Below are 144,179 nucleotides of genomic sequence, written 5' to 3'. Positions count from 1 at the left end.
ATCGGGAATATTTAAATTATAAGGTATAAATATTAAATTATGAGGAAATTTAAATACGGAATTTAAGAGTCTTTTATTCAAATATTTAAGAATTTTTAGAATAGAAAAGATCTGTTTAAGATCCGTGAAAAAAGTAGCGGATAAGGATACAGATCTTTATTTTCCTTCGGATATCCGCGGATACGGATAGCCGGAACATCACTAGTGCTAACAGCCCGGTTACGACATCCAGAGACTACAGTTCCGTCCTTGTTTTAGGCTCATCAGTCTGGAAATGTCAGAACCAACCTGGAGGTAGATGTCTTCTGATTAGAGCTGAAATTACCTTCACTCTGATAGCTAAAATTAATTTATTTCACCAACGGGAGTCCGCAAGCATGATGCAAATCGATTTGCAAAATGAGGGTAAAAGCTTAAGTAATAAGCCTCCAACTCGATTATATCTATTCCAGAGTGGTGAGCCAAAAACACGGGAGAAATTCAGTCTCTGGATGTAGTAGCCAAGCTGTTGATACATGCTTGTAGTTCTGTCTTAGCCTCGGCTTGGGATGCTAAGTTAGCGCTATCACTCAGGTATCACTTAAACCGCGTTTCTTTTGAATTCAACAAAACAAAATGTATTTTTCAATAATGATCAATTAAATCAGAACGAGTTTAAAAATCTCAACAAAACGCCAACGTAAACTATTCTTTTAAAAGGAGTGACGTCACAAGTTAAGTATAGAGCTTTTTTTCTCGACGGTAAGGGTTTCTCCCAAATATGTGCCTGGATGCACCTGACAGGTCATTAAATAATTGAAGACACTTTGGATTTTCACATAAATAAAACTCAGAAAGCAGTTCATTTGCTAGTGAAAGCCATACGATTGACTTTAGGCTCCATCGACAAGGAGAATTCCGTACCTTTTCAACTGCTTGGATTTAGCGGTCTCGAAAGGGTCTCTTGAGAGAAATGCATTACATATTTAAAAAAAAAAAAAAAAAAAAAAAAGAGTTTTGACGCCTTGAATTCAAATTATGTTCTTTTGCAATCACCATTTGTGATTGGGCCCCACTCGTTCAATTTCTTGTTCCCACAAGTGGAATGGAATGGAAATGGTCAAGAAATTTGCAACCGTCATTTTCTAGAATATTAATACAAGGCATATCCATAAAAAGAAATTGAAATTAAAATGCGGTAATAAATATAAAGATTTTATGATCGACATCCGCCGGTACACTTATCATAAAGATTGTTTACAGCGTATAGCGATATGTATTTTTATTTCTTATCAGTTTTAAATGATGAGAATTAGTAATCTTGAATTTTTGTATTTAAATCAAGTTTTGCTGTTTGTTCAACTATGCTATACAGGTGTTTTTTCCTGAAGAAAAAAGTAATTTTTACACAAAAAAAACCTTTATTTTAATGTAAAGTCGGCGTGAGTTAAGCCCTGAAAAAACATGGATAAAACCAAACCGCAGACGATTTGTAACCTATGACGAAGAAAATTTCTCTCTGTAGATAAGTATTAAAAACAATCGTTGTCATGGTAATCTGGAAAATCAGAGCAACATCAGCTTTCGTCAAGTGAGGGTAGTAAATAATTCGTGATTGCTATTAAAAAAAAAAGAAAAAGAAAAGACCTGTGACCCCCCCCCCCCCCCCCCCACTTCCCCCAACCAACTCTAATTTGAATTCTGAAACTTTGAATTCAAATTATGTTTTTCGCAATCACGAGTTGCGACAAGACCCTACTCATTGGACTTATTGTTTCTAGAAATGCCTCCCCCCCCCCAAGTTATCCCTTCTCCTGGTTGTTTACGTGTGTAAAGTTGAGTGTGTGTGTGTAGGCTTATGTGTGTAAAGGCGCGCGCGTGTGTGAGTGTGAATATGTATGAGCATGCGTGTGTAGGACATGGGCGCCACCGTGCAGCAGAAGTGGATTCTGGGGGACAGTGCTCTGGACCAGAGGAGCTGCGCCGGTGGGCGGTGGTGCTGCAGAGGCCCCTAGTCCAAGCTGAAAAAGGAACCACAACATCAAGGACGGTCAAGTGAGAACAATAAGCAATCGTGATTGCTCAAAAAAAAAAAAAAAAGAAACAAGAAGTTTTCAGTATTAGAAGCTATAAATAACTATTAACGCAGTTCTGAAAAATTTCATTGATACACGACATACATTTATACAGATATGTTAAGATAAGATCATAATACAAGCGCTATTTTATAATCATCATTAATGTTTAATACTAATTCTGGTTATAAGATACACAGATTTGACTCACCTAATATGTTTAAACAATTATATGTTTATATTTGACGATTGCATAGCTGCTTGCTCTGTAATTTTCCGTTACATTAATGTGTAACCATGGCTATATGCAAGGGGAAGGTTTTTAGGGTTTAAACTCCCTCCAAAATTTTCAAAATATATTCCAAAAGTGCTTCTCAACCTGCGGTTCAAAATGCTTTCACATTGATGCAATGGCAGTTTGTTTTTCTTGCCAGGAAACTCTTACGGCAGAGAAGCGCGTTTTACAGAGTTCATTTTGATGAAATTATGCTTGGGGGGGGGGGGATGCATATCACATAGTGAAGACACTCTTCTATTCACTGCATGGTTAGAGGCCCGAACATGACATATATGTTAAATGAAAAAACTAAAAATGTTACCCATATTGCCTCGAAAACGTATCATTTAAGTTAGAAAAATAAATTAAACATTATAATCCAGATTTCTACCTTTTTATCAATATTATATGATGCGTAAAAAACATCCACTTTTTAAAATTTTACGGGAGAGATAAAAACAATTTACGGATTGATATGTTTGTCAAAGAAAACCATTTTTTTGGTGTAGCGGTTTTTGACTCGATTTAGCTGGAGGCGTTCCGAATGACGTTGTCGCGTGGTAGTATGCACCAAGAAGTAATAGATTATGTTTCGAAAAATATAAATAAATTAATAAAACAATGATAAAAAAATTAAAATTAATAGTTTGATCTGGTTTTAGTGAGGTATCTGGTCAGTAAGGAATGAAACATAATTGATGTGAAAGAAGCAGGGCCCCACTAACTAAAAATATGGCCCTAGGCCCACAATAATTTGGAGGGCCCCTGAAGATTTTATAGCAGAATGCAGTGGTTGATTTACAAGTTTGGGACCAATCGGAATGCATTTTTTGGGCCTCTTTGTCTATCACAAATCACACATTTATCATGTGCATTTATGAATCTCCTTCGGGGTCCCACGTAAATGTGACACGATTAATCTGTTGCTGACAGAATGAAGGAAAATTCTCTTTAAGGAAGATTCTTTCGAATTAACAAATCATATTTTTTTATAATTATTTTTTAAATACATGTATTTTTCATATGGTTGTGAAGCATAATTGTTTAAGCAATTTGGAGACCCTTAGGAAGATGGGGCCCCAGGCCCAGGCCTAGCCGGCCTGTGCGGTAATCAGGATCTGGAAAGAAGCATTCAATGGATCCCAAATGAAAAATATGACTGCATACTGCAGCGACGACAGTTTGTTTTTTCTGTCATGATACTCTTACAGCAGAGAAGCACGTTTTACAGAGTTCATTTGAAGAAATTTTGGGGAATGCAGACAAAATGAGGACATTCTATTCACTGCTCTCAGTCGCCTTTTTTCGTCACATGGACATTGTCAAGTTAAAAGAAACAACTCAAACTTTCACCCGCGTAATCTCTAAAAGCCCATGCTCTTACCCATGTATCACTGAGGTTTGAAAATCAAATTGAACAAGGCATCTAAGGATGCGCCGATTAATCGGCAATACCTATTATTTGGTCATAATCTGCCCGTTCGCCGATTATTTATAATCGGTCATACTTTGCCAATTAATCGACAGAAAAAATATTTTTCAAAATATTTTTTTAGTATATTTTTAATAAGAAACTATGATGAATAACAATAAATAACAATAAATACTTTAATATAATATAATAGATATTATTAATTATTATAATATTATTAATATATAATTGCATTAATTATAGTATAATGTAAATAATAGTTAATTAAATCTATTATATTAAAAATATTTAATACAATAGATTTAATAACAATAAACAAATTTAATTTTCTACAAACATTTTTATAGAATGTAGTATGAAAGTGTACATAGTAAAAACAAAGCAAATAGTTTAGAAAGTGTGTAAAACTGAATGAATTTTTTTCAGATTCTGAACTCTCACCTCAGCTAATATTGAAAAAACAACACTACAATAAATAATTAAACTCCAGGACTTTTAAATTGGATTGTGAAAGTGATGGAAGGGGGCGGGGGGACTAATCTTGGTTATATGGGCCCCCTCCAAAGTAAAAACATGTATACGCCACTGAACGTAACGATCATTTGTATTTCCATGCACATTAATTACTTCTACTGTTAAAAATCACAATATGCTTCAAGATTTTCTCCTTAACGAAATTTTATTTTGTATTTTCCTCCCTTTTACTTTCCCTTTAGTTATTGTTAATGTATTTTTGGAGTATGGACGCTAATAAAAATATTAAATTTCTTCAAGTTTGCAACTGCCCGTCTCTATATTTACTGTACTTTATAAAGTAGTTAGACGCTTAAAAATGTTTAAAAAAAAAAAAAAGAGAAGGAAAGTAAGAAAGTGCAATAATAATAATAATAATAATTTTTAAAAAATGACCAAACGAACGCTTTTAAATCAGTACACGCACTCAGTTTTTTATTCTTGATGCAAAAATAATGAAAGAAAGTATTGGATTCGTAAAAGCTTTCAGTTTTCAAATTTGGTAGTTCAACACGTTTTAACGGGTTCCAAATGATTTCCTTTATACATAGAGACAAAAATTTTTGTGTCATCTTAACTCGAGTTACATGGAATCGAACGAGATTTGGTACGCATTTATAAATCATATGAACTGGTGCTGATAAGTTTTTGATTCCTATCGCTTCAGGAGGGGAGTGGAGGAAAAATTGGCTTAACTGAATGTTTTTCTTGTTATCCCTGACTGTTATATCTTAAAAAGTAACTCAAGATTTCCAACAAAATTTGGATTACAGCGGGATTTAAACGTGTAACGGAAAGAGCGCTGATTAATTTTTGCAGCCAATCGTTTCAAGAGGACGGAGAAATCGAGCGTTTATCTCTTCGAGCGTAACTGCTATATCTCTAAGTAATACAATGCAAGAATTTTCATAAAAAATGCAACGAATACTGCAATAGTAACCGGTTCCTATTAGCGCCGTGTCCAAGGGGAGAGTTTAAGGGGTTAAACCCCTCCCTTGGGGAAAAAATAAGCAAAATGAAGAAAATGTATATTTGACTTAAATTTACTTTAATGAGAAAGTTTGCGTTCAGCGTTTTTATTTTATTTTAATTTTCTCTCTGAAATTTTTTCGCGATTTACAACTGCTAAAGCCTTACAAACTGATGTAATATTTCGGAAAAAGTATGGCGGACGAACCGCTGAATGATCTACCAATGCAGAGAAAGAATATTGCTTATTGTAAGGAGCTTATGGTGAATTTGGCATATGTTACATCTATGAAGATGCATTAGTGATTGTGCTTGGCTATGTAATTTGCATCTGCAAAGAGCCCTTTCTTGTTTAGTTTATTAAGCATTATTTCAGAACATAACAACCTGATATACATTCTACATTGTAAAAGAATTTGTGAAGAGTTTTTAATACTCATTGCAATATACTACATAGTAAACAGATTTAATTAAAAAGAAGCAAGCAAAGTTTGATTAAAGCGAATTTGTGAAACGAAGGAATACTTTGGTAACTTGTACAGCGAGAGGTATCCTTCAAGAATACAGCAGTCCTTACATGTGAATAAACGCCATACTGGGATCAGCAATTTGTCGTAAAACTAAAAGCTGTAAGGGGGTTGAATTCTCCCCCCCCCCCTACTGGTAAGATTAAAGCCCCTCCCTTTATGAAAATCTGGACACGGGGCTGCGGGCTTGAACATTCGTTTTTGATGATAATTTCTAGAAAGGGTGCAGCGAAACTTTTTTTTTTTTTGACTCAAGAAATAACGCAAATATTCCTATACAAATCAGTACAGCAATGATACTGGAAGGCCTTTCATTTCAAATTTTTCCGGTGGGGGGAAGGAGGGCAAAGGATATGAAATTAATGCATTTTGTAGGAAAAAAGCATCAAATGCGAGCAAAAATGCATAATTAAATTTGTTTTAAAATCCACGAGAGGGTAGGAGTCTACCCCCCCCCCCCCCCATGTCCCAAATGACGAGCCTATGGATACCGGAATGGTTTACGTTTTGGTGAGATTGTGACAAAAGCGGTGAGAGTGGTTTAATATGATATTTATACATAATTACATAAACGGAACTAAAGTTTTCATTTTGAAATGCAATTTTCTGACATTTAATCCTCACAAATTGTAATTTATCCATTATTTACTCTATTCTAGAGAAGGAAAAATTACCTTGAAAAGATAGATGTTTTCTTTAAAATTATTGAAAGTAATTAAGACTTAATTAATTTTCCCAATTTTGTAAACTCGGTAGATAAATTCTTATATACTCATAGGCGTAGAGTGACCAAACATTTTTGGGAGGCACCAGGGCTTTCCCTAAGAAGGGTTTTGTTCCCCCCTCCCCCCAATTTTTTAGAAATGGGGTCACCACTTTTATTTTAATGATGAAAAAAAAAGCAGCTTAAGAACATTGAATAGAAATAATAAGTGAACAAATAGAATAAATTTGTCAAAAAGGGTTTTTTCCTGCGAAATTTTGAAAGCAAATGCAATCTTTGAATATTATTTAGGGATATCCGTGGTTCTGCATCACGATTTACCTAACTGAGGGACGCTAAAACGAACATTTAGAACATTTTTTTTATCAAAAAGAAAATATTCAGTGTATAGTATAAACAAACCAATGACAAGCGTCAGTCAAATAAAAAATGATTAGGTAAATAAATATAACTTCATAAAGGCTACCTGCATTTTTAAATTTCTATCTTTTGTTCTTTTCTTTTTTTTTTTTTTTTTTTTTGTAAAAATATCATCATGAAAATTGTAGTTAAGTAGAGAAAATATATGTGCCGCCAAAAGACGTTTTAAATAGAGAAAAAGTTGAAACAGAGTAAGGCGAGATTTAAAAAATGTCATTACTAGTTACACCACTAGCTCTAAGTGTTTAAATATAAAAGGAGAAATTAAACAAAAATTTTATAGCGATATTCACAGAGATATGACTTTTAAAACAAAAGAACCATATAAGTTCAAACTGTTGAAAGTTTTTTTTTTTTTTTTTTTTGACGGCGGCCGCAAGCGCCTGTATTTCAAACAGATAAAAATATGAGGCTAGAAATTGAAAATTTCATCATAGAAAAACCAAAGCACTAAAATAAATTTGGAAAAGAAAAAAAACTAGTGACGAGTTTCCCAGAACATTTTTATCAATAATTTAATCAAATAAAAACGATAGTAACATTGCCAAAGAAAAAGGTGAAGGAGAAAGATCTCAACCTCTATCCCTTTATTTTACACCATCAGAGCCTATAGCAGAGCGATTTTGGAACTTTGTTTTAAAAAAGTCTCCGAACCGCATCTCTTCTCTTATCGTCATCAAAGATGGTCTACAATTACTTAAGGACTTCGATTTCAAAAAACTTCTAGGAGTGCGCTCCAGCCCAAACCCTCGAAAAACAGCCTGCCCTATTATTAAAAATCGTCTTAAATTCCGTTTTTAGGACTTAAAGAAAATGCTGAAGGTCCCCGAACCTTTCTTATCTCTAATACAGTGAAACCTGTGTAAGTTGACCACTTGCTGTGCAGTACTTTAGTGGTCAACTTAAGCAGGTGGTCAACTTACAGAGGTTGAATTAATGATATACAGTAAACTCCCGATTATCCGCGAAATTGGATGGCACTCGTGCCGCGGATAATAAAAATCGCGGATAAACCGAAAAAGGCTAAAATGAGGGAGAAATAAGGTAAAATTTGTCCTTCCTCAAGAACTTAGCTGTATTGATGCATAAGACTTCCTTCAAACAATGAAAATATATACAGAACAGTAAAAATGTTTTGCAATTTTGCACAACAGAACTTGACATCAATAAAGAACAAGTATGTATGATGAAGAAAACACAATAAATAAATAAAACAAAAACAACCGAGTTCAAATTTACAATTTTTCGACAAAAAACAGCTATTTATATTTGCTTTTTGTTGCGAAAACACATTTTCCTGATAGTTGAATGACTCGCGGATAATCCACCCCCCGCGGATAAACCACTCTCGGATAATCGGGAGCTTACTGTAGATCTAATTCTGGGCCTGAAAATAGCGGTCAAAGACAGGTGGTCAACTTACAAGGGTGGTCAACTTTACAGGTTTTACTGTATCACCAAAGACTCCAAAATTTCGCATTTAGGGCTTAAATTTTGATAATATTTCCGGGAAGAGTCCCCGAACACCCTGATAACATCATTGAACATCTTATATATTATTTCTCTAGCCCGTTTTTCGGTCGTTTCACAAGGTTTAATTTATTACTTTGTCGAATTCCATGATTTACCCCATCGTTTTGTAGCATATCGTATCTGCTGATGACGAAAAATACAGGGTGTTCTGTTTTAAACCTGCAAGACCTTTATTCTCGCAACCGTTAGTTCTAGGTGCATACTTCCAATTGCAAAAATGTTCAAAATCAGATGCAGAGTTGAGATATTGAAAGTTTTAAGCGAAAATAAAAATGAGCCAAAAATATACAAAATTAAACTTTTTATACTGGCCCTAGGTCCGCTAACTTATATCTAGGGAGATAATCTTCATTGAAAAATATTACTAACACAAAAAATTGACATTTGTGCGACTAAAATTCAAGGCAAGTTTTAAGGGACCATCTAGAAGATGAGATTAGAACTTATCGCTCTTTCAGAAGAATGACAGGTTGTCGAAGTAAAAGAACAAAGTATTTATATTTTTCAATGCTATTCAGAAATAAAAGCAAATGTTATGCCATGATACGCAAAAACGCTCTTCAAAACTTCAACCAATTTGAAAAACCCCACTCCATGCACACATATAATTTTAAAACCCTTGTTAACTGCTATATTTTCCCCCAAAAGGTGTTATTGACGATTAGTGTAAAGTGGTGTAAGTCAGAAAACGCTATGTATCGTATCTAGGTGAATATTGGTTGTAGTAACGTCAAACATTTTGTGTTGGAATTATTTTTCAATGGGGATTATTTCCCTGAATATAAGGTATGGGACCTAGGGCCCGTATAAAAAGTTAAATTTTGTATTTTTTGACTCATTTTTTTTGCTTCAAACTTTCAATACCTCAACTTTGCATCTGATTTCGAACATTTTTGCAATTGGAAATATGCATCTAGGACTCACGGTTGCGAAACTAGCAGTCTTGCAGGTTAAAACGGAACATCCTGTATATCCACGGTCTAAAAATTGCTTTTTTAATTTTGTCAAAAAACCTTTTTTTTTTTTATTATTACTACTCCTTACTTTAATGAATAACAGCCGAAAGCGAAGACACATTGGCTCGGTTGGGTGAAGCAGCGTGCTAATGAGGGAAAGAGTGTGGGTTCAAATTTGGGCGGAAAAATATCGTTTTAATGGATTTTTTTCTTCCACAGAATTGTTATCCAAGTTTCTATCAATATGCAAAATTATAATCACAGCAGAATTCTAAACCTGTTGTTGTAAAAATCAGGAAACAAAACATTGATTTAATAGGTTATATCGCAGTTTAACTTTGTAGAAGTGTAAATTTCAATTTATTTTGCTGCTTTAGGTGTTAATCTTGTCGATTAGTTGTTAGTCGTTAGTTGTTAATGCTTTAAGTCATAGCATCTCGAGGTTACATTTGAGTCGGAAAGTTCTTCCTTTGAGCGCGAATACTTCGCGCGGGTCAACTAGTCCGCCCCCCTCCCTCGTCAATATAATTTAAAATAGTAGTCTTATGTTTCGTTTAAGGCCTTAAATTTCGTATAATTACTGGGGTAAAGCTCCCGAAAACTCACCCCCAGCATCATTAAAAGTCGAAAAGAAATTGAATTTTGAGCTTCTATTTCGGAAAAAATTTCGGTCCTCATAACAATATCAAAAATGTCCCACAATTCCATTTTTAAATTGTTCATTTTCGAAAAATTTCGGGGAGGAGGCCCCACCGGATTTCTCTTCTCCTTAACATCTCAAAATTTCGTCTAAAACTGCATTTTTTGAACAACAATTCTGAAACATTTTCAAGGAAGAACCCCAAAGCCCTAACCTTTTTAACGTAATTAGAGAAAAAATGTAAAGTTGTGTTTTTCAAGTTTCAAAAACAGATACTCTTTTTGATTTTTGTGCACGCCCCCCCCCCCCGCCCCCAAGCTGCGCTTCTGTAATATACGAGGTTGTAACAACAAGAAAGAAAAAAAATACGTCAAAGGACTGTGAATTTGTTATTCGTCTTGAAAATTACTTTTTCTTTAAAAGCTTTTCGATAATGTAGTGTGGAGTCCCCGCATGGAATAGGGACTCTAGTGCAGAATAAAGCGCAGTTCGAGTAAAGCCCTGGTTAAATGATGACTATATGAATCTGGCAACACTTTTTTTGAGCAGAAGACAAAAAGAAAAAAAAAAGTGTGCCGTCGTTTGGGTGAAGTGCTGTGAATGATTTGTGGTGTTCTAATTTTTTATAAATAAATTTGTTTTCTTAAGAAAAGTAATAACACAAATCAGTACAAAATCATGATACTTGTATTAGCTTTCTAATTTTCCAAGTTTATTTTACGATTCTTGTGTGTTAAGATAGTTAAACACGTGTAATGCATTTCTTCTAAGTTGAATGGTTGAATAAATTAACCGCGTTTTTTTTTCTGGGCACGGATAGGCACTGAATATTACAACTGAAAGAAAGTTATGAATTGAGTGAGTAAAGATTCTATTTTTATAATTGATAATTCACGTAAGTATTTGTTGGAAAACTTTTAAGAATTAATTTTCGCCCTCTTTTGACAAGTGCTTTTGTAGAAAATTGGAAATTAATTTTTAGCGTGTTTGATCTTTGTTTTTAATGTTTAGGAACCTGTTATACATGAATTTATTGAAAGCCTTTGGGTGGTTGTTAAATTAATTGAATGATGCAATTACACATCGTAATTTCAAGATTCGGAGCAGAGATGTATTTTTTAATTGAGATGCTTAACAAATTTCATTTGTAAATATTCAAAGATTGAGAAATAAATTTTATATGTCGAAATATTTTTTTATTTTGTAAAATGCTTCACAAATGGTTTTTATCACACTGAGTTTTATAAGATGTATCTTTCTAAAAAGTGCCACTTCAAATTAATTTTGTAAGAGTCTTCATTACATTTTAGAATAAAGTGTTAGATGTGTGTGTTGTGTAAAAAACTTGAAATATGTATTGATTTCTCTTAAAACCAAATAATTCGTCGGATAAAAAAATATTTCAACACATAAAAATAGAAGAAACTGTTGATATTTTAAGAACTTCTTGTCTATAAAGCATTATCTTAATCTAGTAGTGTACTTAATTTCAACTAATACTTTTGAACAAATGTGCCAATTTTTAATTTTCTCTTAATCTTAATGTATCACTGAAAGTACGAATGAGATATCCAGCAACAGGCAGGGTAGTTGGAAACTAGGGACCCAGTTTGGGATCACAGTAGTGTAAATTTGACAAGTTTTATGGGGGGGGGGGGGGCAGCTACCAAACTGACATGGGGCCCGCCTTGGTTCTCTGCAGCACTGGCAGCAGGCAGGGGGCTCCCTGATGGGCAGTCCCTTCGAAGGAAGGCAAAGAAATTGAATTTATTTTTTTATCAATTTCAAAAGAGTGCTGGCAGCATTTTTTCAACATATATTCATAGATAAGGATGATGTTTATAACTGAATTTTTGTAAGCGTATCAAATGAATAGTTTTCATTTTGTTCAGTGTAATAAACTTATGCCCAAATTCCCCAGACTACCCATATCACCCCAACAGACCCTAGTCTGGGACCAGTCGACCAGCGGTGATTTCTAACCCTGTACAATATCCAATTTTTAATAAATGATGTCTAGATATTTGTGCTTGTGCATTCTCAGCCCTTTTGGTGCCCCGCTCTATTGCTATGGTTCCTCCTCTCCCCCTTATTTAGGGGTCATGTTTGATTGAACTGATGAAAATCTCTGATGGTGTTCAATCTTGGTGTTCAAAATGGAAAATCGGGGCTCCAAAAGTAGGTTAGCAGCCACAGCTCCTCTTTATTATTTTTCGTGATTTGTGAATATGAATTTAAGAGAAGTTTAATAGTTGTAATAGTTGAACCAGTTAAAATTTTTTTAAAGCTATTTTACTTAATTTATAGATTGAATGAATATTAAAATATTCAGGTCTAGAAATGAATGGAGTAAAAACAGCTTTTTAACAGTAATTTATTTGAAACTTATTTTTTTTTTAGTTAAAAAAAAATTATTATTATATTATAAATAATATAATATTATTAATATTATATTATTTATTATAAAAATATTGTTCAAAAGTATAGGCCACTTGCTAAAGATTTTTTTTTCTGGAAAAAAAAAAAAAAGGCAAGTGGCCAAAATTAAAAGAAAATTAAAGCACTGTATTTCTTCTGTCATGTAATTTTTTATTCAATGTAATATTGTGCTAATTTTGACCCTTAAGTTCCTTTTTCCCTGTTCTAGGCATTTGTTTAATGAATTATGAACAAATCAACCTAACCATGACTGGAGCGTGACTAAGGGACTGCTGTCCAGGGCCCTATAAAAAAGGGAACATTCAATACTAGCTCTTAATAACTAGAGGTTAACTTTTTCAACTGTACTACTCCAAAGTAAGTAATTTATGTTTTTCTAATGGAAAAAAATCGGAAAGTTTTTTCTAGTTCTTGGTGTTATTTATTTGCTAAACGAGTCCTCTTATCGGCAAAGTGGTTGTGCTGGGGAGTATTCATTCAATCCATGGTTTGAAAATATCCGATATTTTGATAAATAGCATATTTCGATATATATCCAGTATTTTCAATCAGCACAAACTAAAGTCTTCAAAACTGTAAATGCATCCTCAAATCACTCTTTATCTTCTTATATTATAATTAGAATATGTCGACTTAAAATTTACGGTTTCTTTCATTGTTTATATCTAATATTTCATTTTGCATTTTTATGGATTTTAAATTAATTTAGCATAAGCTGTTTTACTCATTTATCTTCGGTTAGCTACTTTTACGCAGTTGTATGATTCAGAAATAACAAATATCCATTAGTCAGTGCATAGTCATAAGACATTTTCTTTTTTTCTGACCAACGTTTAATATTTAATTTGGCATTTTTTTATATGAATTAAAGCTGTTAAATTACTAGCAATTTAATGAATATAAAATTAAAAAGGAATATTTTATTACTTTGTTACTTTAATGATGTATTAATACATCATAATTATGTAGTATATAACTTTTTGGATATTCTTAATAATAAATGAACAATATAACCTCAATTAATGTAATTTTTATATTGAAAATACAGTAGATGGAAAAAATTAGTATCAAAAATATCAAAATATCATATTTTCAAAATAAATATGGGATATATATCGTGATATATATCATTATATATATTGGTTAACCCTGATTCAATCATTTTAGAAAATCAAATAATTTAAAATTTTTGATACATGATGCATGATAGCCAAAACCTTTTTCTAGGAAATATTACTGTGGACGGGTAAATGGAGTTTTTGATATATTCAAAGAAAAAAGTTCTTGATTCTCATAAAAACAGTAGTAAAATGTTGGAATGTGACTTTTTGCTTTATTTTCAGCGGAAACCAAGTAAGCGACTCTGTGCAATAAAGCTTATGTGAAATAGATGACAAAAATGAAAAACAAAAAATTTGCAGATACAGTCAAACCTTGTTTATCGTACTTAATCCGTTCAAGCCTCTACCACCATAAGTGAATTTCCATGAAAAATGGTTTCTTTATTTACAAAGCAAATGTTTTCCTAGTTAGAGTGCAGAAAACTTATTTATAACATTTTAAATGTATTTTTTAAAAATACTTAGAGCCCACAATATATTTCATATATTGCACAAAATGTGAAAATAAGACTATTTGACTTGATTATAAACATTAGAATAACACATTGAACAATACACATGCACAGAGTTCTTACACACTATCACGATCTCTTACACACTACTTATCACTTATCAGTAAAACAGTGAAACATGTTTGATGATGAAATAAGTGCAAATGGTGACAATACTTCCCTCACCTAGCCTGTACCATTATTTTCCTGTTAATGTCTATTGTTTAAAAAGCAAGTTGAACTCTAGTTACAAATTGTACCTTTTCCCTTTTTCAAAAATAGTGATATGCACTCCTCAGTAATTGTTAAATTGTTGAAAACTGATAGCAATACTTGACTTTCTGCTGCGTTTTAATTACCCCCCCCCCCCCTCGCTGTCAACAGACTCGACTCTCACTCCTAAGAACCCTTGACTATACCCCTGAACCTCTTCTTTCCCTAACATTATCAAAGTGCGCCTAAATTTTCCGGGTAGATGCCCTCGAACCCCTATTTCTGAGTGAATATCATACTTACGAGTTAAGTTCATGCTGCTAATACCTTCCAAGTTCCTAATCAATATTTTTATTCAATGAAAGCAAAAATTAGTTATTTTTTTAAAGTAACTATTTGCTCCCTTTTAACAAAATGCTATTTATTGATTCTAATAAATGACTTATTATGCAAATCAGTATTCAATTATTTTTTAAAAATAATTAGTTGATCAGTCAATAAAATTAACAGTTTAGTTTAGATTAAATTATGAATTATTTTAAAAATTAATCATGCCCCTTAATATTAATTAAGTACTTGACGATAAATATGATTAAAAAAAATAACTCAAGGCACCAGTTTTCCCTGGTTATCCGAGCCGAATTTTATTCTCAGTCCGCCCCTGCATAAATGAAAACTGTACCAGTCCAAGTTTTGTACCATTTATGATGCTTGAAATTTTCAATTTCCAGCTGGTTAGATGCAAGGGCCCACATGGTGCGAGTGTGGCCTCTCAATTACTCATTTTCTCACCAAGTCTGAAAGATTTAAGGGGAGTCAGTACCCTAAATACTTTCAAAAATTTGATTTTTTGATTTTTATATATTTTGAAACTCCATTTCAATGCCTTTTTAATGATACAAACATCTTGAACGTGCTCATATTAGAAGTAAGTTAAAATAAGCTTTAAAAAATGTAAAACCTATTTTGATGAGGTATGATTTTCCCCTTTAAATTGCAATATCTCGAAATGGTATTTTTTAAACTAAATGTTCCTTTTTCTCAGAAACTAAATAATGTTAGGCTTTGAAATTTTTACCATCTTTTCCATACATCTGACTGCATATACTGAAGTAAACTTTTTCTCATATTCGAAAATTATTATTTTATAGAGCTGATTTTGTGTGGCAAAATGGTATTTTTTGAAACAAATACAGAGACTTACACATTAGAATTTTTTACAAAAAAAACTAAGCTTTCTTTCTGTAAAATTTTACTTCAGTATAGAGAACAGTCTACTTGAGGTACAGAAAAAAATTCATACTTGTATCTTTAATAGATTTTCAGAAAAAGGTACATGAACCTGTTCAAATTAACATTGACGGTATATGGGGTACTGACATGGGCGGATTTATGGGGGGTCAGAGGGGGGCAATGCCCCCCCCAGTTTTGGGAGGACTTTACATAGTAACAACACATCTTCCAAAAATTAAAAAAAAAAATCATTATTTTTTCATTTTTGAATAGTTTAGAAGAGCATGGGTGGATTTATAGGGGGGGGGGGACAAAGGGGACAATGCCCCCCAGTTTTGGGAGGAGTTTATATAGTAACAACTTATCTTCCAAAATCTTATAACAAAAAAAAATCATGATTTTTTCTTTTTTGAATAGGAAATTAGAATTTATTTTTTCTTTTAAACTTAAAATAGCCGTTTCTTACAAAGTTTGAACAATATTGTACAACTGTATAATCTACTACTCAATTTCAAAGACTAAAAAGTGCAAATTATTGATAGGTTCTAAAATCCCTGAAAAGAATTGGCGCAGTATAGCCTACAAGGGCTCTTGAGCCAAAAACCCAATCTAACCAACCAAACCTTGAAAATAATTAGACAAGTCTTTGAAATTCCTAAAGCAAAGTGTGCTTCAGTTTTATTTCTTATCAAGTGTATAAATTAAGAATTGTTCAAATGGGTAGTATGTTACTCTTGATACCTATTCTCTAAATCTGTGCACCATTTCTTTTTTTTAACTTGCATCACAAAGCACTTTTAAAGCGTAAAACTTAGCACTGCGTCACTCTCTTAATACCAGCCCCCTCTCTTTTAAGGTCAATTTAAAAAGGCCAGCATGATTACACACAGTAATGAAAACGACACATAAAAAAGTAAAGAATGGCCTTACTCATGACAGAAAACAGACAAAAACATGGGAGGGGGGGGGGCAATTAAAAATGTTGTTCCAAAAAAAAAAAACAAAATCCTGCCCCCCCAGGAACTCAGTCCTAAATCCGCCTATGGGTACTGACTCCCCTTAAATGTTTTTCTCTCCTCCAGGCTCTAGTTGAAAATGTCCAGTGCTCAGTGTCAACAGTGCGGCTCTACAGACATCGACACAGATCCCTCTCGAGGGGACTCTGTCTGTACGCAATGTGGGTCCGTCTTAGAAGAGTCTGGGATCATCTCGGAAGTCACGTTCCAGCAAGATTCTAGAGGCGTCAGTCGATCAGTCGGTCAGCTGGTACATTCCGAAGGTACATTTTTAATTGGTCGAAAGAAGTTTGAAACGTTTCATGCATAGTAATGTGTTTTTTCCTCTTCGGTATTCTTGTCAATAACAGGGTTTCCGCTACGGTCGCATTTTTCGCATAATGCGAAAACACTATCTGAATTGCGAAAATAAAGCAATGCATTTTCGCTTTTTTGCTCAAATAAAAAATAAATTAATTTTTTAAATAAAGAAGAAATGTATGATCCTAGAGAGGAAGCGTTCATGGCGATAATCACTTTAATCTTTTTTAAATCTTAGCTGAGATGTTTAAACTACAATTAAGTTCAATAACTATTAATTAGTCTTATCCAGCATTATGTCCCCCCAAAAACTGCTTTATTAGGAGGAGGGGACTGCAACGTTCTAAACACCAATCGTGTTTTCTTTTCTTATTTTATGTTTTAAAAAAATTGCTGTTGTACTTATTTCTTCAAGGATGTCACAAATGAAATATGAATTTTATTTTCAACTGGAGATGAAACACACTGAGGCATATATAAATATATGAAAATGTGTAACATTTTAGCATTTTGCTAACATTTTTCCATCAATTTTAGCTTTTATGCTAAAGAACTTTTGAACCCAGCTTAAACCCTGGTCAATAAGCATATCTCTTTTTCTTTCTTCTAATTGATATTTATTCCCATCACAACTATTGTTCTGTACTTCTTTAGTAGTCCTATAATTGTCATTGTGTAATCAGTCAATGTTTGAAATAAGCGGTCGTTAGTCATATTTTGTGACAAAAAAATTTGATTTGACGCCTAGGTTTCCAACTCCGGGTGCCAAATTTTTCTCCTAAAATTTTGGATTGCATTGAAGCTTTTCTTTCTAGACTCTTTGTGATTAAGACCAGTGATAGGTTCGAAGAATACGTTTATAAAAGTAATTTTCGAGTACAATCAATTTTGTCTTAAAAGATAATTTTCTTTTGTATTTTTTACAAATAAGCTATCCGTAGTTCAGTTTTTACTAGTTGATTCATTGAAAATGGCACCTAAGCAAGGGCTTATCCAGCTCAAAATGGAAGAGGAGGCCTATCATTTGAGCAATCAGGAAGAGTCAATTGTCCCAGATTTTCTTAGCAATGCAATTATGCATTAGTGTGTGTATTTTTTTCTTTTCATTTATAAAATGCATTGAATATGCATTGCCCCCACCGCCCTGGAAAATTCTGAAACGACGGGTTGGAGAGAGGCACCTTTCTTTATTTAAACTTATTCCCAGTGTATGGAGGAAGAGTCATGTGTAATAGCAAACTTTTCCAAAAGAAAGAATACTTTTTGTAGAAAAGGGATGTATTTTTGGCGCAGCATTACCTTGCGTTACTTCCAAAGTAGGGATCCAGCTCAAAATGAAAAGGAGACCTTTATAAATCTGAGCATTTTTTTTTTGAATTAAGAGAATGTAGACCCTATTTATCCTCCCCCTCCCAAAATGAAAAGTAGTGTATAATTGTTTTTAAAAGTTCATTACAAACAACATTGTATAGGTTTTTAATTTTTGAGAAGGAATGCAATCCCATAGCTACCAACTTGTAAGATTTAGCCTTACATTGTAAGATTTTTGGAGGTATTGTAAGTTTGTAAGATCTTATGGCATAATTGTAAGATAATTAGGTTTTAGATCTCTGGTATTGCTTTTTTTTTAATGAGTTACCTGCTATATTGCTTCAGAAGAATAGAGAAACTCAGGGCCGATCCTAGGGTGTCGGCCGTCCGTGTGCAAAGAGCTAATGTGCCGCCCCTCATGAGTAATTTGCATATTTTGACTAATCTTTGACGTCCATATAAATATTTCTTCAAATTTCTATATCAAGTTCTAATTTAAAAAAGAAAAAAAAAACAGAATTATGAACTTATAAAAAGGAAGAAAAGTTTTATAGTAAGAAACTCCTTAGGTACAATTTATATCTTTGAAGAAAGTTATAGATACCAAAATTTACTAGTCGTAAAAACGCATTTTATAGTATGTCTTCGGCGACATTTCGGTGAGAAAGCACGGAGGAGGAGGAATCATGGGAGGGGGGATTACTCCCAGAAAATTATCGAAATTGGCGTACGAAAAATTGTTTTAGTGATCTTAGGTTGTGTTTGGCTGCAAGGAGAGAAAAGAGTCTGGTATATTCAAGGTGCATGGAGAAATTTTCGAAATTGACGTCAAAAATCGCAATTTTAGGAATTTTTTCGAGACTTCAGGGGAAAAGTAATGCTGGAGTTCTCTCCTAAAATTCTTTCAAAATTGAAATCAATTCGAAGCTGTTTTTTGTGATCGCTGCTTAGGAAAGATAGGTGCTCTTTCCGAAAATTTTTCGAAACTGAAGTTTTAAACAAGCAGTTTTGGGTTATCTTTGTTGACGTCGCTAGAGGGAGGGAGAGGCAATCATCTCCTATCGAAAGTTTTTGAAATTGAAGTTTAAAACGCAAATTTAGGCTGTCTTTGGTGACGGTAGGGGATCTGGCGGCTTTCCTTCGGTAATTTCTCGGTACTATTGTTTCAAAAACCCATTTTTGGCTGTATTTGAAAACGATAGGAAAAACGTGAAAATATTCCGAACCGAAATATTTTTCAGAGCTAAATTCCATTTTAGGCTGTTTTTGGAAGGAAGGGTTTCGGGGCTCCCAAGTGGATGTTTCTAAAAGCCCAATTTTATGCTATCTTTGGTGACGTTAACAAAACTGGAAAGCTTCGGCGAATCTTTCGGATATTTTTCGATATTAATATCTGAAAAACACAACTATAGACCCCTTTTGTCCATCTCACATCGACGATTGATGGGTATATGCCCGAGCGCCGTGAAAAGTTACATAAGCCAGGCAATTCTCCTCCAGAGTTTTTTAGAAAATCGTATTTTACGCATTGTTTGATAACGATGGGACAAAGGGCGGACGGGGGTTCAGTGTGCCCTCACGAAGTGTTTTTTGAAACTGAAATCAATTTCAAACTGAGGAGGCGGAATTAGGGGCCTCTCTAAAGACACTAATTGAAACTATCTTTGGTAGTAATATTTGGGAATGGATTTCGGGACCCTCCATCGCAAAAATTTTGAAAAAGAAATACGAAAAATGTCATTAAGCAAATTTTGATGACATTAAGAAGGACTGTCCTCTGAAAAAATATTTTGGATTTTAAAGCCAACATTTTCAGGTTATGTTTGATTAAGTTAAGGTGGAAGGGGTGAATCAATGATTTAATTGGGTTCTTAAGATCGGTGGTTCAAACAGTGAAATTTTCCAAAATCAAAGTCCTATAAAAACGCAATTTTAAGCCTTCTTTAGTCTCATCAAGGAGGTCATGGCATCCTTTTGGATCTTCGTTTTGGAGGTACGTTTAAATTTACTACCCGGGGCAAGAGCTCTGATCTGAAACCGGGCAGTTCATTCGTGATTTTAATTCGAGAAAAATGCTGTAAAGGGGGAAAATTACAAAACTTTAGTTTGTTATTCATATATGTTTGAGTCTCAGGGGAGTCGCAATTTTCCACTGTCCCTCCACGCATCCGCGATTGTTGGAAAATAATTTCTTGTTTGAAATGCTTGCGACAGTATCTAATAAGTATGGCTTTTTTTAAATATAATATATAAAATATATCTTCATTGTTTAGGTCTATAAAAGCTTGGGGGGTAAACACTAGTGGCCGCCCTGGGCCTTGAGTGCTCCTTTTAGAAGGCACCCTTTCTTGCTTCAGGAGGGAGCCATTTCCCTCATCTCCAATCCCCTGTATCCATGCCTGATTACCGGTTCTGACACAAATTTTGCAACCAAATGAAGCATGTGTGTAAAGAGTGGATATTAATGAACAATAAATCAATTCCTAATGTTCCCTAACAATCTATTTTTCTTAAACTATGCTATGCTGTCGGGAAATCGGCACTTACTTTGATATTGAACATTTAAAATTCAGCATACTTATTTGACTTATTCTAAGTTATCTTGTGAGAAAGTCTTGAAGAATTTTGCTTGATTAAAAGAATTATATGATGCGGCCTGCGGCCGCTCCTTGCTTTGGCCGCCCTTGTGTGGTGCACACCCTGCACACCTGCTAGGATCGGCCCTGGAGAAACTGCAGATGAAGAGCCTAAGATAAGCTCCAAAGTGAATTTCACTCTGTACAAACAAATGATTTGCCAGATGTTGTGCTAAAAATAGAGGATGGATAAAAAAAATAGGCTGCTTTGAAGAAATTAGTTGATGTCAGTGGTTCATTGAAGTATGAAAGGCTCTCCTTTTCTATGCTTTCCATTCTAGCCATACCTCACAGCAATGCAGAGTGCGAAAGAATATTCAGTAGTGTCAGAAAGGGGAAGTCAGAGCTGTGCAATTCTCTATCTGATAATAACCCGGATAACATTTTAATGTTTAAGAACTTCCAAAAAAAAAAAAAAAAACAATCGTTTTGAATAAGTTATTGAAATAAAATTTTTGAATGTTGCTAAGTCAGCAACTTAAGAAAGCTTAAGTTCCAGTGAAAGTAGTTTCAGCAAAAGCAGCTGACTGCATTATTTTACAAAAGAAAAAGCAAGATAATACAGCAAGTTATTAGTTTCTTCCAAAAGAATATTTTTAAAGATTAATATTAAATGATGCACCTTACAGAAAAATATTGGACAATATTTTAAAAGTTCACACTTGTATTCTTAAATTTTTAAATGCACAGGCCTGCCCTTTTTGAAACTAACTGCTTGTTGTAATCCTATGGTTCAGAGCCGTGTCCAAGGGGAGGGTTTTAGGGGTTAAACCCCTCCCATTAAAAAAAAAAGTATGTCAAATGAAGAAAACGATCGACTTAAATTAACTTTAATATGAAAGCCTACGTTTAACGTCCCCCCCCCCAAATTAACTTTAATGTGAAAGCCTACGTTTAACGTCCCCCCCCCCCTTCTCTCTGAAGTTTTTCTGTAATTTTAACTCAATAATTCTGTATTTTTTCCCCTCTAATTCAACTCAATTGGACCTAAACGCTTGCATTTCTTTCTCTTATAACTTAAAAAATTTTGCATAGCATTCAAATGTTATGTAATTTACAACTGTTAAAGCTTTGCCGACTGAAATAATATTTTGGAAAAACTGTGGTGGTAGAACCGTTGAATTATCTACCAATAGAAAGCATTAATATTGCTTATTGTAAGGAGGTAATGATGAAGTTGGCATGTGTTGCAGCTATGAAGATGTATTAGTGATTGTGTTTAGTAATGTAATTTGCATCTACAATACGCTCGTTCTAAGCATTATTTCAGAACATAAAATCTGATATGCATTCTCTTACATAAAAAGAATTCGTGGAGAGTTTTTAATGCTTGTTGAAATAAACCGCATAGTTAACAGATTTAATTAAAAAGAAACAAACAAGGTTTGATAAAAGTGAACCGGTAAAATAAAGGAATAATTTGGTCACTTGAGCAGCCAGAATTATTCTTCTAGGGGAAAGGGGGGGGGGGGTACAGCAGTACTTACAGGTGCATAAACGCCATACTGGGATTGATAATTTGTAGTAAAACTAATAAAGGTTGTGAGGGATTGAATCCCCCCCCCCCCTGGTAAGATTAAAACCCCTCCCTTTATGAAAACCTGGACACGGGCCTGCTATGGTTTCTCTTTTGTGAATCCATTCTTTTTTCGTTTTTTTTCCTGTGCTGATTAATTACAAGTAAAGATTTGAAAATATAATGCTTTTAGTTTTAACGGTTTGTTGTGTGTTGGTTAAAAAAGTACAAATACACCCACGGCATGCATTGTAAGATTTTTAAAGTTTATATGTCGGCAGCTATGCAATCCTTTTCAAGAACCAGAAAAGTGCACCCTGCAAATTGTTAGAAATGTTTTTCCTTCAAAATTTACTTTACTAAATTAAATTCTGCACTAGTTAGATAAGGAATGAATTTGAAATGATGTAATTTTACTTTTTTATATTTTTACTGTACATATGTTTGTAGTAAATTTTTAATTCTTTCTTAAGATGGTATGCCAAGTGGTCTCAATCTTGGATCTCGGTTTGGCTTCGGCAGAGAATCTCGGGCAATCACTCTCCAAAATGGTAAACTTCAATTACTTTATTGGCTTTATTTTTTGTGGGCTCCATTTTTTATATACATTACAACCTAAATAAAGAATGTTATTAGGTTAGATTATTTTCAAATTTGTTTTAAAATCTTATTTTGAAGTGACTTTTTTCTTTTATTTATTTTCTTTCAAAACTGAAAATTATTGAATTTGTTTTTGTTTTTTGAATGTAAGAAAATTCTGATTGTTTGATCATCCTGTTTTTGGACAGTTACATGTTAATGGACTTAATATCTCATCAAAAACAGCAAGGTGTTTTTGTGCAAGTGTTTACACTTTTCTATTACTTAAAAATCCTCACTTTTTTGAAAGATTTCTGCCTTATGCAGAGTTTTGATTGCGAGAAGTCAATGTCAGTTTAACTGATTATGAAATCTAGTTCCTTAGTTATGTGTTAAAAATTATTTTCAAAATAGACCCTATGGGTCATTTTCTCTAAACTGCTAAATTCTTGTCCTTGCTCCAAAAATAACAAACTAACTAGTATAGAAATAAAACTGACGCTAGAATGCGTTAATAACATGCTTTTATGTTTGTAAAATAAGTTAAAACAAACACTCTATTATCATTATACATTTAAATAATTTTTTGACATGATAAATGTCATTCCCCTGTGTGTCCCTACATCCACCTTAAAGCAAAATCAGCTCTAAAGATTCAGGAAGCCATGCATATTTTTACAGAAATTGTTGTTTAACCTCTTAACAAGTGTTATGCAATGTTGTAAAATAGAAAAATAAAAACTTTTCAAGGTTTGTACTATTTAAAAAAAATAGTAAAAAATGTCCTTTGATTTTTTGTCATTCCCCTGTCGAGGAATTTAATGAATGTTTCTCACACCTGGTAATAGTTGTATTAACTTATAATTTAATCTTTGAATTCTGGTCTCATCATAGAAATAATCTTAATTAGTTCTTTTTGAATAAATATACGGTGTCGAGTATATTCGGGTGATCTCAAGTTAAATCTTGATAAGTATTTTTAATGACTGTCACTACCCTGTCTTTGATAATTCATTTAATTTTACAATAATCGCTCAATGAATGATTGACTTTTGTTTGTATAGAGTTCCCCCCCCCTTACTTTAAGTGACATTGATATTTGTTGTTTGCAGTTATGACAATATATAAGTTAACTTTAATTTTTGTCATTCCCCTGTCGTCCTTCCCCTGTAAAATGTAAAGGAAACAAATAACCACAATAACTACTTTTTGGACACCACGACATTGGATCTTTTTCAATTTCATAAAAGTAGTGTTTCCTTTTCCCACATAAATTATAATATCGTCAGTAAAACGCATTATTTCCTCTAAGTGTCATTCCCCTGGCACAGTGAATGCCATTCCTTGCAATGTCCAAATCGCGCTGTTTAGGGAAAATGACCCCTATACATATCGACATGTAATTTATGCAATATATTTGTTTATCATTAATAGTTTTAATATAAGTAACATATGCAGTAATTTTTATTACTTTGCAGTATGTTCTATATTTATTAGTTTCATTCTTATCAATGTATTGGCAACATTTTTTTTTGCAGCTCGTCGAAAAATTCAAGACTTATGCTCTAAACTGAACTTGAATCCCCGTTGTGTGGACACAGCCTTTGGATTTTATAAGGTGGCGTTGTCGAGGCAACTGACCAGAGGACGAAAAAGCACTCATGTTGTCGCTGCTTGCGTGTACATGGTTTGCCGCAAGGAAGAAACCCCTCGTATCTTTTTATAATTTGATTTCCTTAGATTGTTCTGCCAATTAAATCATTGCAGAGTGTAACTGTAAAACTTACATTTATTTTGTGCTGACTTGATTTTTTATATTGCTCATTTTATTATTATAAACAATTAGATTGGGTGTAGGTGTATAGTACAATAAATATAAATGGTTATTTGATATTGTTGTGATAATCATAATTTATTGTACTTTATAAAGTTTTGGTAAGTTTTTCTTCTGGTAAAAGAGTAGAAATTTTAAGAGTAAACCTAAATTATTGCAATTTAGATTGTAAATGCTGTTCACATGCGTTTCACTGATCTTGCAGTTAGTATGAAGATAATGCATTCTGTATTGCTGTGATGGATTTTGATTTTTGATGTTTATTTGACTGTTATCCATTATTTTATGATTTATGCATTTTATATTTGTAAGTTTTGAAGAAACTGAGTTTGTACTGTATAAAGAACGAAAATAGGTTTTTACCTTGTTTCAAATAATTTTTGTCAGTCTGAAACTAGAAAGAAAAAAAAACCCCTCTTGAAATAGAAAGTACTAAACCTGAAAAATCTTTCCCATGGAAACTTATGTTTTACACAGTTTTCTGGAACGAGTAGACTTATTAAATTCAACTGAGTACAACAGAATCACGAAAATCCCTGATAGTTGGGACTGAAATCACCTCAGATTACTGAAAACCAGGTTCGAAAGTTTTGAGTCTTGATGGAGTTCGAAAGTTTTGAGTCTTTTTAAAGATGGAATAAGGAAAGAGTTGAAAATTAACAAATGCTCAGTAAGTGAGTTAAATCTGCAGGAAGTTGAGAATTTTTTTTTTCTTAATTTGTATCTCATGATCATAAGATAATTTGTTACTGGTGGCCATTGATACAAAATTGTAAAATTAGATTATTTCTTAAAAATCCACAATTCTTCAGTGTGTTTAATATTAAATTAAAAAAAAAATAGAAAATCAGTTTATATATTGCTTTTTTGGAATATTAGTTTCAAAATTTGTGAAATGATCTGTATAATGCCAAACCCTGTGTAACACAAAAGCTCTGATCCCAATATGTGTGTTATAACAGTCTTCTACTGTATATTCTTTCTGGTTAACAAAAACACTATTAGATCATGAACATTCTCAAAAAAAAAAAAAAAAAAAAATCCATCTTTTTGAAAGTTACATCCATGCATTCTGCTGCAGAAAGGGGCCAACTTGTGATGTCCTGATATAATTTTAGAGATGAATTAGTTTTGTGTATATCTTAACAAGACATTAGATATGTTGTTGGATTTGAGTGATCTACTTCAGGTAAGTGAAACTTAGAAGAATTACATGTTATTTAACACATCCAAGCCAATTAAAATGCTTAATTTTTTGTTTTACTTTTCAGGTGAGTGTTTATGAATTGGGCAAAACCTATTTAAAGCTTTCATCTGCTCTGTGCATCAACAGTCCTGCCATTGGTACTGCTCATTTCTCAGATTTTGAAGTTTAATTTCAATTAGCATCTTATGTTTTTAGTTGTACTTTATCAAAAATATTTTAAGCAATACTTGCAGAGTTCGGATCATTTTGTTTCTGTGGTTTACTGGCTTTTGCTTGGTTAATATTGCTTCCAAAAAAAAAAAAAGCTCACGACCTTGAGGGTCACGGATTTGGACAAAATTCTAGATATAGGAACATTCCCACTAGATATGAGCGCAGGTAAAGCGGTTTGACTGCATAGGCCCTAGTTTCTCTGCAAGGAGGGTCCAAAGTTGCTAGTTTGGCGCGAAAAATGCAATGGCGTTTCCATTGAAATTTCAAAATTCGACACCATGTTTGATCTTCCAACACCTTTGGCATCTTTTGTTACTAAATTGCATAGACTAATAATAAGAGTAGACCGAGCTATGGCAACCCTTTTGCTGCTCATAAACCAAACCATGTGACTGGTGGATATCCTAGCAACAGCGGGCGTTGATCGAAGCAGACGATCAACTACCGCGAGAAATAAAATGAATAGAATTGATGGAATACGGGAGAATGAGCTTTTATGAAATCCTATTTGTAAATTTGTTATTCTAAGTTGTAAATATTTTGTTAATATAGTGAGTTTTTCGTTTAGATAGTACTGTGCATTTTCTTTAGTCAATTTCAATAACTCTCTAAGCAATTAAAGATGCAAGCGCCCAAAAAGAATCGGCAAACGGTAAGATTTTTACATACAATTTCAATTTAAGATACCGATTAGTACATTTTTGCGTTAACCCAAAACGTTTACGCCATTCCGTTCACGCCAACGCTGACAGCTCCAAATGAAATAAAAGTTACTGAAAACTGTGATCAAAAACTAATTACGAATGTCAAAATAATGCATAACTAAAAGAAAAACAGTTCAATCTCTGCACCTGGAAAAAAAAAATATATAATGAAAACACATTACGTCTTAAAATACATGTCGAGTGCCAAACTATAGATAATGTTGCCATCTAGCAACCATGCTGAGAAAGTTTTCGCCAAGCCTTTCCACCAGTCACATGATGTATCCATGAACCAATTTTTTTCATCAGCAAGTCTGAGAAAGCTCGGTCTACTCTTATTATTAGTCTATGCTAAATTGAGTATAAGGTGAAGCATGTATTTATTTATGGGTATTATCTAAGCTATTTGAAAAGTTGAAACAATCTCATATTTTTGTTCTTTTGTGCGCCATGTGCAATAAATCAGAGCTTTTTATCTTCTCCCAATTTTAGCTTATCAATGTGGGATATCATCGATAGCAGACGATAAATATCCAGTTAAAGTAAATGTTTTTCTTCGCAAACGATAAATACTTTTTACTAGCAGACGATTAATACAAAACGAAAATAATTAGTTTCATTTGCAAACGATCAATAGCCTGTTACTATGCTATTTTGGCATTCAAGTTATTGAAATTAAAAGTAGTAGCCAATTTGAATTTGAGAAAAGCTTATTAAAAATTAGTATTCAACGTAATTAATTCAAAGGTAGGAATGCAAACGGCTTATTCTATAGTACAATAGCAGAAAAACAGATAAGAATGGTAATTTTAAAAGAAACTCCATTTCATTTCTGGGTCCACCTGTTGCGCCGAACTGGGGCCTATGCAGTCAAACCGCTATACCTGGGCTCATATTTAGTTGGAATTGACCTATACCTAGAATTTTGACCAAAACCGTGACTCTCAAGGTCGTGCCGTTTGGTAGTCAGTCCCTTTCCCCTTCCATTGAGCGCCAGTTTCATAGTTCTTCAACTTTGGTCAGCACTAAACAGCATGTGATTTGATAAATGATAGCTAATTTTAAAACTAATAGTCTTATTACTTTCTGATTACTAATAAAATTTCCTTCTGATAAATTAAGTAATGTGTAATTGATTGTTAGTGGCAATGCCGTTTTTTTTCCAAAGGTTCAATAGATCACCAAATGGAAGAATTTCAGGATTCAAATAAAAAATAATTTCTAATAAAAAGAAGACAGCTAACCCCCTTCTAAAATTTTCATATTTTACGCATTGCAATTGTTTAAATTTGAAGTTTCAGCATAACTGAAAAATGATAAAATTAATTTGAAGAAATATAGCTCAATGATTACAGAATATGTCATATTTTAGCAATGTTTCACCCTAAAAAGTTTGCCAGTGGTTATTTAAAACCAGGTTTGAACAAATATTTCATGTATTTTTTTCCATTAAAAAAATGTCACTTTATTGCTTGTAGGATTTAGTTTTGAAATACTAATAGAAAGACCAATGTTTTGTGATCACTTGTGGTTAGTCGTTTGCAATTAAAATCTTTATAAAAATTAGACAATGGAAAAAAAAACTTAAAATACAATATTTTCTGGCATTTAATTTTTTTTCTGAATTTTCCAGACCCAAGTTTGTATATTTTGAGGTTTGCTCATCAACTGCAGTTTGACAAAAAGACTCACGAAGTGGCGATGACTGCTTCAAGACTTGTTCAGAGAATGAAAAAAGACTGGATGCATACAGGCAGGAGGCCTTCTGGCCTTTGTGGAGCAGGTGTGTGTGTCTTGTTTTTCTAATTGGGGTTTTTCCTTTCAAGTTTTTGCTTCAAAATGTAGCTGCAAGTTCTTTTCATGTACTTGTCACTTTAAAAATCAATAATTTTTCTTGATTGTAAAAAAAGAAAAAAAAAATGTTATTCATTGATGAATCTCCAAGACTTTAAATATATTATTAAAGTTCTTAAAGTTGAATTAAGATTTTTCTGTAATTTCAACGTTAAATATTGTTTCTATTAGTCTCATGGTATTCACGAATCATTTGTTTAAATAAAAACTTTTATTTTTCATATACACTCTGCCAGTGGTGCTCCCATAGGGTATACTCTATACCACCAAAAACATTCTGTAAAAAACTAGCCAAGTCTCGATGGAGCTGCTTGTTTATCTCTAAAAAGTAATGAAATCTAGACAAAGTCATGACAAGTCTAAGGTTCCTTACTGCGATTTCTTTATTATTATAGTTAATGTTGTGCGACTTGGCCGTTAAACATTCTTTATACGTTAGTGGGTACAAGTCAATTTTGTTTACACGTTTTCCAAGTGGCAATTTTCCATCGTCAATGAGTAGCGGTTCTGGCGACAGATTGGTGCAATGGTGTCATGGAGCACCTGGTTTTGTACCCTTGTGTACCCTTTAACGGCCAAGTCACACAACATTAACTATAATAATAAAGAAATCGCAGCAAGGAACCTTCGACTTGTCATGACTTTGTCTAGATTTCATTACTTTTTAGAGATAAACAAGCAGCTCCATCGAAACTTGGCTACTTTTTTACAGAATGTTTTTGGTGGGATTTCACTTCTTTTTGTAGAAACATTCAATTTGTGTAACGTTCGAGTAGACTAAAGTTAGGCTAGATTAAATTAGAAGATGTGTCCCACTACGCTGGACTTTTGCAATGACAGTCGATTTTTTTTATGTACCAAAGGGGGCATTACCATATCTCTAATACAGCTGAGACCAGCTGAGGGTTCTTCATTAGATACTTCAGACTTTCGATTTTTGACATCAAATGAAGCGGCCCACCAAGTTGAATATATTTTATAAAGGCGGTATGTCGATCTCTAATAGTTTGGTTGGGCTCTTGTGTTTTCTAATCAGGGCAGGGTCACTCCAGATCCTCGATTAGCCTAGTCTTTATAGTTTTCCCTTTATGTGGCCATTAAACCCTAACTCTGTACCAAATTTCACCTCTCTGAGTTTATGGGAAGTATAGTTCTATTTTGATGATCGTGAGTGAGTGTCATAAATGCGAAACTTTGCTTTCGCTTAACTTCGGAACTAAATGACCTACAGACTTGAAATTTTGGATTTTAAGTATGTGATTATAGCTTATTGGACGACGAAAATTTCTGCATTCTGGTCTCATCCGAAGGTTCTCAAATAGGGGCCTGAAAATGCGGCGAAATGGTTCCAGTAAAGGATGGTACGGCAGTGTTTGCTTCGCGCTCGACTTGGCTAACCCCCTTCTAAAATTGGCGGTGGCACTGCCGTGCCCCCCAATATACGCCATATACTCTCAAACATTTTTTAGACACATAGCGTATACCCTCAAGCTGCATAAATTTTCATATTAATGACATGCTATATATATGATCACATACACATATTGTGCGTAATGGATTGCTGTTAGTGTACCCTCAGAAAAATTGATAGGAACATTACTGCACTCTGCAGATTGAATATTTAGCATAACAGTCAGGGAAATAGTCATATCCAGAGTGACAACATTAAACAAAATATGAGCCAATCAAAATGGCAACTTAAGAGGATTTTTACATCATTCAGAGATCCACGTACTGCCAATAAAATTTACTTGAATTTCAAGTTAAATGAAATGAAAAAAAATACAGGTTATTACAGACGTAAATGAAAATAATTATCCTATTGAATTTTATGAAATCATTCCAATGCAGAATGCAGAGTGAGGAAATATGCTAGGAAGATCTTTCAAGGTTTAAGAAATGTGATTTCTAGGAATTCTTTGAATTTAAATTTTGGAAAGTATTAAATTATATAAAATGGCTTTTATATACATTTTCCCTTGCTTGAATTTCTAAAATTATTAGTTTTTCTGTGTCCAAGTTTCTTTTATAAAATCATTTGGTATTTAATTTGATAGCAGTTTCAAAAATCCCTCCACCATTTTCTTTAAGTTTTACATTCTTTGTTTATTAAATTACAGTAAAACCTGTCTCCAATGATACTGTTGGGGCCTAAAAAAATATCGTAATAGACAGGTTATCGTTGAAGACAGTTTGATTATTCATGCTGACATTTTAACTGGGGCCAAAAAAAAAAAAAAAACTGTTATAGACAGGTTATTGTTATAGACAGTATCATTATACACAGGTTTCACTGTATTCATAATAAAAGTATAACCACTTTTGCTCCTAAACATTAGTAAGAAAATATTTTTCTTCTTTTGTTTTAGATTATAGTTACAGTCGACTCCCGCTACAACGCGATGCGACTTATGCGAAACGACTATTTCACGAATTTTTCACGAGTAACGAATTTTAGAGCTAACGCGAATTTTTCGCCCACAACATGAATTTTTTTAGAAGGAAATATCAGCTTTGTTATTGGCTACTAAATATTGATTTTGTGAATGTTATTACGTTCCTTTGAGCATCACTGACAGCCAAAGTTCCCACACCAAACTAGTCTAGTGCATCAAATAACCGTAATGGCACCTTAGCAGTGGCGCCGACTCCATGGGGCCTGAGGGGGCCCGAGCCCCCTCAAAAGTATTTTTGAGGGGGCACAGCCCCCCCCAATAAATCAAGAAAAGTATTAGTTATATTATGTTTTCTAAACTCATAAATTTATCGTTTATTTTCCTTGTTTGAAGATAGTTGACCTTGTAAAATACATTCAGTAATGAGTTAAAACAAATAATTATTACGGTAGTAAGCAGGTTAACGGAAAAGGAGTAGTGTGAATAATGTTGGTGTTATAGTGCTGCAAGCACACTTAAAATTTGTCCCAGTGCGCGAACTTACGGGTTAAATCCATTGCAGCGCTGCGGCGAGCTCATCTAAGTGTTGCTGATCTGGAAAAAATATATGAGGGTTTGATTTGTATATTAAATGGGAGGTGTGATAGTTCTGAGTACTTTTGGGAATTGTGTTTAAAAGAAAAATCTTCACAAAATGATGATCCTTCGCTTCCTTGGAATCGACGTATACCAAAGTATGAAAACAACGAAGCCAGCTCACCGCATGCTTTCAAAATCCTAAAGGCACTTTACACTGAGGTTTGTGAAATGGTGCAATTTTGCATTATTGGGCGGTTTACATCAACTTGACTCGCAAAGATCATTGCAGTTGAACAAGAGTGCTTGCTTTTATTAAACAGAGGTGAAACAAATTTTGAAAAATTAACTGAGTTTTCAAAAATAACCTAGACATTGCGAGAGTGCGTTTACACTTGAATGTGTTAGCGGGTATAACTAATGAAAAAACAAATGGTCTTAAAAAAAAAAACATGCGTAAATTAAATTACCTTTTTACGAAAATACTGTGCGTGTTTGTATTTATTTTTTCCTTTTTTCAAAGCCAAAAAATACTTGTCAGGTTTGTCGAGTTTTTGGGGTTCTAATGTTAATTATATGACTTCAAAATGCTTTAAAAAAACTTTAAAACTCACTATTTTTCATCTCAAATTTAGAAAATTTCCCCCGGTTCCCCCCCCCCCCCCCTTTTTAAAAAGTCGGCGTCTCTGGGAATGCCTTTCCATTCAAGTCAAGTGTCCTTCCTATCTTATAATATCAATGCTTAGCTACGGCACTGCACGGCTCCCCATAAAATAGAACAAAAATATCTCTTACTAAGACAAGTGATATGATTTAAAAGTTGAACCAGAAAATTTGTAAACCAATTTTTACATTCTTTTACCTCGAAAACGCCGTGTCACATACTGTTTATTTGTTAAAATTATACACACTAGAAAATATGGCATTTTCAAGGTACAAAAATCTGACCTTTATTTGGGGTGGGGGACCTCCGAGGAAATACATAACACCCTAAACCCCCGGTAATGTCCGGCCCCCTCAATAATTTTTGCAAGTCGGCGCCCCTGCACCTTAGTGTCACCTTCATCTAAAGTTTGAAAATGTGAAGAAAAAGAAAGTTTCTGATAAAAAAATTTAAAAAGGCTAAGATTCTCGATATGCTTGAACAATTACAAAACGTCGAAGGTAGCGCGACAATAAGTATGAGTGAATCTACCATATGTACAATTAAAAGTCAAAACAAAAAGATGTCCGTAAAAGTTTAGAACTTAGTTTCAATATTGAAGCTTGCAGTGTAGCAAAGTAAAAATTATGAAAATGGAAGTTACGCACGGTCTTGCATTGTGGATTAATAAAAAGATCAGGTAGAGGAGATGTAGCTACAAATTGAAACGTTTTAAATAAAAAATGAAGCGTATTTAAAAATGTATTAGATAAGAATAACAATTTGATTTTGGAGCATAAATCATCACTAGCATCCTAATTTTTTAACTCGTAAATATTGCTTCTATATCTACTGTACAGTACTATTTTGTGCATTATTTTAATTTTACTGCATGCAGTGCATACAGTGTTGTTTTATTTTATATCTTTTATTCCCATTGGTCATTCATTTTGTGCATCTTAAGTATTTCATGTTGAATAACAGTTTTTTATTTTTTAAATACAGTAAAAGTTCAGTTCTTTATGGAAGAAACTGTAATGGTTAAGGAATGCTTTAGAGCAGTTTGAGGGGTGTTTATAAGTGCCTAAAAGTATTTGGTTTGCTTTAAAAAATTGTATGCATATATTTTTCCACAACGCGAAATTTAAACTTACGCGAGGAGTCTTGGAATGCATCCCTCGTATAAGTAGGGACTCGACTGTACTTGAATTTTAAACTCATGAATTTTTTTGAAATTTCCTTTTTTGGGTTTAAAAGTTTCAATTTACTTACTTGGATTTTGTCGCTAACTTGAGAAAGAAAGTTTATTCTTTTGGAGCTACTTTTCTGTAAATTATACTAAATCCCAACTTAGTGTCATTTAATGGATTAATGGCAAAATGTATGTATGGTAAAAAAATAAAGATTTTCCTGAAACAAAGTATTTATTTTTTAAAACCTATTTTGATTGTGTGCTTTTATTTATTCCTATACAAATGCTTAGGTTTCACTGTTGAAGTTTTGTAAATTGTTAAAGAGATTTTACCTGCTTCACATATTGCATTTTTAAAGCATCTAAATTTCTGTGATCTTTTCTCTCTTGGTTTTAGTACTTCATAAGGAAAATTTGTTTCATTTTCAATGTGTGGGTAATTTCCTTCCCAGAAACATTTTTATATCTTTTATTCAGGGGTAAAAATTTAGAAAAATAAGTCACTCAAAACAAAATGTTATTGCAGGGTTCATACGCTCCTTCAAAACTCCTCCAATACTCCTTCATTTATAAAATTTTTTTGAAGGGCCCTTCAAACTCCTTCATTTTGGTTTTAACTCCTTCTTTTTTAGAGTTCAAGACTACATAATCTTCTTCTGTGACAGTAACTTAAAATACTTTGATTGACAACTAACTACGTCACTTAGGTGTTTTTATTGTAGTAATTTCGTGCATTTATTTTTTTCGATTTACAAATTGATCATAGTTAATTCATAAAAGTTGAAGGTGAAATTTTTATTAGAAGACTAAGACATTTCATAAGTGAAGTAAAACATGCTTAAGTGGTGCTGGGCTATTTTTTCAAGTTGTTTTTTCCTCCACCACACTCTCAGTAGCAAAAGTCAAGTTGTCTAATTATTATTTAAATATCTAAAACTACATAAGAAGATGTACTACATTAAGTGATTGCATTAAAAAAAACAATTGTTTAGTTAATTGCTGTTATGATATTGTAAAAAGGGTCATCCACAAATGATGTCATGCTTTGAGGAGGTTACGAACTCATGACATTGTGACAAGGGTAAGAGAGAGGGTGACAAAAAGTGACATCACACAGTTATTGTAACAATATGTTTGTAAAAAATGTGACGTGACAAGAGGAGAAATTTGGGGGTGAAGTGTGACACTTTGTGATAAAGGGTGCTGATGGTCAAATATATTGAAAAAAAGTGTGACATCATTTAATGACACTCCATTAGTACTCCTTCAAAATCTCATTTTACTCCTTTAAAACTCCTTCAAAACTCCTTCGTTTTATTTCTGTAACTGAATACGAACTCTGTTTTGGTCTTAAGACACTTTTAGCAGTCCATTCTCACATTCTAGTTTTAAATAATGAGAAAAGAAAAAACAATTGTACATCTTTCTTCTGTTTACCAGTACTGGTAAGGGAGAAAAACTAACAAACTCTTATTGTTGCTTTGGAAGGGAGTCAGTAGGGTGGTTAAAACAATATGTTATAATGCTGGTGAAATTTCTTTACCTATCTTTTCTTTGAAAGAAAAGCAAAACATTCTAAAATTAATGTCCGAATATTCAACGTATTCAAAAAATTTAGATGCTGAAAATTTTTGAAAGAAAAATGGGAATAAAACTTTACTGGTCCCATTTGCCCTTAAAATCTATATTCGGCTGGACCGAAGGATTTTTTGTGACCCTGGCTGGACCACTGTTCATTTCAAGCGTCAAGCCCTGCTTTATTAAAAAAGAATACGGTAAACTCTCGATTATCCGCAAAATAGGTTGGCACAGTAACGGTGGATAAGCAAATACCGCGGTCAATCCAAATAATAGGTAAAAAAAGATACTTAGTGCATACAATAGCTAAAAAATATTAATAACAATCACACATACATTTAAATTATAACTAAAAACATTGCTACATTGCATCTACTAATACTGAATGTTAAAATATGTGTAAAATCTAGAAACAAACAATAACACAATCGTAAAAAACAAAAATTAAAAGACCTGCAGATAATCTGACCTCTGATAATCAGGAGTTTACTGTACATTTTTTGTTCTCCTTTTTTTTATATTGCAAAATGAACATCAAATAATCCTGCATGCCGGAAAATTTGAATTTCCCACCATACCGGTCAACCACTCACTTATTTCTGGCGTGCTGACTGAGATGTAGAGTAATATGCTCCAGTCAACCCTCGTTTATCGCGGTTAATTCGTTCCAGACTTGACCGAGATAACTGAATTTCCGCGAAGTAGTATTCTGTATTTATAAACCGTATATTTTCATAATTGGAGTGCATAAAACTTACTTAGGACAATTTAAATAGGTTTTTAACATAGGTAGAGCCCCCTAGACATGAAACGTAGCCACCATTACATTTGCATTATTTAAAAAAATTGCAAAAAATATGAGAAAATGAGATATGTTAGACGTAATAGGTATCACATTGTTAATTATTGGGAAATAAACTTCACACACACATGCAGTTCGTATACACTACTACTAATCATTGAAAATAGCTCAACTTGTTCGATGATGAATTAACTGCCAGTTAGTGATTGTATGTGCCCCCGTTCTTTTTCTACAATTATCCTTATTTAAGGTATTACGTATACAACTTAAAAATCTAATACATTCTTGAACACCATTTACAATTACAGATGTAATAATGCAATGATTTTTACTTTTCAGTTAGTGTTTAACGATTAAGATGAGATAGCGATTCCCAACTCTTTCTTCGACGATTTTATACCGCCACTCCCTCAACTAGTACAGCTACAACCCTCAGAAGAGCTTAACTTACTTAAAAGACATACTTTGTTATTCTTATGTAGGAAACAGTTTACACGATTGCATAAAAAAAAGTTAATTACTATATTTGAAAAAAAAAAAACAGAAAAAACCGCAATGTAGTGAAGCCACGAAAATCGAAGTGCAAAGTAGCGAGGGACGACTGTATATTTTAACTTTATCTGGAATTTGTGCACTTTATATCTGCTAGCTTGTGTATACAAAAATTTGTTTTGGAAATATGCTAGATTGTACTGAATTGAAAATGTGCCTATTGAATTTTCTTACACTTCCTTGCCTTATGTGTGATTTTTCGCTATAAAAATGAGCATGTAAGCAGGAGATTTCAAAAGTCTTGTATATTTCCTTTAGTCATGCAAAGGCCTTGTCCGTTTTTTGTATAAATGTTGATATTTACATCTTACAGCTTTGCTTGTTGCTGCACGGTTACACAATTTCAACAGGACTGTGGAAGATGTGATCAAAGTAGTGAAAGTTTGTCAAGCAACTGTTAGGAAAAGGTCTGTTTCTTAAATCGTTATTTGTTAAGGTTTGATTTTTTTACCTACAAAATTTTCTTTTGAGATATGTTGCATTGCAAATTGTTTATTTTATGAGAAGAGATTGTTGAATAATTCCATTATTTTATTCAAAATATGGCTTGATATAAATAGCCTCTGTGATAAGTAAAATACTTTTGTAACGATAAAAAAGAATGCATATGCTTCTAAATGAGTTGTAAATTAAGGTTTTTATGACTGAAATAACTCATGAATTTTCAGTGAAATAGTTCAAAAAAAAAAAAAAAAGAGTGATATTAGAGTACATTATAGTAAAACTTTTTGATCTATATAGCAGCTTTTACCTTTTAAATGCTAATTTTTACTTTCTTCTATATCTAATATATAGAAGAAAGTATTGGATTCGTGCAAATTTTCGAATTTCGAATTTTGACGGATTCGAACGTTTTGAGGTGTGCTGAGTCCATTTCGACCATTTTTGGAAAATGTCTGTCTGTGTGTGTGTGTATGTATGTATGTGTGTGTGTGTGTGTGTGTGTATGTATGTGTGTCACGTCTGTGTGTGACCAGTTTTTTGTGGCCGCTCTACAGCAAAAACTACCGCATGAAATCGAACGAAATTTGGTACACATATGTGCCCCTATGTGAACTTGTGCCCATTAGTTTTTGGCGCGAATTCCTCCAAGGGGGGGTTGAGCAATGGGACGTTTTTTGAGTTACGCATGCTTGCTATTCCTCAGGAAGTAACTGGCGGAATCAAACAAAATTTGGTCCATATGTTGCCATTAACAGGAGCAGGTGCTGATTCAATTTTGGTGTCAATAACTCAAAGGGGGGTTGAGCTATAGAACGTTTTCTGTCGTCAATTGTGACTGCTGTATCTCAAGAAATAACGAACGGAATCAAACAAAAATTTTTTGACAAGTAGCCCTTAGTGGGTATAAGAGCTGATTTTATTTTGGTGTCAACAGCTAAAAAGGGCCCGTTCTTTTTTTCCATTGTGAGTGCCCTATCTCAAGAAGTAATGCTACGTTCTGGTTGAAATTTGGAATATATGTGAATCCATACGTAAACAGGCTTTGGTTCAATTTGGACGCCAATCGCTACAAGAGGTGTTGATTTTTTTTTTTTTTTTGCGAATAAAAATAGCTTTATTAATGCAACAATAAGAAAGATAAATCGTAATAGATTGTCGTCTGCGTATTTCTCGTGATTTTAATTGTATGGAAATGATAGGAAATATTATCTCAATGATTTAAAATTTTTAACTGTTGCCATCTTATGTTTGTTAACAAATAAAATATTTGTAATTAATTCAAGCAAGGCTTTTAAAATAACTTTCAATTTTCGCTCTTTGCTTTGCTTTTGCAATAATTCAGACATTGGGATGGTCGTCAAGTTTTTGCATGTGTAATTTCGTTTTTGTTGGGAATATTGCTTCCTCGTCAAGCATGGGGAGGGATCAGAAAAAGGAAAAATATAGAAGAAAGTTTCGTGATGGCCACAACATACTAGTTCATTCTTGGAGTGAAGAAATATATAAGTTTTGAGCTATATGATTTTAATTTTAATGAAGTAAAAAGTTTGTTTTTGTGGTTAGGTAGAAGACTTGTAAAACATTTGATATAAAAGTTTATCCGGTGTATTAAGAAAATTTTTAAATTGTTCACTATCTGAGTTGGTTATTTACTACTTTTACTGTCTATTCACTATTTTTTTTCATGAAAATAGTAAAAAATATATTTATATCTTTTGCCAGCAATTGCTTGAATGTTAAATGAACATTTAAAACTTTGTTTATTTTGTTAAATAAAATCTGTTTTTCCATATCTCAATGTGCTTATTTTTTAAATACTTTTGTCTAGACTCACAGAGTTTAGTGAAACTCCATCGAGTCGCTTAACTCTTGACGAATTTATGACCATCGATTTAGAAGAGGAACAAGATCCACCTGCATTCAAAAATGCTAGAAAGAAACTGCATGAGGTATTCTATTATTTCCCTAAATTGTAATTTTTTAAAATGTCACTTCACTTTTTATTACTACACTGTGTATTAGTAGCAAGGGGTCCCCCCCCCCCCAAGTTCAATGGCACAAATCCCCCTCTCAATTTTCTCAACCCTCTTTCCCTTTTTTATTTCTTAGCTCTCTTTTTTAACTTAATTAATTTTTTAAAAAATATTTTTAATATATTTATTTATTATTATTATTATTATTTTATTAGAAAAGTTCTGTGCTATGCCAATGACATACCACATACACAAACACACACACTCATAAACTAAATAAATAAATGAAATAAAATATAAACAGAATAAAATAAATAATTTAAATAAAAAATAAATTGATTAATAAATTAAAATAAATGAATAAAAAAAATAAAAATTCTCCCCAAAAATTTTGATAGCGCCAACTTGCGCCGTAATCCCCCCCCCCCCCCGCCTCTCTGTGGGCACCCCTGATTAGTAGTGCAATCATCCTCCCATTATGCAGTGACACATGCATCAAGTCTCTAATACTATTACATAGATTAAAAGTTATTTTAATGCCCATTAAAATGTCTGAGCATAACTGTTCATTCCTGTAGAATGTCCAAAACTAAATTTCAACTTTTTTTCTAATTCCCAAGAAAATAGACTCAAAAACGAATACTTGCACATTTTGTGCATCCAAAAGTTAAATATTTACATTGAAAGGAGTTATTAGATGGTAAAAAGTTTAAAGAAGTAATAAGAACTACATATGAATTTTCAGGATATTTTTAACACAAAGAACTATACTGCCATGTACAGGTAAACGGCAGTATCTGCAGAAATAAGTTTTCGATATATTTGAAGAAACTCGTTTTGGATTCAATACTATCAGTACGGAAATGTTGGAAAGAGCCTTTTTTACGTCCTTTTTTTTTTAAACGTAAACCAGATAAGCATGCCTGTACAATAAAGCTAACGTACAATAGATGAGAAAGAGAAAAATTTGCAGTTATTGCCCTTTTCCTGCTCAGGGCAGTATACTGCCATGCTACTCACAAAAGTCGTATCTGCACTTTTTTTATCAAGAATGAGTCACCATGTGGTTCTTTGCCACATATTTCACCTATGTGCAATGTTTTAGGATCATTTGTCAATGAGAAATATTTAAAAAGAATCTGAAAACATTGCATTTGAATCAAATACATGGAGGCACACAACTTTAAATAGCAATTACTCATTTTGAACTCAGCTGCAGATACAAGTTTGGTGCTTAGCATGACAGTGTATAGGAGAATGGTTTCCAGCTATCAAGCATATCAAATCGGAGAATTCTATTTTATTTTTATGATTCTCCACGAACAGGATGCTCCCCCTCAGTTTAGTAAGTGTATGTGATTTAATAATGCTGTCAGATGAGCTGAAAGACACTAGTGGATGATGCATGGTGTTTGCTTGATTTATGACTTTGTTTGCTAAGTGTAAATTTTGCAACCTTTTCTTTGTAAGTATTTTGAACTAACCCATTTAACTGAATGCACGATTTAAATGTATTTTAGTTGGAAGATGAGGGTAAGTTGAAGGAAATAAAACAACAGGTAGAAGAGATTCAAAAAGTGATAGAACAGGCGATATCCGTTTCACAACCAAAGGGTAGATATTCCAAATTGGCGAAATTGAGTGGCTTGGATAAATCTAATGGTAAGTATATTACTTTTGTGATACATTTGTACAGGGTTCGTACGGGTCATGGAAATCCTGGCAAGTCATGGAAAAAAACTAAACAAGTTTTACACCTGGAAAAGTCATGGAAAATTGATATTTTCATTAAAAATCAGGGAAATGTATTTTAAGTCATGAAAAAATGTCTCTGGCAGTAAGAAAGTAACTATCTAAAAGAACACTAGAAATATTGAGTGATTTAGTAACATTGCATATAAATTGAACGATCTAAAAAACAAATCCGAGTTTTGAAATCCGATTTCATCTGCTTCTGTAATAGCCGCTCGCCTTTTTTTGTAATGTGATTTTACTACTGGGGCGTCACTAATTTTGAACTAACCATTATTTTCAGCACTTCCTATATTTTGTATTTTGTAGTAGTAGACTTGCATATTCTTGATTTTGTCACGCCTTCTCAAAATATGTAATTCAATTGCATCAGAGTTTGTTTCAACGACTTGTAAAAAATTCATTATTAAAGTTACCAGAGTTTTATCTTAATATGTTGAAGGCTTTAGAAAATGAAGACTTTAGTCAGGCAATAGAACATAGAAATAAGGGAATTCTAATACTCTAAAACAGTGGTCCCAACATGCAGCTCGCAAAACTGATCCTTGTGACCAGCTGAAATATTTGGTTTAGAAAAATGAATTTACTGAAAAACGTGGCTTTACTTTGATAAAAGCATATACTGTTAAGTTACATGGGCGATTAGATACACTAATGACACCAAAGGACCATTTATTATTGGAAACTTAACAAAGACTTATTCAATTTTTGTCCCATTCATTACTATTCGACCTTATTCATTCAACATTTATTAGGCATTTAAACATCAGTTGTATTGCATTCACTATATATTTATTTTGCTTGAATTTATATGATGAAGACAAATAAGAATAATTTATTAGTTCCTGAAGTATGCACTGATATTTTTTCAGTCACTAGTAAGTGCTTCAATGAGGTAATGGTACTCACATAACAGTTTTTCTAATGCCTATTTCCAGAAATTGTCAAGAGTTTTGCATTAAATAGTACGATTCTCTCTATATAACAAGGTTATGAAAAATTTTATGAAGTCCTGAAAAAGTCTTGGAAAAGTCATGGAAATTTTTTATTCAGATTGAGTATGAACCCTGTTTGTAAATTAGTGTGTAAATAAATGCAATGTTGTTGCTAATTCTGATTGTCCCTTTCCGCTTAGACCAAAACGCTCCCAGGCAAGAAGTACCCATGAGTCCATCTTGCAACGTGGACTTGCTGGTGGCCAGCAATACGGCAGACTCCATCAGAGAGGTCGTTGATCCCGAGGTCGAATCCGATTCCGGCGAGAATTCGGAGTTGGCGCCCATCCTGATGAGGGAGAGCGAATCCATAGGAGAAGGCATCCTCTGTCCATTGTCCAATGTCCCTGAAAAAGGTCCCGAACCCACCGCGGAAAGTATCGGCCTGAAGGAGAGCATCGAAGAGTGCATGAGGATACCAGAGAAGTCAAGTGAGTGTTTGTTCAGTTTATTTTTCTGTTCACTGACGGTGATATGAGGCCAACAGGAGACGATTGATTTCATGGTATCGCTTTTGAAATATTTTATTGAAAGTGCATTTTCGCCCTTCCCTAATGGGGCCGCTTTGGGCGCCCAGATGGGAGGTCGCAGTAACCTCCCCAGTATGTCCTTATTCAGCAAATTCCATTCGGCAAAATTATTATCATTCGACAAAATTTTGGAGTTGTTCCTTTTGGCAAATTAGGAATTTCTGCTCTCCCAAAAATTTAAGTTTAGGGCGCTCCTGTATGGCACAACCTTTCCATTTAAAGACATAGTACCATGAAAGCACCTAATTTTTGGTTGTGAGGTTTTCTGAGAGGGTTTGCTATCTTTGCACTTGTGTGCTCCCAGTTTTTACCATAATATTGTATGGATACTAGAACCTATACCATCACCCTTAAGTCATTTTATTTTTGTTTTTTTTTTTTTTGTACTGAAAAAGACTTTTATCAAATGTTTAAATTTTATGGACTATTTCCTTGTTAGCAGCACTAAAACTAGTAGCCCGTGCGAAAATGAGCTTCCGGTAGTTTGAATACCGATCATAATGGTTGAAATAGTCACATAAAACATTTACAAGGTATTGTAGGGAAAACTTTAACAGTCATATAAACAATATACAATGCAAATAAAAGTATTTTGTATAAACAGTATTTTATAACCAACTTCTGTTTTTAAATCTTAACAAGGTGGAGATGAATTTAACAAGATGGAGATGAATTTTTGTACCATTCTTTTTTTTCTTTTGCAGATGATGTACCTGATGATACCCTAGATTTAACTGGATTAGATGATGATGAATTAGATAACGTAAGTTTTATTGCATCTAAAAGAATGAATTTAAAATTGAATTAATTTCACGGAAAAAAATGTTTTAAAAACTCTCAACCATTTTTGCTTATTCTTATTTTATCTACATGTAATATTGTTCTTAATAATCAACATTTTATGTTGAAATTAATTGTGCGAAGCATTATTAAGCAGTTAGGCAATTTAAAACTTTTTAAAAATCTAAATGTAAAATGAGATGGCAGCAATTGATAAAAGTTGAAGCCTTGATGTTGGAAAATAAGGGACTTTGTTTTTTAGAATGTTTCGGATCTAAATATTCATTAATACATAAAATTGTAAAGAAAATAAAGAGTTTTCTAAAATGCTGTATATTTAGGATATTTTTGTACATAGCTTTAGTTGAGTACTAGCATTCTAAATAATGACTAAATATTTCTTCTAATGAACTCCTGGTCAATGGGTTCTGTAGTAGTCTTGGGGGAAATTTTTTTTTTTTTTTTTTGTGAGGCATACTCTATGGTATGCCTATATATTAAATATAGGATGGAAAAAGAAAAGCATCAGATTTTTTTTTCCTTTATAAAACTCACTTTAATTGCCCTCCTCCCTTTTTTTAGCGTGTATAGCATACAAAGTGTAAGCAGGAAACTTTTTGGGACTAAAAGCAAATCTTTTAACTGCCTTGCCTTTATGGAGTTTTCGGTTGCTTTGATGCAAAAGACAGTACATGTCTTTTTGATGCATGTCTTATTATTTTTTTAACTCCCATTCTCCCCATGGATTATTACAAAATTACCCCATCAATTACTACAAAGCACCCCTCCCAAATGAGATCAAAAAACCTTTTAAAATTCCACCCTAAACATTTCAATGACTCAGTCTCCGTCATAAACCCCTCTCTTAGGCACCCCTGGTACATAAACAGTTTGTAGTTATTAGTTTTTGACCTGCATTCAATTTTTATTTATTAACGTAAGATGTATGCACTTTTGTATTTTAAAGGGCCTAAAAATGGCATGTAAAAAGATGTAAGTTTCTAAATACTGATTAAAAAGAATTTACGTAAATTTTTTGTCAAAGCAGGTTTTTTATGAATTTTGCATTCTGATGCATTTGAAAACATGAACCTGAGTATGATTAAGATTTATCCTAATGTGGGAATCAAAATGAAAGCAACATTGTTATATACAAAGTTCAAAATATATTACGACCAAATTTCAGGGAGAAACGCCCTTTTCAATGCAAAAAAAAAAGCCTTATTGTGGCTATAGTTTGCTTTTTTTTGGTGATTCCTAAATATATGAAATATATGCATGCAAAATGCTTTGTAACTTATTTGTCCCGACTTTGTTACTCACGTTTACAAAAAATGATAATTAGTTAATGAATTCTTAAGTTGTTTAAAGCTTACTGAGTTTTTCTTTTTTAAAATTTATTTGTAAAGATGTTAACATTTAAGATAGTTGCCTTTTTTTTAAACTCTTTTTTATTTGGTCTAATGCTTGTATTTAAAGTAACTTTTTAAGGAATCCCTGTCTTGAAATGGTTTTAAAATATCAAATGAAATTATTTCCTTCATTCAAAAACAATAGTTTATGTCTTTTTCAATATTAGTTTTGTATTAGAACTTGCTTTGAATGATAAGATAAAAATATTTCGTTAATTTTTTTTTAGTACCTTATGGAGCCATATGAGTATGAAAGAAAAGACCAATTTTGGCACAAGTATAATGCTGATTATTTGCAAGAAATGAAAGGTATTTGTGTAACTTATAGTTTTGTAGATTTTGGGAAAAAAAAATCATTTAAAACAAACAAATTATTCAAAATCTCTTGTTGAATTTTTATATCTAAAAATTTAATTTTTATTAAAATTAAATTTTAATAAAAAATAACTAAAAATTAATTAAATTTTTATGTCTAAAATTTTCTCTTAATAAATTTTTATATTATATAATTTGATATTCTCTCATTATTTAAATCTCTTAAAAAATTTATTATTTTGTTTTAAAAAAATATATCTATTATTTGTATAACGTGATTTCAATTTTGTTTTTTTTATAGAGAGAGAGGAAAGGAGAGCTAAAGAAGAGGAAGAAAACGCTAACAAACCTGATAAAAAGGTGTTTATTTTCTCAATGCTTTTACAGTTTCTTACTTAAAATCAAGTTTTTCAAGGTATTGAAACAGCCCAAAACTTTTTAGTCGCAAAAAGGAGAATAAAAATCCCATGCATTGTTCATCCTATTACAGAAAAGGCGTCGCAGCCAGAAAAGGGGCCGAATCCAAGCGAGCACTGCCGGGGAAGCCATTGAAAAAATGCTGCAACAAAAGAAATTATCTTTCAAATTGAATTATGACGTTTTGAGGAACCTCAACCCGGAAATCGGGCCCGTGGAGCCCACCACCACCGAGGAAGCGGTGGTGGCGGAAAATGTGGTGGAAGAAATAGTCCCGCCTTTGAGGAGGAAGGTCAAGGCCAAGCCCAAACCACGCCCCACCGTTCCATCCAACATCAGGAAAGGCATGTCTGATATCATTGGAAATACGAGGTGAGAAGTTGTGAAAAATAATGTCTGAGTATTTTTTTTTTCCTAGAAAATGTTTATTAGTAGAGAACTTGTTCCCATGGGAACAAGACATAACAGGAAGACTAATCTACAAAATCCGTCCGAAAGTTAAACTTACTCCTTTGAATTTAAATAGACATGAAATTTTTTTCTTTACTGGCCATGGCCCTTTCCCTTCATACTTGAAAAGATTCCATATTAGAAATAGTGACCTCTGCAGATGCAAATCAATTGGAAATCCTCAACATTACATACAACATTGCATTCACACTTCTTCATTCCATTTTCGTTCTTCTGGCAATTGGACTCAAGACTTAAAAAACTATTATTCGTTTCCTGCAGCAAAAAAGAAAATTACAGATCTTATTACATTTCTAATTGACCACGAACATTTTCTCTTTGGATATTTTTTTTTTTTTTTAATATATAGGCATTAAGCATTTTAATTAATTTTTTAAAATTATTATTTTTACTATTTATTTATTGATTTTTATTATTATTACTATTATTATTTTTTTTTTTGTTTCACTTTATTTTCTTTTGCTTTCATCTATTTTTATTTATTTATTTATTTTTATTTATCTTAATGTAAATATTTATATATATTCTTTCTTATTGAACAAAATTATTTTCTTCTGTATATATCAAAATTGTTTATCAGTGTGGAGTATTGTTAAATTTTCTCGTACGTCATCCCATAATTTGTGAAATTTAACATTGTTGAATGTGTACAAAAGGATGACGTATTTAATAAAAAAAAAAAAAAAAGTAGAGAACTTGAGACCGTGTTGGTTAATTTGGCACTATTTCAGGCTCATGCACAGGATTTGAAAAAAGGCTAAGCTATTTTTTTCTTCCTAAGTAATTAGGACCAATCAGTAAATGACGAGACAGAGGCTATAAAACACATTTTATTTGACATTCTTCAAAAATGCTAACCAAAATTGTTTAAATACTTATCCCGCTGGGAAATAATTACATAATTCTGTGCTCATAAAAGTCCTTCAACTGCTGCTGGCATCAATTACACACACACGCTCCTTTACTTCATTGTCCAATTGAAATCTTTCAAGATTTCCGTCTTAAATTTCCGTAAAAGTTCTTTCTTTGCGTTGGCTGTGCGTTGTCCTGGTAAACTTTCACATGCTGTTGCATGACAATGCTAGGCCATAGACAGCCAATGCAACAGAGGAACTTTTCTGGGAAATTTAAGTGGGAGGTCTAAAACCATAGCCCTTATGGTCCAGAAGATCTTTCCCTGTGTAATCCCACATCTTTGGGGAGCTTAAGAAGGCACTTGGGTGACAACGATTTCAATTCAGCGATGAAGTAAAGGAGTGCGTGCGTAATTGGTTCCAGCAGCAGCCAAATGACTTTAATGAGCATGGAATTATGTGACTGATTTCCCAGTGGGATAAGTCTTTAAACAATTTCGGTGAGCGTTATTGAAGAATGTCGAATAAAATCTGTTTTATAGCCTCTGTTTCATTATTTACAGACTGTCCTGAATACAGTGTCAAAAAAAAAAAAAAAAACCACCTAACCAAGCATATTTAAAAATTTATTTTACTTTGTCAACTTTTGTTGAAGATTATTATGATTCTTATTTATATACACACATTTTTCAACAGCACTTAATGCAAATTTTTATTATGTCCAACTATACAAGACAGGAATATATTAAAAATAGAAATTTTATACCATAGGGTTATATGTATTTTTTTTTTCACTTTCCTATAGAAATATTCTTTTGCTATGTGAAGTGACAAATTCATCTAACACTCCATTACAATGAATAATAATATTTTTCTCGTAATGCCTAGCATTTGCCAGACTATTTGGACATTCTATCATTACCTAATTTCACAAACAAAACTTTATTTAACTGCAAATGGGGTGTGAGACCTAAAAATCCTACAATCCAGGAAAATGTTCAAGATGGGGAAAAAATTAAAGAGCAGGAACACTGTGTATTAATACACAGTTAATAAAATTAGTTTAGTTATTCTTTTTTTCTCAATTAACCCCAAAAACCCTATCCTTGGGCATGGCCTTGCATCTTTTCCAATTTTTTAGTTAATTTGACTTCAACGAAAATAGTCGCTGGCCTAATAAGCCTTCTGCTGGCAAGGCTATTATAATTAATACAGTTTTCTTCTTTTCATTTTATAAATTTTTTGGTAACACAACCACAGCAAAATAGAGTGTTTAAAATGAAAGAGATTTTCAGATTCCTCTCCTCTCTAGCTTTTTAGCCATTTTAAGGTTCAGAAAATGACATTTATGAATAATGATTATAATCTTTCAATTGAGTTATGAATTAAATATGCTCACCTATATCAGTTTTATTTACACTTAATAATGTGACAGATCCATGAGCGCCCATATGTACAATTTTAAGGGGGGGGGGCTCAGGTATCTTCCTCATGGAAACCGATTTCAGTACGGATTAGAGTTATTAAAGTTTGACATTTTTAATAACTTATTCATTAATAACTGCAGAAGAAATGTTTTTACATTTTTGCAAAGAAAAAAGTACTAAAAGCAAGGCAGTTCTAATATCTGGGACTTGAGCCCCCACTTGCCTCCCTAAATGGACGCCCATGGACACATCTGATCTTCCGCATGCAGTCTAATTAACATAACAGAGGCATAATTATATTTTATTCAGTAAATTACCGCCCAATAGCCAGGGCTAAAGCAGAATTGCATGAAATACACCACCAGCTCAGTCAGCTATATATACCATGCCTTTGCCTTCAATCCTCGAGTTGAACCGAACCATTGCTTCGGTCACTCGTCTGGTCTGCGCTAATTCTATATTAGCTACCAGTTTGTTTGGCACTCTTGGCTTCCTTAAGAGTTTTTCCACCTCCAGCTCAGTCACTTTCCTATGCCGGGCTGATGAGTGCTAATAAGCACGAAACTGCAGTCCTCGGCTGGAAATGACTGAGCTGGCGGTGTATTTCACATGATTATATTGTTTGATGGTCACTTTTTGGTCAATTTTTCACTATTCTAATGGTTCCAAAGTGCTCCTAGTCCCGAATTTATTGAAATTAGAATGCTTCATTCATTTCTCCAGATTAACCAGATTGTCTGATTTATTAGCTTATATTTCAATGCCAATGTAATGTTCATTATCAGGCAATGAACTTTAACATTTTTTTAAATGTGTTTAAAAAATTGTTAATACAGTGAAACCTGTGTAAGTTGACCACTTGCAGTGCACTATTTTAGTGGTCAACTTAAGCAGGTGGTCAACTAATAGAGGTTGAATTATATGATAAGATTAATTCTGTGCCTGAAAATAGTGGTCAACTTTATAGGTTTTACTGTATGTTGTTTTATTTTGCAGGAAAAAGGAGATGATGGCTGCAATAGCTGAAGAAAATGAGCTTATGGAGGTGAAATTTCTTATTTTTCAGTGTTTCAATATTAATTTCAAAAGTAGATTAAAAAGTGAATGCAAATGAATAGAAAATTGAGCTGACATGTTTAAAAGTAGACGATAACGTGGGTAGCGATATTTAAAGTAAAAAGTAATACTGAACCCTGAAATGCATGAATAGCTATAGAAATCTTCACAGGGTTCGTACGGGTCATGGAAATCCTGGAAAGTCATGGAAAAAAAAAATTAAGCTTCAGGCCTGGAAAAGTCATGGAAAATTAATATTTTTATTGAAAGTCATGGAAATTTATTTAAAGTCATGGAAAAATGTCTTGGGCAGTAAAATAGTATCAATAGCTAAAAGAGGTCTAGAAATATTGAGTGGTTTAGTAATATTGCACATAACTTGAACAATCTCCAAAACAAATCCGAGTTTTGGAATCGAATTTCATCCGCTTCTGTAACAGTCGCTCGCCTTTTTTTGTAATGTGATTTTACTACTGGGGCATCACTAATTTTGAATTCACCATTATTTTCAGCACTTTTTATATTTCATATTCTGTAGTAGTGGACTTGCACGTTTTTGATTTTTGCCACGTCACCTCAAAAAGTAATTCAAGAGCACCCGAGTTCGTTTCAACTACGAGTACTTGTAAAAAAAATCATTATTAAATTTATTAGAGCTTTTTGTTGAAGGCTTTAGAAAATGAAGACTTAAGTCAGGCAATAGACATAGAAATAGGGGAATTCTAATACTCTTAAAACAGTGGTGCCCAACATACAACTCGCAAAACGGATTGTTGTGGCTGAATTTACTGAAAAACGTGGCTTTTCTTTGATGGACGAATATATACTGTCATTTTACATTGGTGATTGGATGCACTATTGACACCAAAGGGCAATGATTTTATGAAGTGAATTTATTAGTAGAAACTTAGTAATGACTCATTCAATTTTTTATCAATTCATTACTATTCTTCCCTATTTATTTAAATATTTGTTAGACATTTAAACAACAGTGTTTTGCATTCACTATATTTTTACTTTACTTGAATTGATATGATGAAGGCAAATAAGAATAATTTATTAGTTTCTGCAATGTGCACTGATACTTTTTCAATCACAAGAAGTGCTCCAATGAGGTAGTGGCACTCACGTAAAAGTTTTTCTAATACCCATTTCCGAAAGTTGGCAAGTTTTGCATTAAATAGTATTATTCTCTTCGTATAACAAGGTCATGAAAATTTTTATGAAGTAATGAAAAAGTCTTGGAAAAGTCATGGAAATTTTTTATCCAAATTGAGTATGAACCCTGTCTTCATGTCCAATTGGGTTGATTTCTTGCCGAAACGCCATGCTTTACTAAAATATTATTTTCCCTTTCATATAAAATTGATCCCGACTCAGAATTCTATTAGCGTTCTGGTGCTGGAAAGTTTAAGAATCAACCCCTGATATATAGCTAGATACAACAGCTGGTTCTTGGAGGTCGATAGTCAGCAGTCAGGTCGATGGAGAAGATAGTCAGCATTCCCTTTAATTGCTGATCTACGTCATAACCTTGATTTTTTTTTTTAGTTGCATGCACTTTACTTTAAATATTTACTGGACTTCAATAGTAGCCTATGCACTATTCCAGTACAATATATATTGTACTGGACAATATATCCAGTAAATATTTAACCACTTGAAGACAGCAAAAATTTAAAAAAAGAAATAAATAGCCTTAAAGTTTGCACTTGGTTACCAAATAACGTAATTATATTATAACAACTACACACACACATGTGAACTGAATTGCAGTTTATCTTGTATCTTTAAGCAATCCTGTGTTCCTTACTCATTTCATCTTCTCAAAACTCTTTTTACATTGATTTAAATGACGAAGTAAAATTTTTAATTTTTTTAAAAGTTGCCTATAATTTAAAATATTGCTCTTACAACTTTCCTCCATGGCTACATTTGTCCCTTTCTTTGAGTTGCTTGACCTGACAGTTGACTTTATACAGGAATACTCACAAAGGGAGAAGGGGGGGGGGGGATGCTATTGAATTTTTTTATGACTATTCTATTCTACTACTTACCGTATTTTCCTGCGTATAATCCGCGGATTATCTGCTAAAAAAGGCAAAGTTTGTGAAATGTGGATTATACGCAGCCGCGGATTATCTGTGATTCCCCCCCCCCTTAACACCAATACATTGAACCTCAGTATTTTTACAGTAGGATTCACCGACTGAATGTTTATTTTACGAAGCATGCATGTTCTTCTTCGCTGCCTGCCTGTATGTTGGTTATTTTACGTTGCTTGAATATTCCTCTTGGCGATTCAGGTCATGTATATAATAAGCAAGATTACAGTGAAATAGGTAGCCATTTGCACAAGATTAGACCGTTTGCTCCTTTGTCTTGACTCTGTTTTTCAAGTAATTAGCGTACTATAATCAAGATTTCAAGAAGAAATCATTATATTTTAGATTATATTTCAGATTAATTTTGATTATGCCTTCAAAGTAATTACTTTTTCACGTTTTTAGTTGAGTTGCTCAAATGGTATTTTAAATTACTTTATCTTTTTGCATCATATTATCCGCGGATTATACACCGCCGCAGATTATACGAAGCTTTTTTTGCTTCAGGCAAATTTTAGGACCTGCGGATTATAGGCCGCCCGCAGATAACACGCAGGAAAATACGGTATGTCTACTCTTTTTTTTGGGGGGGGGGGGGGGAAGGGTATTCTCTGCTGCTCTTGAGGGAGATGTAACTTTGCTCTTGTTAGGATAGCTTCAAAATAGGTTCAAATAATTAGTGTATTCAAAAATTGTAGAAAAAGTCAGCACCTTTTAAAAAGGCTATTGGAAGGTCCCATTACATGGGAAAGAGCTTTTTCACTATTAATTATTTCTTGGTAATTTACTGTTAAAACCTTCTTTCATCAATTTATTAATATTTTTTTTTGTATATTTAATTTTTCCATAGGAACCACCAAGAAAAATGATAAAACTTGCAGATATTGTGAAGGAAGAGGTCTCTGAAAATGTTCCCTTGGAAACTATCATTTTAGATGATGTTCAGAATACAGAAGCAGGTATTTTTATTTTCTAATTTGAACCATGAATGCATAATTTAAAATAAAATAAATTTCATATTTGTAAAAAAAAATTAGAAAGTGATGCAATAAAATAACTAAATTAATTTAAAAGACCAATATTAAGAAAAGTTTAAAAAATACTTTCAAAACAATGTAAGGCATGTCCTTCTAGGGCCCTGGGTTTGAATACCACTGATACAGAGTATTTGTTTATGCTTTTTTTATTATTGATTGTTGAAACAATTATGACAAATTTGAATAGTGGTATATGTCAATGAGAAGTTATGCCTAAGCAGGGGTCGATTCAAATGCAAATTGGGTGTGCTTTGCTGCTCTTTCAGAAAGCTTCAGATTTTAAAATTAGACCTTTTACAAAGCTTCATCTTTTTTGTCACTTTTAACTGCAATCAATTCACCCGAAAGCAGAGGTGCCCCCCCCCCCCCCCCCCAGAGCTAATGCGCATCCCTCCTAAATGTTTCAAAACCCCCCAAAAGCAAGAACCCCCAAAAAGTGAGAAATATCCCTCAAAACACCCCCCCTAAAAATTTCAATGGCACAGTCTGTGCCATGACCCCTTGTAGGTGGGCACCCCTGCCAAAAGCAAAATATCAGTTAAAAAAAAAAAAAACCTCCCTCCAGTTTCTATTCTGCTAAGTTTCACTAAAAAACACTTTAATTGAGAAAAAAATTCAAAGTTCTAAAAAAAAATGTTTACTTAAATTTTCTTATGTGCTTTCAATGCCTTTTTAAGAAGGATGCACCCAATTACTTATCACTATACAATATTTACTAGGAATTATTTCTTCATTGGAGCAAATAAGCGATAGTCAATTCATTAACATGAATATTTTTCTGGTGTTTTTTTCCCCCCATTTGCTCTACTGCATCAACATTTGTCCTTAACGGTTTGAGTTACAGGCACGCTTATTATAAGTTCAACATAAAATTAATTAATTCATTATAATAAATAATATTCTGGTTATTATTTTTTTTTATTTGTTGCACCGTGTCAACATTGTAACATTTCGAGTAAGGGCACGTATTTTATTAGATCAACATCATGTTTGCTTAAGTTTTATGGAATCAGTTTATGATTATTGTGTTATTCTTGTTGCTTAGATGAGGAAATTGTAGAAGATGATGATGAAGAAGAATATGAGTCAGACGATGGAGGTATTTTTGGATTTCGAAGAGGTATGTTTTCATTTGTTTTTTGTCCTCGTAGTTTTTTTTTTAATTTTTTTCTCACTCTGCAGTTCTTCAAAAAATCCTAAACTTCAGTTAAATTTATGTTTCAACTATAAACTCACTTCAAAAAGTTACTTTCTGTGGTGTTAAAACCTGGCAGAGTACGAGTACCCCCTCACTGTCTATTAACATGATTAACTTTGTTATTTTTGTTTCTTTTCCAATCAAGAAACTCGAAGCATGTGTGTGCAATTTCGTTTGCAAACTTTGTGTGTGTCCTTTACAGGGGGAAAATTTTTCAATTTTTTGGAGAATTTCTGTGTTTAAAATAAATAAATAAATAAAAAAAGTAAAATAAACGGTAGTGAGACAGAATAAGAAGTTTAAAAGTAATAAAGGATCTGTGAATGAGTTTATGTGGGAAATTGAGATAATTGTTTATTCCCCCCCCCCCTATTTGTTTTATTTTGTTATTTATGACTATATTTTGGTGATCACAAGTAACAAATGTTCTATGTTACCTAATGATGGAAAAAGAATTATTCTTAAATTAAGTAAAATAATTTCTAATTTTGTTTTTTAGAAAAATAATCAGTTTTTCATTTTATTTGTTGATATTATCTATTTTTCAATACTTTGTTCAAAATTGTTATTATTTTTATTTTGAAGGTAAAACAGGGTTCGTACGCCCTTGAAAAACCTTGAAAAGTGCTTGAAAAAAAAAGTTCATTTTCAAGTGCCTTGAAAAAGTTTCTAGGTGCTTAAATTCTCTCAAAAATCATCGGATTGTGCTTAAAAGTATTAAAAAAGTATTTCACCAATGCAATTTCCTGAACATGTGTTCAATATGCAACATCGAGAGAAATTGCTTCGGTGTTTGGGATTTCAATCCTTGTAAATATTTTGATGTTTTTTACAATCAAAAGATATTTTGACACATGGTACCGTAGATTAGTTTATTTTTTGTTAAATTTCATTAATTAACGGAGGAATTCATTTGGAAACCATGACAACATTTAACTTTCTCTGAAAATTTAAGCAGAAAATTTAAGCCTTTGAAGTTTCAATCTTTTTGCATCCTGCAAATATTTGAATATTTTGGCTTATCAAATGTTATTTTCGCATATGTTACCTTAGGTTAGTATATTTTTTGTTAAATTTTAATAAAAAACAAATAAATTTATTTTATGAGAAGCATGCCAACATTGAACGAACTCAGACTTAACGAAAAATTTCTTCTTGTGTTTGAAATTTCAATCTTTTTGTATCTTGCAAATATTTAAATATATTGACTAATCGGATGTTATTTTTATAAAGGCTACCTTAGATTAGCATATTTTATGTTTAATTTTAGTAAAATATAATTTTATTTTATGGGGAAATATAACATCATTGAACTTAATTCGCGGAAATTTGTTTCTCTTGTTTGAGGTTTCAATCCTTTTGCATCTTGTTAATATTTTTATATTTCTGGCAACTAGAAGTTATTTTAACACATGCTACATCAGATTAGCTTATTTTATTTATTTATTTTATTTTTATTTTTTCTTTATATCTACTAAAATAATTAAGGTGTATAACAGAGGTGGTTGTGTTATGATTACTCACTGGAAATCCAGTAGTTTTTTGTTATGCTTTTGACTCACAAATGTTCATAATTACTACTTTAGTAAGGTTGTGGGTACTTGGAACAACTTACCGAAAGAGGTGGTAATCAACAAAGGAGTAGATAGGAGATAAGGAGATCTTCATTTGGATCTAAGAAATTGACTAGGACCAGCCTAGCTAGGCCCAGTGCCTGTTGCTGGTTATCAACAGGCACTGAGCCTAGTATTTCTATACAGAATATTTTGACTTAATAAACCATTTTGACATAAGAAATGAATTGTGTGCATATCAAAAGTGTTGTTGTACATAGTATTAATAGGGGTCTTAGTTTTAAAAATTACTCCCCCCCTCCCCTCACTCCGATTTGCTCTTTGAAACTTTCAGATATTTTTTTATGAACTCACAAATCACAAGCACACTTGAATATTATTGCCTTTTAAAATTTAAATTCTAATTTCGACAATAACCCATTTGTTCCCAAAATAAAACTACTTTTGTCATATATGTAATCCACTTTTTGTAATCTTTTCAATTTTGAAATATGACTCTATGAATCTGAACATTTATTAACTATTACAAGTTATTCGGTGAAAGCTGAATCGGCTCAAGTTTACATTCAGAGTATTTATCACTTCTTAAGCAGCTTTTGTATATTTTGAGGTGTGGAGGACTGGACTGTGGACTTTCATAAATTTTTCTTATTTACTGCTTTTTAAATTTACTCAAGGGCAGTTGAAATGCCTTATTGGTTGAACAACTAATATTTTAGAACTTAATAGTGCAACCTGAAATTACTTTCTGGGTGATGTTTTTGTCCTAACCGCCCTTATATTGTAATAAACCACCGTATTAATATTGGAAATAAATGTCTAAACCGGAGGGTGTTGACTTCAAAAACTCCTCTCTGGCAATGCCATTGAACTTGGGTATTTTGGTTTCTTTCCATAAAAGCTGAAAGCGCTCATTAAAGGGTTTTTCTTTTTAATATTAATTTTCTGATTCTAGAAAATATACTTCTTTGAATGTGGAGATTGAAAAATTAAACCTCTTTAGATCTGCTTCTCTTTATGACAGAACTGAAGGGTATGAACCCTGTAAAAGTTGCTGTATTCTATTTTTTCACTTTACTGAAGTACTAAATTTGTGGTTCACCTCCTATCTACTTGAAAATTTCCCCATCTGGAGAATTTTTGCTCTTTTCACCCCTGGTCCTACACTACTTTATTTGTTTGTTGAATTTTATTCAGTCCATGAAGAAAAAACCTTTCAGTTTTATTTTTTGGATTAGTGACACTTTATTTCTTTAAAAGTATTGTATATTTCAAACATTTTCAAGAATTTCTTCCTAGTTTAAAGAAAAGAAAAAATGGTGGCCGGTAATACACTGTCATGATGTAATTAACACTAGAATTACAGCAATCTTTGTATGCCTAGAAATACGGCGGGGGTCGTTTTGACCCTTCAGAAGAAATAAGCATAGTTCCTGATATAATGTTTTGTTTTTGTTAAAATTAATTTAAAATAAACATATTTAGAATAAATGCAGTTTATATTTAAAAGATGCAGAGATTTTAAGGATGCATATTGAAGCTTTTTGAAAAAGTTTAAAAACCCTTAAAATAACCAGCGCTGTTTCATTTGCGTTTCAGAAACTATCGACTAATGCTCTCTTCTATGTACAAAAACATTAAAAATGCTTCAAGCTCGTGCAATGATATATTCTAAGAGGCATTTTATTAGGTTCTGCGATGTTTCAGCATCGGTAAACGTATTTACATTTCCTTCTTTTCCTGAAAAGGGTCAAAATGACACCTGCCCACACTTTTAGGTCTAACCTTGTAGTTAGGGTTAGGAAAACATTCAGTATTCTTGAAAGCTTTACATTATTAAACAGCATGATTATTTAGGAAAAGTCGTGGAAGGATTAGTCATGGAAGACCAGACGAGTGACTGAAATCTGGTCTGTGCTAATTCTATATTAGCTACCAGTTTGTTGGGCACTCTTGGCTTCTTTAAGGGGGAGTCAGTGCCCTAAATACTTTCAAAAATTTAATTTCTTGATTTTTATATGTTTTGAAACTCCATTTCAATACCTTTTTTACTGATACAAATTTCTTGATCGTGCTCATATTAGAAGTAAGTTAAAATAAGCTTAAAAAAAAATTTAAACGCATGTTGATAAGGTATGATTTTCCCCTTTTAAATTGCAATATCTCGAAATGGTAGTTTTGAAACTAAATGTTCCTTTTTCTCAGAAACTAAATTGTGTTAGGCTTTGAAATTTTTACCACCTATTCCATACATCTAATTGCATATACTGAAGTAAAATCTTTCTCATATTCTAAAAATATTTTGTTATAGAGCCGATTTTGTGTTACAATATGGCATTTTTTGAAAAAAATACAGTGACTTACGAATTAGAATTTTAAAAAAAAAAAACTAAGCTTCCTTTCTGTAAAATGTTACTTCAGTATAGAGAAAACAGTCTACTTAAGGTACAGAAAAAATTTCATAAATGTATCTTAAATAGATTTTAAGAAAAAAAGTACATGAACCTGTGCAAATTAACATTGACGCTATAAGGAGTACTGACTATCCTTAAGAGGTTTTCCATCTCCAGCTCAGTCACTTTCCTATGCCGGGGCCGATGAGTGCTAACAAGCACGAAACTGCAGTCTTCGGCTGGAAATGGCTGAGCTGGCGGTGTATTTCATGTATTTCTGCTTTAGCCCTGGCTAATGGGTGGCAATTTACTGAATATACAGGTAGAAAGCCATTAATTTAATGTATCGATTAATGGTTAATTTTGCTTTAAATTTTACTAAAATGCATTTTTTCTGCTCTCTTCCAGAAGAAAAAGTTCCTGATTACTATGAATGTGATGAATATGTTGACGACTATGATGATTGAGAAAACTAAATGAGCCGATGATCTAATATTGGCTGAGAATGCGGTAAATTTATAGCATTATTTATCCTGCTTCATCCTCTTATATTTCTATAAGAGTGATAAAGTGTGCTGTTATCAGGACGTCATGGAGCATCATTTAAGAGAGATGTACATAGTATTTATTTTCTGTACAAAATATGTGCTGCGTAAACTGCGATGATTATTTAATAATTACTATCCGTGGGGAAACTTCACTTAGATTATTGTAAATGAATTTGTTGAAAAATATTTTGTATAGTCTTTGTTATCTTTTGTCATTGATGGAGAAAAGTCATAATATTTAATTTGAAATCATTAGAATCATTGTTAAGAGATTTCGTGGTGTTAAAACAAAAACAAAAACCTTTCCATTAAACATAATAAAACTTTTATATTTCCAATTGTAAATAATTGTTATAATTGCGTATCCTTTTAGAGCTGTTGTCTGCTTTTGTTATTGTTTTCTTTTGATTTTACGGGTATCATTTTGAGATAATTTTATGTGTGTTATTTCCCCCTTTCCCTGTTTTTTTTTTTTTCCTTTTTTTAACTACTTGCAATCCTTAGAAATGAATTCCTTAAAGTTTTCATTGTTCTAGTAATAAATTATTAATTTTTGTAAACTACAGATCGTACTGGGCACCTGATGTTTTATTTTTTTTTTCTGAATTTGCTTGCAATTTTTTACGAATGCAAAATTCCTAAAGAATTCCTATTCAAAAAAAAAAAACTGCAAAAAGAGAAAACCAATCTTAATTAGAGGTGGCCCGTAAAGGACTACAACTGTGCTCTAATTATGGAGACATTTTTTAAAAAATGAAAAGACTCCATGTGTACTAAATTCCTAAATTAATTTTAAAGTACGTTTTTTTTTTGTGGTGCGAAGTTATTCATTTATTTGCATATTTTTTGATATATTTTTTACAATAAGCAATTTGATCTTACCATTGAACATGGCCCTAGTCAGTGAGCAAGTTTTTCAATGGATTATGAGTCAAAAAAGAAAAAAAGGGGGAATTTGAAGTCTTTCAAGGGTATTATATTGTACCTCATTTTTCTATTTTGTATTAGTTATTGGGGCATTTCACTGTATTTTTGACATTTATGTAGAGTCCGTAACGTGACCTTTTTTTGCCATAACTTTTTAAACTACTGTTTGATTAGCATATTATTTTATTTTGAGTTGGTGTGTTGTTAGGAAAAGCTCAAAATGAAATAATATGCTAATCAAACAGTAAATTAAAAAGTTATGGCAAAAAAAGGTCACGTTACGGACTCTACATAAATGTCAAAAATACAGTGAAATGACCCTATTGCTTGTTTCATTGCTTTGTAATTTTGTAGTTCTTATAAAAATTGTAATATTTATGTAAAACATGAACTGTTTTAAGCAATGAATTCTCATATAGTGAACTGTCTTATACAATGAATTGTGTCATACAGGGAATGATGTGATGAATTGTCATCGAAAGCATTGGATAGATATGAGTGGGGGTCCAACAGATCCCGTATGACTAAAAAAAAAAAAAACCTTGGTGACTAGTTCTTTCAGAACTGAAGGCAAAAAAAAAAAAAAAATCTTGGTGACTAGTTCTTTCAGAACTGGAGGAAAAAAAAAATCTTGGTGACTAGTTCTTTCAGAACTGGAGGCAAAAAAAAATCTTGGTGACTAGTTCTTTCAGAACTGGAGGGAAAAAAAATCTTGGTGACTAGTTCTTTCAGAACTGGAGGCAAAAGAAAAAAAAATCAACGCATAGTCTAGGAAATTACGAGGCATGTTTTTAAAGTAAGTACCGTTTTGAAAAAAAAAAAAAAAAAAAACAAGTACAGACAGAGCAAAGAAATTTATTGCACAAAAATGTACCACTCTTACGCTATTTTTCGACATTGCTGTCGTGATTTTCCAAGCATTTGTCATAGCGTAGTACAGGTTTTCGTGTACCCATTCGGAAAAAGTTGCTACCGGTGTAGTTAACCAAATTCTAACATATTCTCTGAGCTCATCATTGATGTTGTGGCATCGACCACCAAGGAAAGACTTTAGCTGCCAAAACAAATGAAAGTTGCTGTGAGCGAAGTCAGGACAGTCCGGAGGATGTTCAAAAAAGTCCCAGCCAAAGCCCTGTAAGAGGTTGACTACACAGGCGGCAACTTTCTACGGATAGGTATAAAAAAACTGCACCAGGCTATGACAAATGCTTAAAAAATCACAGGAGCAATGTCGATAAATAGCGTAAGGGTGGTAAATATTTGTCCAATAAATTTCTTTGCTCTCTATCTGTAAATTTCTCTTTTTTTTAAAATTTCAAAACGGTACTTTAAAAATATGCCTCGTATCACTCTTTACGTTTGAAAATTAAAAGTGAAATTATAGTTTGCAAGTAAAAGAATATTCGCACTTCCAAAAATTCAAATTTTTCAGTTAGCAAAGTTTAAAATTTTTTTATGAACAATTCATTATTAACAGCGACATGTGTGTAAACTGATGTAAAAAAATCAAATAAGAGAGTTGCTTGAAATTTAATTCCCAATATGAAAATTTAATTATTTTGTCACCATATTAAGTGTGGAAAGTATATGATTTACAAGAAAACAAAATGGTCTCTCTCTATATGTATACACAGTTTTAGTAACTCTTTTAAAAATCTAAACTGAACAGGGAAATTTCCTTTGAAGCATGGTTCATAATTTTTTTTTAATTTAAAAAATCTGATTTTTTAAAAATGTAAATCAGATTTTTAAAAAAAATCCCACAAACTTCAAGGAAATTAGTTCATGATTAAATTAAATTCATAAACATACATGCTAATTTCAAAGTATGTAAAAAACATTTAAAGCTATTTTCATCGCCGTAACTATCCTTATATATTATTTCTGTAGCCTGTTTTTGGTTTCTACGCCAGATTTTCCTCGATTCTTGATCGATTTCTTTGATTTACACCTTCTTTTAAAGCTTATGGTGCTGGCTACTGACGAAAAATAGACCCACGGTCTAAAAATTGTTTTTTTCAGCCGAAAAAACCTGTTTTAAAGAACCAGAATGAGGTTTTCGGTTAAACTTATAACTTTAACTTGCACTATGACCGACAGAGCTGAATAGCTTGATCGGCAGAGCGTTCGACTGGTAACCAGGAGAATGCATGTTCGGGCCCATGTCCCGACAATCTGCATCAAAAAATTAGAGAAATATGGCGCATTGCATGAACACTTAATTAAGTGAATAACAAATATGAGGGAATAGAATAAATGAGAAGGAAACGCTCCTTGCTGATATGAAAACTTGAAGTGTCTTTGTGCTAAATTACTTCTGAATTGTACGTTTTTTTTTTCTTTTTAAGCTTTGGCTCTGGTAAGAAAATTAAAGCATAATGTAACCGAAAATATAAGTAACAGGTTTAAGATTTCAGACTGCAATATTGAATTATTTTTTGTTCAGAAAAAAAATAATAAATCCTATATTGAAATATATATTCTTCTAATGAGTTTTTGACTCTTTGTACAAATAAAAAAATTACTACCTCAATTTGAAGGGTAAAATATATATTTTTTCTTTTTGCAAAAAAAAAAAAAAAAAAAGCTTATCACATTTTTACTACATTCGAAAAGCTACGCTTAAAATAGAGCATAGTTCAATTTATTTTGTATTTTAACCTTGCTGTCAAATGATGAACACGTGCTGCCATCTAAGTCATAACGGTTTCAAGCAGCCTGCGGTAACGAATTGTAAACATTTTCAAAAATAAAAACATTTCTCTTCAATATCTTATCTTATATATTATTCCCTTCTCATTTTAAAACTTATCAGGCTGGCTAATGACGAAAAATAGACTTACGGTCGAAAAATCAAGTTTTCGAAAACGCACCTTGCTGTTTGAAAACCTTGATGCAGCCTGTAGTTCTTATGCGTTTTTTTTTCCGAAGTTCTAATGCAGTTTTCCAATTTTTTACGTCGCTTTTGGCAAAAAAAAAAAAAAAAAAAGCCTGTGTGTCTGTGTGTTCATATTTTAATAGAGCTTAAAAGCACTGGTATTAGTTGTTTAGTTAAATTAATAAGTTTTTTCGGTAGAGCGTTCGGCTATAAACTATCTGAACTTCGGGCAAGCTTGGGCTGTCCAACATAATATCAAATGTATATTAGTATTACGCATTACATGTACTCATAACATACACACGTAATAAAATAAATGCAGTGGGAATGCTACTTGATGTTTCTACTCCTTTATGCAAGCTACAGTTATCATTCAGATAAGTTGACTGTTAATCGAAGGGTGTTCTTCCTTTTTTTTAAGTTCTGACTACATCCAGAACACTCAGCATAATATAATCATAAAAAAGTATTAGATTTACCTATAGGAAATCCTTTTTGTGCAGAAAAAATTTTTCATTGTATGCTGAAATGTAGATGTTTGTAATAGTAGTGTTCAACCTTTTGTACAAATGAAAAAATACTACGCCAAATTAAAACTACGAGTTTCACCAAGTAAATCTTTAATTTTTTATTCGCGCAAATACGATATAAAGCATTAAAATTATTATAAACTTCATTAGCAAGAAATCATTTTCTACTCCTCTGCTTTCTGCTGAAAAAAAAAAAAACATTTTGTCTAAAAATCGTTTTGTCTGTCGTTCGAAAAATTACACTTAAAAAACGCACTCAGTTCAACTGGTTTTGGTTTTGAATTTTAAGTGTTCGATTAAAAGAGAAACATGTGTGGGCATCTAAGCCATAACGGTTTTAAAGCAATCTTCTATGTAAAATAGTTCAATATTCAAAGATAAAAACACTTATTTTCAATCTAAATTATTACTTCTCTAGAATGTTCGTTTCAATCGCTACGTGAGATCTTCGTCATTCTTTAATCAAATTCCATGCTTTACGAATAATTTTAAATCGTATCATGCTGGTTAATGACAAAATATAGAAGCATGATCTTATTATTATTATTTTTTTTTGGCAAAAAGCTTTTTTGCTGTTTTTTACCACACATTCCTTCAATGAATAGTTTTCGAAAAGGAAGGCGCAATTGCTAGGTTTGTTGGGGTGTCGGGCTGTTAATTAGAATTCCGCCAATTCGAATCCATGCCAATAAATATCTCTTTAATATTTCTTTTTTTTCCCGTCAGATGCTCACATGGGCAGGACTGTATTTGCCACAACCTGTTTTTTCACATGCACAATTATTGCTTTTTCACGAGTCACTACTCAGCCACTTTTAATGATATTTATGTTTGCATTGAAAATATGTACGGCCAAAAGGTGAGCGATAATCAAATTATCACAACGTTGTATTTAACGAGGTTATGTTACTGATGTCTTTAAATTACATGCCTTCTCTTCTGCGCTTACTTTTTTTTGGTTCTTCTTATACAAATACAAATACAAATGTGACGACCAGCAACAGGCACTGGGCCCAGCTAGGCTGGTCCTAGTCAATTAATTAGTCCCCAATGAAGATCAATGGCCCTCTTAAAGCTATCCACTCCCTTGCTCATTACCGCCTCTTCCGGTAAGCTGTTCCAAGTGCCCACGACCCTGCTAAAGTAGCAGTTTTTCCTGATTTCCAAGTTAGCCTGAGATTTAAATAGCTTAAAACAATGACCCCTTGTCCTGCTTTCCCCGCAAAAATTTAATCCATTTACATCTTTCATTTTGATAAATTTAAATAACTGAATCATGTCTCCTCTGACTCTCCTTTGCTCCAGGCTATACATGTTAAGCCTATTAAGTCTGGTATCATAATCTAAATCTGAGAGTCCCCTTACTAATTTAGTTACCCTTCTTTGAACCCTTTCCAATACGAAAATATCTTTCTTCATAATGTTCTTCCTTTGAAATTTTTAAAAAGCGAAATGCCTTATGAAACGATTTGAAGCATAGTGCGGAGTTCCGCACCGGTCGACTAGTCTTTTAAAGTAAACAAAGATAAACCAATTTGTAAGTACATGACTCAAATCACATTTATTGTTTAAGGGACCATTCATTAATTACGTAAGGGTCCTGAGGGGGGAGGGGTGGTTGGAAAAATCTATGTACGTGATTTGGCAGAGATTGTTCCATTTGTGTCTGGAAGGTCAGAAACGTGTTAGGATGAGATGTTTTTCATTTGTTTTACAAAGAATGAATAGTGTAAAATATAATAATAGAGTCAAACTGTGTATGGCGTGTTTTATTTTTAATTAATATTCCATCAAAACAAAAAAAAAATGTCGAAAAAGCATTCAGTCTAGGTTCTAATTTTTCAGTAAATATTTCTTTATGCAAAAGGTTTAATTTAATAATGTGAATTTAATAACGATTCCAAGATTTGTTATTTTATCATTTTGAAAAACGAAATGGAATCATACATAAGAAAGGGGGGGGGGTGAAAAATCTTACGTACCCTTACATGGAGGGAGGGGGGACAAAAATTATGAAAATCATCCTTACGTAATTAATGAATGACCCCTTAGACACCAGGAATAATAGAGCAGCATAAGTGTAGAAAAAATGAGTAAGTTTAACCCAAATTCTCTTTTACTCTTGAAAACTGAAATAAGCCAAGTAATGAGTTCAAGCATCCACACCCAAATATGATCTGTATTATTGGGAATACATTTTGGTGGAAGAAAACCACAGTATTTTTTTTTTTTTTTTAATGCATTTTAGTTCAATATTCGGAACTCCAGCGCTCGAATACGCTACCTTGCGGTGATTTACAAAACTGCAAGTGAAACTAAAACATTGCCACGTTGCATTCCACGTGTGTCTGTTGACGTAAACACAGGCAGTTTGTTCCGAGTATTTATTAACGCAATCGATGTGTCTTAGTTTGCTTTCAGCTACCGAAATTAATTCGTCCCTTAGTAGTATTCTCGAGCTTCTCAAAATAATGTTAGTTTTCATTATTTCCTTAATAATTGGTGAAAGCGAAAATTCTGGATTAACAAACTTGGATAACGTTATACAAGGTAAAAAATTTTATTGTTTTGTATGAATTTGTAAGAATATGGGGTTTTTTTTAATCTTAAATTAATTAAACTTACCATATTTTACAGCAGCATTTAGTTGGAATGGACAGTATGCAAAATATTTTCTTGAATATATTATCATAGAACAAAATGAATAACCGAGAAAGAATTTACTTTATTCCTTTTATTCTCAGCTGAAAGGTTTCGCCAAATTTGTTTAGGGTTATAGTTTTAGTATAGTGCGAGCAAAGTAGCCTTGGCGAGATTTCGCGTTTTTAGTTAAACCATTTTTAATTTTTATCATGAGTGGAATAAAATGGTAGTAAGATTACAGCATTCGATAAGTGAAAAGAAATAATGGTCAATCAACTGAAAAGAAAACTACCACCATATATCCGTGAGAATTTTGTTGATGATTTGCATAACACGACACAATTAAATCGTAACTCAGAAATTAGAAAAATCGAAACAGAAAATTTTTAAATTGACCGATTCGGGAATTCGAGAGAAATAACTCAGCTACAAATGGAAAAGAATAAGTGCTAGCCAAGCAAGGCAAAAAAGTATCATCTTCTTTCGATAACAATTTGTAATGTCACATTGAATTTTCTAGCATTAATTGTTATTCTTGTCAGGCCACAATTATTATTTAGTTTTATCAAGAATTGATAAATATCGAATTCAACATCGTGGAAATAGCTGCTTAGAACTACGAACTACGTAGTTTGCATTAATCTTTGACGTTTAGTAATGCTTCTTGAATTCTCATTTCTTTCTACGTGGGCCAGAATATCCACAAGACTTTGAAAATTAATTTAAAAAGAATAAAGCGAAAAAATCATACGTCCGAACAAAAATCGCAACACTTTTAGCATTTTCTTCGTTACCATGTGCGTTTGTTTTAGTTTTTAAGTGGTCACCTGCTACTGGCGGTGAAGTCACTGGCTGGAAGTCACTGTCTAATGGCGGCATTAGACAGTGACTTCAGTGCCCCCTATAGTTCGTTGGAGTTGCGAATAGTCAATTACCAAACACTCTCATCATCATCATCATTCTTAAAAATTACTCATCAGACAACGAATATCTAAACAAAATTTAATTTTCACTGCCACAGCAGGTGAGAATTTATTCTGTGGTTCCCTTGTGTGAATTTCGTTCAGGTGGCTTATTGATGAAAAAATGTTGATTAAATTTTAATCATCTCAACCCCATATTCCATCATCAGAATGAGAAAGAACCAGTTGTTTATTGATAGCTAGGCTGGCAATTTTGAGGAGTGCTCTGCTTCACCTTTCCAACTGTTCCGTAATTTTGTGTGAAGTCCGACTTTCACAGGATACACATCCGTAAGGACCCGTTTATAGGGTAGGCAACCATTCACAGCACAACATATTCACACAAAGAAAGGACAAGTATAGGAGAGAGAAAGGGCATCCATGCCCGAGCTGGGTTCGAACCCGGGACCTCCCCATCTGCAGTCAGACTTCTCTGGCCACTAGATACGGCAGTAGGGGAAGGAAAATCTTCTTTACTAATAATAAAGCAGAAAGTCTCTCTGTCCGGAGGATGTCTGGATGTCTGTAGGATGTCTGTTACGCGCATAGCGCCTAGACCGTTCGGCCGATTTTCATGAAATTTGGCACAAAGTTAGTATGTAGCATGGGGGTGGGCACCTCGAAGCGATTTTTCGAAAATTCGATGTGGTTCTTTTTCTATTCCAATTTTAAGAAAAAAAACTATCATAAATTACGAAATTATCATAACGTGGAACCGTAAATGGGCACAAGCCAATTGGCGAGATACGAAATTATCATAACGTGGAACTGTAACGTCGGTACAAGCCAACTGGCGAGAAAATTCACCATACATTATTTGTAAATATACAGGCGAACCAAAAGACCTTTTGATTTTTCTATTGCGGGCAAAGCCGTGCGGGTATCACTAGTTACTAATAATAAAGCAGAAAGTCTCTCTGTCTGGATGTCTGTGACGCATATAGCGCCTAGACCGTTCGGCCGATTTTCAAGAAATTTGGCACAAAGTTTGTTCGTAGCATGGGGGTGTGCACCTCGAAGCGATTTTTTAAAAATTCGATGTGGTTTTTTTTCTATTCCAATTTTAATAACAAAACTATCATAAGATGGACGAGTAAATTACAAAATTATCATAACGTGGAACCGTAACATGGACACAAGCCAATTGGCGAGATACAAAGTTATCATAATTTGGAACCGTGACATGGGTACAAGCCAATAGGTGAGAAAATTCACCATACTTTATTTGTAAATATACAGGCGAACCAAAAGACCTTTCAATTTTTCTATTACGGGCAAAGCCGTGCGGGTACCACTAGTAAATAATAAAAGAAAAGAGGAAAGGACCACATGTGGAAACATGTACTGCCGTGGGCAGGCAAACCGCAGTTATCTACAAAAACAAACTGTCAAGATATCTGAAGAAGCAAAATTTTAAATCCTTACAAATAGCAGTAAAATGTTGGAATTGGACTTTTTTTTTTTGCGTTTTATTTTTAGTGTAAACCTATTGCGCAAGTTTGAACAAAAAAACTTCTGTAAAAAAAGAGTGACAAAAATGCAAGAAAGATAAATAAATAAATTCATTTAAAAAAAAAATAAATAAATTCATTTAAAAAATAAATAAATATAAATAAATATATTTAAAAAAAAAAAAGAAAAAAAAATCAGACACTGCTGTTTACCTTTTCTGGACAGTGTACAATTTTGAAGGATTTTTATATTTCTTTTTTGAAGAAAAAATACTTTGGAGAAAATGGTGTTTATATTGTAACTGAATGAATATTTAGTGTAAATAAAAAAACATGTGTATTGTACATATTGAATCACTCATGTACATACATGGTGCGATCCAAAAATAATGAGCCTCACGTTTTTCTAATTCATGCACATCTTGCAGCTCGCTCTGCTTGACAGCGACAGTAGTGGGAGTTATTGACTTTACAGCGCAACGCAGGTCAATTGCCTTCCAGCTTTCGGAGCGGTACCATCAGCTTTAACAGTAACCCCTATACGATGGTGAGTGACATGGCGATATGGAACGTTCGTCTGAGCAACACAAAGATATTAAATTTTGTTTCCTGTTTCCTCCCCAAACGTTCGCAATGCTTCAACAGACGATTGAGACCAGGGTTGCCAGACGTCCCGGATTTCAAGGGACAGTCCCGTATTTTGAAAAATTGTCCCGCATCCCATAAAATAGAAAAATTGTCCCAACTTCCATACGGGATGGCTAAAGTCCCGTATTCTAGCTTATTACAATATTTTACAAAACGAGGCACTATTTTAAGGGAAAAAATTAAGTAAAGCGTGAAATGTGAAAAAAAGAAAATCATGTAGCAGCAAATGCAAAAATAGTTTTCGTTTCAATTTGGCTTTTGTTTTATCATGGGCGGCAGACCAATGATTACTTCCTCTTTTCTCATTGACCAATGAAAACGATTTTTATACTTTGATCTGCGATATTTTGTAAAGTTTAATGCTTTGATACAATTGGATTTCTCAGATTTTTCCATGAAGAAACGTTCTACGTCGGAAAGCACCCCTTAAAAATACACCATATCCAGTTACTGTCCTCAACCCTAAAAAATATCCCCCCCCCCTCGCTTTCACTCCTAGAAGCATGTCACGTATTTACTGTTCTTAAATCTGGCAACCCTGATTGGGACTGAGTGTCTGTCCAATTCAGGAGTAGAAAAGTTGCACAAGGCCTTTCGTAAGGCCGGGAAGTGGGGACTGACCCGTACTGACTTAACTATGCAACAAATGTGTGAATTTTTGAACACGGACTGGTGTTTGAGTCTCTACCTAGTAGCTAAAGCCCTGGACTTATCAGAAACAATGTTCCCGTGTTGCCCTAGCCTTCCTACAGTCCAGGCTTATGGCCTCCTGACTTCTTCTTGCTTCTACTATTAAAATCAGCGCCAAAAAGGAAACGTTTCGATTCCATCGAGGACATCCAAGCACATGTCTAGGCAACCCTTGCAGATATCTCAAAAAGGACTTCAGGGATGTCTTGGAGTCATGGAAAAGCTGCCTACAGAAGTACATTCTTGCAGGAGGTGCCTAGTTTTAAGACTATTAGACAGTTGTACCGATCAGCTCAATAAAGCTGTCTTTTTAAACAAAGGCTCATTACTTTTGGATTGTAACATGTATATTGAACTCTTGATTCAATTATTTTTTCATGTAGCAGTTGGAATGCTATAATTGCAGTCATTAATGAACAAAGCTTGAAAGTCGTATACCCTTACAGTTGAGTACTTTTGCCTTGGTAATTTATTCTTTATCGAATTTTCTACGTGGGGAATTTGATTTGCTTTGCGATTATTAATTGTCAAAAGTATTCATTAAGAAAAATAAGACTGATGAAAATTAAATGTAGTCTATGTTTGGGGAGAGAGAAAAAAAAAATAGTATGGTTGGTTCTCAACAGAATCAGATCTAACCAGAATTTTGTCCCCCCCCCCATTTCTTTAATTTTCAACAAATGTATTGCTGATAATTTTCCTCATATTTTCTTTTTGTAAAACACAAAGTTTGAGCAGGGTGAAATTTGGGTTTGGATAATTTTGAAAGTTCAAATCTTTTGAAAACACTGAATGGTTATCTTTTTTTTTCAAGCCACAAAATTGGTGGACATATCATGAGTAAGCACCAACAATGTTTTACTGGAAGATATTTTTATACTGTAATGTACAGGGCTTGCCGATATATATCATGATATATATCACAATATATATCCGATATTTATTTCGAAAATATCATGATATTTTGATATTTATTTTTTCAGCAATGGTATTTTCAATGTAAAACTTACATTAATCATAGTAATATTGTTTATTTATTATTAAATATTTATTATTAAATATAACCAAAAAGTTATGTACTATATTTTTATGATGCATTGATACATCATTAATCTAACAGAGTAATATAATATTCTTTTTTTACTTGTATTTTATATTAATAAAATCATTTAACAATTTTAATTCATATTAAAAGTGCCTAATTAAATATTAAACATTGCTCAGAAAAAATGAAAATGTCTTATGACTGTGCACCGACTAATGCATATTCTTTATTTCTGAGTCATATTACTGTAAAAGTAGCTAACAGAAGAAAAATGAGTAGAAGAGCTAATGCTAAATTAAGTCCATTGAAATTGATAGAAATGTAGATTGAAATATTAGATATAAATAATGAAAGAAACTTTAATTTTAAGTCTACATATTGTAATTATAATATAACAAAATAAAGAGTGATTTGAGAATGCATTTACTATTTTGAAGACTTTAGTTTGTTCTAATTGAAAATATGGGATATCTATCAAAATGTCCAATATATATCAAAATATCCGATATATATATCAAAATATCGGACATTTTTGAAAATATCATGATATTTTCGAACCCTGGTAATGTATAGTGTTTATGGTTTCCCAAATAATGTTTGAATGAAAAAAAATGAATAATCATCCCTGCTTGAGCAGGGGGACAAAACCAATGCTCAAAGCATCGATTTTGCTGCAATGAAAGATAAGTCTATTTTACGAATGTGTTTTGCTTATTACCCCCATTATGCAGATTTTCTGTTGTCCAAATCGCCTTAGGTAAGTCTGAATAAATGAGGTTGTACTGTACTTTAAAACTGCTATAAAAAGTTTCCCTAATAAGGGGCAAAGAAATGGATCATTGCTGGTAGAATTTTTGACCTACTCCTTAGTAGGGGGAAATCTAATTAACTCAAAGTTGTATTTGTCAGTTGCAGGTTGTAATGTACATGATCGCTATCAAAAATATCTCCTATCATTAATAAGCTGAGATCACCGATATATATCGGTTGATATATATCACACGATATATATCCGATATTTATTTTGAAAATATCATGATATTTTGATATTTATTTTTTCAACTATGGTATTTTCAAAAAAAAAGTATGTTAATCATAATAATATTGTTCATTTATTATTAAAAATAACCAAGAAGTTTTGTACGATATTTTTATGATGTATTTATACATCATTGATGTAACAAAGTAATACAAATTCCTTTTTTACTTGTGTTTTATATGCATACAATTATTAGTAATATAACAATCTTAATTCATAATTAAAGTGCGTAATTAAATGTTAAACATTGCTCAGGAAAAAAAGAAAATGTCTTATGACTGTGCACCGACTAATGCGTATTATTTATTTCTGGATCATATAACTGTAAAAGTAGCTAACAAAAGAAAAATGAGTAAAGCAGGTAATGCTAAATTAACTCCATTGAAATGGATAAAAATGTAAACTGAAGCATTAGATATAAATAATGAAAGAAACCTTAATTTTATGTCTACATATTGTAATTGTAATGTAAGAAATTAAACAGTGATTTGAGGATGCATTTACTATTTTGAAGACATTAGTTTGTGCTAATTGAAAATATTGGATATATATCAGAATATCCGATATATATCAAAATATCGGATACTTTCAAAATATCGGATATTTTCAAAAATATCATGATATTTTCGAACCCTGTTAATAAGCCAGTTCATTGCATTTCTTTTGAAAACACACCAAACTAGTATGTTGCGGCCATCACGAAACTTTCTTCTTTTTTTTCTTTTTTCTGATCCCTCCCCATGCTTGACGAGGAAGCAATATTCCCAACAAAAACAAAATTACACATGCAAAAACTTGACAACCATCCCACTGTCTGAATTATTGCAAAAGCAAAGCAAAGAGCAAAAATTGAAAGTTATTTTAAAATCCTTGCTTGAATTAATTACAAATATTTTTACAAATATTATCTCAATTTAAATCATTGAGATAATATTTCTGATCATTTTCATACAATTAAAATCACGAGAAATACGCAGACGATAATCTATTACGATTTATATTTCTTATTGTTGCATTAATAAAGCTATTTTTATTCAAAAAAAAAAAAACACCTCTTGGAGAGATTGGCGTCAAAATTGAACCGAAGCCTGTTTACGTATGGATTCACATATATTCCGAATTTCAACCAGAACGTAGCATTGCTTCTTGAGATAGGGCACTCACAATGGAAAAAAAGAACGGGCGATTGCGCTACCCCCCCTTTTTAGCTGTTGACACCAAAATAAAATCGGCTCTTATACCCACTAAGGACTACTTGCCGATAAATTTTTCTTTCATTCTGTTCATTATTTCTTGAGATACAGCAGTCACAATTGACGACAAAAAACGTTCTATAGCTCAACCCCCGTTTGAGTTATTGACACCAAAGTTGAATCAACTCCTGTTCCTGTTAATGGCAACATATGGACCAAATTTTGTTTGATTCCGCCAGTTACTTCCTGAGTAATAGCAATCACGCGTAACTCAAAAAACGTCCCATTGCTCCATCCCCCCTGGAGGAATTCGCGCCAAAAACCAATGGGCACAAGTTCACATAGGGGCACATATGTGTACCAAATTTCGTTCGATTTCATGCGGTAGTTTTTGCTGTAGAGCGGCCACAAAAAACTGGTCACACACAGACGTGTCACACACACACAGACAGACAGACATTTTCCAAAAATAGTCGAAATGGACTCAGCACACCTCAAAACGTTCGAATCCTTCAAAATTCGAAAATTTGCACGAATCCAATACTTTATTCTATATATTAGATATAGAAGAAAGTAAAAAGGAAGACGAATTGCAAACATATGGTTGTTGTTGTCTTGTCCCAGCTCGACTGGCAATTTGGGGAGCGCTGCTTCACTTTTCCATCTGATCGACTTCCACAGTACACACATGCAAGATATTTGCCATTTATATGGTAGGCAACCATTCACAGCATAACAACATATTCACACAAAGGAAGGGAAAGGATGGAAGAGAGAAAATACATCCATGCCCGAGCTGGGATTTGAACCCGGGACCTCCTCATTGCAGTCGGACTTTTCCGACCACTGGACAAGGCGGGCAGCAAACATGTGGTTAAAAAAATAATTTAAAAAAAAGACTACTTCCCTATGATGGCACTAAAATTTGCAATGCATGAGTTCTTACCAAAAAATGAAAAAAACATCAGGACTATACTGCCATGCAAAGCACAAAAGTTGTATCTGCAGCCGAGTTCAAAAAGAGAAATTCCCGTTTAAAGTTTTGCTTCTCTGTGTATTTGATTCAGATGCAACTTTTTCAGATTTAAAAAAAAAAAATTTCTACTGGCAAATGACCATAAAACATTGTATACATGTAAAACTGACAATGAACCGCCTGGTGACTGTAACTCAATTTTGATAAAAAAAATGCAAATATGACTTTTCTGCCCAGCATACCACAGGGTTCGTACGCTCCTAATTTTTTGAAGGGCCCTTCAAACTGCTTCATTTTGGTTTTAATTCCTTCAAAACTCCTTCTTTTGAAGTTCAAGACTACATCATCATCTTCTTCTGTGACAGTAACTTAAAATACTTTGATTGACAACTAATATTGTCACAAAGGCGATTTTAATGTAGTAATTTTGTGCATTTATTATTTTTTTTTTATTTACAATTTGATCATAGTTAATTCATAAAAGTTGAAGGTGAAGATTTTATTAGAAGACTAAGACATTTCATAAGTGAAGTAAAACATTCTTAAATGTTGCTTCGCTTTTTTTTTCAAGTTTTATTATTATTGTTTTTCCCTCCACCATTCTTAGCAGCAAAAATCAGGTTGTCTAATTATTATTTAAACATTTAAAAATGCATAAGTAGCTGTATTATATTAAGTGATTGCTTAAAAAACAATTGTTTAGTAAGTTGTAGTTATGATATTGTAAAAAGGGTCATCCACAAAGTGATGTCATGCCTCGAGGGGGAGAGGGGTTCATGAAATTGTGACAAGGGGAAGAGAGAGGGTGACAAAAAGTGACATCACACAGTTATTGTAACAATATGTTTATAAACGAGCTGATGTGTGCATCACATGAATTTCTTTTACTCCAATTTAATGTCATTTCCCCATTATTGGCAATTTTAATGTGATTCAATAGTTTACTCTCTAAATATCACCAACAGTGGCCAAATTGAAACCAGATTTTAAAATTTAAAAAAAAAAAAAAAAATCCGCCAGGTTTGTCACCAAGTTGGCGACAAAACTTGGCAACCAAAAGACTGGCGATATATCGCCAAGTGTCCGCCAAATTATAACACCACTTGAGCTTACATCGAAATTAACAATGATTTCCCCCAAAAAAGGGGAAAAAGACCCCCTTTGGAGAATACGAATGCAACCAAAAAGGAAGGTGCACATCTAGACCCCACTAGGAGACTCAGTACCAAATTTCAATTTTCTAGGACATTCCGTTCTTGAGTTATGTGACATACATACGTCACGAGAAAACTCGTTGTAATTGACTCGGGGATCGTCAAAATGGATATTTCGGGTGTCTGTACGTTCCTAGGCATATATCGACGTGTGGTCGGGTTGAAAAATAAACTCAATATTTATTCGGGGGTAAGCAAAATGGAAATTAAGGCTGATTTTTGAGTGAAAATGTTTTCGCGAATACAATACTTCCTTTTTTGTAAAAGGAAGTAAAAACATGACATGGGACTAGAGGAGGAGTTAGGTGAAGTATGACACTTTGTGATAAAGGAGGCAGAGGGTCAAATATGTTGGAAAAAAAAGGTGCGTCATCATTTAAGGACAGCCCATTAGTACTCCTTCAAAATCTCATTTAACTCCTTCATTTTTTTTTCTGAAATTGAGTACAAACCCCCCGGGCAGTATAATCCCAGACTTTGAGTGTTTGTTCCTTTGACTGACTGCAATTGTAATTTTCCTCCTGCAAGCATTCGGTGACGTTACATCATTAGGTCAGCACTTTAGTACTAGCTCATGACTACTCATTTGCAAAAAATTGTATCATACACTTGTAAAATGAATGTACATACTCCTGCTTGTACACTTTTTCAATATTTATACTCCTGCTTGTACAATTTTTCTATAGCTAAGATCATTGATTGGTCTGTGCTTTTTGTGTGGGTTAATGTGGATATTGTTCTGTTGCTGTGCAGCCAATATCCATATTTGTAAATGTGAAATGACATATTTTTTTTAACAGTCATTGAAATATATTTCTTGTCCCAATTGGTGTCTTGTTGTATCGTGAAAAATGATTTTATAGAAATGATAAAAGATAGTTATTTTTTCTTTTTGTGTCTTTGTTTTTTCTTTTGAAGTTGCTGTTTAGTTTTCAGAAAGAAGCAATTTTATATTCATACGTGTGGCAGTAGTGTTCTGCACTCCTTTCGCTATCGGAAATGAAGTTCCCAAGTTGTGAGTTCTTTGACAAACTTCACAAAATATTGCATCCTTTTCTGAATCACAGCAGGTAAAATTTAAATTATAAAAAAGAAGTGCCCTGTAATTGATGCCACTGCCCATTTAAGGGGGGGGGGGGGTCGAACCCCCCCCTTCCAAATTTTGAGCACAGATATCAAGACACTTCAACATAAGCCATTAATGAATGACTTTTGTTAAAAACGTCTTAATTTTCAAATTTGACCCTGCCCTAAATTTGCTTTAGGAATCATATCAAAGTGTTTTAGATAACAGATTTCCACTTCTCTTCTAAAGAAAAGAAGAAAAGAAAAGGCATACCCTTTAAAACGCTTAGTTCTTCTGAATTTCAAAATAATATCTTCATGAATCTAATACTTTCTTTCCTGTCTTTTATACACAGGTGATCTAATATGCTTTCCCCCCCTTTAAATTAAAGCCCTTAAACATGAAAAAAAATTAATTTGAATCGTGTCATTTTGAATTCAAATTGTTTTTCGCAATCACGAGTGTTGTGTATGTGTGTGTAGGCATGTGTGTTTGTGTCTGTGTGCAGACATGAGTGTGTGGGGAGGGGTGTGTGTGTAGGTATATGTGTTTGTGTCCAGGCATGAGTGTGTATGTGAGGGTGTGTTTGTGTGTGTAGGTGCATGTATGTATATGTGTGCGTGTAGGATATTGACACAACCTGGAGACGGTTTTCGCTAGAGGAGCAGCATCTTTAGGAGCCGGTCGACAGTGGTGCTGTAGAGGGTGCTGGGGGAAAATAAAATGACAGGACCCCAAAACAGTCAAGTGAGAACAATAAGCAATCGTGATTGCTCAAAAAAAAAACTTAGCCTTCCTCTGAAATTACACATATGGTCGCCTATTCTAATATGTATAAACTGCAGTAAATACCCCTTAGTTGTTTTGCATCTGCTTGTAATTCTGCCTAAGCTTCACTAAAGGGTAACTACTTGTAGCTTTATACAAAGGTCCTTAATATTTTTATATTGATAATTCGAAAGAGAAAAAAAGTGGAAAAATCGCTGAAGGGATCTTTGTTCTTCAATGCTGTACCAATAATTTGCTTGTTTCCAAGAAAGAAAACCAATAAATTCATCAGAAAAATATCTTTATTAAAGGGGTAAAAATATCTGGAATACACACATTGAAAAGTACATAAAATTTGAAGATCTAACAATTGAAATACAGTAAAACCTCAATTTATCGCTCCTTTATCAACCATTTTTATTCAATGATCCTGTGATATTTTTGAAATAATAACCAATTTGTCAGAGTAAATTTATGTGTTCTCATACTAATGATCTTACCTAAACATATTTGCATGGATTTAGTGGTAAACTCAAAATTTGAAGAGTCACGATCTGTGGAGTACTATTAAACTGGATGTTTATGAATTATTTTTATGTACTAACCATTTAAGATATGAATTAAATTTGCAACGAAAGACAAATAATTATTTGTTATGAATATTGAATCAAACTTCCTAACATTACTTTGTATTAATCTATACTTGGTTTAATATCTTTTTAAAAGTCTAAATATGTATTTTTAAATTTTTGATTGTCTCTTTAAAAGATATGATTCAACATTGGTATTAATTAAACAGTTTTAAATTTATAAATGATACTTAACCAAAAAATGGATTCTAACCCCAAAGTTTTATGCATTGATGATGGGCTTCCATGTATTCCTAAAACACTTGTCTACAATTAGAATGCATGTTGACCATTTGATCACTTTTTTTTAAAAATACATTTTTACTTCTAAGTTTTTATCTCTACAGTTTATGCAATGCTACATGATGTTTGTTTCCTATCAATTTATGTAAATTTGCATAAGTTTTCGTCCCTCATTAATTTAGTTGCATGTAATATTGTGTAAGATTTTATCCTCCTCCCCCACGTCTTCAATCCTGTTGAATACTACATGGGGAGTTATTTCACTCAAATCATGCCTAGACTCGCTTGTACAGATGTATTTATGTACTAAATTAACTGTACTCAATTATATAAATAATGCATGACTTACTAATGATTTCAACCTGTCATTACCCCTCCGGAAACGATGAATCGAGGCTTTGCCGTATTTCTTTGAATATATCGTAATACATAGATATACAGGACTAGATAATAATTGCAAAGAAAGATGTAAACCGTGAAAGATTATGCAGCAATACCTATTTATTTATATTTACAGAGATAAATTCGTTCTGCAGTTTAGTTATGGAAACTTCTTTTCTTTTTAAATTAAAGTTGGTTCCAAAGACGTGAATTTAAATACATTGCATTTTGAAAACTACAGTTCATTGGAAATGTTTTTCTATTTGCAAATCTCTAAAAAAAAATCTGTTTGATGCATTTCAAAAAAGTTTTTTTTTTTTTTGGGGGGGGGGGGAGGTTTAGGAAAGATTTGGTTAGAAAAAAATATTGCTTTATTTTTTTTGTGTATTATCTTTTGAAACAGTGTAAAGTTAATGAGCTGCGGATTATCTATGCTTTTTCTTTTCTCAAAGCCAATGCGTTGAACCTCCATTTGCAACAGAATTCACGAATTGTGACCGCTTCGCTGCCTGCATGGTTGTTTATTTTACATAGCTTGAACTTTTATGCAATCCAGGCTGTGTAAAATAAACAACCTTACAGTCAAGAAGGAAGCCTTCACTTGCGCAAAAACAGACCATTTGCTCCCTTGTCTTGACTCTTTGTCTTTAAGTTATAAGCGTAGCGTATTGTGACTATGATTTCAAGAAGAAATTATTTTTTTAAATTGATTATACCTTAAAAATTATTACTTCTTCAAGTTTTATATTTAGGCGCTAAAATTGTATGAAAAATCAAAACAATTTAATTTTTTTACATTGTATTATCCGCATGGATTATATGAGGATTTTTTTTTCTTCAAGCTGATTTTAGAACTTGCGTAGTATACGCTGCCGTGGATAATACGCAGGAAAATACTACTTACTTGAAACTTAATTGTTAAAAGCATAGTTATTTCCCAAAGCAGTTCAACTAATTTTTAATTTTAGTTAGTCTGTACCAGAATGAGTAACTAAAAATAATATATGAGCACAATGAAAACTCTTTGAATTTAAGTTAAAATATATTTCTGGGTAAATAAACAAGTCAACAATTAAATTAGATACTAAATTTTTTCAGCTGTTGAACCAACATTTTTTTAAATTAGGTTGCAAAAATTTGAATTGGATCAATAAATGCAAAGAAACGGTTGTAACTCCTTTGTCTTCCACTTTTTTTGTCTGACGCGATTATAAAATCATAATATAGTTCAAGTTGAGCTCTTGAATATGCATGACAGCAGTGTTTAATACTGTAGTAGTGTACTTTGTGGATATATCGTAAATAGGATGCCGCCCATTTCGTATGTTTTGCAAGTTTGATTTTTTTTTCTTTTTGTAAGCTGCCCGTTTCGACTGGTTGGAGGCAGTTTGCTCGGTGGAAATGACAAACATTGCACAAGAAATGCATACAAACAGATCCGTCTTCCTGCGTGGAGTGTTCTTTGGCAGTGAAAGAACATTTTTGTTTTTGCTCTTTATGTTCATGAAGCAGCGGAGAGAGTTTTGGCTAAGTTCAGAAGAAATTCCCTTGTTGAAGAGAGGCCTGTAAAAAGAAAAGTACACACAGTTAGATTTGATACCTATAAAAATCAGGTTTAAGTATATTTTTAAAGAAGCCAAGGGCTTAAAATGAAGGCTGTCTGATTCCGAGTGCAGAATCACTCAACTACTAGGTAATCATCAAAAAATTTTAAATATTTAAAGCAATCAGACGATTTATAATCAAAACTAATCTTAGCGCAGTTTTTAATACCGACTGACAGCTTGCAACCGGGCCAGATGTGGTCCAAAGAGTTACTGATTTCCTTCCTTTGAAATGGTCAAACTAAATAAAAAAAATATTAGTCAAACATTCTAAAATGCTAATCGTTTACTATTCTGACTATGGTCTTCATACCCACCAATTTTTAACTCAATCAGACAGCTTCTTCTCGCTGCGTTTTTTTTTTCTAAATTGAAATCAAGTATTTTTTGCACTCCAGGGCGAGGGGCAACTGCTCCTCCCTTGAAGATCCCAGCGCCCCCTCAATGTCACCAAACATCATTTGAAACTATTTTTAGCACTTAAACTTCAAAACATTTCTGGAAGAAAGCCGTTTACTTGTCCCTTTCCCCCTCACTGAACTAAAAATCGGCTTTACATGGTGTTTTTTTTTAGGGTTTTAATTTTAAACAATTTCTAGTGGAAGGAACCCTTCTTCCCTCCCTTGTTTGATGTCGTCAAATATAACTTAAAAATAATAGCTTTTCAACGTTGTGGGAACTCCGAATCTCTGACCCTTTCCCACAACGCCACCAAAAATAAATTAAAATTGTGTTTTTAGGCTCCCTATCTCGACATATTTCCAGAGAGAGCCCTCAACCTTCCCCCGATATCGTCATCAAGAGACTAAAAGTGCTTTTTAGATGTTCATCGAACCATTTCTTAGAGAGAGCCTTAACTTCCTCCAAGAACGCCTCAACACATAGCTTAAAAATAGCGTTTTAAATCTTCAATGCATCAAAAAAAAATTTTTGGAATAACATTTGAACCTTCTAATATCGTCAAAGATATCCTAAAATTAATTTTAAGACTTGTAACTTGCTGTATCTATCGTTCCTTCAAAACACTAAGTTGCATATAAAAACTGCTAAATTTCTTTGTTTTAAAAAAATTTCTCTTTTAAAAAAATTAAAAATTAAATTTAAGCTCTTGAAGGCAGGTAGGTGTGAACAAGCAGTTTAAAAGTCTTTGCTTTGCCTTGGAAAATTTGAAGATCCTGAACGGGGAAAGAGGGGCGTGACAACTAAAAATCACCATCTTGTTACGCTTTTGCTTGCCCCTGCTTAACGTGAATCCACGTTTGTAACGTGAATCCACGTTTGTGACGTGAATCCTCCATTTCTAGAAAGTGTTCACAGAACTTCGGCTAGGTTAGTAAGTGAATTTAGTTTATGACTCTAGACACAAAAACAAAAGCCTAGAATCTTATTTCTACTGGATTTTATTTTTATATGATAGAGTAACATGTATGAACATCATAGGTGAAAAAATTTTTGCGATACGATAAGTAGTTTTTTTTAAATTAATTTTTAAAGTTCAAGCGCCTGTGACGTCAGATGGCATAGGAAGTGACGTCCGATAGGAGAGAAACGCTAGCGAACCGGTTCCCATGTCATGGGAGAAATCGAAGAACGTGCATTCGACTTCGAAGATGAAACGTAAAAGGCTTATCTCCTCGCGTTTCTGGAACATTAAACCTCTCATCCTCTCGGAAATATTCGAATATCACCATTGATATTATTTGAGGAAGATTATTTAGATTGTGCTTTAACGAATCCGGCCTCCATAGTGTGTTCAAAAGAATTATTGAATTTCTAAAAAATAAAAATATCAGTGCGCTAAAAATGTCCCTAGCGAAAACAAGGGATCTTCGGCGGAAGGCTGCCCATTCGCGCCCTGTGACGTAGGTTCGTGACGTTTCAGAAGAGCGCACTTTTGCGCGTGGATTTTTAAAAATTCATTAAAAATCAACCACGGTGTTTTAAAATTCGGCGATGGTGAATTTTTTAGTTTTGAGGGTCAATTAACAATATGCAATAGCCAAAATATGAACATTTAATAGGTTGCAACTTCCCTATTATGGTAAATGGTGAAATGATCGGCAGTAAAGTTAGCCTTTATCTTGGTATGGCAACTACCATATCGGCTCTAGCGCCACTGCTTTAAAGATTAATCAGAGCCGGCATTAAGCCGATTAGAGCAAAAGAGCCCAATGGGGCCCCGCGCCAGCAGGGGCCCCGCTCTAAAAAATTTTTTCCTTAAAAATAAATAGGAAAATGAAGTAAATAAAAAGTTGGAAAATGAACTTAATTAATATTAATTATCATATGCTTAACTGAAATTTAATTTGTTGGTATGGAGCTACTTTCAGTGCGATTAAGGGAATAGGGGGAGTTTCCTGAGGCTTTTAGCATCCCTATTAAAGTTAGCAAATGTATGTCCAAAACTACTAGTTTCAAATAAATTTCCAGAAGAAAAAAAAATAAAACATATAGCCAGTTGAACATTTTTAAATCCATATCTAAGGCCGCAGCCGCAGTACCCTATAACTTCTGGTCAAGAGAAATCGACTAAGTAGTAGGGAACAAAAGTACAAATTTTTAATGATTATCAGCAATTAATACGGTCCGCAATAACGTAAGGGTAAAGGTTCCCTATTCCAGGATCTTACTATCACATGGGAAATGCGGAGATTTACCCGAAACTCCGAAATTTCAGGAATTTCCAAAGCTATCTTATTAATTTATTTCATTTAGATATTGACTTTTATAATTGACTTACTTTCTTTATTTGTGTTGATAAAAAATCTTAAAACTCAGCAGCAAGGACAATTTCTTAAAAACAAAATTAACACTAACGTAAGTACAATTCTGAAAAATAAATAAATAAATGATAAACTTCAAATACTGATTGTTTAAACAAGCGTAAAGCATCTCCATAACAATTTTAAAGAAAGCAAATTGCCATTCTTCTTCTAACGTTTAAATACACATAGCCTGGAATTTGGTTTTTATATCTTCAAGGCCAAAAAATTTCGGGGCAGCCATCAAACCCTGAAATATCTCTTAAAGTGACTGAAGATGCGTTTTGAAGACTTCAATTTCAAAAAAGTCAGGAGAAGGCTACTCAAACGTCCACTCTTATCTCAACTTTATCACAAAAAACTGACCAAAATTATATCATTCAGTTTTCAATTTTAAAGAACTTCCAAGGGAGGAAGATTCATAAATTTCACGACCCTCCTCCCCTTCTTCTCATCTAAAGTCTCCAAAGGTAGCCTAAAACAGTGTTTTTAAGATTTAAATTTTGGAATATTTCATGAGGAAGACCTCTGAAACCTTTTTTCTAACTAATGACCCCTTTCTTTAGCATCAGCACAATAGCTTAAAATTTCTCTTTTAGAAAATACTGCCACGAGGAAACCCTCAAACCCTTCCTTCCCATGGACAGCATAAAATTGATTTCAGTTTCGAAAAAATTCCGGGAGGAACCTCCTCCCTTTTTCTGTATTGTTACCAAATAGGGCCGAAAATTGAGTTTTTAACACTTCAAATTTTAAAATTCTTCGAAGAGTCACTGAATCCCCTAACGTCACCACTGATAATCTAAAATTGCGCCTTAAAGCCCTCGAGTTTGAAAGTTTTCCGCAGAAGATCACCAAATTCCTTTCTTCTCCATTTTCATCAAACATCACCTAATTGAGACCAAAATTTCTGACAGGAGCCCCTAATTCCCTATCGTTACCAAAATTAATCTAAACTTATCTTAAGTTTTAAAAATAATTCGGTAGGCAGGGAAACTCCGCCTCTTCCCATTTCCCTTCATTTTACACATAATTGTCCAAATTTACGATTTTAGACGTCTGCTTTGAAGATTCATCCGGGGACCTTGGGTGGTTTATCTGACCTATGACATCCTCCCCTCCCCAAAAAGAAAAAAAAACCTCATTTCCGTACCGAAACTGCGTTTTTAAACTTCAATTTCGAAAAATTTTCAAGAAGAGCTCTCCCGTTCCCTGCAATTCCGTTCCGCTTCTTACATCCCAAATACGTCTGGTTTTTTGCATGTAGACTAAAATTGCTTTTTTAGAACTGATAAATGTTGGTGCATTTTCCTTTTCCGTCTAAGCTATAAATTGCGCACATAGGTGGCTCGTACGAGATGGGTGGGGGAGGGGGGAGGGCAACCGTTAACTCACTTCCAACGGTGAAGGGGCGTGCCCCTCTCTTCTCAAAGTTGTACAATAATGATCGATTAAAAAAAATGATTTTTTTTTTCTGGGTGGGTTGATTCATTCCACGAAAATAAAAACTAAAAATTCCAACTAAATGGACTTTTCTCAAGTTATTTCACGTCAATCGAACTTTAAATTGGAAGAGGGAAGTCTACAGTGGCCATTTGGGCAGGTTTTGGAGGCCATATTCTACATTTTCTGGAGGTAATTTAATCAGTCATGTTAAAATCCCATAATATCGTTCAGTTTTACAAAAAAAAAAAGGGGGGGGGGTAAGTTAAAATCAGCATCAGGTGCGCCGTTCCCTAACCCCACACTTCTTTTGACCCCACAATTTTCTCGTGCAGATTCACAGAGCTACTTTTCTTACGTTCTTAAATTTTACACTTATTTTTGGGGCTATTCATTCATTCATTTCTGAAGAAAAAAAGAAGTAAAAATCAAAAGTAGAAATTTTAAGGAAGACGGATAATTGCGACAGTATCGAATCCTTGGCTGAATCTGAAAAATCAGTTGGCACTTTTCCAATTTGTACAACCATTCTGTAAAGGGCCCCGCCAGATTTCTTTAATCGGGCCCCGCATCTGCTAAGGCCGGCTCTGAGGTTAATGATGTATAGTTTCGGGCAAAGAAGTTCACCTCTTAACATGATTCGATTAGGATGGAAGATGTTGAGAACTAAATGTAGAAGGCAGAACTACAGATACTTTAAAACCTTTCAAACTCCAGGGTAATCTCTTCATAAGGAAAAAGACTACCTCTACAGTGTTATAGTCAACGCTGTAGTTGGGCGGTGATGGGAGAGGGAACCCGCCCCCTCTGAAATATTTGGTGTTTCATTGTTTAAATAGTCCGAATGCAATATAAACTGGTATCAGACCACCTTTTCTGTAGATGAATTATCCCAAACTCTAAGCGAGAACTGCCCCCAAACATTCCCCCCCCCTCCACTGCAGCACTGGTTGTAGTCATTTGTAAGAGTATTGCGGCGGCAGTTGTTCCTTGCGGTAAAATGAGTAGCTTCAAGAAGGTGCTTGCTATTCCTTGAGGATTGTCACAATAAGTAGGACACATCTGGACTAGGTCCAACATCTGTTGCTGGTCTACTGTGGCGCGCCTACTACACTCGCAAATATCGGCACGAGTGTTGAGTGCTAAGCAGGATTGGGAAAAGGTGATTTCGATCGACTAACCACTTACCAGATCAACCGGGGCGGTCCTTCCCACCCTTGTCTTCGCTGAAGAATCCGGCCCTGGCCACGACGGTGCTGGGGAACCTGGCGAGGGATTCTAAGGGCGGGACTACGCCCCCGATCCAACGCACCTGGGAATCTTCGGGGCTGGTCTCGATCTCGGAACTGGAACGTTCCAGCATGGAGGGGCGGCCCCCCGCGGAGCCCCGGTGCTGACTGGGCAACGTCGGAGCCACTTCCAGCACCTGAAAGGTTGGTGGAAAATACAGTTTAAGCAGCATTATACGCGATGTCTACAAATTAGTTGGTCAAAAAGAATGATTTATTGAATGACAATTCTGGAGAAAAAATGAATGAGTATATTTTTTTTTATAAGATCGAGAAATATTTCGAGTTTACCATGATCACAAAAGTTCGATGTGACATCCCAGGTCAAAATTTGTGCTAGTACTAGCAACAAAAATATGCTAGTTTTTGCTATTTTGTGCTATGTTTGCTAGATATTCCTGCTATGATATGCTTTTTTATGCTAGCAAGCATCACAAGCTAGAGAGCTAGCTTACACAATAATAGCTTGGCAAGCTATATACAAGCATCTTATGCTTATTAGCAGTTCCAGTTTGTTCGAAAGCATGTAGTGGTAGGTACCTTCATAAGCTATTTTATGCTTTTTTTATGCTAGCTAGCATGATTTGCTATGCAGCTAGCTTTCATAGAAATAGCATGGCAAGCTATGTACAAGCGTCATATGCTAATTTGCTGGGCAAGCTTGTACGAGAGAATGTAGTGGTAGGTACCTTGATAAGCTATTTTATGCTTTTTTATGCTAGCTAGCATGATTTGCTATGAAGCTAGCTTTCATACTAATAGCATGTCAAGCTATGTACAAGCATCATATGCTAATTAGCTGGGCAAGCTTGTACGAGAGCATGTACTGGTAGGTACCTTGATAAGCTATTTCATGCTTTTTTATGCTAGCTAGCATGATTTGCTATGCAGCTAGCTTTCATAGAAATAGCATGGCAAGCTATGTACAAGCGTCATATGCTAATTTGCTGGACAAGCTTGTACGAGAGCATGTAGTGGTAGGTACCTTGATAAACTATTTTATGCTTTTTTATGCTAGCTAGCATGATTTCCTATGCAGCTAGCTTTCATAGTAATAGCATGGCAAGCTATGTACAAGCATCATATGCTAATTAGCTGGGCAAGCTTGTACGAGAGCATGTACTGGTAGGTACCTTGATAAGCTAGTTTATGCTTTTTTATGCTAGCTAGCATGATTTGCTATGCAGCTAGCTTTCATAGTAATAGCATGGCAAGCTATGTACAAGCGTCATATGCTAATTTGCTGGGCAAGCTTGTACGAGAGCATGTAGTGGTAGGTACCTTGATAAGCTATTTTATTCCTTTTTATGCTAGCTAGCATGAGTTGCTATGCAGCTAGCTTACATAGTAATAGCATGGCAAGCTATGTACAAGCGTCATATGCTAATTTGCTGGACAAGCTTGTACGAGAGCATGTAGTGGTAGGTACCTTGATAAACTATTTTATGCTTTTTTATGCTAGCTAGCATGATTTCCTATGCAGCTAGCTTTCATAGTAATAGCATGGCAAGCTATGTACAAGCATCATATGCTAATTAGCTGGGCAAGCTTGTACGAGAGCATGTACTGGTAGGTACCTTGATAAGCTAGTTTATGCTTTTTTATGCTAGCTAGCATGATTTGCTATGCAGCTAGCTTTCATAGTAATAGCATGGCAAGCTATGTACAAGCGTCATATGCTAATTTGCTGGGCAAGCTTGTACGAGAGCATGTAGTGGTAGGTACCTTGATAAGCTATTTTATTCCTTTTTATGCTAGCTAGCATGAGTTGCTATGCAGCTAGCTTACATAGTAATAGCATGGCAAGCTATGTACAAGCATCATATGCTAATTAGCGGCGCAAGCTTGTTCGAAAGTATGTAAAGGTAGCAACCTTAATAAGCTATTTTAAGCCTTTTTATGCTAGTTAGCATTAGTTGCTATGCAGCTAGTTTACATAGTAATGGCATGGTGAGCTTTGCACAAGCATCATATGCTAACTTGCTGTGCAACCTTGTTCGAAAGCATGTAGGGTAGGTACCTTAATACCGTATTACCCGGCATAATCTGTTATGCCGCAAAATTCGCGGGTCACCAGATTTTCAGTAACACTTGCCTGGTCCTTTCCGGTATGCCGGAAAAATTGAGGTTAGGAAAAAAAAAATACTATAAAAGATATATGTTCAGATAAAAAATAAATATAAGTTCTATACATATCTTATTAGTATTAATAAACATTTTAATTTTGCAAAAATATTTACTAACACCGTCATTTGTTATTTTAACAAGAAAAATATTATTTAATAAAGAATAATTTTTAAAAATTATATTAAAACTAAGTAAGCAAGCATCTAAGCAGCAATTTACCTCCCGCTAAAGAATTTACCATAGCTATTCAATAACTAAAAAATAAACATACTTCTCTAAAAGGAACCTAAAATAATTTATTTGAAAAAATATATAAACAAGTCGCAGTGACGATTATTGCTTATGAATTTGATTACTTTATTGGCATATCATTAATCAGTTCATAATGACCTACCATAAATAAGCAGCACATATTATAGGCAATACATTTTTTTTTAAAAGAAGGTTACTTTCGAGATTTATTTATTTTTTTCCTTAAAGTGATTTGCTTTCTGGTTGGAACTGAATGGGGAAATTTACTTTTGTTTTGTTGCAAAATAAACCTCGAATCATACGGCATGCCGGAAAATTCGAATTTCCCAGCATGCTGGTGAACCTTGCTTTTTTTCGGCACGCCGGATAATGAGGGGTAATACGGTAAGCTATTTTATGCTTTTTTATGCTAACTGGCAGTATATGCTATGCAGCTAGCTTACATAGAAATAGCATGCCAATCTATGCAGATGCTAACTTACTATGCAAGCTTGTTCGAGAGCATGTAGTGGTAGGTACCTTAATAAGCAGTTTTATGCTTTTTTATGCTAGCTAGCATGATTTGCTACGCAGCTAGTTTATGTAGTAATAACATGGCAACCTATGTACAAGCATCACATGCTATCTTGCTGTTCAAGCTTGCTCGAGAGCATGTAGTGGTAGGTACCTCAATAGGCTATTTTATGCTTTTTTATGCAAGCAAGAATGAGTTGCTATGCAGTTAGCGTACGTAGTAACAGCGTGTCTAGCTATTTACAAGCATCATATGCTAACTTGCTGTGCAAGCTTATTCGAGAGCATGTAGTGGTAGGTACTTTAATAAGCTATTTTATGCTTTTTTATGATAGCTACCATGAGTTGCTGTGCAGCTATCTTACGTAGTAATAGCATGGAAAGCTATGTACAAGCATCATATGCTAACTTGCTGTGCAAGTTTGTTCGAGAGCATGTAATGGTAGGTACTTTAATAAGCTATTTTATGCTTTTTTACGCTAGCTAACATGATGTGCTACGCAGCTAGTTTACATAGAAATAGCATGGCAATCTATGTCGTAGTATCATATGCTAACTTGCTGTGCAAGCTTGTTCGAGAGCAAATAGTGGTAGGTACCTTAATAAGCTATTTTATGCTTTTTTTATGCTAGCTGGCATGAGTGTATATGCAGCTAGCTTACATAGTAATAGCATGGCAAGCTATGTACAAGCATCATATGCTAGCTAGCTGTGCAAGCTTGTTCGAAAGCATGTAGAGGTTGCAACCTTAATAAGCTACTATATGCTTTTTTATGCTGGCAAACATGAATTGCTATGGAGCTAGCTTATGCGGTAATAGCATGGCAAGCTAGATTCAAGCATTTCTGTGATTATTAGCTGTTCGATCTGATTCGAAAGCATATAAAGGTAGAAACCTTAATAAGCTATTATATGTTTTTTTTTTTTTTATATTTGCCAACTTAACAGGCTTAGTTGGCCAAAGTTTCTGTAAGCTTTGGGGAAAAAAGCAGCATGACATGCTATTGTATCACTAAGAAATGCTCATTTACATCACAATCTTCTGTAGATCAAGGATAGCCACAGAATCAGACCCGGATCTTCATGCCCACAGGCCCTGTAATGTGGGGCCCTACACCCTAAAGGGAGCACAAAAGCAGGCCCGTTATTTAGGGGGTCAGGAGGGGCAATTGAGCCTCCTCCACCCCCCCACCCCCCGACTTTGTGAAATCAATTTATATTTCCAAAATCTGCACATGGTTTGTTGTTTCTCGCTATAATATGCTGAGTATACCCTCCCCGCCCCCCTAGCAAAAATTTGAAATGACCCAGGAAGCAAGAAAGCGTGAAAGAAGGGCATATCTGACTTTTGGGCAATCAAGAGACAGGTATCAATTGCCCCCCCCCTCCTCTGCGCTGATTTTGGAAACCACCTAATTTGTATGTGTGTGTGTATTTTCCTGTTTTGCCCCATAAAAAGCATTGAGTATATACCCCCCCCCTTCCCATTTGTAAAACTTTCAAATGACGGACCCAAAGCGGATCTCTTTTTATAATTTAAATTCTTTTACAATTTAAAGGGGGGGGGGGGCATAATCGCGTGAAGGAACACACTTTTGGGCGGAAAGAACACTTTTAATTGGAGAGTTCGCAGAAAGTACTTTAGGTGCAATAGTATTAACCTTGCGTTACCTTCATGATGGTACTAACCCAAATAAACAGAAAGAACTTTCCTTCTTTCTTCTTAAAATCAGCCACGAAGTTACTGCAACCGAATTCATGGATAGGTGTAGAAATTTATAGAAACCACATATTTATCTTAATTCTTCTTTTTTAAATTTCCCTCTTTTTGATTTTATATTAATTGTTTTCTATTTGGAAGGGAGGGGCAGCAGCCATACCCTATACCCTCTCTGGATACGCCCATGCCGAGTGATATTCAAAATGTATATAGTGTTTACGTAAAATATAAATAGTTCAATTCGGAAATTTCCTCCAGTATATTTAATTTATTAAACGTTATTATTATTATTATTATTTTTTCAATAACACGTTCATCACACAATGCGTTCGTAGTTAAAACTTGCCTTTTAATGTTCATTAACTAATTAAAGTTTCGCTATGCTACATAAATAAATATGAACTCTGTTTCTGAAAATCGTATGAACTTTGTAATAAAAAAGTTAGAAGATGACCACAAAATCTTCGAATTTTAGCGTCGGTTACCAAATTCAAATTTTTTTGACGCTGTGTCCCAAATTTTTGTATTAGTACGGAGGAAATTGGCTCGTACAAGAAGCAGGGGAGGACCGCCCCGCCGGCCGATACGCCCTCCCGCCAATGCGCCTTTTTTGCCCTCACGTCTAAACACTTAAAAAAAAATATTCAAATTTATTTTCTTTTTTGGAGCAACTTCCTTATTATTATTATTATTATTTGAGCAAACAAACCGGTTTCGACTTCACTTAATTTTTTTTTCTTTAACCCCCTAATCCTGTGTACTAGCTTCTCCCCCCACCCTTTTTTTTCCTTTTCTTTACACTTTTTTTTTCGCTTTTTTTTTTTTTTTTTGTGTGTCCTTTGGAGGCCCAGGTTGGCGCCCTCTTGTGGTTCTCAGTCCGCTCCTGACAAGAAAATCTTATTGGTGTTATAAGATAACTCAAATTTTTGGTTAATGTCCAAAAATAGTCCATAAGTAATCATTGCTTGCATCATAATAAATTATAATGAACTGTTTGACTGATTTTAGTATTGTTATAAAATATTGTCCTTTGTCATTTAAGATTTTTTTTAAAAACCAATAAAAAAATTGCAACTCGATGCAGTGCAAAGAACTGCTAAGGTAGCAGAAATGATCGCCCTATTTTTATACGAAAATGCTTAAGAAAAAATTATGAATAGTCAGGGGTGGCCAACCCCTAAGGGCAAGACGCACCCCCCCCAGAAATATCACGAAGACCCCCCAAAGCAAAAGCCACCCCCCCCCTCATAAAACTTTCAATGGCGCAGTCTGCGGTTGAGTCCCTATTTTAAAACATGATGGGACTCAATCGTTTAAGAACGCTTGCTGTGACACCGGTGCCTGTTTTTTTAACTACGCGAAAATTACAAGAAATTGTCCCAATTGCCTTAACAAAAAACGAAGTTGAATACACACGCAATTATATTGAAGAAAATACACAATATGTCCCCAAAACTATTTAGAAGTATCCCCAAATCGTTCCTGAATTCTGGGACATGTCCCCAAACTGAGGTTCAAAAAGACGCTCACCTTGACTGAAAAGGAAAAAGTAAATTAAATTTGACACATATTTGAAAAATGAAACACTTAAATGAATCCAGAAAAGAAAGTTTAGGTTTGCACGTGGATGTTGAAAAAAAAAAAAAAAAACTTGAGACTTTTCTGTTTTCCCGTCTCACTGATTAACTGTAACTTTCTTCTTTCACTGGCGCCACCAGCGCGCGGAGTAAGAGCGAGCACGTGGTCTCTCGTAGAGACTCTCTACGCTTTACCTGTGGAATTACGTTATTTAGGAGGTAAGTTTTATAATTTATTTTACTTACAGTTATTGCAATCTCTATCATAATTCTCGCAAAAATCTCTTCATTACGTTAGTTAATTTACTAATGTGTGTGTGTTTTTTCCCACGGCCAATTAACATGTCGGGGGAATATTCCATAAATGTGCGATGTGTTTTATTTTTTTAATTTAGTCTTATATCGTGCGCTATTTAATTTAATTTTTCTGTGCGTACTGCAACGATATGTTCTAATTTTTATTCCTCATTCCAAGTATTTCTTTTTACGAAAGTAACTTTTCGATATAAACATGTAGGAAATAAAAAGTTTAACTTTATCTGCTTGTGTCATTTATTATTACCCTAGATTACGATCCATAATTCGTAACCATTTATTCATAGCATGAGAAAGATCGAATGATACCATCTAAAAAACCCTTAAAACAAGCAAGTCGTGTAGTTCCTCAAAATGTAGTTTTGGATACATACAAGGGTTTTGAATAGGACAGTAAAAACCTTGCCAACCCTGCTTTCATTTGCACACATGCATAAGCAAAGTCGAAATTTGTTTACTATTATCAAAAAAAAAAAAAAAAAAAAAATTAATTAAATAAACTCATGCATACAAATTGAGATTTTAGTCAAGAATTCTACTTCTGTGTATTTAAGTAGATTAAAATCAACTGCATAAATAAGTTGAATGTTCACATTGAATAAATGTGTAATATAAAATATAGTTTTAGACACTTTCGGACACTAGGGTTTTGGACAGGACGGTAAAACCAGGGTTTTTACCATAGTGTCCAAAACCTTGCCAACCCTGGTTGCAAGTGTTTATCTACTAGTTTATTTCTGTTTATTATGATCTATAGTCTAACCTCTGAAAAAACAAAAAAAAAAAAATTTAATTTTTTGTTTTAATTTATTTTAGGTTTTAATTTATAAGAATGTCAAAATTCTACTTCCTTAAAATTATCTCTTGTTACAATCATTTTTATTCAATAAATTATGAATATATATGTAATAACCAGAGTTATAACAAACACTCATAGTAGATAGTCAGTTCTTGGGGGGGGGGGGGGGGGGGGACTGTTATTTTAAACATTTTTGACTCGATTTTTAACAATTTTATAACAAATTTTAGACTTGGTATCCATGTCATAATTACTTATTTTGCCTTGTGAAATATCAGAATAACATTTATTATCAATTAATTTATTTCAATTTCCTTGTTTTATGTGAATGGCTCGAGTGACCACAGATGCTGCACAGCACGAGATAAGACAAAGTCAACAAACTTCTCTCAGGTCAGTTTAAAATTCTGTATGTAAACTTTAATTCAAGAAAGAATTGTTCAGTTGAAGGGGGAGAAGATATTTAAAAAGAAAAACAAATTATTTTGAATTAAATTTGCCTTTTTTTGAGTTGGACATTATACTTGACTGTTCTGAATTCTATTTCACAAAATATATTTTATCAATAGATTATTTTTTAGTGAGAGGTAACACTTTAAATTGAAGTAGATAAATTCAAGCCGCCTGTTGTCTACTTAAACTTCTATCTCCAGGTCCTGATTTTTTAGAAATTTTTATTACTGTGTCATAATATCTTTTGTTGGGCATTTTTGTTGCTGATTCAACTTACAGTAAAGAAAAAAAAAAAGAAATATTAAAAAATAGAAAAAAATTAATTCGAATTTTGACATCATAAATTCAAATTATGTTTTTTGCAATCACGGGTGTGTATGTAGACGTGTGTTTGTGTGTAGGCATGTGGTGTAGGGGGGTATGTGTGTTTGTGTCTGTGTGCTGATATAAGTGTATGTGTGCGTGTGTGTAGTTGTGTATGTATGCGCGTGTGTGCAGGACACGGATGCAACCTGGAGATGGCTTTCCCTATAGGAGCAGCATCGTGAGCAGCCGTTCGACGGTGATGGTGCGGGGGGGGGGGGGGGGGTAAAATGATAGGAATTCAAAACAGTCAAGTGAGAACAATAAGTAATCGTGATTGCTCAGAAAAATTTATATTTTTAATCTCATCTTTTGAAAATGGGTATATGGTTAGGCTTATCATTCCAGCAAGTTGTTTTAAAAGATTCAGTATATTTTCCTTGAAATGAATATTAATTCATTTGTGGTTAATTTAAAATGATTTAAACAGAAAAGTATGCAATGTCATGACTTTATGAAATAAACTTCGCTCCATCATAACAAATAATAAGAACCCAGCGGTATACTTATTCTAAAGCTTGTGTGCACCTGCGCACAAAATAACAATTTCTTCAGAATATGCTGGGCCCAGCCTGTTGCTGGTCTTCACATTTGTATTTGATTGCAATCAGATGCTACCAATTTCTCTAATGCACCTTTAAATTCTCAGAACTCATCCTCGTTTCAATCCAAAAAAATATACGTCACAAAGCACCATTTTGTCACCTTATAAAGATTTGAAAAGTGCAATATTGTCTGTAATTTCAACAAGAGCTTCAGATTTGACAACTACCTGCATGAGTTATTTAAAACAACTTAAATGTATGCTAGCAAATACAGGAAATATTGACAAAGATGTTTTAGAAAGGCTAAGAGTTGAAATTGAAAAAAATAATGAATTAAAAAACAAGAAAATAAAAATAGTGGGAAAAGAAAGATTCCATTCAGAGGAAGTATCTGGAATAGAAACTGCTAAAAATATGCTTATGAAGCAAAGTTTAACCACAGGTGCCTGGGTATAAATATTACGCCTAGAGGAAACAAGCAAGAAAGAATTTATCGGCAAATATATGGCTGTTGAGGGCAGGGCCAGATTTGGAAGTGTGGGGACAACGAAGCAGTGGAAGCCCCTAATCAGGGTTCGAAAAGATCATCATAGTTTCGGAAATATCTGATACTTTGATATATATCCTTATATTTTTATATGTATATATATATATATATATATATATATCTGATTTTTTTGGCCCTTGAAAGTTAGGATGTTTTGTAAAACCTTTATTGCGGGGTCCCCGGGGGCGGTAGCCCTGCCTGCCCTCCCCTAGTTGAGGGAAATATTATCAGATGAAATATTTTTTAGAAATCCGAGATGGGAGTTTTTTTTTTTTATTTTTCCTGATGTAGACAACATGGGTTTCATTAAAAAACATCAAATAATAAAAAAAAAATTAATGGACCAGAATAAAACTATAGAGGCCATTACTTTTTTTTAAGAATGACAAGTATGGATATCATGCATTGAAAGAAAACCTTATTAATATTTTGTCAAATTTACTGTTAGCACTATTTTTTTTAAATTAAATAGTTAAATTTTGTTAACTGACTCTTAAGTCTAGATTATCACACTGCAATGAACAAATAGTATGCGTTTTTATCGCTTCTTTAGACTTTATAATACCCATTTTACCCCCACAGGCTACCCATTTTCACCTGCATGGGGTAAAATGGGTATAGAAAACGACACTCCTCTCAAAAAATAAATTTTATCAAATTATGTATGAAAATCATTTAATTCTACTCATAACATATGTCATGTATACATAACACAAAAAAAAAGAAACAAAATATTTTGACAAAAATATTTGAGTCAAAATCCAAAAGTAGGCCATGGGTTTACCCATTTTACCCCACCTGACCCTACTAACCGAATATTCAGTTCCAACACAATTCAATATTTTGCAACCAAACAAACATTTAAATATTCGACAATTCGTAAACGAACATGTTTTTTTATACATGAAAGTTACTATCGAAAAAATCACAATACAACATTTTTACTTATTAATTTTATCTAAAGTAAATTTAATGTAAAAAGAAAACGTATATATGTTAAATTTTAAAATCTTATGACACATTACATTAGCCGTACTAACTGCTTTAAAAACTATTGCACACTAGCCAGAAAAAAAAATCATAATGTTAAGTTGTAGTTATAAATATGCAAAATCAATTTATTGCTTAACTTTTTATGTAAAATACACAGCTAAGAAAAAGAAAGGAGAACACTTGGTTGTCAGTTATAGACTAAAAACCACCTGTCTGTCCTAAACCCAATCCTGAATAACACTTTATCAGTTACCAAAAAGATTGACAGATCAGAAAAATTACTTGAAAGAAATGTAATTTATTGATATTTTAAGCAACTTGGATTTGTATTTGTAAGGAAACAGCATGACATAACATATTATCGTGATTAACAGTTACCAAATTGTATATCAGGAAAGAAAGTAATTATCCATTTATGCGGAAGCAGATAAACATAAACCAAATTAGCCATTTACAGTATTAATTTATTTTTTCTTTTGAAATGATTAGTAATAATTATATTTATTGTAGATTAATTTACATTACCCAAAATGGATTAATATTTTCAATTTTGAATTGCTGTAAAATGTAAGCAAAAAAAAATTTCAACAAGTATTTGGTATTTATTCTGCAGAATATGGTATTCAGTGCAATTATATTTTTTGTGATACAATATTTGGTGTTGAGGTTTTACAATCTGATTTGCTCGATTACTCTCGATATTATAACAATCTATTAAATTTTATCCGCTATACAAATTAGAGTGGAATTTTGTATTTCAGTAGATTTTATCTTAATTATAGTTGTGTAGATTGTAAAAATTGAATACATCTTTTTTATTTTTTAATTCTTTATTTCCTTGTGTTTTTGAGTTTGTTAACTTTGAATCGTATTCCCAGTCATTGGATTATTATTTTCTTATTCATATTAGTGTCCTGCACATGTCAGTGAAGTGCTGTTATCTTTTTTTTCTTTAGCAATATTTGAATTTGATGCTATTTGTCTTAATCAGTGTATTTTAATCTAAAACAATGTGTCTCAAGAGTCAGCATGTCAAATACAGTTGAACTTGTTTAATAAGGTTAAGTTTAGTTATTTAAATTAAAAATTTCATTATAATACATACATTAAATTGAAAGCAGTGATGTTACCATCAATTTTTCTGAGGGTAAAACTCCCGGTAAATCCACTATACACAGTATGTGTATGCGATCATATGCATAATTTGAAAATTTTTGAAGCTTGAGGGCATATGGAGTATACCCTATGGAAACACCACTGATTGAAAGTCTTGGCTCAGATGAACAAAAATTTGACTTCTTTACTTAAAGTGTTCATGATTAAATGCTGTAATTTCCTTTTTAAGAAATAATACAACATTTTGTAAGGTAGTAGAAGCATCATTGTATATTGAGAAAAAAATTAAAGGCCCGTCCATTTGTTTACCTGTGGGGCATTTCAATTTACTTAAAGATAAATCTTCAACTTATATAAATTGCAACTTATTCAGCGATTATCCATTATCACCTTCCTTTTTCAAATGTATGTACAACTTTCTGAATGTACGACTAATTAGATTACAATAGGTATTAGTAGTAATATTTTTAAAAGCATTTCTTTTTTTTCACAGTTATCACTCATTCACGATTCTTACGAATAACGGCTAATTTGAACAAAATCCTGGGTTTTTTATATTTCGCATTTGAGTTCAACTCTCAACATGATGGTAGTTCAATTTTACTGTTATATCACTTCAATAATATAACAACCCAAGTGTACTGAATTATTGTACTAAAAAATTCTTTGTGGTGATATAAAGTGCCTTCTTGGAATACTTATTTACCTTTTGATTAGGGGAAATTTGGAAATTATTTAATATGATAATTTGGAAATTATCATATTAAATTAATCTTACAATTTACCACAAAAAGCATCTTATCTCCTTTCTCAATGCAGCAGCTGATGCGATAGAAATCTCTGTTTCGAAGGTTTTAGACAACATTAGATGGTTTATAATTTTAACAAAATACTGAAATATTTGGCTTCCTATTTAAATTTTGTACTCATATAAGTTAAATTTTAGACAGGGAAAATTCAGGGAACTTTAAAAATTTCTATTAAAATTGGAAATTTTACTATTCCAATAGAAATTCCCAATTTTAGAAATTTAAGTTGCTAAACGCAATGTCTAAATATATTAACTACAAAATAAATAAATAATGAAAATGAAATAAAAAATTACATTTTTTTATACCTAAGTAAATATTAAAATGTCTATCATAAGAACAATAGGTTACATTATGTTTTTATTGACATATAGCTTGAATTGTACAAAATTAATTCAAAGAGATTGAGATAAGTTGTCTATTCTGTTCAGTTTAACTTTTTCCTTTTAAGATGTAAGCAATACATGGTTAAAAGTTTTTTTTAAATAAAAAGTTCGGCCTAAATGTCAGTTACCATGCTGCTATTTCAAATATGATAAATTTTTCTTTACTTATGCTTAATTGTTTTTCCCCCCTGTAATGAAGCTATCAGCAAATAAATGTTAATATTAGTGTTCTTTCATTTTAAAACTGCATATTCATATAGGGGAAACACTTGAAATATCCCCCCCCCCCCGGACTTGAGTGGTAACCATGTTAATGAAACAGAGAAAACTTCATCGCATTTTTCCCCCCAATATTTATGAAGCATGGAAGTACATTGCTTGTACATGCAGCAAACAATAAGCGTCATGATTTTTCTAATTGTGTAATGATTATTAATAAGGGCTGTAACAAATACTTTTTTGAGATATTTATTGCAATTTCGCAAATTTATTTGTTAAAGATAGCCAAATGTTGTTAGGTACAAAACATGTTCTTTTTTTTGGGGGGGGGGGGCTGAAAGGAAATAAACTTTCAGAAAGTTAAGTTGTTTCATCCCCTCCCCATCCACTCATCCCTTTATAATTATACTTCAAGGCATTTGAATTAATTGTTTGTTTTCATATGTTTCTTTTATCTATCTAGGATTGGCAAAAGGTGCAGAAAAGTTAAGTGGTGTAACTTCTGGCTCTTCATGATTATGAGTTATCTTTTTCCCGTTATAATATATATATTTTCTGTATTACTTGTTTCAGAAATAAATGTTTCTTCTTATAAATTGGTGTGTATATTTTTTAGTCTTTTTTTAGATTGAGTTCAACATGCTGAATAAAATCCCATATGTGTATAACAAGACCGACACTAATTTTATTGATTTACTGATAAGTAGATACTGATATGTTGTTAAACGATTTTTTTCAGGCCTAATGCAGCATTTTTGTAAGGTAAAATTTCTACAGGTCATCTTAGAACAAAAGAAACAATAAACAATGCAAATCATTACTAAATAATTTACATTAAATGTGCATTGTGAAATCCTGAAATAGAGGATGGATTTGATAACTTAGTGTTTGTGATAAGAATATTTAAAAGTTATTTATTAAGCTCCAATATAATAAAAGAATACATGAAGGTTGAAATTTAAAAAAATTGTTAACAGTTACTATTTAAACGTTAATTACTTTTTACATGAACCTTTTTATTATTTTTTAAATATATATATTTTTAATTGCTGTAATGCAGCATTATTAGTTTCATTATTGATATTTTAATGAATATACAAAAAAATTGTTTCATACATAAAAATAATCTTCACAAAAAGGAGAGGAAGTGTTATACAACTCTGCCTTTTTTATGGGGATGCTACTCACTAAGCTTCAAGATAATGATCTGAGAGTACAGTGCAAATGTATTATATGCATGTTACAAAGTCATATACACATAGCAGTAATAAAGACCAGGAGTAGTTCAAAAGAACAAAAAAAATGGTTAATTTTCATTTCTTCTTCAAAACTAGAATTCAAAAGTAAATACAAAATTTTTTTTTTTAAATAGAAAACCAAATAATTTTTTGTAGGGGAATTTCAAACAAGGATATTTTACAGTTCAACAAATTATGAATTGATTAATAATCAAAACAAATAAAGTTCCAGCCTTCTGGAGCTAAAAACGTAAGCAAACATTAAATGAAAAGAGGCATGTTTTTATTTTCAGGAAGATTATTGTAGATTTTTCAATAAGAAATGTACACATTTAAAAGTTTTTCAAAAACTAATTTTTAACTTTTAATGTTGACAATATGAAAAAGCCGACACTGAGAAGTATAATTTGGGGAAATTTTGAAGAAGTATAAATAAAGTTATCTTACCAGCAGCCAACAAAAAAAAAAGTTCTAAAACATAAAAACAATACGAGAAAAGAATGGTAGAAAAGCCTAAACTAAAAGCATCAGATTTTTAAAATCATGTTAGGAAAGCAACTGATATGGAAGGTAACTGGAAAAAAATGCAGCTGGTGGTAGTAAATTACTGCTAGAATAGCAGCAAGTGGTGCTAGTATTGCTGCTAGGCTAGCAACTTGTTCTAGTAACACAAACTAGAATTTGTATGCTAACTAGCATTAAAAGTAGGCCAAAACAGTGCATGGCATGCCAGCACTTCTGCTAGAACTAGCAAAAAATTAAAGCAACACATGGTAGAGATCTTATGCTAGAAAAGCTAAAAAAAGAGCACTGGATGGTTGCTAGCAAAGAAAGAATAGCATCTGGTGGTAGTACATTTATGCTAGAATAGCAGCAAGTGGTGCTAGTAATTGCTGCTAGGCTAGCAACTTATTCTAGTAACACAAACTAGAATATGTATGCTAGCTAGCATTAAAAGTGGGCCAAAACAGTGCATGGCATGCTAGCACGTCTGCAAAAAACTAAAGCAACACATGGTAGAAATCTTGCTAGAAAAGCTTAAAAACGATCAATGGATGGTTGCTAGCAAAGAAAGAATAGCATCTGGTGGTAGTACATTTCTGCTGGAATAGCAGCAAGTGGTGATAGTAATTGCTGCTAGGCTAGCAACTTATTCTAGCAACACAAACTAGAATTTGTATGCTAGCTAGCATTAAAAGTGGGCCAAAACAGTGCATGGCATGCCAGCACTTCTGTTAGAACTAGCAAAAAATTAAAGCAACACATGGTAGAAATCTTGCTAGAAAAGCTAAAAAAAAGCTCTGGATGGTTGCTAGCAAAGAAAAATTAGCACCCGGTGGTAGTAAATTACTGCTAGAATAACAGCAAGTAGTGATAGTAATTGCTGCTAGGCTAGCAACTTATTCAAGCAACACAAGCTAGAAATTGTATGCTAGCTAGCATTAAAAGTGGGCCAAAACAGTGCATGGCATGCTAGCAAGTCTGCTAGAACTAGCAAAAAATTAAAGCAACATGTGGTAGAAATCTTGCTAGAAAAGCTAAAAAAAAAGCAATGAATGGTATCTAGCAATGAAAAAATAGCATCTGGTGCTAGTCAATTACTGCTAGAATAGCAGCAAGTGGTGCTAGTCAATTACTGCTAGAATAGCAGCAAGTGGTGCTAGTCAATTATTGCTAGAATAGCAACTCATTCAAGCAACACAAGCTAGAAATTTTATGCTAGCTAGCATAAAAATTGGGCCAAAACAGTGCATGGCATGCTAGCAAGTCTTTTGCTAGCTAGCATAAAAAGTGGGCCAAAACAGTGCATGGCATGCTAGCAAGTCCTTTGCTAGCTAGCATAAAAAGTGGGCCAAAACAGTGCATGGCATGCTAGCAAGTCCTTTGCTAGCTAGCATAAAAAGTGGGCCAAAACAGTGCATGGCATGCTAGCAAGTCTGCTAGAACTAGCAAAAATTCATGCTAGTTTATGCTGTTTTACTTGCTGGGAATAAGCATGTAACGCTATGCTAGCAAAGAAATTCTAGCATGAATTTTGACCCCTTTCCTTACTCTGAAGATGTCCCATCGGTAAATTCGTTCTTGCTCCAAATTCACCAGTAAACCAGCATGTATTCTGTCCACCAAATTAATTGCTGTGATTGCAGTGCAGATTCTGGATTTTAGTTTAGGAATGGATGCAGGGCTCAGGAAGTGGCGGAGTGTACACTTGATCTGTTACAAAATCTGCATTTCAATAAATTTAAATCAACTGAAACATGCTGGCAAATCTGTGGTAATGGGGAGCTGATTTACCGATGGAACTTTTGCAGAGTAACGAAAAGAAGTCACATTGAACATTTGTGATAATGGTCTCACTTGAACTATTTCTCTATCTTACGGCAATTTTCAGTTTTACCCCTTTTAAATTACATTCAATAAATCATCCTTTTTCGCCAACTAAATTGGCGTATAGATATGGATTGACTAGCTATCCTCTTTCAATTTTGCCAGTGATGATGTAGCTTTCAACTTTTTCTTGAAATAGTCCAAGAGCCAGCTGCAAAATTTTGCATCTTGATTTGTGGGTAAAATCGAACTCAAACGAAAGGTTATAATACCCGATTTCAAAAATCTTGGATCTTTCATTTCATTTAAAATATTAACTGATGCATCTCAGATCTTTAGTATACATTAAGTAAATGAGATGTCATTTGACAGATGATGTAAACAATAACCAACAATCTAATCCACAACTTTCAGGTTTTCATGAATATATTTTGTTGAGTAACACAGCTATAATTTATTACAAGGCTGCTACCCCTCCCCAAAGCCTATGGTACAACCAAAAGAGACTAGGACGTTCTAGACAACTTCCCTAAAAACCTAAACGGCATAGTTTGTGCCATGATTCCTCTCGTGAGCACACCAGTTTATTACGTTAATAATAATCTTCCATTTGAGTTTGTGCCACCTTGTTTACTGCGCTAGTAATACTCCTCCTTTGTAGAGAAAAAGCATAAACATGTAAACTTTTGCAGTCCGATCTCAAATCAAAAAGTTTGATGTTGTGCAAATGAATGAAAAAAATATATTATTTTGAGAAAGGATGGTTTTCTGACCTCAGATGAAGATCTTTCCCTCAGACTTTCGGCCGAGTGAAAGCTGTCGGAACTACTGTCTGTAGAACCTTCCGACTCCTTTGGCTCGTCCATCCAGCGGACCGTCCGTTGAGAGGGGGCAGCTTTGGGCGTGGCTTTGGGAAACAGTCTCTTCTCTGCAGCTCTTACTGTGGGCGGAGATTTCGATTCCAGCTGATTTCCAGACATAAGAGCCTCTTTGAGTCTGCTAACAGTTTGAGGCATTTCCAAAGGAGGAATGGCTATCATTTCGTCAGGCGGCTGTGAAAAGACATATTTGTCTGAAAACATATCTTTATGAATTCCTCACAAAAAAAGTATTAAATTAGCTGAAAAATACTTTTTCAAATTTGAAATTCACTAAATCTTATTCCATATTTCTGAAACAAATGCATGAAGCATGCGAAACTGCTTTGAGCTGATTATTATTTACTTTAACTTCATTAGTCGTTACAATCGATAGTTGTTTATTGACTTTTTAAATGCATCAGATTGCTATTTATTTATTTTTTTTCGACTTGATTTTGAAATGTGCACAAAATTTTCAAAGCATTTTTATTTTTTCGGTATTTATTACGAACAAATTGGGCACATAGTCAGTTTTATTTGCTTAAAAATATGACATCGTTTCAGCAAATATTTTTAAAACGTCATAATAGTAACACTAAATAGTGATTAAAAAAATTCTGCCCCCGTTCTTCGGGAGGATAAAAAAAATGATTTATTTACACTCATATGTAAAGCTTACTTTGGAATCGATCTCTGTTGGTGGTATGGTGCGGATTTTTACATCAAACTGAGGTTTGGAAAGGGTGCCATCTTCTCTTCCTGCTGTATCTTCATTTTGTTCCATAGAATCCAAATCTGTCCCCTGTTCCTCCAATGTTGACGGTGGTGGTTTCTTTTGCCGGATGACCACGTTCCATCCATCTGTTGATGGCGAAGTCCTTGCTGAATCAGACACCTCTGGAGGCGAAGACTTCTTCGTCAATTCAGACGGTTCGACAAGCTCTGGAGATACCGGACTGATTGGTTTTGAAAGCAAATGTTCGGGAAATGGTGGTGGATTTGGAGGCGGGCTTATTTCTGGAAAATCCTGTTGTCTGCGCCTCCTGGACTGGATCGTGTCTTTGGTGGTCTTAGTTTTGAGTTCTCTGGACTCAGTCTCTACTGTGGTGGTGACGAAGACATCGGCCACATCTCGGATCAAAAGCTTCTTTGGCGATGGAGCGATTTGTTGCTGCGTGGTAGTAGGATCTATGAAGAAAATATTATCATTTGTAGCAGTCATGTACCGTCACAAACGTATCGAACATTGTAGGTTTATTTTCCTTCGTCGTTATGTTATAAGCAGAAATGATGTAAGTAAAAAAACTAAGTTCGTTCATGAAGAATGTTTTTGTGGTGTTTAAATAGGGCAGGCATAATACTCCAACAGCACATGAGTGCCAAACCTGCGTCATAGTATAAAGGCCTAAAAATTTTTTGCAAGCACACTACAGAAATTAAGTTAATTTGAGTCGCGTTTGCTCTGACTGGAAACAGCGAAGGTTAGGAAAATTACTGCAAAAACTAAACATCATAGATTCATTCCGTCATTTGACCTGGTGGTCCCCGTCAAACCATCTCCGATTTAGAGGACGTTTTAGAGAGGTGTAGACATGTCTTTGAAACTAACCTTTGTACATTTTCAGCTTCAAAGACACAAATCATGAGGATCTAGGACACATCAAAAAGAAAAAAAAGGGCTCCAAAATGACCTCCAATGGCGGATCAGCCTAAATATGCAATTCGTTCCACAAAGCTGATCCACCATCTTATGGTCCTTTTTTTTTTCATTAATCCTAGATCTTCAATATTTGGGTCTTGGAAACTGAAAATTTGTATATGTTAGTGTGTTGTTATATATGGCTTTATTCAGGAAGATATTGATCCATATAAAAGGCAGCCAAGAAAAGCAAAAGTAACTACAATAAACAATTGAATATACAACAAAAGCAATAGTTTAAAATAAAAAAAAATCTATAAAGTAAAGGATTTCACAATAGTACAGAGTCAAAAAGAAAGTCACTTCTGGAAGTCCATGACAACCAACCAATAAAGCTTTCCGAGTAATTTTAGTTTTTGATCAGTTGGGTCAAGTTTCTAGCAGGAAAGGAGATGAGCAGCATTCATGTTGCCAGAACCACAAATTAGACAGGGATTAAATGTTAAGTTGCCTATCTTGTGGAGGTGCTCAGCCAGGCAATCATGGCCTGTAGAGAGCCTTTAAAAGGGCTGACCTTGTTTACTACCGTAAGTCGATCTGTTTTTGCAGAAACGAGTAAGTGACTCACTAATAGGACCGTTCACTTGGCGATCTAGAGAATCTCGCTTGGCCAGGGAGTCAGCCCTTTCGTTTCAATGGATGCTCACGTGTGAGGGAATCCACTGAAAGGTAATGGTCTTGTTTGCAGCTCATAGAAGAATCCCATTCTTTTTAATTTCTGAGATGATATTTAATTCAGTGATTTGGATCTTTGTAACTGCTTGGATAGCTGTTCTGGAGTCAACTAAGATTACAGCTTTAGAGAAATCGTTTAGTCTAGATTGAAGATTGTATAGGTTAGTTTCAAAGGCATCTCTGCACCCTCATAAAATTTCGTTCAAATCTGAGATGTCGAGTGGAGATCGCTCTATGATGTTTAGTTTTTGACGCACATTTTGCTACCTGTTTCCTGCCAAAGCCGCGGATCTCAGCTTAAATAATAGTAAACCTTTCTCACCTGCTTTGATGTGCTTACGCAGAAAGTTTTGGGCCGGGTCTGGTGCTCATTGGCTCTTGCTCTATAACTAAATCGCTGGCTGAATAATTAGCCTATTTTAATGAAATGTTTGTTTTCAGAGTGTGCTGTGGTGGATGTGCCTTAACATTTCGGACAGTGGTATTTAAAATCAACTATACCTTGTTTCAAGGTTCTCAAAATAAGACCCGATTGTCTTTATACATATGAAAATTAGAGGATGAAATGATTTACTTCTTCAACAAATACGAACATGCAAAAACTTAAACCGTCTTAATTTTTGTATAAGAAAGATTACATACTTTACTAGAAAGGGTTCAAAGGAAGACTACTAGGCTACAAAGGGGACTTGCAGATTTAAATTAGGATATCAAACCTAACAGGCTTAATATGTCCAAGGAGAGTCAGAGGGGGAAGGGACATGTTTCAGTTGTTTAAATTTATCAAAATGACGGAAGACGATGAACTAAATTTTTGCATAGAGGGAGGACCAAAGGTCATTAAATCTGAGGCTAATCTGGAAACGAGGAAAATTTACTACTTTAATCAGGCTCAGGCACTTGGAACAACTTAAAAAGAAGCCTTTAAATCAAAGGGTAGGTAGCTTTTAAAGGGCCTATTATCTCCACTGGGGATTAATAATTTGATTAGGACCAGCCTAGCTTGAGCAGTGGCTGGTTGCTGGTCATCCCTGAAGTCGTTGATGACCAAATTTCGCGTTCATGGACCATCAGAAGGTTAAAAACTTATCCTTACGATGGACAAGAGGTTTGCCACTGGACTGTGTCGACACCTGCTTGTCTTTATTGGTTGTAGGCTCTGCGGAGGTGGCTCGTTTCGTTGCCGACAGCACTGTTTCTTTCACTTCCCGACGAACAGACGTCGTGACGGTAGTATTCTTCGTCACTTCTTCGGTCGTCTTGCTGACTGCTGGTGTGCTGACAGTCGTGGGCTTCGGAGGGATGACTTCGGATTTGCCCGCCAAGGGAGATTTATCTCTCGCAGACGATACTTTCTTGGGTTTCTCTACTTGAGCGTAAACCGGGACGGGGCTCTCGCTGATGGAATCCATTACTGCAAATGAAACAAAATTGTTTTAATCAATATCAATACTAGAAACGTATACTTTAAAAAGTTTTCATTTATTGAAAAGTGACAATCAAATGACTGTCAACAACATCAGTCATTTCCGAAATTATTCTTTTCTTCAACTCTTTATTGCTATTAATTTTTCTCGTTCTTAATGCAAAAAAAGTATCCGATTTTCTGTTAAGTTTAAGTTTTTACTTTCTTCTTTATCTAACTTTAAAAAGAAGAGATTGAATTTGTGAAAATTTTCGAACTTTGAATTTCAATGGATTTAGACGTTTTGAGGTGTGTTGAATCCATTTTGATCCCATTTGGAAAATACCCGTGTGTGTGTGTGTGTGTGTGTGTGTGTGTGTGAGTGTTGGTTTGCGCATGACCTTTTTTTTTTTTTGTGAGCTCTGTAGTGCAAAGCTACTGCATGTAATCAGGCGAAAATTTATACACATACACAGTGTGGTCTAAAAATAACCGAATTGTTTAGTGATAGAATGAAGTAAGCGTGGTAATACGCTTTAAAAAGTTTATCTTTATTCCAACACACTAAAAATTCCAGTTATTTTTATATCACAATGTGTATGTACCCTTATGAGAATTAGTGCCCCATTAGTTTTTGACGCCAATGTCTCCAAGGGGTAGAGCAATTGAACGTTATGTTTGTTATGCGTGAGTATATCTCGGTAAATAATAGGTGAATTGAGACAAAAGTTGGTCCATAGCTAGATTTTAAAAGGTTACAGGTTCTGATTTGATTTTGGCGGCAATAGCTCAAACAGAAGAGAGCAATATAACATTTTATCTCCTTATTTTGAGAATGCTATCTCTCAAGAAGTAAAACAAGGATTCACACAAAAATTGAACCATATGTAGACCTCAGAGGCTGCAAAAGCTGATTTGATTTTGGCGTTGAACTAAACTCTACATTTTAAAATACTTTGTGGCGACAACATTTTATAAAATTTGTCCCCGTTTGTCCTCATTTTAAAAAGTTCTTCCAATATTTTTTATTTAATCAGTCTTAACGTCCGCTTTTCCTTTGAAAATGCGCTTAAAATCAAAAAGGGGAATTTGTAACAACAATTCTTTATTCCGTTCTGAACCCTCTGAAAATTCGGAGGAGAAACTAAAGTTTACATTCAGTAATTAGGTCCTGCTATTCATGTTATAATGTTCGAATAGAGCAATCGCTTGCACCGGTTGGTTGATTTGATGACGTGGGTGGTTAGTGTTCATAGGATGTTTTTATTAGTTTTCATTGTTCGGCAGCTCTATCAGAACGTGCCTGTTAACTACCGGTTCCAGTACGTCACGAAGGGGAGATAACTTTCGAATACTTTACCTTTCTTCTGGAATGTTGTATGGACGTCAGAGTCCTCTTCTGTTTCGTCTAACCTCCAGTATTGGTCTTCCTCCACCAGAGGGACTTCGGATCCCAACACTGTGGTGACTATCTGGTCCTCCCTTTCCGATGGTCTCGCAATTTTCGAGTGGGTGTGGTGGACGGACGGCCACCTCCGAGGACTCGTCTTGCGGAGGATGGCTTTTGGAATGAAAAGGAAAGACCTCGGACCAGCCTGGAAACGAGATATTTGTTAGACTGATGTGCAATTGAAGGGGAAACAATTGACTAAGGGTCTTCGAAAAGGACCTATGTCGAGGTTTTTTACAAAATTTACTTTTTTTGCTTTCGAGAAAGGCTAATATCTGGTTCCCTACCAATCCTAAGGAAAAACACATGACAAATACAAATGTGACGACCAGCAACAGGCTCTTGACCTAGCTAGGCTGGTCCTAGTCAATTTATTAGTCCTCAATGAAGATCAATGGCCCTCTTAAAGCTATCCACCCCCTTGCTCATTACTACCTCTTCCGGTAAGCTGTTCCAAGTGCTCACGACCCTACTAAAGTAGCAGTTTTTCCTTATTTCCAGGTTAGCCTGAGATTTGAATAACTTAAAACAATGACCGCTAGTCCTGCTTTTTGTGCCAAAATTTAATCCATTAACATCATTCATTTCGATAAATTTAAACAACTGAATCATGTCCCCTCGTTGCTCCAGGCTATACATATTAAGCCTATTAAGTATGGTATCATATTCTAAATTTGAAAATCCTCTTACCCTTCTTTGAACCCTTTCCAATACAAAAATATCTTTTTTCAGATAAGAAACTGAACAGCGTACTCCAAATGAGGTCTTACTAAACTCCTATATAAAGGCAGAAGAACTTTCTTAGATTTATTTGAAATAGATCTATTGATAAACCTAAGCATTCTGTTGACTTTGTTACTTTCAATGCTGCACTGTTGACTAAACTTGACGTCCTGATTTATTAAGATACCCAGATCAATAACATTTTCTGCCTGACTAATGATTGAACCCTGTAAACGATAACTCGTGCGCTTATTTCCATGACTTTCTGTAACAGATTTATAAAAGGTCTTAGTTCACCGAAATAGGATCGTTTTGAAGACTTTTGAAGTCTTCTATGAAGGCATTTTGCAATGATCAACAGATGGGTGATGTTGAAGAAAATTTTTAATCAAAAATTTTTTGTATAATTTAGTATCATAATACAATCAGAATGTATTACAATATAGTGAAATGCAGTGCTTTGTTCTTTTAAAAACGTACGGCGTGAAACAATGCCGTTTTACTACTGAAATTATCCAAATTCACGGTTGAGTTTCGAGGACTCATCTCACTAAACCATTTTCCACCTTAAATTTTCCTTCAAGGATACTAATTTGCCTTGCTGCTGTTTTCGAAAATGTTACTGTTGAAAGGTTGTGTAAAGCAGAGATTCAGACAGCTGAACATAAACAAATACGTTTAATACGAAACATGGGGACACACATACAGCAAGACATAGAGAAAAGTAGTGAAGCCCGATAAACAAGACTGCGGCTCTTTAAATAGAATAGAGGGCAGATTTTCAGCATCCAATGATGTTTCTCAAATAGCAATAAGCTTTCTCCAAAGTCCGATGGTGGATTAAAGAAGAGATTTCGCGAACTCCGTGGAAAGCTGCAAATGTCTCTTCCAATAAGAAATAAGCACAGTTCTTTCTTTTAAACCAATAGAGAAAGCGACTACATGCAACAGTTACCAAAAAAAAAAAATTTGCAATTTAGTTTAAATTGCATAAGTTTTGCCAATCTAACCTATTACGCTAAACATTTGGTTAAGTCATACTTGATGTTCGGAAAATTTTTAAACTAAAAATTTTTGTTTTTTGAAATTACATGTTTCTATTTTTTAAGAAAATTCTTTATTTCGCCTTTTCAGACTTATCACGCCTACGGCTATACAGCAAGTTTCAGTCGTACTGCGGCTTTTGCATGGAAGTAGTGATTTGCAAACGAAGAAGATAATATTTCTTATAAGAAAAAAAAAATCTCTCAATTAATAGCTCGTTATAAATTGCTGAAAGAGCGCCTACTCAACCAGTCACAACAATTGTAAATGGAGTTACCATCCTTTTCAAACTGGAAGGCAATTCTTTCAGTCGTCTTTTCACAAAACCAAAAATATTGTGCATGTTCTAAATAGGATAAGCTGAAGCCACACTAACACACAGGTCGTCATTTTGAAGTTAGAAATGCGCATACTTTTCTTCCTGATAAAGGCTGATATTGGTGAAATACGAGAACTAAGAGTTAACGCTTTTGAACAAATCCGGATACCACCAAAATGGCTGATAGGTCAGCTCGAATCCAGTATTTAGGATAAATCGAGTAATCCCTAGAGTCTGGTTCTGACAGAGCTTCATTTGCATGGGAGCTCGCTGGAGCTGAACTCCAACACTTTTCAGTTTAATGTAAATTTTAACATTTTAGACGAAGTTCAGCCTATTTAAGAACAAAAACACGCTCTGTGAACTATAGGGCTCCTGTACTTTCGCTAGAAATTCGGCCCTGGGCTCCAGGGGCGTAGCTAAGGGGGGGGTTTGGGGGACAAAACCCCCCCCCCCGAAAAGTTAGTCTCAAAAAAAAAGAGAAAAAGAAGAGAGAAGAGAAAGAAAAAAAAATGAAGAAAAGGAAAAAATTCCAAGCGATTACACACATACATATATACACATACATATATATATATATATATATACACATATATATATATACACATATATATATATATACACATATATATACACATATACATACATATATATACATATATATACATATATACACATATATATACACATATACATATATACATACATATATATATATATATATATATATATATATATATATATAGAGATACATATAAAAGAAGTAACCCCCCCCCCGAAAGTCGGGTCTAGCTACGCCACTGCTGGGCTCTGATAAAGACATTTGCCCTTGTATAATCTCATATTTTGGATGAAAAAGGAGAAAGTCTTAGAATGTTCAATGGCCGTTTTCGGCACCCTTACACTGTTAAAATAAGGTTCTTAGAACAGACACAAAAAAATGGCTCCGAGACAATTTGTCTTAGAATTAAGAAACTGGAGTTCTAATTTTTGAGATACACCCCCGTCTCAGAAATGATTCAGCAGGTTCTCATTTTTGAGATGTCACATAGTCGTATTTTTAAAAGACACGTGCTCATTTTTAAGAGGAAACATACTCGGTTTTGAGAGGACACGTACTCATTTTTAAGACGACATGTGCTCATTTTTAAGACAATCTTATGTTCTGAAATGTGCTTATTTCTGAGACACGCGTGCTTTCAAACGTGACTTTTACTATGCTCATTTGTAAGTAGGATTCGTAATTTTTTTTAAACATGAAAAGCCGGATTTTTTAAAATTTAAATCGGATTTTTTGAGCAATCACGATTGCTAATTGTTTTCACTTGACCGTCCTTGATGTTTGGTTCCTTTTTCAACCCTACCGTCCGCTGCAGACGCGACTCCTGCCGGTAGCCGCATCTCCTGGTTATCCATGTCCTACACACACGCACGCTCATACACATACACACATACCTTAACACACATACAACACGTCAACTAGCATACACACAGGTCTACGCACACACACAAGCCTACACATACACTTACACAACTGTACACACGTAACCGCCCAAGAGGAGGGATAGCAGCCGTTTCTAGAAACAAGTCAGTAGGGTAGTAACCAATAAGTAGAGTCCTGTCGCAACTCGTGATTGCGAAAAACATAATTTGAATTAAAAATTTCAGAGTCTAAATTAGTTATGAACTTAAACAGTTTTTAGTTTTTTTTTTTTTTTAATCTCCAAAAGGTCATTTTACCTTCTTGTAGAGAAGACGTCTCGACGAGTCCACTTTATCTTCAGCTAGGGACGAACTGGAGGCCGAGGTTTCGGACAACTCCCCGCTAGACGTCTCTGCGGTGGAACTGCTTGCCGGATAGTCCTCATAGGCCTGTTCGGACGAGGCCGCCCTCAGCCCCGGGGCCGAATACGGGACGGCCCGCGGGATGCGGACCGTATGCCCCAGGACGGAGGAGAGGAGGGAAGAGGGCGGCGCCTGCAGGTTGGAGCTGCTCAGCCGGGTGATCTGCGAGGGCGGCGCAGACGATATGGTGTGCTTCCGGACGATCCGGATGTTCCGGCGTCGGAGGCAGAAGTAGGCGATCCCGATGCCCAGGGTGAGCAGGGAGAGGAAGAGGAGGAGGCAGATGATGATGAGGATCTCAAGCTCGGAGAGGCGGGCCTTGCCCAGGCGGGTCGGCACCGGGCTCGGCCCGACGCTGAAATCGGAAAGATCTGTCAGTTTGTGGAGATTTGCTTTCGGTTATGTTTATTAATAACTATAGATCGTGCAGTGTGTGAGAACTTTTTTTGAAAAATGAACAATTCTTTTTAAAAATCCTTTAGGAGTTTTTGGAAGTGCGAGCAGTTTTTATCTTAAAAGAGGGACGCAGGGGGGAGGGGTGTGAAAACTTCCCCAGAGTCATTGGTTTTAACATAAATGGATTTAACAAATTATAATACAGTATAAATTATGCATATGAAAGGGTTATTTTGATCAAAAAAAAACCCCTTCGGAAGGTATTTTTCATCAAAAAATCCCCTTCGGAAGATATTTTGGATCAAAAAACTTTTTCTAGAAAGTATTTTTCATTAGCCCCCCCCCCCCCAGAAAGTATTTTTGATTTAAAAAAAAAAAAACCCTCCAGAAGATATTTTTCATTAAAAAAACTCTCCAGAAGGTATTTCTGGCTGCACTAGTGAGGGGGGGGGGAGTTGGGTTTAAAAGAAACATTTGGTAAACGGAAATAAACTCTATCACCTCTCTTGTGGTGATTTTTGAAACTAAATTATCGGTGAATTAAAACTAGGAAACATAAAGAAGACATTCTACGTGTTTCAAAACTATTTTGCCATGCTAAGCGCAAAAGTCCTATCTACAGATGAGTTCAAAAGGAGAAATTGCCGTTTAAAGTTGTGTGCCTCCATGTGTTTGATTCGGATGCAACTTTTTCAGAATTGTTTTTAAAATATTTACCATTGACAAATGACCACAAAATATCGTATTTAGGTGAAATATGTGACAAAGACCCACCTGGTGACCGTAACTCAATTTTGATAATAAGTGCAGATACGACTTTTGTGCTTAGCATGGCAGTATTGTATAAGCGTTATTATTGTTCGAAAATGACACTGAAAAAAATTGTTTTTTAAAGTTGAGTGATCTTACATTTTTCTCTCTGGCAGGTCTACAAATGTGAAATGACTAGTTTCAACACAACTAGTTGTATTTGTCATGTAGAAGGTTACTAAATCCATTCAGTTTTGAAATTCCCTTTGTTCAATTTAGGTGTTACCTCATACATGCTGTACTCTGGATTAAATGAAAACAGTTACGTTTTTCATTCATCCAATTATTATTTTTTCGGGGGGGGGGGTAAACTTTGATGTAAATACATGTTTGCTTGCACTATTTTACATAAATTTATCGCATAATTGAAGTTCGTGTATAGCTTTTCCTTTTAAATGATTTCAGATTACATTTGGAAGATGATGCGGTTTGCAGATAGAGGAAAGGTGAAGAACTCCTTATGCTTCTAAACGGATTGAGTTAAATTGCTTCTAAACTGATTATATTGCAATTATTTTTCTACATCAACCTAATTGGGAAATAACTGGGGTAGTTTCACTTACCACCTTTTCTCTGGGGTAAAAGGAAGTACACTGTGGTCAAAGAAAACATGATTACGTTTTCTAACGAAGAGCCATGAGGTCAAACTTTTCATACCCAGTTACTCCCAGAGAATGTAGTCTTGTACCACAATGCACAAAATTTTATCTCTGAGCTCACCCAGACGAAAGGGAAGGATCTAGAGTTAAAATATTGAAATTATCTTTACATTTAACCCTAGCTTAACCTAACTTGGTCCAGTCTTTTTTGCATAAATATTGCATTAAACTAATTGGATAAGCATAAACGTTCAATTCAAAAGGGTAAAAAGCAATACAGTAGCGTGCTCTATGTTTATCTCCCCTTTCGTTGTGTTACAGACAAATGGAAGGTGAAAGCGTATGAATGTAGCCTTAAGCGTAATTCCGACATCGTCCGCACATCACGTGCCACGTTAAGGAGCAATTCACACTACGGCCGTCCGTCCCGTCCATCCCGAGTTTTTCCACCCGAAACAGGTTTTCTTTGCTGGTTGCCATGGCAGCAAGCCATCTTGGACGGTACCGTTTTCGATCAGAAGAATCTTGATATCTGACGGCCGTCAAAAGTAGGACAGCATTTCATTGGTTTTCGGCAAGCAGCGCGCTCTTCTCCCGAGTCGATGAATTCAACCACGTGATTGATGCTCGGCGACCGTATGTGAATGCTACGTTGTTTTCGTCGGCAGTCCGTCACGTCAAAAAACGGGATGGACGGGACGGACGGCCGATAAGTGAACAGCCCTTATAAACGGACAGACGTACGTTTTCCAAAAGGGAAGAACCATTCACATTTTGCGGACGCATGTAAAGCACATGACAGTACTCTCACCCAATAAAGAGAGCGCTCTCATCCTGTGGAGACCAATGAAATGTGACTCCCAACTGGACGGACGTGAAATATCTAACTTCTCGTCACGTTGACGGGTTCCATACTATACGGCTTGCTGTCATGGCCGAAGCTGGTTTTAGGGAGAAAAAAAATCGTCGCTGACGTGACGTGCGGACGATATATGAATCCTGCTTTAACTCAGAGTTCAGACGCAGTTCTGTCGTTTATTAATTTATAAAGAAGAAATCGGTACTTACGTTGGCGGGTTGACAACCTGTATGCTTCCAGGAGAAGGAGTGAGGGGAGGTGGGTAGCGACAGACGACCGTCTTCGTTTCATCTTCTTCCAGTTCGAGAGCCGGATGGAAGCGGATCGTTATGTTGTTCACGAACACTCGAGGAGACTCCTGTAGGTAATATTATATCATGACAGTAACAAATAAAATTAACATTAAAGTAACAATATTAAAAGCAGGGGTGCCCATTCCCCCCTTAGTATGATGACTGAAATTCCTCAACCCCCCCCCTCCTTCAAAAAAAAAAAATAAATAAATAAATAAATAAATAAATAAAATAAAAATTTTCTCAATCCTCTTTCCTTTTTTATTTTTTATTTATTTTTTAAAAATATTTTTTTATTTGCTTATTTATTTTAAATTATTATTATCGTTTTATTTTATTTAAAAAGTTCTGTTCTACGCCAAAGTCAATCACACACACACACACACACAAACTAAATAAATAAATGAAATAAAATATAAACAGAATATAATAAAGCACATAATTTAAATTAAAAATAACTCAATAAATAAAGTTAAATAAATAAATTTAAAAAATCTTTTTTTAATCCCCCCCCCCAAAAAAAAAGTTTGATGGTGCAACTTGCGCCAAAATTCCCCCTGTGGGCACCCCTAATTAAAAGTCAACGTAAGCAGAAAGCTAGAGTGTAGAGCGGGAGTGCATTGCATTCCCGATGCTCGAGATTTATCAATCTAATAAACAAACAATTTCCTAGGTAAAAGACAAAACACAACGTTATAGAGCGGCTCTGATAACTTGAACTATGACCTTGACAATGTTTACCTCTTGTGACGTACGTCTAAGAGCACATAACTCATCATTGCTCCGAGCCTTCGGGTCCTTTTGGCTCAGCGGTTAAAGCACTGAGTTTGCACTACAAAGGTCCGTAGTTCAAATCCGTAAGCCACATATTGGTGACTCGGCAACGCAATAGATGGCGCCGTGTAACGCCACAGTATGAATAAGCCATAGGAACTTCATTAGCGATGCACTCTTTTTGGGGCAATGGGGAAGGGTAACTGGCCCTGAGTTTGATTACCTTCGTAGAAGTTTGGTAAAAGAGATCCAACCTAAATCCGTGTTCAAATCCTCACTAAAGCGCCCTCAAAAATAGATAAACATTGCCAAGGTGATAACAACTCAGCTTATCAGAGTCACACTATAATTTGCACACATTCACAAAAAAAAAAAAAAAATTAAGAAAAATTAATTTGAGTTCTTAAATTTTGAATTCAAATTATGTTTTTCGCAATCACGAGTTGCGACTGGACCCTACTCATTGGTTACTACTCTACTCACTTGTTTCTAGACACGGCTCTTGTCCCTCCAAGTCTACCCTCCTGTTGAACGGAGACGTGTGTATTAGTTGTGTATGTGTAGGCTTTTGTGTGTGCGTAGACCTGTCTGTATGCACGTTGGCGTGTGTGTATGTGTGTGAGTGCGTATGAGCGTGCGTGTCTCTAGGTTCTAGGACATGGACGCCACCGACCAGGAGCGGCTACCGGAGGACGGAGCCGCGCCTGCAGGTGGCGGTGGTGGTTGAAAAAGGCACGGAACATTAAAGACGGTCAAATGAGAATAATAAGCAATCGTGATTGCTCAAAAAAAAAGAAATTAATTTGAATTTTGTCATCTTGAATTCAAATTGTTTTTCGCAATCACGAATGTGTGTATGTAGGCGTGTGTGTTTGTGTGTGGGGGGTATGTGTGTTTGCGTGTAGGGGGTATGTGTATGTGTGTGTAGGCATGTGTGTTTGTGTCTGTGTGCTGGTATAAGTGTGTGGGTAGTTGTGTGTATGAATGTGTGTGTGGGGGGGTATGTGTATGTGTTTGTGTCTGTGTGCAGGCATGAATGTGTGGATAGTTGTGTGTATGTGTGTGTATGTTTTTGTGTATGTGTGGGTGTCTGTATGTATGCGTGTGTGTATGTGTTTGTGTGTGTGTGTAATGCGTGTGTGTTTGTGTGTGTATGTGTGTGTGTGTGTGTAGTAGTGTATGTATGCGCGTGTGTGTAGGACATGGATGCAACCTGGAGACGGCTTTCGCTATAGGAGCAGCATCGTGAGGAGCCGGTCGACGGTGATGGTGCGGAGGGTGGCGGTGGGAAAATAAAATGATAGCACGCCAAAAACAGTCAAATGAAAGCAATAAGCAATCGTGATTGCTCAAAAAAAAAAAAAAAACTTCACGTACGTGCAGCAGAAGGGGTGGCAAGAAGCTTCTTTTTTTTTTTTTTGAAAAGGAAGGTCGCTTGTGGATGAAAGGACATCCGATCTGCTTTTGTCGGACATCTTCTGATCCATAATCTCACTCTTTATTTTTTTCAAATCTCCTAAATTTATTTATTTTCATCAATTTTCTCAAGTTCAGGCACTTTATTTCTCAACTAGCGGTACCAGCACGGCTTTGCCCGTGGTAGAAAATTAAAAGGTCATTTAGTTCGCCTGCATATTTACAAATAATGGGTGGTGAATTTCTCGCCAATTTGCTTGGTTGATTTGCTCGTCCATGTTATGGTCATTTGCTCGTCCACGTTATGATCATTTGCTGGGTGAAATATCCTTAAAATTGTAATAGAAAAAGAACAAAATCTAATTTTCGAAAAACCGCTTCGAAGTGCTCACTCCCATGCTACGAATTAATTCTATGCCAAATTTCATGAAAATCGGCAGAACGGTCTAGACGCTATGAACGTAACAGAGATCCAGACATACAGACTTTCAGCTTTATTATTAGTAACTAGTGGCACCCGCACGGCTTTGCCCGTAATAGAAAAATTAAAAAGGTCTTTTGGTTCGCCTGTATATTTACAAATAATGTATGGTGAATTTTCTCGCCAATTGGCTTGTACCGACGTTACAGTTCCACGTTATGATAATTTCGTATCTCGCCAATTGGCTTGTGCCCATGTTACGGTTCCACGTTATGATAATTTCGTAATTTACTTGTCCATCTTACGATATTTTTGTTCTTAAAATTAGAATAGAAAAAGAACCACATCGAATTTTCGAAAAATCGCTTCGAGGTGCACCCCCCCATGCTACATACTAACTTTGTGCCAAATTTCATGAAAATCGGCCCAACGGTCTAGGCGCTATGCGCGTCACAGACATCCTACAGACATCCTCCGGACAGAAAGACTTTCAGCTTTATTATTAGTACTAGTGGTACCCGCAGGGCTTTGCCCGCAATAAAAAAAATCAAAAGGTCTTTTGGTTCGCCTGTATATTTACAAATAATGTATGGTGAATTTTCTCACCAGTTGGCTTGTACCCATCTTACGGTTCCACGTTATGATAATTTCGTATCTCGCCAATTGGCTTGTGCCCATGTTACGGTTCCACGTTAAGATAATTTCGTAATTTACTCGTCCATCTTATGATATTTTTTTCTTAAAATTGAAATAGAAAAAGAACCACATCGAATTTTCGAAAAATCGCTTCGAAGTGCACACCCTTATGCTACATACTAATTTTGTGCCAAATTTCATGAAAATCGGCCGAACGGTCTAGGCGCTATGCGCGTCACAGACATCCTCCGGACAGAGAGACTTTCAGCTTTATTATTAGTAAAGAAGATAAAGAAGTATGATTTGACTTCTCGAACTTGTGTTTGACCACTTGTTTCTTAAACGACATTTGTACAAGAAACAAAACTTAACTTCTACGTTTAGAACAACAAACGCCTAATTAGCAGACAAAGCTTAAATATAAGACGTAGTTCATTAGCAGACTTTCCCCGCTTGCATTGCCAGCATACTAAAAGACTTTGTCGATCACGCGAGCGATCTATTGTCTGGACTGGGGCGGAGTTAGAAAACGTGTAAGCAGACGATGATAATGACTGCGACTAACAGATTGTTCATCATTTCAACATGATTTACAACATGGATCCGTGGAATGGATTTTTATTCAGTCCCGCGCCAAAGATGAAAAATTAAATTTTGATTTTTTGTTTGTTTTAGTTTTTGTTGAAAAACAACTTTCATCAGGGCATACATTCCATCTGCAACTTGAAACTCGAAGCTTACCAGTAGCATGACTTCCTGAGTTAAATTTAAAGATCAGTGTGGGTTATATAGTAAAACCTCACTACAGTAGTATCCGATACATCGATAAATCCCTATATAGCGATATTATTTCATAGTCCCTATGAATTTCGTGCGGTACTCTAAGTTGCATTTTTATTGAACAATATTTTTCGCTACTTCGAGCCTCTGAAAAACGATTTTTTCTTCAGAATGATTTTTATTTCCTTCTCTTCAACATGATGATTCAGTTTCAATACAGTTCAAACTAAGTTTCCTACTCGTATGGCTTACTCCTTTGCCTTTAGCACAATTCGTATTAGTCAAAAATTGACTTAGGTTGACCTACCCCCATTGAGTTTCTTCATAAGTTATATAGGGGTGCCCGTAGGGGGGGATTTTGGCGCAAGTTGCGTCATCTAAATTGGGGGGGGGGGGATTTTTTAAAATTGTGTTATTTATTTAAATTGATTTATTAATTTATTTTTAATTTAAATTGATTTTCTGATTTATTTTTTATGAAAATTATTTATTTTATTTCAGTTCATTTTGTTTGCATTTTATTTTATTTCAATTTATTCTGTTTGTATTTAATTTCCTTTATTTATTTAGTTTGTGTGTGTGTGTGTCATTTGCGTAGCACAGAACTTTTTGAATAAATATTAATAATAACAAAAATTAAAAATAAATAAATAAACAATATTAAAAAAATATTTAAAAAAAATTAAAAATATATTTAAAAAAATAAAATAAAAAAAGAGAGCTGAAAATAAAAATAAAAGGGGAAGGGGGCAGATTTTTGAGGGGGATTTGCGCCATTGAACTGGGGGGGTATGGGCATCCCTCAAGTTATATATATAAAAAAATTTCTAACACGGTACTATGGGGTTGTCTAAGCGAAAAGTGTACAAAACATAGGGATGACGCGATTTGAAATTTCAATAATCGAGCAATATTTCGCAAATTTTAATCTTTTTTTTAAATTTTCGCGATTCTGATGGGAACGTTAAAATCGTGAAAATTAAAGCCTTGCGAAAACAAGTGCTTTCACAGTATTCATTTGACTTATATGCGTACATACATTGTGCAAGTAATGAGCCTGGCGTTTTGCTTTTCTGTGAAGGTACTGTTGTTGCTAAAAAGCAACATTTACAGAAAACGTTTGCTTTTCCACTGTCGTTTTCACAGCGTTGCACCTAGTAGAACTTAAGGGAAAATGTTTTGCTGCATTTTTTATATTTAATCAGGTCATTTGTTTGTCAAGTAAAAAGTTTTCTACTTGTTAGTTAGGAACTCTGTAAATGTGATAAAACCACGTGGTATGAAAATAGGTAAATTAATAAATAAAACACAAATTCTTCGGGAAAACGTATTTTACGTGACTACTGCCGAAGAAACAGCGCGTTTCAAATGCATGAATGGCTGTCTGAAAGGGAAACAGACCTGGTTTTATAAAGCTTGTCAATCAAAACGAAACATGACGTTTTGTGACGTCAGAAGAGAAGATACTTTCTTTTCTTGTCTGTGCTGCTAAATCGAATCAGCTGTACAACAGCACTTGGTATTTTTTAACGGCACTTAACTTTTCAAGAATTAGTTTTTGGAAAGAATTCGGTAGTTACAATGACGATTTTTGAAGTTTAACTTCTCATAATTTATTTATTTAATTATTTTGCGATTTCGAAGAAAAAGAAGAAGATTTGTTGATCGAGCTGAATTTAATATATTTATAATAGATGGATCAATCCCCTAAATTATAGTATTTTTACTTCCTTTTACAAAAAAGGAAGTATTGTATTCGCGAAAAAAAATTTCACTCAAAAATCGACCTTAGTTTCCCTTTTTCTCACCCCCGAATGAATGTTGAGCTTTTTTTTAGGACTCGACCGATGCATCGGCCTGGCCGATGCATCGGCGCCGATGGTTCAATAATTTAGCCATCGGCATCGGCATCGGCGGCCGATGCTAACTTGCAGGAAACATCGGCCAATCGGCCTTAAAATACATCAAAAAGCCGATGGAATAGGCCGATGTTTTTTTTTTAAAGGACCTTTGCTGTTTTTACTTTTTAATACAGAGTAAAGGGAGTTTTTGATTTTTGGGAGTTTAAAACTGTTTACTTAAATTTCAGTATGAATTTCTATTTTAGTCACTTCTGAAAGAGTTTTTAATACTACATTCAGGTACCAAACAAGTTAATTATTGCGTTGTTTCTTGCAGTTGGATGTACGTATATATCTCTCATAAGTCATAACTCAAAGATGGTAAGCTGTAGAAGTTAAGTTTTCACATGTGGGGTGTGCGTACGTCCAGTTGTGCGCTTCCCTTTTTGTCTTCGATTGGGTGTTCTGAAAAGCCAGTTTACTCCTTTTTTGTAGCTATTAATTACTTATTTCAATGTAAAACTAATATAGTGTCTCAGACTGACGATCATTTGGTGATACATTGCCGCATTGGAAACCATGGAAACAAATATGGGATGGCAAAACCGGTTTTTGTGTCATTTTGGTAGATTCCCGTTGAACCGACGGTAATTTTTAATTTTTCGATATTTTTTAATGAATCACATTAATGCAGTCTTTTCTGTATCGCTTCGGCGGAGCTACAAGTTTGGGGCCCATCGAAATACATTTTGGGGCCCCATTTCTCCATCACAGAAGTTGTAAAACATTTATCATAAGCATTTTTGTAACTCCTACAGTGTCCCTATAGTTATGGGGCCTTTCGTGCAGTTGCAACATTTGCTATATTTTAAATCCGCCACTGCACGTCAAAACAAACTCGGGTGCAAGTTTAAAAAGGTTTTTTCAGCTCCATTTTTATGATTATTTTGAACTCGATTTTTTACGACTATTTTTTGAATTTCCAAGAACACTTGCGTGCCCCTCCTCCCACTACCTCAATTTCTGAAATTAAACTCTAGTTGTACTTCTGAGTTCTTTAAATTAACAATATTTAGATATTTTTTTATTCAAACTTTATCTATTGTTTAGAAAGAATTTAGAGCATTAATGTAAGAAATTGATTAAAGACGTTTTGAATGGTGACATAATTCGAAAATCCAAGGAACTTTTGATTTTTTTCTTCGGAAGTGCTGAAGTAGATTCCGAAACTCTTCCGAGGCGTTGGTGGTAGCGGTTCTGTACTAAGCAAATGAGGCTTAAGTTGGGGCCGAAGTGTGAGTTACTCCAAAATCAGAGGGTGACTCCCCCCCCCCAAACCATCCCTCGTCGTTTCAAGCATTTCTTAAATATTTAGAGCGATTATTTATTTTGGTCAAGAAATGTCATTTTGCGTATTTCTCATACTTGTTTCACCTATATTTCGTAATGCGCCTTCTTTTTTGCATCATTAATAGCGATCGATTTTTTTTCTGTTGTGAGTAACGATTTTTATGTATTTATATAAAATCAATGAATCAGTTATTGTCGTTTTTTATAGAAAAGTTTCAAAGATTTTTTATTATGCATTTTTTTAAAAAAATTTCAGAAAATTATTGTTAAATTTAAAAATTTAATTTGAACTTGTTTGTAAAGCTTCATAAAAGATTAAACAATCAAATTGTTCAATATTATGTGTGCAAACATCAGATCAAGTAGTATATTTATTTCGGTTATTGGTGTAAATATTGAGTTTTTTTTTTTTTTTTTTTTTTTTTTTTTTTTGTAGCTGCGTTTTAAGAACCTCGCTCTTTTCATGGCTATTTCGTTTTTCAGCAAAATGTATGTCACTATGATAGCTTTTATGAAAAATGCAAACTTCTCTATTCATAAATTTTAAATAAGAACAAAAATATTCCTATTATGATTTAATATTGTAATTTATCTGATACCTTTTTGTTTAATTTGATGACTAAAAAATGTCTACGTGCAATCTTTCCACTTTAATTGCGTAATTTGTTGACGGTTTCATAGTTTTATTCTTATTATTTTTTTATTGTTATTTTTATTTTTTTTGAATGATTAAATAACATAATTTAATGTTTTAAAACTATTTTTAGTGTACCTAAATCCATACATTATTACAATATTACTGAAATCTTAGTGATATGTTCAATTAAAAAAAAAATCTATTGGTTATTAAACAGTCTCTTTGTTTTTCTTCCTTTTTTTTCATTCTTTTCTTTTTTTTTTTTTTTTGGCTGTTGTTCTTTCTCTTTCATCACACAGCAGTCAAAAAAGGAGAAGCATAATTACACCCTATACAGATTGTACGTGATACGATAAAAAAGTTCGGGAACAAGCTGTATAGAACCTTACTCAAAATAGTTCACATTGCTGAAGCACGTTCACCTTTAAAAGGTCACCTTGAGGGACTATGTACTTCTGCCAGTGTTCATGAAACTTCTGGAATCAGTCCTGGAAGCTGTTTTTCGCTACCTTCTATGATGCAGCTTTATCTTCTCCTGACGGAAGAAAGCGACGTCCATGCAAATGTTTTTTTTTTTTTTTTTTTTTGGCTGGGAACAAGTAAAAGTCACTCGGAGCTAAGCCTCAACATGAAACTTGCCTTCTTTCCCACAATGAAGTTTAAGCAGCGCAAGAGGCCTTACAGGAGGTTGCGAAAAATGTCTTCCACAGGAGTGCTTCTAAAAGCTATACGAACGTTGGCAGAAGTGCATAGTCGCCCAAGGTGACTATTTTGTTGATAGGTAATGTGAACTATTCAGGGTAAGGTTTTATACAACTTGTCCCTGAACTTTTAGATCATATTACGTACGTATGTGTTTTTAACATACTATTTCATAATGTTTTTGAGTGACGCAAGTTTACGCGAGAATTTGCGATAATTAACTGAGGAGGCGTTCAAAATGGATATTTCGGTCATCTATATGTTCTTAAGTACATATGCATGTACAAATGTGCCGGAAAAACTTTATGAAATTTAAATTGGGTGATCGTAAAATAGAAATTTAGGTCGAAATCTGTTTTTTTTTTTTTGTGATTATACCATTCCTTATTCGTAGAAAGGAAGTAAAGTGAAATGAATAAACGATCCTTTAAATCCCTGATAATCTTATTAATTTATTTCTGTTTGATTATTTTTCCATCGGCCAACGGCATCGGCCATCGGCCATCGGCAATCGGCCATTTGGAGGAAAACAATCGGCCATCGGCCATCGGCCATCTTTGAACAATCGGCCAACAATCGGCATCGGCCCATCGGCCAAAAAATGCCATCGGTCGAGCCCTACTTTTTTTTTCGACCCGACCACACGTGGATATATGCCTAGGAACGAACAGACACCCGAAATATTCATTTTGACGACCCCTGAGTTAATTACAACGAATTTTCTCGTGACGTCCGTATGTACGCATGTATCTCGCATAACTCAAAAACGGTATGTCCTAGAAAGTTGAAATTTGGTACGCAGACTCCTAGTGGGGTCTAATTGTGCACCTCTCCTTTTGGTTGCATTCGAATGTTTCTAAGGGGGTCTTTTGCCCCTTTTTGGGGGGAAATCATTGTTAATTTTGATGTAAACTCAAGTGGTGTTATCATTTGTCGGACACTTGGCAATATATCGCCAGTCTTTTGGTCGCCAAGTTTTGTCGCCAACTTGGTGACAAATTTGGCGATTTTTTTTAATTTGGTTTCAACTTGGCACTGTTGGTGATATTTAGAAAGTAAACAATTGAATCACATTAAAATTGCCAATAATGGGGAAATGACCTTAAGTTGGAGTAAAAGGAAGTCATGTGATGCACACGTCAGCTCGTTAACTTAGAGAAATCCTTTATCTGTTCGAATTACTTGCGGTGCATAACAAATTCTCCTTCAATTTTTTTTCTCATTTAAATCGTACGAAAATGTAAATTGCATAGCTACATATAAATTAATCTATTTGTTAATTCGTTTATAAGTTGAAAGATTAAAATACGAATTAAAAACCTGAAAGGAATAACATGTTAACTATAGTGGGAATATTAAATGTAGGAGAACAAACGCTGTATGCGCAAATCTGTGAAGCAAATTTAATGTACGTGTTGAGAGGTGACGAGGAGCTCCTGAACCAAATCATAAAGATGTTATGTGTGCTTCGGGGCATTGATATTCCGGGTGGATATCTCTACATAGTATAAAATGAAGTCTCCAAAAAGCGTGTTTGTTTGAACTCGCAAAACTCGAGAACTACCAGGCCGATCTCGCTGAAATTTTCACAGTTTGTTCCTTTAAGTCCTGAGAAGGTTTGCAGACCAGTTTGAAAACAATTCAATGAATAGTTCTTTTTTTATTCCAATTTAGACCCAATTTTCACATAAATTCCCGAATATGGGGGTGAAAAATTACTTGCACATATTAATATTACATACCGTTAAGGGTAGAATTTTCCGCGTTCTACGCAATTTGTTTCAATGCTCTAACTTTATTACGGCGGGAGTTATTTGCGTTTTTAGCTCGGATTTTTTTAGGCTTAGCTGAAATGTAGGCACTACTTTCTTCATTAACTAAATCAATACAAAGTGAAGGAATTGTCCCACAGCTTTCTTTTTGACGCCATTGGAAAAAGCAACCTTTTTTACTCCAGATCTAACTCGACCTATGGTCGAAAAAATAAGCTTTTATCTCAAAAGGGAAAAAAGTTACAAGCCTTTTTAAATCAAGTTTAAAAAATCTCGATTCCATTCAAATTGTGAACCATTTTCTTTCGCATTTTAATTCCTTAAACTTATTTTGTTTCCATGGTTACGCATTTTAAATCCATCTTTCTGGATTTAATTTCTTAAAAGTATTTTAATATCTGTCGTCATTGTCTGGAAGGGAAATCATGATGTTTTTTTTATTTATTTTTCACGCCTGATTGTTGAATATACGTCACTTGACACAATTTTTATTTTTAAGGTAGACCGGGCAAAACGGGGCAACGCAGCTAGTCCTAAATAAAGTAATAATAATCCGGATCCTAAATAAAGAATACCCTATAGCTGCGAGACAAGTTCAAGCACAGGTTTGTGCCATAAGTTAGTTTGTTGATGCAAAAAATTATTAACAACAGTTGTTTCCAACCGGTGGTCCGCGGACCAGAAGTGGTTCCGGAGAGTCTCGGGAGTGGTCCTTAAGATTTGGAAGAATAATTTTCCAGTGATTAAATCAAAATTACGACTTTCGTTGAGAAAGATTAAGTAAATAGATTCATCTTGATGAACATCAGATATGTATTGAATTATATTTAAAATAATAATCATTAGAAAATTTATCGTAACACAATCATAACTATATTTGTGTCATGTAGAAAACGAACATTCAACAGCATGATGGCAGGTGAACATTTCAAGGCTCAGTCTGCGGACGTCGTACAGACAGTTTGCAGTCAGTGATCACGTGATTGTACTGTTGATATTAATAGTTCTTTAATCCTCATATAAATTATAGAAAATGATCGAGTAACCCGCAAGTTTCAACAATGAAACTCGCGCCACGGCATGATAATTTGATAATATGCTTTGGTGATCTTAACATGTAGGGAAAGGCTTTATTGTGACAAGGCTGAACTCGATTCGGTCACTTAACTGTTTTACTGGTAAGACTTTCATCTTAGGACAATGAAGTAACTTAAAAATGGTCATCAATGAAAGTTACCTACTGGAGTTCAGGGTTCGTCCACTGGAGTTAGGGTTACCATTTCAACCATCAAACTATCACCAAACAGGCAATGGCTTCGTTCAAATGGAGAAGCAATATTCACCCGTCATACCTTGTCGGGCGACTTTTTAGTTAATAATAAAAGCTTGTCTTTGAAAAATTGTTGTATTTAATCTCCTTTGAATTTGGTTACAACTGATAAAATGTATGCAACAATGTGATGGCTAGTCCGTGCTAATTCACTTTCAGGCAGACTGATATGCAGATATCAGCAGAATGGGAATATAGATGTAGTATTAATTAGATACAGAGCGAAAAACCGGTTCCATTGGCTACCGAAACAAACTAGTAAACGGTCAGGCGTCTAAAAAATGCACTTGCGCAAGCGCATAAACGATTTTTGCCGTAGCCTACGAATAAGCAAACAGCGTTGTATCCTCGTAGGCTACGCTTTTACCCGTTTACTTCAAGATTCGCGCATTCAATGGCAGACAGTGGTTGCCGCTTCGGGGTGTACCCTTAGACCATTGAGAGATAGACAAGCTATCCCATTCAGTCGCTACTGTATGCGCTGAAGCAGGAGTAAAAGCGACAAGTTTTATGATTTGGGGAGAAGATCAAATAATTTCGCCGCCGTGTATCACGTGTTTCGGTCACCGGTCCTTTGGATCTCGGCGTTTTCTTCCTCTGTCGCTATTCTACGAGAGCACAACTTTTAGAACCATTTTTAAATCGGCATAACCCAACAACTTATTGCAGAAATTGAAAAAAAAAAAAAAAAAAAACACGAATTAGTAATCTATGCGCTTGCGGGTGATAGAAAAAAAAATTGCCAAAACATTTCAGGCAGAAGGTAAAAAATTAAAATCGACGACTATTCAAATCCTTAAGAGAATTGGTGCAGCAATGCGAAACTTCTTCCGTGGAAGGACCGCGTCATATGGTCTCCCCTCACTTTTCCCGCGAAGATTCCTGCGCCAACAACCACACCCACTTGCACTTGCCGCATCTATGTGTTAATGATCTAAGGGTGCATCTAGTTATACTAGCTCTATGGTTGAAAACCACTTATTTACAACATCAGTTTTATGGGTTCCTTGTCTTGTGAACTAACAATGCATTTTCAGTAAGTTTCCGCCCTATAGCCAGGGCTAAGATAGAAATACACGAAATACACCGCCAGCTCAGTCATTCCAGCCGAGGACTGCAGTTTCGTGCTTATTAGTCCGGCATAAGAAGTGACTGAGCTAGAGGTGGAAAACCTCTTAAGGAAGCCAAGAGTGCCAAACAAACTGGTAGCTAATATAGAATTAGCCCTGGCTATAGGGCGGTAACTTACTGAATATACCTGCCTTGTCTTCAATCTTCGAGTTGAACCGAACCATTGCTTCGGTCACTCGTCTGGTCAGTGCTAATTCTATGTTAGCTACCAGTTTGTTTGGCACTCTTGGCTTCCTTAAGAGGTTTTCCACTCCAGCTCAGTCACTTCCATGCCGGGCTGATGATTGCTAAAAAGCACGAAACTGCAGTCCTCGGCTGGAATGACTGAGCTGGCGGTGTATTTCATGTAAGTATGCATCGTTTTCTCTTCTCACCTGCCAGGTTCCGCACCCCTTGAGCGGTATCCTGAGCTCGACGTAGAGCTGTCCCGACCCGTTCATGCGGCAGGGGGAGTTCCTGGATCGGTGGGCGTAGACCAGGCCCCGGAAGGGCTGGGAGAAGTTCACCTTCACCACCATGTCGCCGTTCTCGCACGACAGGAAAGCTGCAAGCACAGGCGAAGCAAGATCACAGAAAGGCCACGTCATTTCAAGTTAAAATGATGCTGAATAATTGAGGCAGTGAGAAGCAAAGGGATGTACAGTCTGACCACGGATTGTATGGAAGACAAACATCCGTTTACAGCCAGAAATGGACGAATCTATCATTTTTTACCGATGTCAGCTTTTGCAAAAGCAGAGTCTCATTCAAATGAGCGGAATACCGGCATCAAATTTGTACTTTTCCCTCTCATTCAGATAGATTCGTCTTATTTGGTCGTTTGAAAATTCCATACAATCCGTGGTTGGACAGTAAGTGGCAAGATTTAAAATTTGGAGATAACCAGTACAAATGATAGGTGAACCTCTCGTCTGTCCTGGGGGCAAGAGATAGTACTAGTAGCCCTGGTAAGTGCTGTTATATAGCATGATTTAGAAAAAAATGTGTTTAATGAAAGCCTACCTAGGACCTAATCTTTAAACGCGTTTTACTTAAAACTTAAAAATATCCACTAACATCTTACATCCATTTGCTTCTCACTGCCTCAATCGACCATATCCTTATGGTTCGTGCCAACAAGAGAATAATTGCAGAATTTACGATACTCTCCAAGCTAGGGCGTCGGAGTCGGACTGATTTCGGGATAAAGGTGTCGGAGCCGGGAGTAGAAGGTTTGAAATTTTAGGAGCTAGAGTCGGTCATTTTGTCCGTAACACTTCCAGGGCTACCGAGTAAGAGTCAGAGTCGTGATTGATTTTGGAGAAAAGGAGTCGGAGTCGAAGGCTTTAAATTTCTGGACATCGAAGCCGAAGTCGGTCATTATCCCTTCGACTCCGCAGCCGTTTTTACATTCGTAGTTTGAACTATAGCATACAATTTCATTCCCTATATAATACACATTCCACAATACAATGTTAAGGTATATAACTGTTTAAAGCAGTGGTTCTCAAACTGAGTGCCGCGGCACCCTGGGGTGCCGTAGGAAGAGACGAGGGGTGCCGCGAAGTGTCCATGGAATCATTGGGACATGGACATTTAAGGTGGGTGTGCAAAATAAGGTCATTTTCACCAATATGGTCATTTTCACCGTCTCCTTATTGATGAAGCATAGTAAACAGATTGTGACTTCGTCGTCATCAGAAACATTAACTGATACTAAAGTGTTATCAGCAAGCAGTTTCTAATTACTAGGCAACAGAAACAAACTGAAACCAGGAAACAAAATTTTTCAGAAGAGTGATGTCAAAACTACCTGACCGTATTTTACAGTAAGTTTCGTTTCTACATAGACCATTGCAGGTTAAAAGTCATTTTACTTGAAGCCTAATTTATGCTCCTAACAAGGCTAACCGACCTCTTTGTTAAAACTGCTGAAAAAGATAATTAAAACTTAAATTTTCATTTGCTTAATGTTTTTCTTAATTTTTATGATGAGTCATCTGGCGACCATGCAAAAGTTGGAGCTAATTCAATCATAAAAGAGCGAGATACTAGGTTATAAAATTCAGGGTGGTCTTATTTGGTTCACTTTCCTTATATAATTGAGATAGACTGGGGTGCCGTAAGAAAGTTCTAATTCTTTAAAGGTTGCCCTTAGTCGAAAAAGTTTGAGAATCCCTGGTTTAAGGTATATAACAGTTTAGGGGCCTATAATACCTAAAATGGCAACGGAGTTTTGATAATTTAACAATAAAAGTACTGAGGTAAAATACAAAAACGTAGTATGAATTTTTAAGACCTTAAACAGGCGAAAACCTTTTTTTTTTTTTTTGAATGATTCAAGTAATTTATTTGACGACATCCTCCTGCTGTAATGAATTTGTCTTTTCAACATTTGTGGTTGCATTAATTAGAAAAAAATTAAAAAAATATGTATGTATTCCTACCCTGTATGGAAGAATATTTACAGTAAGCCTAATCACCGGGTAGTTGACAGAAAACTGAGTGAGAAAAATTGGATATTAAGTCCGCTCGGATTAATTGAGAGCCTTACCTCTGGTCTTGTCGGTGACGATGACACTTTGCGTGTCGGGCTCCCCTCGATGAATAATTTGTCCTCCGCCTCTGTCTTGCCCTGAGACCATGTGCTGGAAGAGAGGAAATGGCTCACGAAGCTTTAATCATGTTAAATTCATAAAAATATTACGGAGTAATGACCATAGCATTAAGGACATTGAAAAGATAGGTCGTGGTATCGTAGAAGTAAAGAACATTTTTTTTAAAAATTAGTTTACGAATTTTACCTTAAAAGTTTTTCCCCCTCAATATTAGAATCTATACTATAATAATATAAAGCTGAAGAGTTTGTTTGTTTGAACGCGCTAATCTCAGGAACTATTGGTTCAAATTGAAAAATTCTTTTTGCGTTGAATAGTCCATTCATTGAGAAAGACTATAGGCTATATAACATCAAGCTATAACTAATAGAAAAGGAGCAGCAATAAATTGAAATTAAATCAAGAGGAAGGCTATAAGTGTATAATATCACACTATAACTAATATAAAAGGAGCAGCAATAAATTGAAATTAAATCAATGATAATCATGAAGCATTTTTTGTTGCATCAATAGCTCGAACTTTTGTAGCCCGAATAGCTCAGCCGGTAAAGCACTAGGCCAGAAACCCTAGAGTCTCGGGTTGGATCCCGGCTACGGGCGGGAAAACTTTTAGCATTTACCCCCGGCTCATTTAAAAATTAATTAATTTATAAATCAAGGGTTTTCAATTATTTTTCACTGAATTTTGTTTTTGATTTTCATATTAAACGGAGAGCAATGATGTGGATAAGGGGGTGTTACTTTTTACTGCATTATATCATAGCGTCATGTACTCAAAATAGTTTTTTAATACATTGTTTTCTTATTAACAAGTGTGAAAACTTGGGGCACAGCTAAAAATAAATAAAGGAAAGTATAAATTGTTTCTCAATGTTATTACACACCCAGGCAACGCTGGGTATGCTTGCTAGTTTAAAATATATCTGCGTAGAAAAAAAGATTTTGCAACCTAAAATGTTTTATTAAAATTGAATATAGAATAATTTGTTAAATATGCATCAATACGCAGCATGTCTCCATTTAACCTACAAGACCTCGATTTTCGCAACCGTTAGTCCAAGATGCCGGCTTGCAGTCGCAAAAATGATCAAAAGAAGATACAGGGTCATGAAAATGGAAATTTGAAGCGAAAGAAAGAATTTAGAGAACAAATACGAAACGTAACATTATATATGGTCCCCATGTCCCATACATTGCATTTGGGGAAACGACATTCAAGAAAAAACAATTAAAACTCAAAAACTTGACATTAGTGTGACCAATATTCACCGAGATATAAAACGTAGCGTTTTGTGACTGATTACACCACTTTATATATAGCGGCTAACAAGGGCTTGAAACTATATGTGTGTGTGCATAGAGTGTGTTTTTCTAAATTGTATGAGCTCTTATAGTGTGTTTTTACGTATCATAGAATAACTTCGCATTTATTTTTCAATAGCAGTTTGTCATTTTTTAACTTAGATAACATGTCATTCTTTTGAAAGGCCGATTGGCTCCAATCTCATATTGTGCACGGTCCCTTCTAATTTTAAACTCTAATTTCTCCTGGGATTTTGGTCGCAAGTGTTTCGAATTTTTTGTGCTGGTATTATTTTTCGATGGAGATTATTTCCCTAAACACAATGTAGGGGACTTGGGGATCATATAAGAAGTAAGACTTGGTATATTTTAACTATTTTTTTTTATTTCGACCATTTTTGCAATAGGAAAGTTGCAACCTATTAAATGTTCCTATTTTGACTATTGGATATTGTTAATTGACCCTCAAAACAAAAAAATTCACCATCGTCGAATTTTAAAACACCGTGATTGATTTTTAATGAATTTTTAAAAATCCACTCGCAAAAGTGCGCTCTTCTGAAACGTCACGAGCTTACGTCACAAGGCACTCATGGGCAGCCTTCCGCCGAAGATCCCTTGTTTTCGCTACGGATATTTTGAGCGCGCTGATATTTTTATTTTTTAGAAATTCAATAATCCTTTTTAACACACTATGGAGGCCGGATTCGTTAAAGCACAATCTAATAATCTTCCTCAAGTAGCATCAATGATGGTATTCGAATATTTCCGAGAAGATGAGAGGTTTAATGTTCCAGAAACGCCAGAAGTTAAATGCCTTACGTTTCGTCTTCGAAGCCAACTGCACGTCCTTCGGCTTTTCCCGTGGCGGAAGAGCGCATGACGTCACTTCCTGTGCTATTTGACGTCACAATCGCTTGAACTTTAAAAATTAATTAAAAAAAAAACTACTTATCGAATCGCAAAATTTTTTCACCTATGATGTTCATACATGTTACTCTATCATATAAAAATAAAATTGAAAAATCGAAAACTTCCCTATTGGAAGTGCGCATCTATGACTAACGGTGGCGAAAATAAAGGTCTTGCAGGAGTAACACGCTACAATGATTATGTAACTAAACTAGGAAGAAAAAAACTTCATGTAGTTTTACGAAGTTTGTTTATCATCTGCTTATTTAAAGTTTATTGTTGAATTGTTGATGCCTCTGTTTTTAGTTAATCATTTATTTGAGAAGAGTCTTATCGGTTAAACTTTGAAAATCAGTTTTAGTTTGACGCATCTGAAAATAGCATTTTCACTTCAATATTTTCAAGTCCGCAAGGACTTCTGTGACCTTTGATGTAATTTCTCAGAAAGTTAAGGATTTTCAAAATACTGTTTTACAAAAAAAAAAAAAAAAAAAAAAACTGCTGTCTCACTTTTAATTCCGAAGCACGTTTTCATTTTTTTAACACTAGCTTGAAACACTCTTATAATAAAGAGAGAACTAAATTCGTTACAACAACACCTTTCCAGATTATTAGTGATTACCAGCTTTTGCTCTTGATATGTAACGTTTCGTCTAAAAGCGAACACTGTAAAACGAGAGGTCACTTACCACTGCTGCAGTGACTAGTGCCATGAACCCCAGGAGCATGGTACACCTATAAAAACAACAGGATCTCATGATTATCACAGTTAATATAGGTGTAATCAACTGTTTAAATAGCTACTTGTTCGAAGTACAATAAAGCACCAATCATCCGAAATGTCTGATTATCCGCAATATTTCTTTTTCTATATACACTGGTGGACGATTGCTAAGGACGGATTCCAGTGGGCTATGTAGCGCGTAAAAAAGTAAGTGTAATTCGATGCCAAGTGAAATAAACTAATACCAGAACTCTAGAACATTGCAATGGCGATAATTTATTGAGCTCTGAAGTCCAGAAGGCGTTGAAAAGTGTTCAAAGGACGAAACGGTCATTTTGGGCTGAATACGTAAAAGCGAATAAATGTAATGACCGCCCCCAAGCGTTTCGGCGTGAGATGTCAATATGGGATGTAGCTACCACTGAGTGCGATGAAAGTTTCCACACGTCATGTGATGCTTTACACAACATTATCCAGCCGCAGTTGTGGTAATTTATTCCATTCTTCTGTCAGTCACGGATAAGGGTGTCCTTGCTTTTGGAGGGCGTTGTCGACCAGCAAAACTGCTTCCAAATCATCCGAAACATTTTCAATACGATTCCAATCTATAAAGCGTGCTGGCCATCCGATGGGTTGAATATTTTGAGTGAGCTAGACACTCCTGGACGGCGATTGTTAATGACATGTTACGTTGCCATCCATGAAAACGAATTTATCGCCCACAGCACCACAGAGCACATGAACATGAGGTAGTAGAACAATAATAATGTATCACTAGCCGTCATTGTCTTGTTTTGAAGCACACGAGCGACGTACGGCCATTGATCATAATCCTACCCATACCATGACACAACTTGTAGGATACTAGTCCTTTTCTTTTATGTTTGCTGGCTTGTATGCTGTACCACTCTCATGCCAGGTTAGTTGTCGTTCACAATTAGATGACAGACTGAACCTGCTTTCACCTAAGAATAGTACACAAGTTCAGTCGACTTCTCTCCATATGCGATGCTGAAGACATCATCACAAACGAGCAAAACACTGACTTGTAGACAACGGGATGTACAAAACAAGCTGACGAGTCACTGCATTCAAACCTCTGTCTGCAGTTTTTTGGGATATTTGCCTGCTAATAGCAGCAAGAAACTGCTTTGAAACTTCAGTAGCTGTGTTGCGCTGGTTCCTTTTCGTTGCTAGCACTAAGTACCAATCTTCTGCTGACGTCGTATTGCGTACACAACCTCCCTCGTGACATTTTCTACACATTCCATTTGTTTGAAATTATTTCCAAACTCTAGAAACAACCCTGTGGCTGACGTCGAACTCCCTGGCAACATCTAAATTTTTCTGCCTTTCTTCGATGTTGTCAACCACACGGCTACCATAAAATCATTTAAGGGATGTCGGAAACACATACCGAAAAATGCAAGTTCGTCAATTGATTCTTTCCCATCAAACTTTGCTTTTGAACATCAATGGTCATACGCGCCTTTATATCGCTTATCAGCGCTATCACGCGACCAGCAACGTCGTGAGTTTAAAATTTACTTCCTCAAAACACATCTTACTTTATCCCGAACTTATACTAATTTCCTTATTTCCGTGCCTTCCATTTTGTGGTTGTTAACGCTGGTATTGGTATCTGTCCTTAGCAATGGGGTGGTTTCCTTCAGTCAAAAATACTTCTTTTCGTCATTGAAATGGATAGAATGAGCAAAAAGAATAACATGGACCCAGAAAATACTTTCATTCTCCCAACAGTTCTTTTTAATTAATTTTTTAAAATGTCCGATTTTTCAAACAAGGCGTGGTCTTTATGACGTCACAAATGATGCACTTTGCCGCATCTTGCTACTACGTTTCAACATTATGATAATCAAGCAGCGAATTAAATATTGCGCTCTGCGCTTGCTATCAACTAGTGATGTGCCGGATCGTTAAAAAAGTAGATCCGCGGATACGGATCTCATTTTTTTTAAAACCCAGTTCAACTATCGAAATGTAAAATTTGTTACGGAAGGTATTCCCGTCAGGATAATGGCAGTTTCTTCAAAAAATGTCAACTGCGGCAAAAATATAATCAAGATTATGATTTACTCTTTAAAGAAATCTCCGTTAAAATTGAGGGAGAGTTGGAAGGAATGGGTCAGCGCTGCATTAATGCTTAGATGGAATGTGAAAAATTATTTCTAGTTTACTCGGTAGATGTAGGATACAGGAGCAAGAGTGTAAAGCTGCTACTGGACAGGCTAGAAATAATTTCCCCCATTTTATTTCAGCATAAATGCAGCGCTGACCCATTCCATCGAACTTCTCCGACCGACGAAATACAGAGCCGGGAACACCTTTACAAATAGTAAATAGAGAATTTAGTCTCACTTTTTTTGAAGGATGCCGAGAAAAACAAAAATGAAGAATAACAAAACCCCAAATCAATAACAAAAGCTAATATTAAATTAAAAATTAAAAGAACAAAACATGTCCCAGAGAGCCGACCTCATATTAAGATGAATTTCGCGGGTCAGAACACACATTTGTTAACAAATATGAACTGACAGCAGGTAAAAATTTTAAATCATTGAGCTTTTTCTCCTTATCTTCCGACTATGAATTCGCTACCAATCACGCGTATAAAGGCTTAGAATTGCATTTAAAATTTACTTAACAAGATTATAGCTCCTACTGTATATAAGTTGGAAGTTTTAAATTAATATCAAACGCAGAAAACTTCGATCTTTCAATTAGGGCCAACATTTTTAACTTACGGGTGAATTTTTACTATCATAATTGTGAAAAACGTTAAATCGGTTTTTAATTAATATCTCCGGTAATTCAAGTTCTACAAAAACGAGGCCAAGCTAAGAACACTTTCGATCAAGTCACCTTTTGAACGAAAAATGAACTATCAAAATCGGTTCATCTGTTTAGGAGCTACGATGCCACAAAAAGACACACTGATACACACTTTTAAAACTTATTTCCCCTTCCTTTTTGCAACGGGAGGGGGGGGGGATTAGCTTCTGAAATGATACATCATAATTTAAATAGGGAATAAAATCTAATTTAAACGGAATTTAAGAGTCTTTTATCCAAATATTTAAAAATTTTTACAATAGAAATAATCCGTTTAAGATCCGTCAAAAAATAACGGATACGGATCTTTATTTTCTCCCGGATATCCGCGGATATGGATACCCGGAACATCACTACTATCAACCATATCGTTGCCAATACACGTGAGTTAAGATGCGAATTAAATATTTTGCACTGTGAATAGCAACACTGAATTGCATTTCATCATTTGTGATGTCATCGGCAGAAGCCGTAAACAATGAAAGCACACCGATTTAAATAATTTTTTTAAAAATCTTAAACGTAAACAAATTTATCAAAAAATGGTCAGATCCTATGTTTTTAAGCATTCTCTTTCAGAAAAAAATAGTTTCAAAATTTTGGAAACTACCCCATCGTCTACCAGTGTATTTGGCAAGTGATCTTCAAATCCAGTGGCTCATTGGTAGCGCTTCCATGTGCAGAACCGAGTTGATTCCTGGGTTAGACACGATCGACTCAAACCGTTCATACCTTCAGTGGGTCGATAAATCGAGTACCAAGCGTGCTTGGGAACTAAGCCCTGGGTGTTCCAAGTTCGGCTCCCCACCTAGTCGGATCATCTGCCTTGCACCTCGTAGAGCGCTCAGTCAGGAAAACTGAGATGGGCACAGTAGACCTTGGCCCCCATGGGCTGTTGCTCCTCTGAGTTTGGTTTGGAAATTGAAAACTTTGATCAGGGTACATTGAAAGCAGTAACAAGGAAATCTAGGTCCGCAATGAAATCAACAGATGGAAAAAACCCAAAAATGTCCAGAAGATATTTTTAAAATCAGAAAGTTTACACTAAAGGTTTGCATCAGAATGTTACCAATCTCATCCTGGCTTGTGAGTATGAAGGAAAATTTTGAACACACGATATTTTAAAAAACCTTCCAATGTTACTTCTAAATTTGATAAAAGGATACATTTGCACTAGACCCCCGTTTTACGCGGGGGTTACGTTCCACGGAAATGCCGCGTAAATTGAGACCTAATAGTAGTGTTAAAATAGGGGTTAGGTTCCGTATATATATATATATATATATATATATATATATATATATATATATATATATATATATATATATATATATATATATATATATATATATATATATACTTCATTCTAGTGAAGACTAGTTGTATTTAATGTGTACTTATATCTATATTTATGCACAACACGCATAAAGAAAGCGTAAACTAATTTCGAGTTCTGTTTATGAAGAAGAGTCGGCTATGATCGTCTTTTGACAGTCATTAAGAATTTTTCTCTGTAATTATTTCCAGAGCATTAACGCATCCATGATCATTTGCGTCATTTCCATGAGAGATTCTTTCTTCTCTAACAAATTAGAAAGATCATTTTTACTGTCAAGGAATGGCTCAAAATTTTCAATGTGAACGTTTTTGGTTCTGTGTCATCGATGTCGTATATCTTCGTTGCTTTTGTCCTTCTTTGTCATTCCTAAAAGCTCTTCTTCCAGTGAGTTCTGAACTGTGTGAGTTTAATGACTTTTCTTCAGGAAAGAGCTCTGGAGCCGATTGCATAAAATGTCTCAAGTGGTCCAAGTTCGATTATTAACACTTCAAAACGCAGTTTATTACGTGTAATCTGAAATCTTTAGGAGTTTGGATTTTAAAATAAGGAAAAATTTTATTTGTTTGCATTGCCGCATCCGCGTAAAACGGAAACTCATCTGCGTAAAATAAAATAAAGGTGTCAAATCTTAAACCGTGTAAAATAAACCCGGGTAAAACGAGGGTCTACTGTACTGTATCAAAAACCACCTAAGCGGATATATTCCGACCATTTTAGTATAGTTAGAAACATTCCTGAAATTGCCTCTTTTATTTTTCCAGTCCCTACAAGTTTAGGGTCCCGACCTTTTTGTATTTATCTGAAAACACAAGGTACATATTTACCTTCATGGGTTGTTTCGCATTTCTCCTCTTCTACGAAATCAAGAAGTCTGCAAAGAAAGAGAAAAAAACTTTTTTGAAACCAATCAAGTATTTTCATTAATAGAAATTGAAACAAATAATCAAACTTTAAATGAGTTTTACGTTATTCTATAATTTTTCCCCAAAACCTTTATGAGACTAATTTTAGGTTAAATAATCTCTTTTATCTTTCACAAAGAAAAGCAAATAAATAATTAGCGACAGCAGGATGATCAATATACGCATAATGTGTTGTTTGTATTATTCAGAACATGATTTTTGGAACAAAACTTATAATAAATAAATGAAATCAGATTTTTTGGTGCTTGAAAAGTAATTTAAAATTTGTTCTTTTTTAAATGTATAATTTTTATGTCTCAAATTTTTTGGGAACAAAAAAGTTGTTTCTTCGTTGTATTTATTTCTTTAAGAGAAAAATCTTCAATGTACATCAACTGTAACCCCCCCCCCCCCCCAAGTTTGATTTTATAAATAAAGGAGTTTTTTTTATAATGTTCAACAATGTTGAGCAATTCTTTTGATGGAAGTTTTAAGCCCTGTAGTTATTTGTAAAACGTGAAGTTACTTTCGAAGCAGTAATTTATTGTCAAGAGCTAGAAAAAGTTTTCTTTTAAACAATGTGTTTAATATTTGGGACAAATTCATGTAAATAAAAAACTGCTACGGAATTTTTCAGACTGTCTCCGGTACATTAAATATGCATTATTTAATACGTACTTTATTCATAAGATTATTTCACTTTTTTTCCAGGCCCTTTAATTGCCTGCATAAATTTTATTTATCCAACAAAAAAAATCCACTTATGTGAGTGCAAAAGAAGAAGTTTTTGGTAGAACCGGTTTAAAGTCATCTTTTGTTTCCTGTTTTATAACTAGAGAGACCCATCGTGCTTATAATACTGTGTCAAATGAACTACATTTTGAGATTTTTTCCTCTTTGTGTACAGCAATTTGAGGGATAACTACATTTCTGGAGGAATTCAATGTTGACCATGTCGCATTTACTTATTTAGCAGGAGAAAAGCATGAAAACTTGCACAAAGTAGCTCAATGAAGGTAAAACATCATTTCACAAGGTCACCAAACCTACAGGATTTCGAGCCCAAAACCTACTGGTTCAGAGCCAATAGAGCAAGGGCGCAACCCCCCTAAATTTCGCGAAGACCCCCAAAAAGCAAGAGCCCCTCTTAAAAGGAGAAAAATACCTCTCAAAACGCCCCCCCCCCTTAAATTCAATGGCGCAGTCTGAGTCATGACTGCCCCCCCCCCTTATGGTCACCCCTAGTCTAAGAAATTTTTAAAGTATTTTTTTCTGAAAGAGCATGCTTAAAAACATAGCAATTTGACCATTTTTAAATAATTTGACGAAGCTTAATATTTTTTTAACAATATTTTAATCGGTGTGCAGATTCAATTTCCTCTTTTACGCTTCTGCACATGACATCACAAGTGATGAAATGCCATTCACTGATGCCATTAGCATAAGCGCAATATTTAATTCGCATCTTTACTCATATGAACTGGCAACGATAGGGTTGATAGCAAGTTTAGAGCGCAATATTTAATTCGCTTCTCAATTGTCATAACCTGGAAACCCGGTAGGCAGCAAGCGTCAGCATTCAACGCGCCAGTTCAGTACGCGACAAATTTCATTACTTGTGACGTCATAAAGACCACACCTTGTTTGGAAAATCGGACCTTTTTAAAAAAAAAATTAAAAAATTAAATGTTGGGAAAATGAAAGTATTTTCTAGGTCCATGTTGTTATTATTATTATTATTATTATTATTATTATTTATCTTTTTATTTATTTTTGCTCATTCCATCTACTTCAGTGACTAAAAGCAGCACTTTTAAACTGAAGGCAACATCACCATTGTTTTCATAGTTATATCTAAATTTTGAAATTTCCCACACATTAAAAAGGATACGATGTTTTAAGGAGAGTAGTGGTGTAATACTTTTACGAGTTCACGATTGTATAACTGCAATACACAAATCATCGAATACTATCTTAACCAGCAATAGACAGATTGTTGAGATCCATCTGACGAGTTACCCTTCCATTCACAATGAATGTTACAAATATGAGTAAACCTTATCGAACCAGAAACTTCTTTTACCTAATGGCCACTCACAAACACTGAAATTTCGATGAACTTACATTCCATTACGTCTACATTTTGAAATTTCTTAGGATGAAATAGAATGCGAAAGTTCGTACGGGAGGTGGAGTAATATCTTTCATGGGTACACGATTGAATAACCGCAATACCAAAAAGAATCGTCGAATGCTGTCTTTAGCCAATATGCTGTCGTCAGCAATGGACCGATTGTTGAGATCCATCCGACAAGTTACTCTTCGTTTCACAATGATTGTTTCAAGCACAAGTGAACCTTATTGAACCAGAAACTTCTTTTGCCTAATGGCCATCCACAAACACTAACATTCCATTACTCTTTTACTTTGAAATTTCTTGGGATGAAATCGAATGCGAAAGTTCTTACGAAGGGTGAAGGTGGAATAATATCTTTTGTGGATACGCCAGGGCCCGACTAACTAAAAGTGAGGCCCAAGGCCCACAATAACTTGGAGGCCCCCTGAAGGCTATTATTTAAAAAATGTGTGTATTTTTTGTATAGTTGTAATACTATGCATAATTCTTTAAGTAATTTGAGGCCCCTTAGGAAGAGGGGGCCCCAGGCCCAGGCCTAGTTGGCCTGTGCGGTAATCAGGCCCTGGGATACGCGATTGTATAACCGCAATACCAAAAAGAATCGTCGAATGCTGTCTTCAGCCAATATGTCAGCAATAGACCGATTGTTGCGATCCCATACGACGAGTCATTCTTCCTTTCACAATGATTGTTGCAAGTATAACTGAACCTTATTAAACCAGAAACTTCTTTTGCCTAATGGCCATCCCCAAACATTAAAATTTCGAATAAATTCCATTCCATTACTCTTTTACTTTGAAACTTCTTACGATGAAATCGAATGCGAAAGCTCTTATGCAGGGTGGAGTAATATTTTTTATGAGTTCACGATTGTAAAACCGCAACACGAAATGAGTAGTCGAATACTATCTTCAGTCAACATGGCAGCGATGGACCGATTGTTGAGATCCATCCGACGAGTCATCCTCCCTTTCACAATGCATGCGAGTAAACCTTGTCTAACCACAAACACTAAAATTTCGATAAATTTACATCCCATTATTCTTCCTAAGGAATTGCCACTCGGTCCGCCAACGCACCGTCTCAAATGACACAACGTCCCAACCTGCGGTCATAAAATACGATCTAGCGACGAAGATGCTACAAAAGATGGCAACTCGTGCAACGTCCGTAAATCACGCCTGAATCTGTTTCTTTTTTTTTTTACGCGCATTCCTGGCTCTGTCCACAAAGGCCGGGAAAATATGACACGAGGGTTGAGTTGAGTCGGCCTTGGGACTCTGGAAAATGGAGAGAGTTATTTTGAAATGCAGAGATTTTTCACGCGCCTGTCTGGTGTCAAGGGCAGTTGAGTATGAGGATGATGTAACTGTCATTGTAACGGGTGTCAATGTGAAATATCGGAAGTTATTTTTCCAGTTGCGACAATGCCACTTGCAGCTGTGGTCTTTGGTCACGACACGCGATCTCTCTGTTTTTCAGCCGCGAATGTTAATTTCACCGAAACTGAGGAAGACCTGTCAGAGGCTAAAACTGACCTAGACATCAAAACTGCAAAGTGAGAGCTAGGACAGGACTAGTTCATAATCAAAAAAAGCTTCCCTTCCAAAGAACGATGTCCATAAGAAACAAGTACCTTTCTTTGTGCGGAGAAGCAAATGGCAATCAACAACGTTCGACACACAAAATGGACCCTATTCACAGTTTGGTAACGGTTCCTTCAGCTGTTGGTTTGCGGGTATTTTGGCCAACTACGCAGTGTTAGTAGTGCTAGAAAAATTCGTTTTATTTAAGGATTGCTGGACTTCATACGCATCATGAACATGCTTAGGGCTTATACAGACTAATGATTGCATGAAAAATGCTGAGAAAAGGGAAAAGTAAAAAGAGAATTTGGGTTTTCACCATGTTTCTGATGAGTAACCAAAGAGGCTTAAAACCATGAAAATACGCTTATAAAGAGAGTATTTCGTATTAAATGAATCGTTCATCGTTCTTTTGCTACGTTTCTTAGTTAAAAACTTCCAAAAGCTCTGTTTTTACTTTCTTCTATATCTAATATATAGAAGAAAGTATTGGATTCGTGCAAATTTTCGAATTTTGACGGATTCGAACGTTTTGAGGTGTGCTGAGTCCATTTCGACTATTTTTGGAAAATGTCTGTCTGTCTGTGTGTGTGTGTGTGTCACGTCTGTGTGTGACCAGTTTTTTGTGGCCGTTCTACAGCAAAAACTACCGCATGAAATCGAACGAAATTTGGTAAACATATGTGCCCCCTTTGTGAACTTGTGCCCATTGGTTTTTGGCGCGAATTCCTCTAAGGGGGGCGGAGCAATGGGACGTTTTTTGAGCTACGCGTGCTTGCTATTCCTCAGGAAGTAACTGGCGGAATCAAACAAAATTTGGTCCATATGTTGTCATTAACAGGACCAGGTGCTGATTCAATTTTGGTGTCAATAACTCAAACGGGGGTTGAGCTATAGAACGTTTTTTGTCGTCAATTGTGACTGCTGTATCTCAAGAAATAATGAACGGAATGAAAGAAAAATTTATCGGTAAGTAGCCCTTAGTGGGTATAAGCGCTGATTTTATTTTGGTGTCAACAGCTAAAAAGGGGGTAGCGCAATCGCCCGTTCTTTTTTTCCATTGTGAGTGCCCTATCTCAAGAAGTAATGCTACGTTCTGGTTGAAATTTGGAATATATGTGAATCCATATGTAAACAGGTTTTGGTTCAATTTTGGCGCCAATCGCGCCAAGAGGTGCTGATTTATTTTTATTATCATTACTTTTTAGCGAATAAAAATAGCTTTATTAATGCAACAATAAGAAAGATAAATCGTAATAGATTATCGTCTGCGTATTTCTCGTGATTTTAATTGTATGGAAATGATCGGAAATATTCATAGACTAATAATAAGAATAGACCGAGCTATGGCAACCCTTTGCTGCTCATGAACCAAACCATGTGACTAGTGGATATCCTAGCAACAGTGGGCGTTGATCGTAGCAGACGATCAACTCTCGCGAGAAATAAAATAAATAGAATTGATGGAACGCGGAATATTTATGGAGTCCGATTTGTAAATTTGTTATTCTAAGTTGTAAATATTTTGTTAATATAGTGAGTTTTTCGTTTAGATAGTATTGTGCATTTTCTTTAGTCAATTTCAATAACTCTCTAAGCAATTAAAGATGCAAGCGCCCAAATAGAATCGGCAAACGGTAAGATTTTTACCTACAATTTCAATTTAAGATTCCGATTAGTACATTTTTGCGTTAATGCAAAACGTTTACTCCATTACGTTCACGCCAACTCTGACGTAGCAGTTCCAAATGAAATAAAAGTTACTGAAAACTGTGATCAAAAACTAATTACTAATGTCAAAATAATGCATAACTAAAAGAAAAACAGTTCAATATCTGCACCTGGAAAAAAATTATGATGAAGACACATTACTTAAAATACATGCCGAGTGCCAAACTATAGATAATGTTGTCATCTAGCAACCATGCTGCCAAAGTTTTCGCCAAGCCTTCCACCAGTCACATGATGCATCCATGAACCAATTTTTTCATCAGCAAGTCTGGGAAAGCTCGGTCTACTCTTATTATCAGTCTATGGAAATATTATCTCAATGATTTAAAATTTTTAACCGTTGCCATCTTATGTTTGTTAACAAATAAAATATTTGTAATTAATTCAAGCAAGGCTTTTAAAATAACTTTCAATTTTAGCTCTTTGCTTTGCTTTTGCAATTCGCAACTCCAGAGCTCGAATACGCTACCTTGCGGATATTTACAAAACTGCTGGAAAAACTAAAACATTGCGTTCCACATGTTCATTTTGAGCAAAACAAACAGTTTGTTATGTGTATTTTTTTTATTTGCGTAATTCATCATTTGGAATCGTCATCCGCAACAGCGTAACATCAAAAATATCTGATATAAATTGTGAGTCCACATTTTATTTATCTTGTTCTGAGTGAATTTGAATAAGTATCAGTTTTTCAATTCGATGAAAAAAAGCAAACTTAACAAAATTGACTGAACACTAGGGCCATGCTGAAAAATTACTCTTTTCCTTAACCTAATTCCACATTAATAGCCTTTAATCCCATTTAAATAACCTTTTTCACTACAGCATCCAACTGAAATGGAGAGTATGCAAATAATTTTTCTTGAAAATATTTATCGCTGGATTGAAAAATCCAGAAAGAACATTAAGAATTTGAACTATAAAAAATAAAAGTTTGGAATTTTTATCGCTAAAATATCGCGCCAACTTGACTTTATTGCTCTGCAAAAGCTGTCATTATCGGTGTAAGAGTTTCGCCAAAAATCTGTTTATAGGGTTATGGTTTTAAAATTGTGTGAAAGAATAATGTATCTTGACAAGATTTCGCATATCAGTTAAATCATTTCCATGACGAATGAATTAAATGCATGATAATTTCTTTTGATATCCAATCATATAGTCATAGAAATAAATTATCTAGTGTTAAATATTACTCTTGACAGTCTGTCACGTATGTGCACTATGTGACGAAAATGTCCACAAATGCCGGAAATGTCACAAAAATGTCAACAAATGCCGGAAATGTCACGAAACTGGACATAATATTGTAACGGATTCGGTGCGACTTCCACTTTCTTGAAATGAAAACACAGTTCTTGATAAAAACACAGGAAATTTATTTACACTATGTACAGGAAAGGTCGTCAACAACTGCTAAATTATTCATCAGCAATTAAGCAATTATCACACAACACCGTAAACTCAACGTTTACACACGTATTTACTTCCAAATACGAAAACAACACAGCGAAATGCCTCGCTATAAACAGAGCTAATACACACTCTCAGTTCGGAATCTGAATCGAAACTCACTCTTTATCCAGCGTAACCGTTTATATAACACCGAAAAGAGAGCTCTCAAAGATTCCAGAAAATGCTACAACGTTCTACAACTACACTTCCATTGATAAAATCAGTGAATGAAATAAGAAAAAAAGAATAGGGGGTTTTATACTTTAGCCATATGAAAAGGGGTTGTATATTCATTACGGGAAACTATTTACAGGTTACGTTACTGCAATAATTACTATTTACAGGATTTGTAACGTTGCCCCCTTCCTAAGGACTGCACGTCCCGGGCAGTACAATCCCCAGAAAGGGTGCCAAACTTCTATCACAAGTTTACAAATGTACACATTAATTAATAACTAACAGAT

General features: G+C 34.4%; 2 protein-coding genes across 2 annotated transcripts; one reads left to right on the top strand and one right to left on the bottom strand.

Annotated features, from left to right (window-relative positions):
• The first annotated feature begins 16,637 nt into the window (after positions 1 to 16,637).
• Positions 16,638 to 57,651, top strand: LOC129226297 (transcription factor IIIB 90 kDa subunit-like). The gene is made up of 18 exons (XM_054860901.1): positions 16,638 to 16,846; positions 22,808 to 22,872; positions 24,439 to 24,612; positions 25,892 to 25,923; positions 26,006 to 26,078; positions 28,492 to 28,641; positions 36,765 to 36,858; positions 38,724 to 38,844; positions 40,389 to 40,401; positions 41,756 to 41,884; positions 42,871 to 42,908; positions 44,565 to 44,646; positions 44,954 to 45,014; positions 45,148 to 45,441; positions 48,818 to 48,866; positions 51,833 to 51,941; positions 53,065 to 53,118; positions 57,593 to 57,651. Exons 1-18 carry the CDS (start codon positions 16,638 to 16,640, stop codon positions 57,649 to 57,651), a joined length of 1,806 nt encoding a protein of 601 aa, XP_054716876.1.
• A 20,501-nt stretch (positions 57,652 to 78,152) lies between these two features.
• Positions 78,153 to 136,774, bottom strand: LOC129226296 (proteoglycan 4-like). Its single transcript, XM_054860900.1, has 12 exons — positions 136,732 to 136,774; positions 131,681 to 131,726; positions 128,714 to 128,807; positions 126,555 to 126,724; positions 113,307 to 113,455; positions 110,329 to 110,788; positions 106,413 to 106,647; positions 104,744 to 105,061; positions 101,953 to 102,461; positions 101,187 to 101,465; positions 84,013 to 84,250; positions 78,153 to 78,578 (listed from the first exon to the last, which is right to left on the bottom strand). Exons 2-11 carry the CDS (start codon positions 131,717 to 131,719, stop codon positions 84,017 to 84,019), a joined length of 2,487 nt encoding a protein of 828 aa, XP_054716875.1. The 5' UTR covers positions 131,720 to 131,726; positions 136,732 to 136,774; the 3' UTR covers positions 78,153 to 78,578; positions 84,013 to 84,016.
• Positions 136,775 to 144,179: the final 7,405 nt, after the last annotated feature.

The sequence above is a fragment of the Uloborus diversus genome, chromosome 7 (assembly GCF_026930045.1).
Source record: "Uloborus diversus isolate 005 chromosome 7, Udiv.v.3.1, whole genome shotgun sequence".
NCBI lineage: Eukaryota > Metazoa > Arthropoda > Arachnida > Araneae > Uloboridae > Uloborus > Uloborus diversus.
This window is presented reverse-complemented; position numbering and strand designations above follow the sequence as displayed.

Bases quoted from the DNA above. Each gene is read 5' to 3' on its own strand.
- LOC129226297 (XM_054860901.1), top strand. From the start codon at position 16,638: ATGTCCAGTGCTCAGTGTCAACAGTGCGGCTCTACAGACATCGACACA. The intron at 36,859-38,723 runs GTCTGTTTCTTA...ACTTTTGTCTAG, and splicing joins CAAGCAACTGTTAGGAAAAG to ACTCACAGAGTTTAGTGAAA. The intron at 45,015-45,147 runs GTTTATTTTCTC...ATTACAGAAAAG, and splicing joins AACAAACCTGATAAAAAGGT to GCGTCGCAGCCAGAAAAGGG.
- LOC129226296 (XM_054860900.1), bottom strand. From the start codon at position 131,719: ATGCTCCTGGGGTTCATGGCACTAGTCACTGCAGCAGTG. The intron at 110,789-113,306 runs GTAAGTACCGAT...TTCCGATTTCAG, and splicing joins CAGGTTGTCAACCCGCCAAC to CGTCGGGCCGAGCCCGGTGC. The intron at 105,062-106,412 runs GTAAAGTATTCG...TTTCATTTGCAG, and splicing joins TACAACATTCCAGAAGAAAG to TAATGGATTCCATCAGCGAG.